The sequence below is a fragment of the Ictidomys tridecemlineatus genome, chromosome 1 (genome assembly GCF_052094955.1).
Source record: "Ictidomys tridecemlineatus isolate mIctTri1 chromosome 1, mIctTri1.hap1, whole genome shotgun sequence".
Taxonomy (NCBI): domain Eukaryota; kingdom Metazoa; phylum Chordata; class Mammalia; order Rodentia; family Sciuridae; genus Ictidomys; species Ictidomys tridecemlineatus.
Genome location: NC_135477.1, coordinates 62720869 through 62865047, shown reverse-complemented (window position 1 = coordinate 62865047; position 144179 = coordinate 62720869).

Below are 144179 nucleotides of genomic sequence, written 5' to 3'. Positions count from 1 at the left end.
AACTAATTATGCCATGTGTTCATAACAGAAATATTATTACTTCTTACTCTGCAATCTTTACATTTTCTATTTCTTACCCTTGCCTTATTTCAAAGACAATCTCAAATACAATGGTGAATAAATGTGTTGAGATTAAATGTCTTTTCTTTTTCCTGATGTGAAAGAAAGAGCATTTTATCTTCCAAGGTTAAAAATGATGTTACTTGCTAGATTTCTACAATATTATTATGATGTGCAATATTTTTTAGGTAAAAAGAATACTTCAATATTTTGAAGTTCCTATTTAACACATTAGTTTTCTTTTTTCTTTTTCTTTTTTTTTTTAAACTAAGATTTGTCCTTCACGGGAAAGCTAGTCAAGTGACCAACATATCCCATTTCAAATTAAAAACTTTTTGTCATTTGTCTTTTTCAAAACAAGAGTAAAATTCATCAAAGAACCATAAATACTAATATGTCTTTGGTGAGTTTTATTATTTTAAATACTGGGACAATAGATTCTCACGTTAAATTCACACAGTTGTCACATTTTAAGAAAAATAAAATAAATCAAAATGATTTAGTTTCTCTCTTAGGGGGTTAATGAAACCATTTTATATTAATAATGCTATGGAGAAACAAACACTGGCATTATCTTTGAGGAAATATTTCTTCTCTTACATCCTAAGAATTCATCTTCCTCAACCCTTTGCTTCCTGACTCATAAGAAGCATACCTACAACGAAAGCACCCCTCACTACATCACTTGGGTTATTGTTTGGATGTGAGGTGTCCCCCAAAAGCGCAGCATATATGAGACAATGCAAGAAAGCTCAGAGAAGAAATGATTGGGCTGTGAGAGCCTTAACCCAATCAGTGAATTAATCCTCAGATGAAATTATCTGAGTGGGAACTGAAGGAGGTGGGGCATTGGGGGCGTAGCTTTGAAGTATATATTTGTATCTGTTGAGTGGAGTCACTCTGTCTGCCCTCTGACCCTCATGTGAGTCTCTTCCCTCTGCCACACTCTCCCACCATGATGTTATGCCTCACCTTGAGCCCCAGGAATAAGCCTTCTATGAACTAAGACATCTGAAACCATGAGCCCTCAAATAAACTTTTCCTCCTCTACAATTGTACTGGTGGGTCTTTTAGTCAAAGCAGCAAAATAACTAAAACAACTTGGTTGATAAGGTTTCCAGTTCAAACAATGCATCCATGAGCTTTTCAGATACTCCTGGAAGATCCTGTCCACTACAGTTATTTGACACAAACTGAAACACAAACAAGCTAACTTGTCACCTTTTCTGTAAGGTTTACCTCTACTGATTTCTCCTAGGTGATTTCCCGCTGTGGATGGCCCTAAGGCTGTCTTTTCTCTTGGTAAATTTCAAAACTATTGATTTTATATGAAGTTGTTATAAACCTCTAAGCCACTACAAAATCAAAATTTAATCTAATTTCCTTGGATTTAAATTCCCAAACTCTCACCATTTCATGCACATGCATGTTGTTGTATGCATGTGTGTGTGTGTATGTGTGTGTGTGTGTGTATGCTTTTATTTTTTTAATTCAGACATCACTTAAAATTAAATTTATTAAATTGTATCAATCATTTCAATTTAAGAATTAAAGTCATGCCCACACTCATTTCAGGGGTACCATGTCATCAAAATATTATAATTTCAATTTCTAATACTCAAATATCACTTGATTGGCTTAAAATTATCTACACTTGTCCCAAACAGAAATATAGATGAATTCTAAAGGAGTTAACTTACATGCTTATTATTAGTCATTATCAATTGCAGAGGCAAATACAAATCAGTAAAGAAAAAATTTCCTTGAAAATAATAGAAGGAACTAACTTCTTATATTAAAACCTCAATATATTTATATTGCAAAGATTTTTTTAATGATTTGTTCATTCTCCATTTTTAGGAAGATAATCAGAATCACCAAAGATATTCTATCATTTCATTTGCAAAATTTAATATACTAAGGATTAGTTTATTTAAACGTACATACATGTTGGCGTGCTTGTGTGCACGTGTACACACACACACAATTAGCTCTATTACTATAGAGCTCTTTCAACTGTACCTTTTGAAACTCAAGTCCTAATATTAGCAAAATCCTTTCTCTTCTGTGACTACTCCTAAACCAAAACCAAAATTTAATGCTTTCCTAAGCAGCTTTTTTCCAGATTTTTTTGAAATTTTTATACCTAGTTCATTGAAGTTATATATAATAATGGGTTTAATTTTGACCTATTTATAAATGTATATAACAGTTTTCTCCATTTAAATAATCAGTGCTACTCCCCTGTCTCCCCATCCTATTTCCACCTGATCCATTTTCTCTACTATATTGGTCTTCTTTCTTTTATTTTTAAAATTGCAGCATTATTGTTACACATCAAATATAGAGGGCATTGTGATATATTCATATGTGCACATAGCATAATTTGGTCAACTTTATTTTCTAGTTCTTTCCCATTCCCTTTCCCTCCTCCCCAAAATTTGCCCCTCCCCACTCTATTGCTCTCCCTTCTATTTTCACAGGATTAATTTCTTATTTTTTTTCCCTGTAGCTTCCATATACAAGAGAAAACATTTGAACCTTGACTTTCTGAGTCTGGTTTATTTGATTCAGTACCGATGTTCTCCAGTTCTTCCACTTAGCAGCAAATATCATTTAATTTTTCTTTATGGATAAGAACTTCATTGTCTGTCTATACCACATTTTCTTTATCCATTTATCTATTGATGAGCACCTTGGCTGATTTCTTAACTTGGCTGTAGTGGATTGTTCTGATATAAACATTTGTACACATGTATCACTATAATATACTAATTTTAGTTCTTTTGGATAAACAAAAAAGAGTTGAATAGCTGGGTCATTTGGTGGTTCCATCTCCAGTTTTGTGAGAATTCCATATTACTTTCTAAAGTGGCTGTACTAATTTGTAGTCCCATCAACAATATATAAGTGTATCTTCTTCCTACATCCTTGCCTGCAATTTTTATTGGTATTCTTAGTGATTTCCATTATGAGTGGATGACATGAAATCTCAGTGTAATTTTGATTTGCATTTCCATGATTTCTGGAAATGTTGGAAATTTTTTCAAATATTTATTGGCCATTTGGATTTCCTTTTTTGAGAAATATTTATTAATGTTAATATATAATATTAACACGATTAATATTTTGTTTATATATCAATATAATTAATGTACATAATACAATAAATTATTATGATTATATAATCATAATCATAATATATTATAATATAACATATTACATTATAATAATAACTGCTATATAATATGATTCATATGCTATATAATTAATTACTAATTAATATTTTGATATAATTTTATATATCTTACATATTATCTAGCATATAATGTATATATGTATGTGTATATAAGACACAGACTAGCAGATTGGATTAAAAATAAGGCCCAACAATATCCTGTCTTCAAGAGATTCAATCTCACCAGACAACGATATCCATAGACTAAAGGTGAAAGGAAGGGGAAAAAACATACCATTCATATGGATTGAGTAAACAAGCAGGTGTTTCTATCCTCATATCAGATAAAGTGGACTTCAAGTCAAAGCTAATCAGAAGGAACAAAGAAGGATATTTCATTCTGCTTAAAGGAATTATACATCAATAAGACATAACAATTGTAAATATTTATGCCCCAAACAATTCAGTATTTATGTACATCAAACAAATCCTTCTCAACTTCAAAAGTCAAATAGACCATAACACAATAATTCTGAATTACTTTAACACATCTCTACCACTACTGGATAAATCCTCCAAACAAAACTCAACAAAGAAATTATAAAAATAAATAATGCAATTTAAAAATTAGGCTAAACTGACATATATAGTATATTTTATCCATCAATGAGCAAATATACTTTTTCCTCAGTAGCATACATATCCTTCTCTAAAATAGGTCATACTTAGGCTACAATACAACTCTTAGCAAATGCAAACAAATTGAGATAATACCCTGCATTCTATCAGATCATAATGGATTGAAATGAGAAATCAATGGTAGAATAAAAAATAAAGGCTACTCTCATGCCTGGAGACTAAATAATAAACTAATGAATGATAAATGGGTAGCAAAAGAAATAAGGAATAAAATTAAAAAGTACTTAGAAGTAAATGAGAATAGTAATAGAACATATCAAAATCTCTGTGTTACTATGAAGATAGTGCTAAGAAGAAAATTTATTGCATTGAGCTCATTCATTAAAAGAATAGATAGTCAATGAATAAATGACTAATATTACATCTCAAAGCCCTAGGAAAAAAAGGAACAAATCAATACCAAAAGCAGAAGACAGGAAATAATTAAAATCAGCTGAAATCAATGAAATTGAAACAAACAATTTCAAAAATTGACACAACAAAATATTGGTTCTTTGAAAAAATAAATAAAATTGATAAACACTTAGTCATGCTAATGAAAAGAGAGCAAAACCTCTAAAATTACTAAACTTTGTAGTAAACAAAGGAAATAGCATGACAAACACTACTGAAAGCAGAAGATAATCAGAAACTATTTTGAAAATTTATGCTCCATGAAAATAAAAAAATCTTGAAAATATTGACTAATTTCTAGAGATACGTGACCTACCCACACTGAATCAGGAGGACATACATTATTTAAACAAGTCAATTTCAAGCAATGAAATAGAAGACAACATTAAAAGCCTACCAACTAAGAAAAGCCCAGGACCAGATGGATTCTCAGCAGATCTCTACAAGACCTTCCAAGAAGATTCAACACCAATAGCCCTCAAATTATTCCATGAAATAGAAAAGGAGAGAACTGTTCCAAATTCATTTTCTGAGGCTAGTATCACCCTAATACTAAGACTAGACAAAGACACATCAAAGACAGAACACTTCAGAACAATATCTCTCCTGAACATAGGTATAAAAATTCTCAATAAACTTCTGGCAAATCACATACAAAAACATATTAAAAGGATAGTGCATCACAATCAACTGGAAATCACCCAAGGGATGCAAGGTCAGTTCAACATAGGGAAATCAATAAATTTAATTCATCGCATCAATAGATTTAAATACAAGAATCATATGATCATCTCAATAGATGCAGAAAAAGCATTTGACAAAATACAGCATATTAAAAACACTAGAGAAACTAGGGAAAGTAGGAGCATACCTCAATATCATAAAAGCTATATATTCTAAACCCAAGGGCAACATCATTCTAAATGGAGAAAAATTGAAGGCATTCCCTCTAAAAACTGAAATAAGAAAAGGATACCCTCTTTTCCACTTTTATTCAACATCATCCTTGAAACTCTAGCAAGAAAAATTAGAAAACCAAAAATTAAAGAAATACCAATATGTAAAGAAGAACTCAAATTATGCCTATTGGCCAACAAAATGAATCTATATTTAGAAGATACAAAAAAATCCCACCAAAAAAATGTCTAAAACTAATAAATGAATTCAACAAAGTAGCAGGATCTAAAATTAACACCCCAAATCAAATGTATTTCTACACATCAGTAATGAATACACTGAAAGAAACATTAGGAAAAGTACCCCATTTACAATAGCCTCAAAGAAAATAAAATATTTTGGAATCAATCTTACAAAAGAGGTGAAGGATCTCTACAATGAAAATGACAGAACTCTAAAAAAAAGAAATTTGAAGAAGACCTTAGAAGATGGAAAGATCTCTCATGTTCTTGGATAGGCAGAATTAACATTGTCAAAATGGCCATATGACTAATAGATTAATACAGATTTAATGCAATTTCTATTAAAATCGCAATGACAATCTTCATAGAACTAAAAAAGAAGCAATCATAAAATTTATTTGGAAAAATAAGAGACCCAGAAATGCCAAAGCAATCCTTAGCAAGACAAGTGAAGCAGGGGCATCATAATACCAGAACTTAAATTATAATACAGAGACATAGTAACAACAAAGGCAGGGTATTGGCACCAAAACTGATATATAGACCAATGGTACATAACAGAAGACACAGAGACAAACCCTCATAAATAGTTATCTCATACTAGACAAAGGTTCCAAAAACATACATTAGAGAAATGATAGCCTCTTCAAGAATTGATTCTGGGAAAACTGGAAATCCATATGTAGCAAAATGAAATTAGATGCATGTCTCTTACCATGCACAAAACTGAATTCAAAAGGATCAAAGACTTAAGAATTATATCAGAGACTCTGTGCCTAATACAAGTGAAAGCAAGCCCAAATCTCCACCATGTCAGCTTTAAGAACTGACCTTTTTGACAAGACTCCTAAAGTGCAAGAAGTAAAATCAATAATCAATAAATGGGATAGAATGAAATGAAACTAAAAAGCTTCTTCACAGCAAAGGAAACAATCAAGAACATGAACTGAGAGCCTACCAAATGGGGGAAAAGCTTTACCATAGGCGCCTCAGATAGAGCAAATCTCCAGGATATATAAAGAACTCAAAAACTAAACACCAAAAAAACCCCAAATAACCCAGTCAATAAATGGACTAAGCTACTGAACAGACACTTCACAGAAGAAATAAAATCATATGAAAAAATATTCAACATCTCTAATGGTTAGAGAAATGCAAACCAAAACTCCTCCAAGATTTCATCTCACCCCAGTCAGAATGGCAATTATCAAGACTACAAGCAATAACAAGTGTTGGCAAGGATGTGGGGAAAAGGATACATTCAAACATTGTTGCTGGGACTGCAAATTGGTACAACCACTTTAGAAAGCAGTATGGAGTTTCCTCAGAAAAGTCAGAATGGAACCACCATTTGACACAGTTATCCCACTCCTTGGTTTATACCCAAAGTACTTAAAATCAGCATGATGCAATGACACAGCCATATCAATGTTTATAGCAGCTCAATTCACAATAGGTAAACTCTGGAACTAACCTTGGTGCCCTTCAACAGAGGAATGGATAAAGAAAATGTATATATATATATATGTAATTACTCAGACACAAAGAGAAATTAAATTATGACATTTGCTGGTAAATGGATGGAGCTGGAGAAAGTCATGCTAAGCAAAATAAGCCAATCCCAAATAACCAAAGATCTAATGTTTTCTGTGATTGCAGATGGAAATTCACAATAAGGTGAGGGGCTAAGGAAGAATAGAGATACTGTGGATTGGACAGAGGGGAGTTAAGAGAAGGGAGGGTGTTTGGGGGTAGAAAGGATAATGGAATCAATCTGACATTATTACCCTCTTTGCATATATGATTATGTGACCAATGTAATTCTACACCAACTACCACCAAAGAATGAGAAGTTACACTCCATTTATGTATGTTTCAAATTGTATTCTACTTTCATATATAACTAATTCAAACAAATTTAAAAAGAAAAAAAAGGAAAGAATGAAAGATAGTATTCCTGTCTCCCAGTTTCGGGGGGAGGGGAGGTAGTAAGAGTCTAACTTCATCAGTGTCTTGCTTAAAACCTATTACATCACAAAGATAAATTTGCTTACATTTTGGAAAAATCCAATTATCTAATGCAGATCCGTCACCTTGATTATGAAATAAACTTAGGATGATCTATGTAGGAGTCATGGTATCTAGTTTTTATACTTGAAGGCTAGGTATTGACTCTCTTGGGGGCATTTTTATTTTGGAGTTCATCTGCTTGGCAACAGAAAAGGGTGAGGAATCGTTGTGTGTATCTCTTAAACCATTGCCTCTGAGGCATAACACAGTGTGATTCGATGGATATTCAGTAAAATTTTCTTCCTCTTTTGTCCTTGTAGAAAGGTTTTCAGGCTTGGGCAGAGATTTTGTTTTTAATTTCATCTCCCCAATATACTTTAGCCCTGTCTAAATAAAATAAAAAAAAATACTTTTTAGCCCTTTAGAAAATATTTTTGATTTCGTTAGATCAAAATAAGATAGCATAAGATTCTGAATGCACATACTATGGTCAAAGATAAGGGAACACATGTTGATTCAGAAGAAGGAAGTACACCTAAAAGAAAAATGTATTCAAGTAGTGCATTTGGATAGGTACTGTAGAGATAGGAAGCTGGAAGTTTTAGGGTTTCATAAAAAATATGAAGGAGTCATGGAATTAATCTACCAAGGAAATTGTTACAAATGATAGCAGAAAATATATTTCAGTTTTGTGTAAGCTGGATTGGTGAGTACTAATGTATGTTACTGAGAGAATTCAATGATTCAAAATGAAATTACTAGTATTATGCTGTGAAACACATGTTTGTGTGTGTGTATCACACATGGATAAAAATATGTAATTATCTAGAATATTTTTTATCTATTAAATAACTTACATACTATGGACATGTTAGCTGAGTGTTTAAAAGGTTTTATGTTTCATGCAAAGTTGCTATGGTCAGTAAAATTAAGGGGAAAAATTTATATAGTTGCCTTGCAAAATAGAAATCCATATTATCTTTATAAGTGCATCTGGTCATAATTTTTGAATGCACTGTAGTCCCTGGTAGGAACACAGCCAAGCTGAAAAGCCTTCTAGGTAAAGACTGCAAAAAGCACTTCTCTTGGGAGACATATAATATATATGTATGAATATATAAATATATATATATATTATATTTATATAATATACATATTTACATACATATGTATATATTTACATACATACATACATTGAGCTTGGGTGCATGAGAACTTCATGAGTACAATACAGGTATTTTATTTCTTCTGTTTCTCTGAACATAGACATTCCAAGTTAATCATACTCTTTTGTATGTCCTATGACCCCACATTTTCCACCTGTCCAGAATGTTCCAAAAATGAAAGAGACAGAAAAGAAAGCAACAACCTAACCTGAGAAAGAACAGTCCCTGCTCCCCTGGGTGGCCTGTGTGAAACATCTGGAGTCTGCTCCACACAGCATGGGTTGCAGCTTGATGATTAGGGTGTTCTCTCACATCATTTGTTCAGCCAAAGTGGGTCAAGCCCTTTTTAAGGAGGGAATGAGAGTACACTCAGAAGTCAGAAAGTTAGAATTATAGTGGAAAGAGGAGAAAAAGAAATTTATTGTGAGCTTGAGAAAACTGAAGAATTACATTCCAGATAATCGGGGCTTCCAAAGCCCTCTTTAGAAAATCAATTGTAATATCTAGGCAACGCTATACTAAAAGGAACTCCTAAAGCATTTACAGAATCTTGTACTTTTCAGTTGAGAGCCTTGAGTTTAGGCCTTTATCCGTTGACACAATGTATTGATTTCATCCCCACTGTCCATGAGGCCCTTTTATTTTATTTTTTTTAAGAGCACTACCATATTGTGAATCACAAAGAACCCTGTGCTTTACATAGTTTGGAAGTTACTGTCTTTTCTTATTACTTTAGGACTCAAAGCAAGACAGAAATAACAGTCAAAGAAAGGAGAGGCTAGTGAGTTCTTTGCCCTGAGCTCTGTTCTTCCTTTAATAGCGTCCATAATTGAAGGATCAGCCAATTTCTAGATAGGCTCATTTTTTTTTATGTGTGTTCTCTGTTATTTCTTTAAAGAGATGCAATGTGAAGGGAAGTGATTCTGCAACCTTTACACTCAGAAAAATGAGAAATTACACCCCATTTGATTCAAATGTATGATACGTCAAGATCATTGTACTGTCGTGTGCAACTAATAAAAAAAATAAGAACCTTGCTTCTGCTTGTGAAGCTTTTACTTTCTCTGGAAATAAAATAAGAAAAACATTGGTTTTGTACATCATTTTTTATGTATTACCCTTCCATTTTGCAGTCTGTTTCTTCAAGGCACTTTAGTCTTTGTTTTCAAGAAATGATTAAATGAAATCACAATTTTAGAAGTAAAAAAAAAATTTAAGTAAGTTTGTCTGACATGTATAATAAATGTTCCGTATCACTTCTGTGCACAATGTTTGTTTGTTTTTTAAAAAGGGAATCTTAATTGGTTTGAAATTAAACACTGAAACTGTGAAACTGAAAACTTCTACAAAGGACCAGAGAATAAGTCATTTTAAGCACTGGGGCCTTAAGTTCTAACTGCTGTAATTACTCCACTGTTCCTTTGTAGCATAAAATAACTTATAGAAAGCACCGAAATTTATTCACACAAATACATTCCAGATTGCATTTGCCTGTAGACAATAATATATAGATCTTGCTAAAGGATATGTGAAAAGTACTGCAGCACATTTTCATGTTATTGGAATAGCTTTGAATTATGGGGGAAAAAAAACAGAGTAAAATATACATTTTCCACAACTTTTCCAACTATAGACAAAATAATATATATAAATAAATATATTTACCAGATTTTTTTCTGCACATGAATATGAGATATAAATAAAATCTTATAGACTATCCAATCTATTTCTTTTCTATTTTTATATTCATTTCCTTTTTCATGTCAATAAAATTGTTCTAAAATGTCATTTTAGTTGTCAAAATATTAAAATTTAATGGCTATAAACATTTTTTCTCTATTTTTTTTTGGTTGTTTTTCCCAAGTATCAGCTATACTGCAAATGTTACATATACTAAATTGAATTTTGATCCTTTTGTTATTGTTGTTGTTTTTAATCATAGTATATAAGCTTTTTAAAAATATTTGGATATGGCCTAGCTATGGCACTGGGTATTTGGATATTGGCTTATACGCAAAAGATTTAAAATCAGCAAACTATAGTGATGCAGCCACTTTAAAGTTTATAGCAGCCCAATTTATGATTGCCAAGTTGTGGAACCAACCTGGGAATCCTTCAATAGATGAATGGATCTATTGAAGAAAATGTGGTATATATGCACAATGGAATATTACTCAGGCATGAAAAAGAATGAAATTGTGTATTTGTTGATATATGAATGAAACTGGAAAATATGCTAAGTGAAATAAGCCAGTCACAAAAACCAGTCTGAATGTTCTTTCTGATATATGTTTGCTAGCCCATAACAAGGAAGAATAGGAAGTGATGTATAGAAATTCATTGGATTAGACAAAGGAAGATGAAATGGGGGGTGGGAATATGAAAAACAGTAGAATGAATCAGACATAGCTTTCCTATGCTCACATATGAATATACTACCAGTGTACCTCCACATCATGTACAACCACAATAATGGGATAAAAATTGGAAAGACTTTTGCTCCTTGTATGTACAATATGTCAAAATACACCCTACTATCATGTATATCTAAAAACAAAGAAATAAAATCTGGATATGGAACACCAAATTACTTTCTAAAAAGCATATGACTTCCTATTATATTACATGTTCATGAGTAGGCATGATAACTGGTTTTTTTGTGTGTGTTTTCTTTTTTAAATTTTTTTGCATATATGCAGGGGTCACATAGTTCTCATTGTATCACAATTTGAAACTGGATGTTGACAAACCAATGAAAGAAAATATTAGTACTAGAACAGTTGAATATCCTTATGGAAAATATAAACTGTGTTCTTACCTCACACTATACATAAAAGTCACCTCCAAACAAATCATAGACCTAAACATAAAAGCTAAAATTATAATGTTGAAGAAGAAAACTTAGTGACATTGGAGCAGGCAAGATTTCTTAGGATTAGAGGAATAATAATTATCGATTGGATTTTATTAACAGTTTTTTAAAAGATTTTTTGAAAAATATCATTAGGTTATATATATTAACAAATGGTATATATATATAATTGGAAGCTAGAGAGAAAAGAGAAGAAAGTGGCATCTCATGTGAACAGGAAAACGAGGGTAGAAGAAAACAGGAAGAGGGAGGAGGAAAGGGTAAAAGGAGGTACTAGGGAATGAAACTGATTAAATTGTACTATGTGCATGTTCAAGTATGTCACAATGAATGCCACTATGATGTATAATTATTATGCACCAACAAAATCGTTTTGTTTTGTTTTAAAGAAAAACACCATTAGGAAAATTAAAGGCAGGCTACAGATTAGTAGAAAACAGCTGTAATATATGTATCTGGAAAAATACCGTTATCTAGAATACATAAAGCACCACAGAAACCAAACAATAAGAGAAATAACACAATTTTTAAATTGGAAAATGTTTAGAAAAGTAGTTTATTAAAGAAGATATTCACCTGACCTTTAAACATAAAAAGTTCATATAATTTTAACTAGGATAGATAAATTAATGATGAGATACCACTATAGAAGTCCTAAAATTTAAAAGGCTGACATAGTTTGCCATATCTATATAGAAGAATATTATTCAGCAATAAAAATTGTGATTACTGTGTTAGTTAACATTAAAAATAAAATGGAACAAGAACAAAAGAAAACATATTATATTTCTATTTCTATGAAATCTTAGAGACTGAAAACTAGTCTTCATGACAATAATTCAGTAGGGGGACAGACCTGGGAGTAGAGATTTATCCCATAAGACAGAGGGAAACTTTTAGGATAATTAAAAAATTCTGTATTGTGCCTGTAGAGAACATTGCAGGATCCATAGAGTTGCAAAGGCCAATTAAAGGGTAGAGTTAAAATGGAAAATCATTTCTCAATAAAGTTGATTAAAAACATAAGACAAATAAAGTAAAGTAAAAATATTTTACTTACCAGAGACTTATACAGGAATTTTACTTCTTGAAGAATTGAGATTGACTTGGTTGACAGAGAGGTAAAGAGCAGTTGAGAAGATATAACATAACACCAGAGGGCATTCACCTTTGGTTGTGGGAACTAGTTCACTTTCCATAAGAGAAATGTAGAGGAAATTGCCCCAAATTGTAAAGGAGAAAAGGAAAGGAAAGTTGCCATGATTACGGGAGAGAATACTTGTATGTCATCTGGTCATTAATCATGTCTCTTATTTATAAGTATTCTTTCATTTCCCTTGTTCATTGTGTTTATTAACAAGAATTAACTTGTAATTGAAAATATCTAAAAATGTGCTCAATGGCATACATTTTACATTCTCTGAAACTAAATATTTAGTACACTGAAGTGCATCAATAGTTTTTAGTTAACTGTGTATTCTGTAGTAAATTTCAAAGAACATGTATTTTTTTAACCTACCTACCAATCTTCATATTAAACCTTTATCTATCCACTATTTTATATAGGTTTTAGGCAAGACTTGATTTTGCTGTATCTTCTTTTCCCAATATTTATTTCAGTTTCTGCCACTTGATGTTAAAAATAAGATTGAAATTTACTATCAGGTATGATTTTTTTAAGGTCATTGTACTCAAATTTTAAATTTGATGCAATTGCATAAATTTTAAATATTTATTTGATAATAAAACAGATGATATCATCTGTTTACATATGTATCATGGAGCAATAAGTTTGTTCTATTTGCTGTTAGATCTGTATGATCAGAGGAGTGTGCAGTTACCACTGACAACACAGTTGCTATGAATAATGCTAATGCATGCCATTCATTAATAGTCAAGACGATTAGTTTCTATTTTATGGTGGCAACTATATTTAAATCTTTTCCCTTTCTCTAATTTATTTATTTCTCTCTGCTGATGCTTCCATTTTCCTATTTTGGCACTCATTTTTTTTATTAACCCAACAGGAATCAAAAACCTAATGCTGTGAATTTTTATAAGTTTTGTACTTCATGGAATTTTAAACCAATTTCTACAAATTCCTTAAAAACTTTATCCTCAAATGTGTAAGAAGGTAACTATCTAGTGCTTTACAGAATTTAGAAATGAATAGTTCTTTGGGGTTATTACAAAGATTCAAAAATTAATTTAAAAAAAAAGATTCATTTATGCCTCTGTTGTTAAAATCACATCCTATTGATAAATGTATGGTAAGGAATTTAGACTTTCCCAAAGAGATGTCTAGACTTTGCTTCTTGGAGCGAATCTCTAAACCCTTGAAATATTGTGCCTGATAGGAATGAGTTGAAGAGTGGGTCTTACCATGCTAGGAAGTCAGACAATGTGCTTTATTGGGAAGCTTACGTTACATGATATCAGCTCGACCTAGGGAGAGACGAAGAATGAGAGAGACCACTTAGACTATCAAGCTACCAGTGTAATAGAGCTTCCAAATCTCAGGTGAGCTTCCTTTCTTAGAAATAGATAGCCATACATTGTTGCCACTAATGACCACTTCCATGACTCCACAGGGAGAGAACACCTGGAAGCTCATGTTTGGAACCTTCTTATTTTCTTCCCACACCCTCTTCCATTGGTTGATTCTAATTCATATCTTTTCCCAGCAATAATCATTGATTTGACTATACAATCTGTTAATTATTTTTGTGAGTTCTTCTAGTAAGTTATTGAACCTGAAGCTGCTTTAAAGAATCCCAGAATTTGAAAATACTCATAAATGAAAATGTTTTTGTGAACGGGCTTCCTCTTTTACAAGACTCCTTGACAAATCTTTCCATGCTTTCATGTCCATGATTATGTAACCTCATGGTTTGATTAATACAACACCTATACAACTATTTTATACTCTCTGAAATCAGTTTTCCATTTAGTTACTGTTTGAGAATATGGATATTTTCACATAGGTTTTGTCAACAATAGGTAGCTCTTCAAAATAACATTTATACCCTCTTTATACCCTTGTTGTGTGCCTGCTTGGAAGCCTCATATCTTTCCCTTCACCAACTTCATGATTTGATAATCCAGATTCTATAATGATTTTCTGTTTAACCCATGAACTATATTGCCTGTGTATTTTTTGCTTAATACCTGTTAATTCACTTGTCTACTCAACTTTGAAAACTTGGCTATACTCTAATTGTGTTGCCTTTGTGATCTAGATTTGTCTTTGTTTTGTGTTCTTTTAGAATTTATGCCTATATTTATTACAGAAGATTCCAAGTTTCTCTCTTACTGCACAATCAGCACATGTAATTTAGAAGTTATATTTTGAGGGCACAGGAAAGAAATGACTTAATGATTGAGAGTTCAATGACTTTGTATTAACTTCATCCTAAAAGTTTTACTCTTACTTGAAAATGCTACTGTCACCTATGTGCTTTGAAATCAGAATACTACCTGCAGAGAGAAGGTTCAAGCTTCAGAATCAGAAGAGGAAACTCTGGGTGTTTTAGGAAAACAAATGGAGAATTACCCAAAGCTCGGACAGGAACTTAATTATATAATTATAGTGTTTACCCTGTGCCAGGCTTTACACTAACCATTTTTTATGTATTACCTTAATCATAAAATTCAGAAAATCAAAACAGTGCTGAAAGAATGAGTAAGGAGTAATCTATTTCAGACTCAAAATTGCCAGCTACACATAGCTACTTCATTGGTATTTTTTGAGCTGCTGTATTATGTCATGCATAAGAACAACACAAAATCAATAGTATCTCCTTCCTTCCTGGAGCACACAACCTAAAAAGAGAGTAACACACACACACGATTCTTGTAGTAGGAGTATTATGGCTTAGATATTAGCCATACCCCAAAAGTTCATGTGAGAGGCAATGGAAGAAAGTTCAGGCTGGATGTGGTAGCTACACCTGTAATCCCAGTGTAGCTAAAGTAGAAGGATCACAAGTTCAAGGCTACCCTCAGCAGCTTAGTAAGACCCTAAGTAACTCAGTGAGTCCCTGTCTCCAAATAAAACACAAAAAAGGGCAGGGGATATGGCTCAGTGGTTAAGCACTCCTGGATTTAACCCCTGATTAAAAAAAAATTCAGAGGTAAAATGAAAGGGTTATGAGAACATAATGAGTACATTAATCCACTACTTGTTTGGTTTAACTATGTGATAACTATAGGCTGGTAGAGTGTGGTTGAAGGAGGTGGGTCTCTGTGGGCATGTATTTGGGGTTTATATTTTGTCCTTGATGAGTCAAGATTAGTTTCTTTCTGCTTCCTGGAGGCCATGTACTAAACTGCTTTCCTCCATACCTTTTCACCACAATGTCCTGCCTCAGGCTCAGAGCAATGGAATTAACCATCTATGGACTGAGACCTCTGAAACTGTGAGCACCAAATAAACTTTTTCTCATCAAATTGTTCCTGTCATGTCTTTTGGTCACAGTGGCAAAAAGCAGACTAAAACTAGGAGAAATATGTAACATGCAGAAATACAGACAGATTATTCCTGTCTAAGAAGTTGGAAATGTTTTTTGATAGAGTACAATGTGAACAAAGAGTGCCAGGAACAGTATTATCTTCCTTTATAACTTAGACACTCTGGTTAGAAGGAATGAAGAGCTACATGGGATCTATACAGTATTTAGCATGAAAGAATTTTCCACCTTATACCTGTTAAATATATTTAAATTTGTTAGAAACAGTAGTTTTACCAACACTGTAGACTTCATTTTAAAAAAAAGATGGTACATCTCTCAGATTATGGTTTAATGAATTTTGATGCAATCATGAATCATATATTCAGTTAGTGCCTCAGAAATGACAATCAGATATTAATAAACAGTTTAATCTGAATTTATGTTACTTTGTTTTTTTTAGATTGTTTCATTTAATATTGGTCATAAATTTATCAGTTACAGAAATAATATATAATTTTGACTGATTCATTCACTATCTGTCATTTACATTAAATATTAGCTATAATGAGCTTCTTGGCCACCAAAGGCATGTTTTATTTTTAGGGATCCTTGACTGTGTATTCCAGAGAGGTTTTCTCTATGTAATCACTCAAAATTTGAATAAAACAGGTAAAAATATAAGCAGTCTTCCCTTGCACTTCTTCTGTAGTTGTTTGCTATGAATGTGTTCCCCAAAAATCAATGTGTTGAAAACTTAATCTGCTACCTGCAGTGGTTTTAAGAACTAAGCTCTAAGAGGTGAGTAGGTCATGAAGACTCTGCCCTCACATATGGGTTAATTTCACTTCATGAGAGTCTGTTTATTATTGTGAGGGGGGTTTGTCACAAAAAAAATTCACACTCCTTATCCCCTCTCACTCCTCTCTCAAGAGTCCTCTTGCCCATTTCCATTCCACTTTCTTCCATGAAAAAACCCAGCAAGAAGGTCCTCTGGTCTTGGACTTCCAAACCTCAGAAAACATGACACAAATAAACTACTATTTTTTTTAAAAATAAATTATCCAGAGTGTGGAATTTTGTTGTATCAGCCCAAAATTGTCTAATAGAGGGCTCTTACCTCTACCTTTAACACCCCTTCCATTTCCCTTAGGTTGTTTTCTTTGTTTGACGTTGTTTTTTCTCCTTACTCCATTGATATGTTTACTTTCTGAACAGGATTGTTCTTTTTTAAAAAATTCTTTCCCATAATGCCACATACACTTTTAATTTTATTTTATTTTGAGGGTACTGGGAATTGAACTCAGGGGCACTCGACCCCTGAGCCAAATCCTGAGCCCTACTTTGTATTTTATTTAGAAACAGGATCTCACTGAGTTGTTTGGCACCTCACTTTTGCTGAGGTTGGATTTGAACTCACAATCCTCCTGGGATTACAGTTGTGTGCCACTGAGCCTAGCAAATACACTTTTTATTAGGACCAGGATAAAAACAGGAAAAAAAAAGAAAGCACTGGATGTATTTTTTGATGAGATGATTATTCATACGGAGAATCCCTGGATAGTGCATTTTATTTTATTTTTTTTCTTTTTTTATTGTTGGTTAGATAGTGCATTTTAGAAAACAGCAGCCCATTCCATGGTTTTACACTTTATCATGCAATGACATCTTCATCATTCTGTGAAGTGCCACTGCACATTCACACACTGTTCCTGACAAATTCATCACAGCATTACCAATCCTTTTTCAAGTCATAGGGTAGATTTGGGCCAGACAAGGTCATTATCTTGTAATTTCAGGAAGATTAGCATAGTTAGAAACAGCTTTATAAAATTCAGCTGGCATAGGTTAACAGCATTTTTCTGCCTAGATTTAAAATGCTTACATTTTATTTATCTTCCCATTAATCAATATAAGCACAAATGGCAAGTATGCACGGGCACCCATTGGTTGATAGCTTTTTATACAAATCTCAAAATCCAATTGACATTTTGTGCTATTTTCCTTTCATACTTATACCTCAATAACCTTTTTGCTTTTAAGCATTTTGTTTTATTTTTAAAACTTTGCTTACATTATTGGATAGATTTAGTATGCATCATACATCAGTTCCCAAATGGTCCAGCAGTGATAATAAAACAAAAAGCAAATTTCTTCTAATAGCATCATATTAGAATGCATTTGGGATAAAATTTTATACCATGTTGCTTAAGCTTAGTTTCCTTTTTCCCTCTTAAAAAATTTCCACATTCAGTTCATTAGCTAAATGTGATTGATCATATACAATTAATTGATATAGCATAGCACAAGGCAATATCTTTCTGAGGTATAATATGTATTACACCCTTGAATTTAGCTTCTTTATAAAAATTGTGAAAGTTAGCTGATATGTGCATACTAAATGATCAAGTTGTATAATTTTTGCAATATATGTTTTGTTTGGGCCATTAAATAGTATGATTTCACTTGATTTTATAATTACTATATTCTAAATTGTAAGTGGAGGAACTATTATAGCTTAAAGAAATTTGAAATTTCTAAATTATTACAGATATTTGACACATATGAAGTAAATTTAAATTCTTATCTTTGTAATCTTCAGAAATCATTGTAAACAAATATTCTACATGGTGTTTCTTCTATTAATATGTATAATACATATTTTTTGAAAGATAATTCATTCTAGGTGCCTTCACCTACATTTGATACTCTAAGTGCTATTTGGTGATATGTATTCCAATAATATTCTAATAATACTTGCTGTGTTAAATATATCTGATATTACATTTGGTATGTGATATTTACTAATCTGATATCTGGCCAATAAAATTCAAGTTACTATCTCAGTGCTGATTTAAATAGTCATTTTCAAATTCCCTAAAAGCTAAATATAGATAATATCCTCAGATCCCAAGGAATTAAAACGAAAGCACATATCACTGAAACATGCAGAAGGGCTTGGTAGGCTCAAGTTTTAAATGCCTACCTGTGTTGTACAGTCATGATAGTAACTCCTTTGGCCAACAAACAGTACTAAATTGTTCAAACAGTACTAAAAATCAGCAGTTATTACAATAAAAAGGAAATGGCTCTTGCCTAATTTGGAAAGAAAAGTGTAGATGAAAAATTTTCATGCAAATGAAATTTTTTTTCAGAAAAACATTTTGAGACCACACACCTAGAAATCCACTTACATTAATTTACAAATACTTATTAAGAAATATGAATAGTTGATTTTGTAAATTGCCATTAATATAAAGAAAAGTACCCTGGTCCTATAAAATAGGACAAATGGATCTTGTGAGAGGTAATCTCCATGGTAAGAGAGAAGACTGAAATTTTATAATAGTTGAGAAAGAATCTTAAGAATATCAAAATAATTTGACAGTGAAAATTAGTAAGCTTTACTTTGTGATCTACTACAATTATTACTACAATGGAGTAGTTTTAGAAAATGAATAAATATGTATACTTCTTGTTAAAGGTTGGAGTGAGTTCCTTTAATATCCATATGTTTAAATCTCAAATGCGAGCACCTCAAAATGTGACTGTATTTGGAGATGGGGCATGAAAATGGATGAGTGTGTTCGAATAAGGTTGTTAGGGACCTAATCCAATTTGACTGGTGTCCTGAAAAGAGGAAATTAGGGCACACAGAGAAACACGAGGCTACATACCCAGAGAAAAGACCATGTGAGGATACAGCAAGAGGGCAGCCAGCTGTAAGCCAAAGACAAGAGACCTCAGAAGAAGAAGAAACCAAACCTGCTGATAAATTGACCTTGAACTTCCAGCTCCAGTACTGTGTAAAAAAAAAAATAATAAGCTTTTAGCTACCTCAATTAAGAAAAAAAGAATGTTCTAATTTTTACTTCTAATTTTATATAGCATTCTCTCTTACATTTTAAAATGCATCAGCCAATACTATTAGTATGACAAAAGGTTATAACTCTTTTTTTCATGTACATTAAAAACTGAGTATAATTCATTCATTGTAACAGTTACCCTTTAAAGTATATAATTCAGTGCTGTTCAGTTGATCCACAGTTATACAAATATTCACAGAGCTGTGATTATCACTATTTAATTGTAGTACATTTTATCACTGCAAAGAGAAACTCTATACCTGTTAGTAGTTACTTTCTAAATCCTGAAAATGATCGGTCTATTTCTTTCTGTATGAATTGGCTTCTTCTGGACCTTTAATATAACTGGAGTCATACTAAAGGATTTTGTGCCTGGCTAATTTAACATAATGATTTCAAGGTCAAAAATATACTTTTACCAAAAAAAGGCAAATAGATAAGAAGAGATGGAAAAGACACTTCTAGATTTTTATGAATCTGATTGTTATAAGCATTCCCTAAAGATAGATACATGCATATTCTTTGATAAGTGAGCATCAGAGATGATGACATATGGCAGGATGGCAAACTATTTTTATCTCATTGAAACTTCTTGGATTTCTTTCAGAAAAATTAGTAATATTCAAGGTGACCTGTTAGAAAATGGACTGTTATTATTGTGTTTTGGTAGAGAAGGAGAGGGACAGAATCATTAAAGCAAATCTTGAATTATATGATCAACAAATAGGAATGAATTTCCTGTACTCTAATGCCTATGAAGCCAGGCTCTTATTTTCATTTTTTTAATTGTTTGTGTTTTTTCAAGAATGATTGCTTTCTTCAATTTGTGAATAAAGAAAGAATTTTCCCTGACAAGTAGCAAGCTTTTGAATGAAAATTGAGAAAACCCCAATGCAAATCATATAATTCTTATCCTTTATATAAATCTATACAAAATTCTCCCTTAAGATGATGTTATATTTTAATAAAGGTTTAACAAATACTTTTTGTTAAAATATCTAAGAGCAGCATTAGAAATTTTACTTGGGATCTTTGAATCTGATCTATTTTCGCCACCTGTCCAAAGGAAGGATCTAGGATATCTCACTTAGCTGTCAATGCGATGTTTGTTACTGTTTGTCTTTTAGTTATGATAGGTGAGACTTATAAATGACACTTTATGAGGCATTTGAGATGTTTAAATTGATAATTATTGAAATATGGACCAAAATAGTGGAAAATTCCATGAAAATTCTCTGATAGTTTCTAGAGAAGATAATCATGATAGTATTACAGTAAAAGATAAAGTAGTAGGTCTAGAGGGATAAACTGCTGAATCTTTGATTCACTCAGGGCACAATGATCTTTGTTTTCTCTCTACTCCTAGGCACATGTGCTATTAAAGAAAAAACATCTTGCTCTTCTAAAGATAATAGAGTTGAATCTGATATGTACAGATATATTTCATCTGAACTATGAAGAATATTTTTATCCCAACACTGCCCATATAAACCTAACTACTATATAAGTGTATTTCAGTTTTTCAAAAGAAATAAATCCTAACATATATTTGAGGGACATTTTTCATCTCCACCTTGAAATTTCTTTCTTAACACCTTCCCCAGAGTTAAGTTTATTTAGGGAGTATCTGTCTTTCTCATCAAGGTTTAAATTCTCCTCAAAGGTAAGGAATTCTAGACAATATATAAGACATACTTTCTATCATTACAAAATTAACAAAAGGAATAATTAAAAACAAAAATATTCATTTGTAATAAATAAGGAAAATTTATTTTAGTTATCTAGATTTTCTTGTGTCTGTTACCTAGATGATTGCCAAGACTTTCCCCCAAATTCTCTTGAAGTGTATTGACATACATGGACAATCAAAGCCAAGGGTATAGAACTGAAAATTAATGAATATATATCAAAAGTTGAATTAATATAATTGATGATAACCATACAAGACTATTATACATTCATCATCATTAAATTATATTATACATAATATATTATAGATAATATTATAATAAAGAATTTACTTTAGGAATATACAAGGAAGTAACTATGAAAATAATATTACCTGTTTGGGAGGGATCATTCTGTTAGTCTAACTAGCTAACATTTATTAGAAATCTGTGAATGCAAATACATAAAAGAATAAGTCCCTTTTCTCAAGGGCAGAGATGGTGATGGAAAGTACAACAGTAGGCCTTTTCAATGTGAGCCTCTACTAAAGTTTAATAACTCCCTTTAGGAATTTAGTGTCAGGTTTGAGCTGTAGCAAAAACAATTAGTTAAAAAATAAAAGCTAATTCTGCTATATATTACTACATGAAAAATCACCCCAACATTTTATGCCTAAAAGTCATTTTAAGATGGGTGGCGCATGCCTGTAATCCCAGTGGATCAGGAGGCAGAAGCAGGAGGATCACAAGTTCACAGCCAGCCTCAGCAAAAGCAAGACGCTAGGCAACTTGGTGAGATGCTGTCTCTACATAAAATACAAAATAGGGCTGGGGATGTCTCTCAGTGGTCAAATAAATGCCCCTGAGTTCAATCCCTGGTACCCATCCCCACCCCCCCAAAAATATCATTTAAATTTTTCTCCAAAATCTTTCTCATGTTATGAGTCAGAGTTCCAAAAGCAACATCCAAAAACTAAAAGTGGAAACTGCTATGATCTAAGGCTTGTGTCCAGAAACTTTACATAGTCACTTCAGCACAGTCTAGTTATCTAATCAGTCATGGTTTCTTCCAAGATAAAAGGGAAGGAAAGGGAGCAAAGAATATGTAGTCATATTAATCAGCTAAATCTTCATGATACACTTGTAAAGAGTAAACTGCTAGCTTGAAAATGCAATTCTAAGCATGATACCAAGATTACATTGGCTCTTCAGGAAAGTAACACTAAAAACTTTCTAGGACTGGGGATGTAGCTCAGTAGAAGAGCACTTACAGCATGCTTAGCATGTGCAGGGCTCTGGGTTTGACCCGTAGCACAATAAACCAAAATAAAACAAAGAAAAATTAATCTCTAAAAACTGAATTGATTTAAAAAGCAATATTCTTCATTTTGTCTAAAACTTGAACATTACAAGGAGAAGTTGGATTTTTCTTCTTTCCCCATCATATTAAGCAGAGATCACCAAACATTTTCCATAGTGGGTCAGTAACAAATATTTTCAGCTTTGCTAACCATATAGACTGTCACAATTCCTCAGCTCTGTTGTTGTAACATAAAAGTACCTACATAAAATAAGTAAATCAATGGGCTAGGCTGTGTTCTAAAAAGACTTTATTTTTTAAAAAATGCCTCAAAAGCTATAGTTGCTGAGTTCAGGCACAGAGTACTTAATTCTATATTGGAAAAATAGTTTTCTTTCTAATGTTATCGTATGAAGCAGTTTGTGGAAAGAAATGACCAATTTGCTGAAAAATACTTGTGCCTGGGAGTTTTTATGTATAAGTGAATTACTTTAGTTTTAATTAGGTACTCTATACTCATGTAAAATAAGTTAAAAAAAATAGTTAAAAGCTTTAAAAATATGGTCCTTTATGTGTAAGATTATGAAGAATTAATCAAGATTATGAAGAATTAAACATTATAATCTAATTGAATTATAAAACCGAAAGTAACTACAATCATGCCAGTGATTATAATTGTACAAGCTCAAATATGATTATGATGAGATTATTTTTTCCTCAGAATCTCTGATATTTGTTACTTTTTTATAGGAATTAAATGTCAAATTAATGAAGTGTAACTGAATTAGGTCATTGTTTCAAAATTAGAGAAATTTGTATCTCAAATCTGCATTATGTCACAAACATAAACACACACTCCAAAAATACTGTCAAGGCAGAACTGGAATCTGAATTGTCCTAATTTTCATTGGCAAATTGAAATCACTGAGCCAAAATGACTTCCAAACCCCATCCCTATTCTTGGAGGTTGTAATGTGTTCTAATTCTCATGTTGTATGTATATGGTCTTCCTTATCATCCATCTAATCAACCATTCATTCAATAAAATCATCAGGACTAAAATCACTGTGCTCAAAAGTAGCAAAATGATTTTTTAGGATTGAATCTGGGAGTGATTAATCTCTGAATCACATCCTCAGCCCTTTTGCATATTTTATTTAGAGCCAAGTCCTCTTTAAGTTGCTGAGGCTGGCTTTGAACTTGCGATCTTCCTGCCTCAGCCTCCGGAGCCACTGGGATTACAAACATGCACCACCATACATAGTTTAGCAATGATTTTTAACAATACAGAAATGGCTTTGGCCTTCATGGAAGAGAATTTCACAAGGAAACAAGCAGTGAGAACTACCCATGATTTCTTGCCCAAGAAAGAAATTTAAAGTGAGTCCTTTTCCAGTGGAAGGTTTGCTCCACCATCAAATCTTGTTGCTTACTATTGCTTCCTTGATCTTACTAACTTGCCTCCCCTGTTCTCAGACTCTCAGCCTGTGTATGTGGGAGAATTCTTCACTCCATTCTTCATAGTGGATTGTCTCAGAGGTGCCCTTCTTTCTGTGATTATCTTGTATACTACCATTTCATGTACTTAGAACATACATTGAACCTGTGTTGAACCTTAGCTTCTTCTGGATACAAGTGTGCAAGCACCAGGTCTGAAGCCAAATTTAAGATTATGAATGTCTTTAATTTTAGCTTTCCCAAGCACTAGACTGTGGGGTGAACTGTTGGAAGTAGTGTTATTCTTGATCAAACTTTCAGTCCTCATCCTTTGTAGCCAAAGTGAAAATCTGAGGTGAAATCAATTGAATATCACTACAAGCTATTAATAATAAAATTAGACTCTCTCATAACCTCATTGATTGTTTCTTTTTCTGAGAAGAATCTTTTTAGTTTGAATGCATCCCATTTACTAATTCTTGATTTTATTTCTTACACTTTAGGAATCTGATTAAGGATGTCAAGTCCTAAGCCAACATGGTGAAGACTTGGGCCTGTTTTTTCTTCTATAAGGTGCAGGGTCTCTGGTTTAATTCCGAGGACCTTGATCCACTTTGAGTTGAGTTTTGAACCTGGTGAGAGATAGGGGCATAATTTTATTTTCATTCTGATATTTGTCAGCAAAAACTCACTTTTTCATATAGTAATTAAATGTCAAATTAATGAAGTATAATTGAATTAGGTCATTGTTTCAAAATTAAAGAAATTTGTATCTCAAAATCTGCATTATGTCACAAACATGAACACACACTCCAAGAATACTGTCAAGGCAGAACTAGAACCTGAATTGTCCTAATCCTCAGATTCTATATTGGCAAAGTGAAAATCACTGAGCCAAAATGATTTCCAAACTCAATCCCTATTCTTGGACGTTGTGATATTCCAATTCCTCATGTTGTATTTTACTGCATATGTATTTCCAGTTTTCCCAGCACCACTTGTTAAAGAGGCTATCTTTTCACCAGTGCATGTTTTGGGCACCTTTGTCTAGTATGAGATAACTGTATATATGTGGGGTTTGTCTCTGTGTCTTCTATTCTGTACCATTGGTCTACATGCTCTATTTTGGTGCCAATGTCATGCCATTTTTGTTACTATAGCATTGTAGTATAATTTAAGGTCTGGTATTATGATCTTTCTGTTTCATTCTTCTTTGTGAGGATTGCTTTGGCTATTCTGGGTCTCTTATTTTTACAAATCAATGAGGTGAAGAGAAAAATCTATAGAATGTGAGCAAATTTTTACCACATGCACATCAGATAGAGCACTTATATCCAGCATTTATAAAGAGCCCAAAAAACTTAACATAAAAAATCTAACAACCCAATCAATAAATAGGCTAAGGAAATGAACAGATATTTCTTTGAAGGAAATACACTATTGATCAACAAATATATGAAAAAATGTTCAACATCTCTAGTAATTACAGAAATGCAAATCAAAACTACTCTAAGATCGTATCTCATTCCAGTTAGAATGGCAGTTATCAAGAATACAAACAACAATAAGTGTTGACAAGGGTTTGGAGGAAAAGGTACACTCATGCATTGCTGGTGGGACTATAACCTGGTGCATCCATTATGGAAGGTGGTATGAAGATTTCTCAGAAAACTTGGAATGGAACCACCATCCCACTCAGCCATCCCACTCCTTGTTCTATACCCAATGGACTTAAAAACAGCATACTACAGTGAAGCAGCAAGTTCAAGGTTTATAGCAGCACAATTTACAACAGCTAAATTGTGGAAACAACCTAGATGCCCTTCAATAGATAAATGGATAAAGAAACTGTGGTATATATACACAATAAAATATTAATCAGCATTAAAAAAGAATAAAATTATGGCATTTGAGGTAAAGGGATGGAGTAAGCCAATCCAAAAATAAAAAAGGCTGAATGTTTTTTCTGATAAGTGGATGCTGATCCATGATGGGGGAGGGGCATAGGAGGAATGGAGAAACTTTGGATTGGGCAAAGGGGATGAGGATAAGAGGAGCATGGAGTAGAAAAGATGGTGGAATGAAATGGACATCATTACCCTAGGTACTTGTATGATTGAACAAATGCTTTGACTCTACTTGGTGTACAGTCTGAGAAGTGAAAAATTGTGCTCCATTTGTGTACAGTGAATCGAATCGAAGAATATTTTGCTGTCATGTATAACTGATTAAAAAATAAAAAATTAGTTTTAGGCCCAAATTACATAATAATTCTATCTGTGTGTCAGTGGAGAAATTGAATCATTTATTCTATTTCAAAGGAGCATCAATTTGGAATAAACTACCAAAATGCACTAGAAATAACATCAGTGACGTATCTTTAATCTAGTTTGTAATCATCATTTTGGTTTTAGTTCTTAAAAGTCAGAATTTATTTCTTAGAATGTCCACTCTGGTGATTATGAGATCATTAGAGTTGTTTGGGAATATTATATAATATCTTAACCACAGTTTATTAATCTTTAAAAGAAATTAATTCTTTTTCTCATCAAGATGAAGAAACATGTCCAGATTTATCCTATCTCTTGAAAGGATAAAAAAGGAGAACAAAACATGAGAGCAATGGTTTGCAAGGATTTAGACAACAGGCAGTAAAACAGTGATCACTAAGAGACAGGAAAGAAGCATGTATTATCTGCGATTGCCTCTGCCCATTGTGTTGAGAGAGTTTCCAGGGGACAGAACAGAGAGGGAAACCAAAGGGGAGGCTACACACTCCTTGAGTTGAAGAGATGAGTTAAGCATACAGCAAGAACAGGGAAGCTAACTTCTGCACAGAGGACCAAAGTGAACAGATCTGCACAGACAGAAAACTCCTGAGAGCTGTAGAGGTTCTATACTTGAGTGCTCAGTTGAGTACTGATCAGTGGGTGTGTGTGTGCATGTATGTGTATGTGTGTGTGTTTGTGTGTGTAAAAGACCTACCTGATGCTGGAGAAGATCTCACTAAAGAAGCACACAAAAACAAAACAACAAAACAAAACAAAATATTATATGTAACAGTGTTTGGCATTTGCCTTGGTAGAAAATAGTACCTTTTGTAATCAGATTAGAAAAAATTTAATATATAACATGCTATAAAATACTCTTGCCTCAGTGCTTATATAAAGACACAGTATTGCTTTGATCATATACATATCTTAAAAGCAAGATCCAAAGGAGTCAAAATGTTTCCAGGTAACTTATCTAGGTACCAAAAGAAAGCTTTAGATATTTATAACAATGAAAACATATCCAATATCTAAAAAAAGAAAAGAGACCAGAATTTATAATATCTAATATCCAATAAAAAATTACCAAGAATGAAAAGAAAAAAATAAAAGATAATTTGGCCTACAACTAGAAGATAATCTATGTCAATCCCCAAACAAAGCAGAAAAATGGGAGAAAGGGAACAAATAATAGATGGGGCACTTGGCAAATTATAGGATGATGAAGAATTTTGACAAATCTTATTAATAATATATCAAAAGTAAATAATGTGAATACTCCCTGTAATGATTAATTTGAATTGTCAACTTGATTGGATTAAGAGATGACAAACATTAAGAAGCTTCTGGGTTATTTCACTGAGAGTGTGTCTAGAAACGATTGGCATGTGGGGTAGTGGATTGAAAGGAGGACCTTCCCTAAGCATGGGTAGTACCATCCAATAAGATGGTGGCTTGGATGGAATAAAATCTGTAAGAACAAGGAAGCAGCAGCAGATGCAAGCTCAATTCTCCTTGAACAGGTTCTTGATTCCTTCCAAAATCGCCTGAGGACATCAGACTCTGACTCAATTCTCCAGGGAATTTACTAAAGCCTTCAGTTTCAGACTGTTGTTCCCTATTTTTCTGAGGCTTGAGCTTCTTGTGCTGCACAGCTACTTTGTCCTCCAACTCTCCAGCCTGCAGACAACCACTGTGGACTATTAGCTGCTGGTCATGTAAGCCAATCTAATAAATTCTTTTTTTATAACCATACTTCCTATTGATTCTGTTCCTCTACAGAACCCTAATACATCCCCAACTAGAATGCAAGAGGGTAGGATTATAGTTTTGTTTTCCTCTACAGAAATCTAATACATCCCCAACTAGAATGGAAGAGGGTAGGATTATAGTTTTGTTTTGTTTTGTTTTGTTTTTAAACCATGTACTTTCTTACAAAAATCTCAAAATATATAAACACAAAAGTATAGAAAGTAAAAAGTTAAAAACTTGTTATGTGTTAACATTAATCCATAGAAACCTGAGTGGTAGCTATATTAACATCAGTCAAAATATATTTTGGAGCAAACAATATTATATGGAATAAGAAAACTCACTTAATCTGTTAAAGTTATGAATTTATGAAGAGGATTTGATGCTTATATATCCAATTAGAGAGGCTACAAATACACAAACTAAAAATCGATAAAACCACAAGGGGCAATAGACAAACCACCACTTGATGATTTCAATAACCTTTTATTAATAATTTTTAAAAATATAGACAGAAAATTAGTAATGGATACAAGACTTAAACAACATTAATGACTAATTTAAACTAATAGATATTTAAATAACTTTAACAAATATATGTTTCTTCTAATTACACCTGAAACATTTACCAAGATGGACAATATTTTGTGCCATAACAAATTCTCTACATATTTGAAAAGTTTCAGTTCATTCAAAGTACTTTTTCCAATTACAATCAAATTAGATTAGAAATCACTTACTGAAATATTCACTTACAGAAAATAACCAAATACTGGGAAACAAATTAACAAAGTACTAAGGGCTCAGGGGTCAATAAATCAATGAAAAAAAGAAATTCAAGAGTGTTTTGAATTGAAAGACAATGAAAATACAACATATAAAAATTCTGGATATTACTAAATTAATATTAAAGAAAAAATATTAAGTTTATAGTTATAAATACCCATTTTTCCACAGATATATTTTTAATTTTAATTTGTTATATGTGACAGCAAAATGCATTACAATTCATATTACACATATAGAGCACAAATTTTTATATCTCTGGTTGTACACAAAGTTGAGTCACACCATTCATGTCTTCATACGTATATTTAGAGTAATAATGTCTATCTCATTCAGAACAAAGAGAATCACAAATAAATGATCTTATCTTCCAATTTAAGAAAAAAAAATCCTCCAAAGAAAAAACTTGAGATTAGGGTGGAAATCAAAGACACAGAAAAGTGTTAGATAAAATTGAGAAAACAAAAAGATAATATTTTTCTTTAGGCTTTTTAAAATTTATTCTAAATAGTTATGCATGACAATAGAATGTACTTTGATACATAATACATAAATGGAGTATAATTTCTCATTCTTCTGGTTGTACATGATGTAGAATCCTACCAGTGCTATAGTCATATATGTATATAGGGTAATAATGTCCGATTTATTCTACTATTAATCCTACCCTCATATCCCCTCCCCTCCCTTCTCTTTACCTAATCTAACATAATTCTATTCTTCTCTGGCACCCCCTTACTGTGAATTAGCATCTGCATATCAGAAAAAACATTTGGCCTTTAAATTTTTAGTATTGGCTTATTTTTATTATCATGATATTCTCTAGTTTCATCCATTTTGTCAAATAACATAATTTTATTCTTCCTTATGAAGAATATTTCATCACATTTTCTTTATTCATCATCTGTTGAACAGCACCTAGGTTGATTCCATAGTTTAGTTATTATAAGCTGAGCTGCTATAAATATTGATGTGGCTTCATCACTGTAATATGCTGATTTTAAGACCTTTGGGTGTAAACCAAGGAGTGGGATAGCTGGGTCACATGGTGGTTCCATTCCAGGTTTTCGGAGGAATTTCCATACAGTTTTCCATAATGGATGCACCAATTTGCATTTCCACCATTTATTTATGAATGTACCTTGTCTCCACATCCTCACCAACACTTGTTATTGCTCATAGTCTTGATAATTGCCATTCTGACTGGGTTGAGATGAAATCTTAGAGGAGTTTTGATTTGTATTTCTCTCATGACTAATAATATTGAACACTTTTTCATATACTTGTTGATCAATTGTATTTCTTCTTCTGTGAAGTGTCTGTTCAGTTTCTTAGAACATTTATTTTGATTGGGGTTTTTGTTTTGTTTTGTTTTGGTGTTAAGATTTTTGAGTTCTTTATATATACACTGGAGATTAGTGTGTTATCTGAAATGCATTTGGTAAATATTTTTTTCCCATTCTGTAGGCTTTCCAAGTTATTGTTTCCTTTGCTGAGAAGAAGCTATTAATTTGAATCCATCCCATTTATTGATTCATCCTTAACAAGAGTCTTAATATGCAAGAAATAAAATCAAGAATCAAGAATGATATGATAAAGATTGGGCCTATTTTTTTTTTCTTCTATTAGGTGTAGGGTCTCTGTTCTAGTGCCTAAGTCTTTGATCTACTTTGATTTGAGTTTCATACAGGGTGAGAGATAGGGGTTTAATTTTATTTTGTTCCATATGGCTTTCCAATTTTCCCAGCACCATTTGTTGAATAGGCTATCTTTTCTCCAGTTTTTAGTGCCTTTGTCTAGTATGAGATAACTATATTCATGTGTGGGTTGTTTTCTATACTGTACTATTGATCTACTAGAAAAAGAAGGACAAATCACACTCAAAACAGTAGTAGACAAGAAATAATTAAAATCACAGTGAAAACCAAGGAAAATCAAACAAAAAAACAATTCTATAAACTTGACACAAGAAAAAGTTGGTTGTTTGAAAAAATAAATATAATTGCTCACAAATATAATTAGCCACACTAATGAAGAGAAAAAGAACAAAAATTCAAATTACTAAGATACTGGATTTAAAAGGAAATGTCACAATGGACCAATGGACACATCTGAAATACAGAAGATAATCAGAAACTATTTTAAATTTAGTTTCCACTAAAATAGAAATATTGAAGACGTCAACAAATTTCTACAGACATGACCTCCCAAACTGAATCAGAGGACATACACAATTTAAACAGTTCAATTTCAAGCAATGAAATAGAAGACACCATGAAAAGCCTACCAACCAAGAAACGGCCAGGACCAGATGGATTCTCAGCTGAGTTCTACAAGACCTTTAAAGAAGAATTAACACCAAAATTCCTCAAAGAATTTCATAAAGTGTAAAGGAGAGAACCCTTATAAACTCATTCTATGAGGCTAATATTACCCTGATACTAAAACCACACAAAGACACATTAAAAAAAGAAATATTCAGATCACTGTCCCTGATGAACATAGATGAAAAAATTCTCAACAAAATTCTGGAAAATTTCATATAAAAACATATTTAAAAGATAGTGTAACAAACCGGCGACCCACGGGCAGGTCAGGCCCAGCAACCTGCCGAGTGACAGAGCTGCCACACGCGCCTGCAGGGAACGCGGACCTGCGACCAACCAGCAGGACAGGTCCACCGGCCTGCTGAAGGGCAGGCCCGTCCCCTCCCCCAGTGTCTGCAAGGTAGGCGGGACTGTGACCACTGGCAGATCAGGCCCAGCAGCCTGCTGAGGGGCGGAGCTGCCCCCTCCCCCCACACCTGCAAGGTAGGCGGACCAGCAACCTGCGGAGTGACAGAGGTGCCCCTCGCGCCTGCTGGGTAGGCGGACCTTTGACAGGCCAGCAGAGCAGAACTAGAGCCCGCCAGCGTGGTAGACGGATCACACCAACTGGAGGAGGATCACAGCCACTACCTGCCCTGCAAGGGAGACTTTTCAACTATACAAGAGCAATATAAATAAATAGAGGGAAAATTTCAAAAACACAACAGTTTCACCAAGCAGAAAGAAACGCCAGCAGTATGAAAACACAAGGAAAGAAAGGACCACAGGCAATGCAGGTCAACTCAACTTTAGAAGAGGTAATAGCTGCAACAGATGGAATGTCAGATAGAGAGGTCAGGATATACATGCTTCAGATGATCTGGAGTCTCAAGGAAAACATGAGACAGCAAAATCAGACAATGAAAGATCACATTGACAAGGAACTACATAAACAAATCCAGGAAGTAAAAGATCAATTTCACAGGGAGATAGAGGAAATAAAAAACAAATAAATAAAATAGAAATCCTAGAAATGCAGGAAGCAATAAACCAACTTAAAAACTCAATTGAGAATACTACCAGCAGAGTGGATCACTTAGAAGATAGAACATCAGACAATGAAGACAGAGTATTTCAACTTGAAAAGAACATAGACAGCTCAGCAAGTCTGCTAAGAAACCATGAGCAGAACATCCAAGAAATATGGGATAATATCAAAAGACCAAACCTAAGAGTCATTGGGATACAGGAAGGCACAGAGCTCCAAACCAAAGGAATAAACAATCTATTCAGTGAAATAATACGAGAAAACTTCCCAGACTTGAAGAATGAGACAGAAGCCCAAATCCTAGAAGCCTACAGGACGCCGAATGTGCAAAATCATAAGAGATCCACATCTAGACACATTATAATGAAGATGTTCAACATACAGAATAAGGAGAGAATTTTAAAAGCTACAAGAGAATGGAAGCAGATTACATTTAGGGGTAAACCAATCAGGATAACAGCTGATCTAACAACACAGACTCTAAAAGCTAGAAGATCCTGGAATAACATATTTCAAACGCTAAAAGAAAATGGGTTCCAACCAAGAATCGTGTATCCGGCGAAATTAAGCTTCAGGATAGAAGATGAAATTAAAACATTCCATGATGAACAAAAGTTAAAAGAATTTGCAGCTGAAAACCATCTCTTCAAAAAATCCTTGGCAAAACACTACAGGAAGAGGAAATGGAAAACAACAATGAAAACCAACAGTGGGAGGTAGGACAGTAAAGGGGGGAAATTAATCAAAGAGGAAAACAAATTAGGTTTAGCAGCATTAATAAACAAATATGGCTGGAAGAACAAACCATATCTCAATAATAACCCTAAATGTTAATGGCTTAAACTCACCAATTAAGAGACACAGGCTAGTTGAATGGATCACAAAACAAGACCCAACAATATGCTGCCTACAGGAGATGCATTTGATAGGAAAAGATATACATAGACCGAAGGTGAAAGGTTGGGAAAAATCATATCACTAATATGGACTGCGGAAACAAGCAGGAGTGTCCATACTCATATCAAATAAAATAGATTTCAAACCAAAGTTAATCAAAAGGGATAAAGAGGGACACTATATACTGCTCAAGGGAACCATACACCAACAAGACATAACAATCATAAATATATATGCCCCAAACAACGGTGCTGCTATGTTCATCAAGCAAACTCTTCTCAAGTTCAAGAGTCTAATAGACCACCATACAATAATCATGGGAGACTTCAACACACCTCTCTCACCACTGGACAGATCTTCCAAACAAAAGTTGAATAAGGAAACTATAGAACTCAATAACACAATTAACAACCTAGACTTAATTGACATATATTGAATATACCACCCAACATCAAGCAGCTACACTTTTTTCTCAGCAGCACATGGATCCTTCCCAAAAATAGATCATATATTATGCCACAGGGCAACTCTTAGACAATATAAAGAAGCAGAGATAATACCATGCATCTTATCTGATCATAATGGAATGAAACTAAAAATCAACGATAAAAGAAGGAAGGAAAAATCATGAGTCACTTGGAGAATGAACAATAGGTTACTGAATGATCAATGGGTTTTAGAAGACATCAAGGAGGAAATTAAAAAATTCTTAGAGTTAAATGAAAACACAGACACAACATATTGGAATCTATGGGACACATTGAAAGCAGTTCTAAGAGGAAAATTTATTGCTTGGAGTTCATTCCTTAAAAAAAGAAAAAACCAACAAATAAATGATCTCATACTTCATCTCAAAATCCTAGAAAAAGAAGAGCAAAATAACAGCAAAAGAAGTAGAAGTCAAGAAATAATTAAAATCAGAGCTGAAATTAATGAAATCGAAACAAAAGAAACAATTGAAAAAATTGACAAAACAAAAAGTTGGTTCTTTGAAAAAATAAATAAAATTGACAGACTCTTAGCCATGCTAGCAAAGAGAAGAAGAGAGAGAACTCAAATTACTAGCATACGGGATGAAAAAGGCAAGATCACAAAAGACACTTCAGAAATACAGAAAATAATCAGAAATTATTTTGAATCCTTATACTCCAATAAAATAGAAGATAGTGAAGGCATCGATAAATTTCTTAAATCATATAATCTGCCCAGATTGAGTCAGGAGGATATAGACAACCTAAACAGACCAATATCAATTGAGGAAATAGAAGAAACCATCAAAAGATTACCATCTAAGAAAAGACCAGGACCAGATGGATATACAGCAGAGTTTTACAAAACCTTTAAAGAGGAACTAATATCAATACTTTTCAAGCTATTTCAGGAAATAGAAAAAGAGGGAGAACTTCCAAATTCATTCTATGAGGCCAACATCACCCTGATTCCGAAACCAGACAAAGACACTTGAAAGAAAGAAAACTACAGACCAATATCTCTAATGAACCTAGATGCAAAAATCCTCAATAAAATTCTGGCGAATCAGATACAAAAACATATCAAAAAAATTGTGCACCATGATCAAGTAGGATTCATCTCTGGTTTGCAAGGCTGGTTCAATATACGGAAATCAATAAATGTTATTCACCACATCAATAGACTTAAAAGTAAGAACCATATGATCATCTCGATAGATGCGGAAAAAGCATTCAACAAAGTTCAGCATCCCTTTATGTTCAAAACTCTCGAAAAACTAGGGATAACAGGAACATACCTCAACATTGTAAAAGCAATTTATGCTAAGCCTCAGGCTAGCATCATTCTGAATGGAGAAAAATTGAAGGCATTCCCTCTAAAATCTGAAACAAGACAGGGATGCCCTCTCTCACCACTTCTGTTCAACATAGTTCTCGAAACACTGGCCAGAGCAATTAGACAGACGAAAGAAATTAAAGGCATAAAAATAGGAAAAGAAGAACTTAAATTATCACTATTTGCAGATGACATGATTGTATACCTAGCAGACCCAAAAGGGTCTACAAAGAGACTATTAGAGCTAATAAATAAATTCAACAAAGTGGCAGGTTATAAAGTCAACATGCATAAATCAAAGGCATTCCTGTATATCAGTGACAAATCCTCTGAAATGGAAACGAGGACAACCACTTGGTTCACAATATCCTCAAAAAGAATAAAATACTTGGGAATCAACCTAACAAAGGAGGTGAAAGACTTATACAATGAAAACTACAGAACCCTAAAGAGAGAAATTGAAGAAGACCTTAGAAGATGGAAAAATATACCCTGTTCATGGATAGGCAGAACTAATATCATCAAAATGGCGATATTACCAAAAGTTCTCTATAGGTTTAATGCAATGCCAATCAAAATCCCAACGGCATTTCTTGTAGAAATAGAGAAAGCAATCATGAAATTCATATGGAAGAATAAAAGACCCAGAATATCAAAAACAATACTAAGCAGGAAGTGTGAATCAGGTGGTATAGCGATTCCAGATTTCAAACTATACTACAGAGCAATAGTAACAAAAACAGCATGGTACTGGTACCAAAACAGGCAGGTGGACCAATGGTACAGAATAGAGGACACAGAAACCAACCCACAAAACTACAACTTTCTTATATTTGATAAAGGGGCTAAAAGCATGCAATGGAGGAAGGACAGCATCTTCAACAAATGGTGCTGGGAAAACTGGAAATCCATATGCAACAAAATGAAACTGAATCCCTTTCTCTCACCATGCACAAAAGTTAACTCAAAATGGATTAAGGAGCTTGATATCAAATCAGATATACGGCATCTGATAGAAGAGAAAGTTGGCTACGACCTACATGCTGTGGAGTCGGGCTCCAAATTCCTCAATAGGACATCCATAGCACAAGTTAACATCTAGAATCAACAAATGGGACTTACTCAAACTAAAAAGTTTTTTCTCAGCAAAAGAAACAATAAGAGAGGTAAATAGGGAGCCTACATCATGGGAATAAATCTTTACTCCTCACACTTCAGATAGAGCCCTAATATCCAGAATATATAAAGAACTCAGAAAATTAGACAATAAGATAACAAATAACCCCATCAACAAATGGGCCAAGGACTTGAACAGACACTTCTCAGAGGAGGACATACAATCAATCAACAAGTACATGAAAAAATGCTCACCATCTCTAGCAGTCAGAGAAATGCAAATCAAAACCACCCTAAGATACCATCTCACTCCAGTAAGATTGGCAGCCATTAGGAAGTCAAACAACAATAAGTGCTGGCGAGGATGTGGGGAAAAGGGCACACTTGTACATTGTTGGTGGGACTGCAAATTAGTGCAGCCAATTTGGAAAGCAGTATGGAGATTTCTTGGAAAGCTGGGAATTCTTTTGACCCAGCTATCCCCCTTCTCGGTCTATTCCCTAAAGACCTAAAAAGAGCATGCTACAGGGACACTGCTACATCGATGTTCATAGCAGCACAATTCACAATAGCAAGACTGTGGAACCAACCTAGATGCCCTTCAATAGACGAATGGATAAAAAAAAATGTGTCATTTATACACAATGGAGTATTACTCTGCATTAAGAAATGACAAAATCATAGAATTTGGAGGGAAATGGATGGCATTAGAGCAGATTATGCTAAGTGAAGCTATCCAAGCCCTAAAAAACAAATGCCAAATGTCTTCTTTGATATAAGAGAGTAACTAAGAACAGACTAGGGAAGAAGAGCATGAGAAGAGACCAACATTAAACAAGGGGGAGAGGTGGGAGGGAAAGGGAGAGAGAAGGGAAATTGCACAGAAATGGAAGGAGACCCTCGGGGTTATACAAAATTACATACAAGAGGAAGTGAGGGGAAAGGGAAAAATAATACAAGGGGGAGGAATGAATTACAGTAGTGGGGGTAGAGAGAGAAGAGGGTAGGGGAGAGGAGGGGAGGGGGGATAGTAGAGGATAGGAAAGGCAGCAGAATACAAAAGACATGAGTATGTCAATATGTAAATCAATGGAAGTGTAACTGATGTGATTCTGCAAGCTGTATATGGGGTAAAATGGGAGTTCATAACCCACTTGAATCAAAATGTGAAATATGATATATCAAGAACTATGTAATGTTTTGAACAACCAACAATAAAATAAAAGATAGTGTAAAACAATCAAGTAAGTTCATCCTAGGGATGAAAGGTTGATTCAACATATTGAAATCAATAAACATAATTAATCAAATCAATAGGTTTAAAAACAAGAAAGAAATGACCATTTTAATAGATGTAGAAAAAGTATCTCACAAAATACAGCACCCTTCATGTTCAAAACACTAGAAAATCTAGGGATAGTAGGAACATACTTCAACATCATGAAGACTACATATGCTAAGCCCAAGGCCGACATCATTCTAAATGGAGAAAAATTAAAACATTCTCTCTAAAAACTGGAAGAAGACAAGGATTCCTTCTTTCACTCCTATGTAACATAATCCTTGAAACTCTAGCCAGAGCAATTATTCAGGAGAAAGAAATTAAAGAGATACAAATAGGAAAAAAGAACTCAAACTATCACTATTTGCTGATGACATTATTCCATAATTAAAAGATTTAAAAACTCCACCAGTAAACTTCAAAAATTCATAATGAATTCAGCAAAGTAGCAGGATATAAAATCAACACCCATAAATCAAACACATTCCTGTAGATCAGTGATAAATCCACTGAAAGAGAAATTAGACAAACTACCACAGTTACAATAGCCTCAAAATCAATCAATCAATCAATAAATAAATAAATAGAAAAGAAACACTTGAGAATCAATCAAAAAGAAGAGGTGAAAGACCTCTAAGATGGAAACTATAGAACACTAAAGAAAGAAATTAAAGACAACCTTGGAAGATGGAAAGATCTCCCATGCTCCTGGATAGGCAGAACTAATAGAGTCAAAATGGCCATACTATCAAAAACATTAGGCACTGGGTTTTTCTCCCAACACCCAGAAAATCAAAAAAAAAATGAAAACATGACTCCATTAGAAAACTACAAAATGCAAATGCAGTTTACTTTAGGAAGAAAAATAAAATTCTCCTGGATGGTAAGACTCCTGTATTCTCCCTTAGGAAAGGGATTGTGCCACTCCTAGTAGCACAATCAGAATATATAGATGAGTCTTAATGGAAGAAGAAACAGCATTTAAACAAGTCTCTATACAGTTTAATGCTAGAGATGACTTAAGAACAACTAAGCTCCTTACATCGCAGTTTACATTTCTATGTCTCTGACTAAATTATTTAGGTAAGTACTGCAGTATTGATTAGAGTTAATAACCTGGGAAAGTATTTGCCTCTGGCTGGAAAATATATGACATGAAATTTAAGCCCTTGTGAAACCTAAAATTCTTTTACTTATTAATAATTCTAAAAACCAGAGCAAACCAAAAATGAATTCTAAAACAGTTATCAGGGTGAATATCTTTAACAATAAAAGAATACACAAACATGCATTTTATAAATGTTTTACCAGACTAAATGAATTTTGAGTTCAGACTTTCAAACATATTTGTAATTATTTGTTGAATTCTTAGTTATAGAATATATTTCTGCTATGGTATCTGTGCTTTAATGAACCAAAAACACCTCTATTGTTTCATAAGATTCTCTAGAAGGAAAATAAACTTTATGCTATGGCAATAATATATTTCAATGTCACTTTTTTCAGGTTTCCAACCCCTAAATTTATACCCAAGTCAGAAATTTTATTTATGTTTGTGTGTATGTATTTTCAGAAGGATAATTATAATTTCCTATTTATTGTTTAATTTTATGCTTCTAAAAATTTATTTATATATCAAGCAAAACACATACCTGAATATTTGTATCTTTCAAACACATTTTTTTTATATTTAATAACTACTATTACCGTTTTCTGGGCATCATGTACTAGCTTTATATATGTACCTCAAATAATCTTTACAATCACATTTGTTTATAACAATATATACACTTAGATCAAATATCTATCTTCACCCCTAGCTTATAAGAGGTAGAGGGAAGAGCTCAACTCATTCTTCTCTTGATTTTAAGCACAGTACCCCCTCATTTCCCATATTTCCCCTCCATAGAAGACTTCATTGCATAGAACTAGATGAATAGATGTTTCTCCTATAAGAACAAAAATCTAAAAATTAAGGAATGTGTTGTATAAATTGAATACACACACACACCTTACAAGGATAATAGAAAATATCCTATTTTTTAAACTCTTTAAAATATTGATTTTCTTCCTTCTTTCCTTTTAATTTAAATGTACTCAAATTTATTTGCTTGTACTGCAGTATGCCTTAGGATTTTTTTTTAGTGTTATGTTTTCGCTGCCCTGACACATATTAATTTCACAAGGAAATGGTGTTATCTGATTTGCTTTCATATTCTAGGAAAGGCTATCAGGTGAACAACACCTGTTTGGGCAATTCCTTTTTGCAAAACAATTAAAGCAAAGAAATTTATCTCACCTTCCAAGATGATTATCTAAAATTTCAGGATATTGAAAGAGATAATCATAAATGCAATAAATAAATAAATTTATTAATTAAATAAAAATAAATTTAAAAAACATTTTTTTTCTAAAAATATATTTTTTTAGGAAAAGAACCCAGTTTCTATAAATTGATTGTCTGAGCCATGTCTTTTGTCCCAGGATCTCTAATTAATTCTCAGATTTACAGTACATAAATATATAATTTTATTTCACATATAAATTTACTCATTCAGTAAAAATTCCATGAACTATTATACCCTTGTAAAAATCCATCCGTCAATAAAATAAAGAAATATGATTTTTTCTGTCCTTAATTTTCTTCTAAATAAGCAATTCTCATTTATTACAAGAAATACCAGTGTACTAAAAACAGCACAAAAACAGAGAAAGTATTTCAACAGAATGATTTCATGCAAAAAGATTTTATTAAAAGTCTAAATAGCAGGAAGTGGATAAAATGTGATTCTACCAATTTTCTTGCATCTGAAAGGCAAAATTTAGTATGATAATACCAGACACAGACTTGATTTGTCCTTGCAAACTCCAACTCTCACATATTGCAAGGAGCCTAGAGACCACCACTGGGGGTCCCAGACTCCCCAGTTTTCTTGGTTTTGTTTTGCTTTACCTGCTTCCATTTTAATTCCCAAGAGACTCCTTCATATTCTGAGAAATACTTTACTGCTAAGTTGGTTTATCCCTTAAGAAATACTTAAGTGAAAAAAGGTAAGATTTGACAGTCAGTTTGGAATTCCTGTCTCTAAATACTCAACTGCTTCTATGTGCTTCAGCAGAAAGAAATTAGCCAATAAGATGAAATTAAACAGAAGCAATTTTGACCCTAAGTAAGTAGGAAGTCTGATTTAGGATTATTTTCACTAAGGACTTGGCTAGGTGTATGAACTAACATTCTTTCATGTAATATTCCAACAACTTCATAAGGTACATATTATTATTCATCCTGGCTAAATGAAGAAGTTGTAACTCAGACAGTAGTTCACATATTCAAGATATAAAGTAAGTGTTGAGGCAAAAATGCAAATTTATCTATATGATGCAAAACCCCAGAGCTTGTTTCCCTAATACCCAGCTATTTCCATGTGAAATGCTTCTCATTCTATGCAATATCAATCAGTTAATGTTGTTATTTCTCTGAAGTCAATAAGAAATATCTAAAGCCTTAAGTATTGAATAAATAATATATCTTTTCTTTATCTAATTGTTTTAATTTCACTAAAGGACACATATTTTATATCATAATACTTATGATATAAAAAAAGATATATCTTAAATTTCCCCTGTATATGTAGGGACTCTATCTTTGAGAAGGCACAAATTAATTAAGATATGGTTTGAAGTCACTGTTTACCTCTATGGTAAATTAGGTACTTCAGTCCCTTAAAAATACAAATAATTTTACAAAGAGCTCCAGTCAGTAGAACAATTACAAAGTTCCCTCTACTACATATAATTGTTGTTAGATTCTAATGTGTGTCCTTCTTTAAATAGACATCTTACCAATAAAGTACATTTCACAATTTTTTTAGTTTACAATAGCTTGAGTTCATTTATTTGTTCAATTCAACTTAGGGCCTGGTAACCTAATTTGAGGTATGGCTCTGATTGTCTTCAACAGCATATCAAACTTTTCTAGCAACATTCTTCAGGTTGAAACAAAAACAAACAAACCCTTCTTGTTCAAACATTATTTCTGTCAGTGTATGCTGATTTTTCCAAAAATAACCATCAAAATAAAACAATCACAATCTGTCAGTTAGTTTTTTGATATTTGTATAATTTTATAAATTTGTATAGAAATTAAATGGAAACTAAGAAGAATTATTTCAAAATTATCATCATTCTCAAAAAACTTTGATTAAAAATAAGAAACTGAGTCTACTTTCCCCCAACACATCACTGCTAAGCATTGTTGTTGGTTAAAGAGAGCAAATGAAATTTGTCAATTCTTTATGAAAGGATTGTTTGCTTAACCTAAACACTTGAGCTTGCTGTGCACCAGCCTCAGTTTTCTAAAATCTACAAACAGTTCAAGGTAAGAGGCTAACAATTCACTTGACATTTGCAGAGTTTTATCCACAAATCCTCTACTATAATACCAATTAAAATACCATTATTGTCACTATCTAAACATATTGGCAAAATCATCTGGAAGTCTAAATATTTGTAATCATAGTCTTGGGGAAAATATAATCAAACTAGAAATTAAAAGACCTCATGACTGGAAAGACATAAACACTTTAAAATTTAAATTTTGTACAGAATAAAAACTATGTGCCCAATTAGTGGTCTTGTAATAACTAATTCTCATGGAATATGACTATTTTTGTAATACTTAATTCTTATTTGAGAATTTATCCTTTTATAATAAATAATTCTCATTTTAAGTACTTGTCTGTTTTTGTCAAGGTACAAATCAATCTAACAGACCATTTTTAGGTACAAATATTTTGCATATGGCACATTGATTGATGCTGTAAATTTCAGATTCCCTGTGTGGTAGAAAAGATAAGGACACCTCATATTGTACCTGTAAATTTATACATAGAAGTTCTAAATCTAGGAAATTTTATGCTATATAAACATAACTGGAAGTATCTCTTTAAACTTTCAAACATCAAGTATACTAAAGGAAAAAAGGTAGAATATAGATAATATCAATAGTTTAAAAAGTAGGTTGGTAATTTTATATGCAGTAACTAAAAATGTCTTTGCCAACTTATAGTATGCCTAGTGATGGTCAAGAACTTTAGGTCACAGGTAGGTAAATATTCTTACAAAATTATGAAACTCACTATATCATCTTTTATTTAAGTACAGTGTATGCTGTACCTAAACCTGAATTTTTGGTGGGTGTTAAGGAAACTCAAGGACAATCAGAACATACATATTTATCCAAAAGTTTCCTTGGAAAAAATATTAAAACTTTAATATTTATTGACTTTGAAGTATGATATTTTGACAGACGTTTTAAATTCTAAGAAGCACAATGTTATAAGTTCAACAGAAGTACAAATCAATAGTAACATCCATGTTGACATAAAATTTGAGAAGGAAAATGATATTGTCTTATAGGTTCAACACAATCTATTTTCCATTCTGAGAAATAAGAATGACAAATAAAGTTTTACAAAGAAATTTAAGGTCATCTTGAGAAAAAAATAATAAAGCAGGAAGATATATTCCCAATTTGAAATCTACTACAAAGCTATAGTAATTAGAACAATGTGGTATCAGCAGAAGAACAGATTGATCAAATAGAAAAGAATGGAAAGTACAGAAATAAATATTTCTATAGTCAGTTAGTAGATTTTGATAAGGGTACCAAAACTATTCAATGGAAAGAAATAATTGTTTTTCAATCAATGTTGCAGTGACAAATCAATATCTTCATGCCTCCCCTTAAAAACTGTCACCCTTCCCTCAACATCATATGCAAAATTAACATAAAATAATCAGAAAAATATAAATGTAAGAGTTAAGCTATAAACCTTCTAGAAATATAGTGTAAATCTTCATGAAGTTAGATTAGGCAACAGTTCCTTAGCTATGACACTAAAGGCACAAGCAATAAGAAAAAAAAAAACATAAATTAGACTAATTTTAATTCAGAACATGTGTGTGTCAAAAGTTGCTAGCAACAGTGAAAAGGCAATACACTGAATGGGAGAAATATTTATAAATTATATGCTTGACAAGGGACTACTATCACAAATATTCATAAAACATTTTCTAATTTAATAACCAAAAATTAAATTATGTAATTAGAAAATACACAAGGAGTTGGGATAGACATTTCTCTGAAGAATTCAACAAGCATGGGAAAGATGTTTAAACTCATTAATCACCAGAGAAATGCAAATAAAACCATGGTGTGATATCGAATCATATCCACTAGGATGACTATAATTTTTTAAAAACTGGAAAATAAGCACTGGTGAAGACATGGAAGAATTGTAAATTTCCTGCATTGCTAGTAGGACTATAAAATGTTGTATAAGCTGTGGAAATATTTAGCTGTTCCTCCACGAATTAAACACAAGATGCCACAGGACCCCGAACTTTCATTCTTAAGAATATTTAAAACAATTTTCACATGAAAACTTGTATACAAAACTTCAAGTAGCATGATTCATAAAGCCAAAATATCAATGACCAAAATATATCAGTTGAATAATAGATAAAATGTTATATCATACGATGAAATATTACTGAATCTTTAAAAAGGAAGAAAGTATTGGATATACCACAATACGGATGAACTTTGAGAACATTATGATAAGTAAAAGAAGTCTGTTACAAAAGACTGCATATGGTATGATTCCATTTATATTAAATGTCCAGAACAGGAAAATTCATAGAGACAGAAAGTAGGCCATTAGTTTACAGGGTATATAGGAGGGGAAATTAGAAGGTATGAAGAAGTTTTTGAGGATAACATATACTCTGGGATTAGTGTTGATGGTTTTATAAGCATTTTGAATACAATAAACACTTTTTAAATTTTTATTGAGACTATTTATATATCTTTATGGGACATACTATAATTTGATACATGTGTAAAATGTATTATGACTCAGTTAGGATAACACCTCTGTCTACTAAAATATTAATCATTGTTATGTATTGGGGATGTTTATGCTCTTCTTTTGTAGTTATTTTGAGATATATCATGGATTATTGTAACAAACACTTAGCTGATCATGTTACTGAAAACTGAAATTAATCTACCTCTCGGTGTTTGGGGACCCTTTATCTTTTTCCCATTTCCCCTCCCACTCATGACCACTATTCCACTTTATTCTTTTTATAAGATCTACACTTTAGTTTCCACAAATGAGTGAAAACATGCATTTCTTTGGGTTTTTTTGTTTGTTTGTTTGTTTGTTTGTATTGGGGATTGAATTCAGAGACACTTGACCACTGTGCCACGTCCCCAGCCCTATTTTGTATTTTACTCAGAGACAGGATCCGAGTTGCTTAGCATCTTTCTTTTGCTGAGGCTGGCTTTGAACTCAGGATCCTCTTCTCTCAACCTCCAGAGCCACTGGGATTACAGGTATGTGCCACCACACCCCACTCATGCAGAAATTTCTTTGTGTATCTCAATTATATTTTAAAAATTTTATAGTGAATTTTATGCTAGGTGAACTTTATCTCAAAAAATTTAAAAATATTTCAAGTACATTTATAGATTGCTGTTTATTGCAAAGGGATACCACTGAACTCCTCTATCATTCCCTATAACCTCATCTCTAACAACCTGAAAATATATCCTTATTTTATTGCAGCTGTTTGATGTTTCTGATGGTCATGATGATGACTCATGGCTTTTTTTTTTTTTTGCCTAGAAATCACTTTTCTTAGCATACTCCCAAGATCTATTTATTCTTCACATTCCAACCTTATTAGCTAGGATGGCGTCTTTGATCACAGTTTGACTTGTTTGATTCTCCTCCTTACTCCCTTTGTGCTGTCAGTTATAGCTCTTATTATATTAACCTGCAAAAATTGATTTGAGTGTTGCTAATAGGATACCCTTAGTTTCTTGTTGCTGCTTAGCATTGAGCAAAGTGCTTGACACACAGTGGCCACTTACCAAATATTTGAAATCTCAAGAAAAGAAAGATGAAAAATACCCAAAGCTCAGCTGAACCAGAGAGTGTTGAGATCTCAAGTATCAGAATAACAGATTAAAACATCAAGCCAAAATGAAAGAAATAGTCAAGCCTTTGATCATTTCCTAAAATAGCAATGTATACTATTTAGCAAGATGCTAAAGTGGACAAAACTGAGTCCCCTCACTGTCCTGGTTTTACCCATGGAACGGTGTGTCCATAGAGAATCAAGTAGATCAGCACAAATGTGGGAAATTGTCTCATTGTGAGGGAATTCTGGGGGAGAAAAAAGACTCCTGCAGTTTTATGGAGCAGGGTTATGAGGCTGGTGGGGGGTCTGGGAGGCTCTAAGAATGGATAAGTTTCTCCACCTAAGTCAGAGTGGAGCAAAGTGTTCTTTAGGTCCTGCACCTCTCCCTGTGGGTAGTCTTAGGACACATCTGCTGAAAGTTACTGATTAACAGGCCAGCAAATGGAAGTTCCTAGGCCAGGAATGTGGATATGTATAAGGACATGTCTGGGTAGGGGGTCTGAATCCTTGACAGTAATTCCTTTAAAAGACTCTCATATACTGGCTAGATATCATGCCTTGGAATTGCCTTTGCTGAGGCCTAAAAAATCACTCATAGATTTTTAACCAGAAGTTTGACTCCTCAAAAACAAGAGGAGAGGCCACACACTCATATTTATACTCATTTGGGAAATACAAATCAAACCACAATGAGAAAAACTCCAGTGTATGTGTATGAGATTTTCTTTGTCCATTCATCTGTTGAAAGGCATCTGGGTTGGTTCAATAACTTGGCTATTGTGAATTGCACTGCTATAAACATTAGTATGCATGTTTTGACTACAGGATGCTGATTTTAGTTCTTTTGGATAAACACCAAGGAGTGGAATAGCTGACCTCATATGGTGGTTCCATTCCTGGCCTTTTGACTAATCTCCATTCTACTTTCCAAAATAGTTATACTAATTCACAGTCCCACCAACATGTATAACTTTATCTTTTCTTGTTTTTTTGCCAGTAATTGTTATTTGTATTCTTGACTAAAAAAGATGTACTCCATTGTGTAGATTCTCATTTCAACACTCTTAATCATTCCTGTGCTGTGCAGAAGCTTTTTAATTTGATGCCATTCCCCAGACTGATTCTTGCTTATATTTCTTGAGCATTAGGAGTCTTATGAAAAACACTCGGGGTCTGAACATATACGTAGAAATGTTGACCTTATGTTTTATTCTAGCACTTGTATCGTTTCTGGACTTATTCATAATTCTTTCATCTACTTTGACTTGATTTTTGGGTAGGGAGATGGATAAAGATCTAGCTTCATTTTTCTGCATATATTCACTTTTCACAGCACCATTTGTTAAAAAGGTTATCTTTTCTCCAACATGTATGTAAACACAATGGAGTCATAACTCAGTCTTTAAGAAAAATAAAATTATATTATTCACTGTTAAATGAATAGAACTAGAAAACTTCATGCTAAGTGAAATAAAACAGACTAAGAAAATCAAAAGCCAAATGTTCTCTCTCATTTTCAGAAGCTAGAGAGAAAAAAATAAATTCAAAAGGGCAGGGGATATCATGAAAATAGAAAGTACAGGAAGAGGATAGAAGACAATGTAATGGATAAGGGGAGCCATTTTGAAATGAAATTGATCAAATTATGCTATACACACATATAAATACATCACAACAAATTCTACTTTTGTGTTCAACTATCATAGGCCAACTTAAATAAATAAGTAAACAAGTAAGGAAAACAAGTAAAGGAAGGAGAACATAGGAAGGGAAAAGGGGAGAGAAACATGATATACTCGGAATTGAGAATGGTCAAACTACATTATATACATTTATGATTACGTAAAAATGAACTTCACTATTATGTATAACTATAATGGAGTAATAAAAACATCAAAAAACACCACAATGAGCTATCAGGTGGCTATTTAAAAACACAAACAAAACTCTTTTAACATTACAAAATCAGTGACCTGAGAGAGAATTCAAGAAGAATATAACTAAGATTTTGAGGAAGGAATTATAGGGATATCAGAAAATCCTTCACAAAAGTACTTGTGAAAAACGTGCTTAATTACTGCTAGATGGGAACTGGAAAAGAATAGACAAAAGGTGCCAAAGCAGGGGGGTCTACCATGTGTTCAGGGATAGAAAGAAAAATTCTAAAAGTATCTGGTGTATAAAGAGGGAAGTCTCAGGAGACAGTGATGGAAAATATGGAGTTCATGATATAAAAACGCCTTTAATATAAAATGGGGAAGTCTAATTTTGAAAAAAATAATGTGCCTTTTAAAAATTACTTGAGACCTGATTAAAGTTTCCTTTAAGAAAATAATTCAAACTTCTCTTACATCATCAAAAATATTGACAAAATTCAATTTAGATCAATTAAATTAGATTACACCATTCCAAATTATTAAGAAAGCTTAAATGTACAAAAAATGTGCATTTTTTTATCCATTTTAATATATTGCAGACAAACTGGAAATTATCTGAATTTAACTTTGTTGCTCCATAACTAGCACTTTGGCTTGTACAAAAAAGGGAATCAATACATGTTTCCTGATTAAACACTATTCCAAAGTTGCTACTGAATGCAGTGTTCACATTCAATAAATGCACTTAACTCAGAAATGAAACCAAATGTATTTCACGTATTTTTCCTTTCTTATAATCTTCTCAAAGCACCTTAAACGTTTTCAGGCTTATGGGCAATCAATAAAGAATAATATGCTAGTATATATAGAAAATGCTGCTTATATAAAATGTCTTTGTTTTACATTCTGAATAAATGGCATTTAATGACTTTTTATGTCATTATGATGATATCAAATCATTGTGTAACTTTACATTTTGTTTAAAAAACAATTACATTCTGAATCCCTGTAGGCAATCATTGCATTTATTTTGCTTAAGTGTAATCGTGAGTACTAACTGTTAGCAGGATTTAAAGATGAAAAGTTGCTGCTCAAAACTATGCAAAAATAACTGGTTTTCTGCTTTATATTAACATAGTCTCTTGTGTTTTCAGACCTCCTGCTTGATTAGCTGCATTGCAAACCATGTGATACTGGGATAGGGGACACCAGCAGAGACAACAAATGAGTCAAATTTTGTTCACATTTACATCTAGATGAAACCTGCACTCAATATTTTAAAATAGTTCTATGCTGGGAGAAATGGCCTTCCTTCTTGGTTTAAGTATCACTTTATTTTTCCACTTCACTGACATAATTGCAATTATCAACCAATCAAACAAAAAAATCAGATGAACAAAACTATTTGAATAGTTTTTATGTGCAAAAAATTATAGTTGGCAAAGAGGATATGACAAACTTTCAGAGATGTCGATTTGTAGGTTTTACAGTTCTTTTCAAATGAATAGCCATAGCCTTTCCCCGAGATTAGGAAAAGCAAATTTGTATTTCTGCAGTGGGTCCTTGATCATTCATTCATTCTTGGTTTGGGTTGGAACATGGGAATTGAAATAATTAACTTTGGCTTTAGGAGATACAATTTATTTTTATTATATATTTTTATTTTATATTTTATTTTTGCACTGGGAATTGAACCCAGAGGCACCTAACCACTGAGCCACATCTCCAGCCATTCTTTAGATTTTATTTAGAGACAGGTCTTGCTGAATTGCTTAGTGCTTTGCTAAGTTGCTGAAGATGGCTTTAAATTTGTGATTCTCCTGTTTCACCTTCCAAAGTCCCTGGAATTACAGGCATGTGCGACCACACCTGGCCTTTTTTTTTTTTTTAAACAAGGGAGAAAGAAAAAATAAGAGACAGAGAGAATGAACTAGTGGACTTTGCATCTCTGCATTTATTTACCTTCAGTGTCTATAGCAGAATACCCATATGGAAGGTATGCGTTGGCCACTGAAGCATTTAGATACCAAGTAGGAGCCTAATTCAGCATATTACTCCCTGAGGAGGGGATTGTAAATACATGATCCCCTTGCCTTCAATGTGCAAGGACAATTTTATTTGAGTTTCTTATACCATGCTCAAAGAAGTTGATCTTTAAATGCTTTTGTCCAGAACATAGATTAATGGGTGAGAAGGCACAGCTCTCTTGGATGGTGGTGGGGTGTAGAAGAATAGCAAAGGAGTATACTTTCAAAGGCTTGGCATGTTGCACTATCAGCCTAAAGTCTAGAATTCACATCTTATACATAGCACATACTGCCTCCAGGACCTGACATCACAGGAACATATGACTTTCATGAGTGAAATCTTGAAGCTCCACAATCTACAGATAGCCTAATATGCAGCTTACTTGAAAAGCAAACAAGACATGCACACAGCCCATTACTTAGCTTCCTTAGCAAATTAGAACTGAAATTTGCTAGAAAGAAACAGCTGAAGAAATACACAAGTACACACAGAATGAAGCAAAAAAGTACTGATTCACAGGGGGAACACAGCACATGGATGTGGCCTTAGTAAAGAAAGGCAGGATTCCTTCCTGGACTAAATTTCAGAACAAAGTTGTTTAGCTGGGGTGATGACATATCCTTGTGGGAAATCCTAATTATTTGTGTAGTATTTAGTCTGAACTCAACAAAAATTAACATTTTTAAAGTAAATATCCCAAGTTTGGATAGCCTGACCCTGATTTGTGGACTAACAGTGACTTTCTAAATTAATTCATTTCTATCTTCTGCATCCTAGAGTCACTTCTATCAAAGGAAGTACTACATTTATCCATCGTCATCTGTACACCAGATTTCTTATAGCATTTGTAGACATCCATCAAAATATAACATAGAAGAGAAATAATGCTGTTTTGATATAAAATTGTTTCAGATTTTTAAAATTTCACTAGAAACACAGGCTGAAATATTATATTCAAGTTGAAAGGATTTCTGTTTCCAAATTTTTTGAAGGGTGGGTACTGGGATTGAACTTGGGAGCACTTGACCACTGAGCCACATCCTCAGCCCTATTTTGTATTTTATTTAGAGACAGGGTCTCACTGACTATTGCTGAGGCTGGCTTTGAACTGACCATCCTCCTGTCTCAGCCTCCTAAACCACTGGGATTACAGGTGTGCTTCACCATGCCTGGCAGTTTCCAAATTTTGGTTTCAGGTAAATTTCACATTCTGTAATGTTTGTTGAAAATTTAAAAGTCTGTAAAATTACTAAAATCAGCTGCAATTTTATGGTTGGAATGTGATTTGCTTCTAACAAATAGAAGCAAATTTTGATATTTACCTGCCAGGCATCTATCACTACAAGTGCAGAAGATGGAAAGTTCTCTTTGTCTTCTGTCTTAATTACTTGATATCTGTAATCAGGAAGCAGTCTGAATTCTTAGGCCAAAACAACATTATAAGGATCCAAAATTATGGAGAACAGGGATGCACAGTTCTCCCTTCTATTTTGAGCATGATAATTTAATCATAAATTTTCAATGCAAACAATGCCTGTTAAGTGATGACTAGAAAGTATTAATATAGTTAGTATCCACCATTCCCTTCTGCTTGATGTCCCCTAATTGTAACCTTTGAGATCTGCCTTCACTTGGCAGGATCTGGAGCTAAACCTATACATCTCTTTTTTAATGACCAGAAAATACATAGAATAGTATATTTCCAGGAATGCAGAAATTTCAAAAACTTACACAAACACTAAAGATTTACATGACACACAACTTTGATATACCAGTTTATTCTCATATATATATATATATATATATATATATATATATATTCATATGGCCTACTGATCATCTATCTTAACAAGGACCTGGTTCTTCAGGAAATAATTAAAGGTCAATGGAACTTGACCTAGATGACCTAGAACTTTGTTCTCTGGAAAAATATGATTATTTAAGTAGAAAAATTAACAAAAAAGAAAATAATAAATATCATGATATTAATAGAATTTTACATGCATTTGCACTAATAATTTGTGACATGCTATCCTTACATCCTTCTCAAAAGGATGTAAGGATGTAAGGATAAACATGGCTACTGATTTCATTATTTAGATACCAATTGAATATGTGCCTCCATTTATGCATTTAGAAATCTGTTTCCCTAAGTGGTACAGAATTTCTACCAGAGAGTTTAAATCCCTTGGTGAGGGTGTTTGAAAAAAAATTTCACATTTAACAGAGCTTAACTCAGCTAAAAATGATTCACCAGACAGCCCTCAGAACTAAAAGAGGCTCAAAAGAGTTCTACTTCACAAGAAAGAGAAAGGAGAAGATAGAAAAGGGAAGTGATATACAGAAACAACTTGAGTTGTTACAGCTCCGTGCTGGCCTTGCGTAAATCATCTGATGGAGTGGCAGCTACTGATTGGCTGAAACTCAGCTAATAGTCACCAAAGTATGCTCCTAAGTTCAGCTTTCAGTTTGTTTATATACTTATATAAGGTTGCAGTTCATTATGTAGGGACTCAAGATACAGAGGCAGCCTTAGGCCAAATTCAGTTTGAAATTATCAAGTTTATGTCATTGTATAATTACATCATGGTGATATGTACTACTTTTCTTTTAAGTCAACTATGGTGGTGTATTTGGAATCTGGTCCTCATATGCCCCGTTATACAATACAGTAGTATAATTATGCTTTCAATTTTGTTGATTATGAATTTTGGCACAGTATAGAAAGTGTAGTTCATCTGTGCTCCAGAAAGCTTGGGGTATCGCCTAAAATGACTCAAATGGTTGGAGGTGGTAGGGCTGGCTTGACTGGTGATGTGTCTTGAGCCCATAGTTTGTTTGCTGGCTAGTTTCTTCAGTTCTTCTCCACATATTTACTTTTGTCTGTTTTTTTTCTTTAAATATCCATGATGGTTTCTTAACTCACATTGGTGCCTGTCCTGGGATGAGTGGACCAGCTAAGGCTGGTCAGGCAACTTGCTGTCTCCTCTGTCTTCCCACGTAGCTAGCTTGAAATTCCTCACAGGCTACAATCTTAGAATACTCAGAATTTTTATGTAGAGTCTGGCTTCTCTAAGAATGAGCATCCCAAGTGACTAGATAAAAGCCGGAAGAATTCCAATGATTTAAGTCTTGATTGAATATTACAAAATATAGAGTTTTGCTTCATTCTATTGGTCAAACATGTCACTAAGCACCTCCCACCCAAATTGAAGGGGAGGTAAAATATATTTTATCTTGAAACTTCTGAAATAATATAGATTGTTCTCTTTAACTTTCCATCTGACAAGACATCTCAGGAATTATGGCAGAATCGGGTAATTTTACAGCCTGATAATGTTTTTATTAACATGCTTTTGTTTCTAAAATGAAATTTTCAAATACACAGCTATAGGCACAATACTTGACCTATACAATTTCACTTATCTCTCATTGAGAACAATAGTAGTTTTTCCATAGATTTGAATTTTTTAAAGGTGATACCTGACATAAATTGAGCTCTCAAAAAACAGCAGCTACTCTTATTATCATCATTGTACTTTTAATCATATATTATATATATATATATATAACACAAAGACAGGTCCTTTCTTCATAAACATAGTCCATGTTCCTAGAATAATTTTAGTCATTGAGCTTTGGCTGATTTAGTCTTCATTATAGAGGATAATTCCATGGAGTTATACTCCTTACTTACCTGTTATTGCATTTTCTTTCAAGTTTTTCTTCATAAAAGAAGGGTATTTGTATGTTTGAGTATACATGAATTATAAAAACATAGCTTACACTATTACAAAAATTCAGATGGAATTTGTGTTAATATATTGTCCAGTGCCACTGCAAGTGAAATTTTATCTGCCACTACCCAAATGGGATATTCTTTCAAGTTATTATTGAACTATTCTTGGGATTGTAATCAACCTATGTTTGAGTTTAAATTCTATGTAGAATGTGGAATATTCTAACCATAAACAAGTAACATTTTCACTTTTACCCATAGCCATGTGCCACATAACAATGCTTTAGTCAATTGTGGGCCATTCATACAACAATTGTCCCATGAGATTATAATGGAACTGAAACATTTCTGTAACCTAGTTACATGACAGTCAATGTAACATGATAGAGCAATGTACCAATCTCAGATGTGTTTGTGGTGATGATGGTGTAAACAAGCCTATGTGTCACCAGTCGTTTAAAAGTATAGCACATATAACTAGGTATAGCCAATCAAATTGCTATACTGATCTGAAATAATATTAAATTTACTTTAAGGATAAGTTTATGCTTAAGTAGGTAACTGCATCTTTTTAAAATGACAGTATATGATACTGATGATGATAATAAATCACTGTTACTGGTTTATGTAATTATTAGAGTATTATTGATGTTTTAGAGTGCATGGCTTCTATTTATAAAAATAAAAGCTTAGGGTAAAACAATATGCCATATTACCCAACTGCATCTCATGTGTACCATGTCTGTGGAGTCGTTAAGAAGGTACATCAAGTGATTGACCTACACATTCTAGGTTTACGTAAGTGTACTCTGTAATGTTCGCATGATGATAAAAATCACCTAATTATATATGTTTCATAACATATCCCTATCCCTAAGTGATACATGGCTACACTTAAGTTTGCTAATTATCTGCTTCCAAGGGAGTTCAGTTCCACAACTCATTTCATCATCCTCTCATTTCATCAAGAGAAAGTTCAGGAAAGAGGTAACAACCATCCTCTCATTTCAAACTCTGTTCAGGGTTATGGAAAAACATCTGAATTATTTTATAGTTTATTCCAGGAGGGCCTGGATCTTGAGGCAAAGGAGCACATCTTCAATTTCATTTTTATCTTTTTTGGTTTCTATGTAAATGTCTGTCAAAGAGCATTGATAATTTAGTATTAGGTATTTTTTCCCTTCTCCTTGATTTAGTTACATTGGAGAATTTGTTATTTAATTATTAAAAACAGCTTTCCCACTTCTCCCTGAGGTCAGATTTTTTTACCTATATTTTGGCAGTATAATTGGGTTAGAAGCCAGTGGTTGCAAGTAGAAAAGTGAACACTAATAAGATTTAAATCTAAAGGTTTTTAAAGTGACCAAGCTAATTTTCCCAGAGATAACATCTTTAGATACCCTTTTCAGAACTGCAAAACAAAATTCTATATACCAAATTTATGTGAGTTGAAGTACTTAGCAATAATTCATTTATATCATTAATTAATCAGACCATGTTCAGGATACAAAATCTCAATAGATAAAGGGATTTAATTCCTGGATTACAAGGTTTCAAACTACTCAGGCACAGAGTACTTGCAATCAGCACTTGCAATCAGCTGGCTTCATGGAAACCCATTTGGAAAGAACCACCTTGAGCAGTGTGGCTGAATTAAATGCCAATCAAATTGCTATACTGATTTGAAATAATATTAAATTTACTTTAAGCATAAGTTTTATGCTTAAGTAGGTAACTGAATCTTTTCTTAAATGACAGAATCATAAGCCATTTCAATCCTTGCCAAATTGGGGCACAATTCTAGCAAGAGAACAAAGTACCCTCTGTTTTCTGAAATGACTAAACCTGGACAGTTTTTTTGATATTAAGAGTTGGTTAGGAATCCATAATCTCAAATGAACTGTGATCACTGTCTATCTGAAAATGTGTGTTTCCTCTCTTATTTGCATACAGTTGAACGAAATATGTCTGTTTTGAATATAGCATTACATTTACTTCCTTTATGTCATTTTATTTTATTTTACTATACTCTGATCCCCATTTTGACATTGTGTCTGTTTCTATCTAACTAAAGCTAATGATGCTTATTGACCTGTCATGAAGTACAACAGTCCAATGAATTAGATACTTTTATCCTGGCCACTTTACAAATGGAGATGTAGAGATACAGAGACAGTTACGTGCTCAAATCATAAACTTATGTTTCATTACTCTTTGAATTTGTTTTCTATTACTGCCATAAAAAGATTGCCACAGCTTCAAACGCTCACATTCTCACAGTTTTGTGGGTTACAAGTCTGACATAGATCTCTTTGGGCTAAAGTCAAGGTGTTGGCAGGTCTGTATTCTTTACTGGAAAATCTGGGAAAGGATCCAGTTTGCACTCAAACTCTTAGCCTAATTCAGTTCGCTGCAGTTATAAGAGTGAAGTCTCCATCTCCTCCTTGGTTACCAGCCAGGAGTCAGTGTTTGCACTTAGTGGCTATTTGTATCACTTCTCTTGCCTTCCATGAGTTCCTACAGGCTTCTCTCCTGTCCTTACATGTGGCCCCTAATTCTGAGAACCATCTGTGGTGGCTCAAGTTTTTCTCAAGCTCATAATCTGTCATGTTTCTCTGATTCCAGATAGAGAAAGTACCTATAGACTTAGATTTGGTCCACCCAGATATCTATGATGATTGCTCTATTTAAGAGGATAGTAGCCATAATTACACCTGGAAAGTTCCTTTTCCCACTTAAGCAACCTATTTGAGGTTCTAGGGAGTACATGTGAATATTGTTGGAAAGACCCTTATTCAGTCTGCCATACTATTGTTCAATCTTTATATTGTTTCAGTTTCACTTATACTGATAAATCATTTATAGGTAATTTACTAGAGAAGAGGTAATTTATTCCAATCAACTGAGGAGTAAGAATCTTTAATCAAATTGTAAACATAATAATCGGAGGACATAAGCAGATTTCCCACCTTTTTTAATGTTCACCTTTTGAATTTTCCCAGGAAAGTTATTATGTATGAGATAATTATAGAAAATGAAAGAAGAAAAGAGGTAGTCACCACTAGGTCAAGAGGGTGTACCTACCAAAATCTTCTCACTTCTTATTTTGCTGTGTATTAAACAGAAAAGCAGAGGAAACAGTATGAAATTCCTTGGTAACTTTCAAGAAGTTAAATACATTTCTTTCTACATTTGTCCTAAATTTTATAATTATAGGATGCTGTTCCAAATAGTTTTATTCACTCAATTACTCTTTCTCAGTCGCTGCTGGAGAATTATGTGATAATGCACCAATGAGGTATAAAGTCCTTTCTTTATATAACTATTGGTCATGAATAATGATTTACCAACCCACAGGAACTCATTCCAATTAACGATACTATTCATTCTTGGTTTATAAATTATTCACAAAAGGCATGCTAATTAATTCAACCTGAGTGATGATCAGAAATAAAATCTTGAGCTGGCTTAGGGGTTCCTTAATATGTTTTATTCATCCTATTGACAACGGCTTAGAGTCAATGTTAATGAAGCCAAAGGAAAAAAAATATCTAATAGAAGGGGAATGTCATCAGGAACAGTATACATAATAGAAACAGATAGTCAAGGAATTGCAAAGGAAGTGGTGATCTATTGATATTCTTGGAATTTATGGTCCTTTGAAAAACCAGAGTCAGACAAATAAGCAGAAAACAGTGAAAAGAAGTTAATTTAAGAGCCTATAAGAATGAAATTTTCCCTTTGTAATTCAGGGCTAGAATATCTTAGTTTTCAAGTAATTTCCCCTCTTGAATTAAGTTCTGAGAAGAAATCATTTTTCCCAACAAATGTCGTTTTCAATAGATGTCTCATGTTGTTCTTAGGAAAGAGATGTTGTAACGTATTTCATGCAATTATGGAATCATTAAATCAAAAATTGTAAGAGATTTTGAATTTTTTTTTCCTTTTGGTACTGGGATTTGAATATTTGAGATGATATTTAAGAATATGCCATTGTTACATCTAATGAACTTAGATGGATTGCATGGTATGTTCCTATATGATAGAGTTGCTGTATTTTTTTAAAATGATACATGCTATATTTCAGGACAAGAATTATCCAGGTCACTGGAATAGTCCAGAAAACAAGCCTGTTATTTTAAACAGAGTATGTGGGTCATTTTCTATTCAGCTGAAGAAACAAAAAGAAATAAAAGCCCACAAAATAATGTCATAAATATATAAAAGCTTCCATGACTCATGGTATATTAGTCAGCTTTTCATCACTGTGACCAAAATGTCTGACGAGAGGAAGAGTTTATTTTATTTTAGCTCACGGTTTCAGAGGGTCAGTCTGATTAGCTGGCTCTATGGGGAAACAGGGCAGAAGACATGGCAGAAGAAATTCACTCACCTTATAGCAGCCAGGAAGCAGAGGGAGAGAAGGGGCCTGGGACAGCAATACTCCAAGGCCAGGCACCCCACCCCTGAACACAGTGACACACTTCCTCCAGTTTACCTGCCAATATTTACCAGCCAACAGTCCCTTCAGCTCTCATGAATTAATCCAGCAAATGTATGAATCTACTGATAAGGTCAGAGCCATAGTCATTGCTTAGAACCTCCAGCTTTGAACCTTGATGCCATGGAGATCATACATTCAAAATATGAGCTTTTGGAAGGATGTTCCAGAGCCAAACTAGGAGATGGCAAGTGGTAGCTGTAAGCCAAAGATTGATAGTACTTGAAACGAAGGCATCTGGAAGTAAATGGGACACAATTCAATCAGAGTAGCATTATAAGTGTCTGATAGAAAGTAGAAGAGTTCTAGACAAGACTAGTCAAAAAAGTTGAGCTACTATAGCGATACAGCCACATCAACATTTATAGCCATGCAGTTCACAATAGCCAAGTTAGAAAACCAGCCCAGGTGTTATCAACAGATGAATGAATTAAGAAAAAATGGTACATTCAAAAGGGGTTTAACTCAGCCATGAAGAAGAATAAAATTATGGCATTTTCTGGTAAATGAGTTGAACTGCAGATCATATGCATGCTATGTGAAATAAGCCAGACCCAGAAAGTCAAGGGTCAAATGTCTTCCCTCATACACAGAAATTTTACTAAAATAAGAAAAAAATTTAAAAGCTGAGGAAGAAGATCCCATGAAAATGGAAGGTAGAGTGAACTAAAGGAAGGGAATTGAGGGGGAGGTAGGAGGGACAGCAAAAGGGAGGAAAGGTGGAATGAAATTGAGTAAACTATGCTATATGAATATACCACAGTGAATTTCACCTTTATGTATATATACGAAGCAGTAAGTAAAAATAAATAAATGAATAAATAAATAAAACTGTAAACAAATAGAAGGAAGACCAACAAAGCAGAGGAATGGAAACCTCGAGAAGGCAGAGAGTAAGGAAAGGGGAAAAGGGGAATTACTGGGGACTGAAGGGGAGTAAATTATGTTCCATGCTTGTATGTTCATGTCAAAAGGGACATCAATATTTTATATGTATGTTTATATATATATATGTAAAATGTTTGTATATAAAAAATTATTAATAAAAAAACATTTAAAAGTTGAGCTTTAAAAACTTTGGGGGGAGTTCCAATTCCCTCTGCTTAAAGGGCATAAAAGAAGAAGAAGAAATACATAACCTAAATTAAGTGTTGACTTGGTGCTAATTACCTTCAAGCTACAGACCTTTATTGTTTGTGTCTCAGGTAGAAATTGAATTTAGAGAGTAGAGGGAAGCTGATTATTGAAAGTAAGAACAAGAGCATCCAAAAAAAAAAAAGGCAAAAGGCCAATTATAAGTGTTACTGTAAAAGTTCTCAAATTATGAATGCCACAATTCCTTGAACAACATAGTAAAAATGGAGATTATGGTCCATCACCCAGATTGATGCCCTGGATTATGTTTTATAAAGCATGAGAAATCATCTGAGGACCATACCTTGAAAAATGGTTGGTGGTTAGGAAATAGTGTTTGGAAATAGACCCTCAATTGTATACCAATACTTCCATATCTTGACTGTGAAACTTTGAGCAAGTTACTTAAATTCCACTATTACAGCTTCGCAGAATAAAATCATAATCAATTATAACTCACAATGTTGTCATAAGGACTAAATAAAAAATAGTGCATGATTTATTTAATATTTGCTTACAGAAATTAAACAATATCATTAGAGCTGAGGAGCAGGCAAAGCCTAATGATGAGTTGGGGAAATTATTGTGCTTCTCTTCTTCATTCTGATTGGCAAAATTTAAGAATTTCACTTCTCTCTGATTTATTAACAAACTTTCACAACATGTTATAAACATTAAATGAAGGAAATTTAGTCTGTGGGAGTGGTTTAATAAAGCAAAAACAGAGTCATATAGCTTGTTTCCTATATTTTTGAAAGTAACAAAGGAAGGATAGTGAATACATAACTAAAGGTTTAAGTAGGACTTAATTATCTGATGACATAATGATCTCATTAGATCTGGTGGATACAAAGATTTGAGGTACAGAAGAATGGACTCTTAAGTTTTAACAGGTGAGTTCCAAAATTTATATTTTCCAATAGAGTACTTCATATTTAATATGTATGTATACTAAAAAAGAGATAAAAGCAAATTTTAAAGAGTTTAAAATTTAAGTTTGAGATATTGTCATAAAAAACAATAAATTTGTACTTTAACTCATAAAAGGAAAAAAAAGAAAGATCAAGCTTAAGCTACAACATGTGTTTCTGCCAGTAAGAATAGCCAAAAGAAAAATAAATAGAAATAATTATAGTATAACATAAAGGCATTTTAAAAGTTGACAATAAAAGCAGTAAAAATTTAATAAACTCAGTAAAAATATTAGTCCTTCAATTACTTTTAGTACTTCTCTACCAAATCCATGTTACTGTATACTGAGAATTTTTAGTTTCTCTAATTATGCAATTTGGTTAATATTGTAATAAACCTTACATATATTTTTTTTTCAAATGGAATGTTTAAAGTAATTTCTTATAAACAAAGTAAAGGGATGTTCATTATTTTAAGGTCCAATGGAATTCTAATCTCTAATTACCATTAATGACAAAGATCTCTTCTCCCTCTCTACACTGTAACATATTTCAAGTGTAACAATTACTTTTTAAAGTTTCTAAAGTTGTCAAGCACTCAATAAAATATGCAACAGAAACAAACTTACAAAAATATTAAACATTACTGCCTAAATTATTTAAGCCTCTAGTGGAAAAATAGCCAAAAGATTAATCAAATATATGACTCATAGTTTTTGAAAAGGAAAAATAGAATAATGTACATGTAAAATAGAAATCAGGCACACTATATTATTTCAAATAAACTCAGGCACATTATAATACTATTTCAAATATAAAAGAAAATCACATGTCTTAATTTATTAATAACCAAGGCAAATATTGAAACTAAACTGAGGAAAACTAGAAGCAAAAATTAGTGAATTCCATGATTTATAAACTATATTAGAGGATTAGAAATTGAGTTCCCATAATCCCCTAATGCATGGGGATTCCAGAATATTAAGTCCATTTTCAATTTGCTTTAATGTGATTCCCATGGTGGGGGGCAGTGCTAGGGAAAGGTAAAAAGAGAGAGAGGTGGGGGTTGGGGGAGGAGAGAAGAACAGAAATTGTGGGTTTCAAAGTTCTTCCAAAGGAGAATTTTAGTAGAATACATTTTATTTGAAGAATTGCTATGGTTGTCTAATAAGAAATTATTATATTGTATGTGTGTTGTTTAAAATACCAGATCTCCATCTTTCTTTCTTTTTATAGCTACTTTTCAGATTTCTTCTTCTTTGTTCCAAATCTCCCAGCTTTGGTTTTCATGTCCTCATACTGCACCACCACCCAATATCCACTTGCAGTCTTTTAAGATCACTAAGTCATTGTCCCATCTGCTTTCCTTTCTTTGACTAGTTTAAGTTACATGAACATAAATGCATTCAAGGAATGTGAAAGTGGAATTTTCTATAGGGTAAGAAAGGGGAAGAAAGAGGAAATTTTAGTGAGTACTAGTCTACTACACATTCAAACTTATTTTTCTGATCAGAAACTCCATCTTCAACTTCATTTTCATGTATTCCACCCTCTGATACAATGTTGTTGTTGTTGTTGTTGTTTTAATTCTCAGCTTATTCTCTTTAGTACCCCAACTAAATTCTTTAACCCCATGAGGACATCTACTAACATCTACTACTCCACCATTACTACTTCGTTATCACTTATACTGCCTCATCCTTTAACACTTCTTAACCTGCTAGAGTCAATGGTCCAGTATTATAATAAATACCAGGTATATGTACTTAGTCCCCATTCTCTATCCTACTTTCTTTGTTGTATTTTAGTAGGAAAAAAAGAGCCCAATCTTATTAAATTCAGCTGTCAGTCTCCTCTGCACCTGCAAACAGAGCTGACAGGTTTATTGCTAAATGTTCTAACGCTAATCTCATCAGGCTTAGGGCTGCCCATCATTCTTACTACTTTTCCATTGTTTATTCATTCTTCTGTGTTTCAACTACCACTCCAAAATTTATCCATCCTCAAACCTACACCAAGTTTCAATCTTCTTTTTCAGCAGATAAGCGTCCCATAATTTAGCTTATTTTAATTAATTTTGTAGAGTATATCTTATATACATAAAGCAGATAAGATGTTCATTGAAGAAATATGAATGGTCTGAAAAGAATTTATATTACCTTCCATAGAAACTTCCCTCCCTACCTCATCACTAGGCAGCTTCCTGTGCCCCTTTCTAAGGGCATATTTTTTCAACTACTGTGCCATTTGTTGCTCTTGTTAGTGCTTTATTATTGTTCCTTTCTAAATTAAACTCTGAATGATATCCTAGTTTTACTCCTTCCTTTTACCCTTGAGCATATTGCTATTAGTCTTGAATCCTAAATTCACCAAAACTGCTCCTGATGATTTCCATGCTACAAAATACAAATTTATTTCTCAACTCATTTACATGGTTCTTCTCTAGTATCTGACAGTTGATCATTTCATCCACCTGAAACACTTCAGATGACTTGCAGGATATCATACTACCTCTTGCTTCTCTAGACCTCCTTCATTTTTCTACTTCTCTGCTTCTTCCACCCTCACCAACTTGCAAGTGATAGAGCCCCTTAGGTGCCCCTGTCCTTGTTTCTTTTTGTACTTATATTCTCTCTCTTGGTAATCCCATTTCTATGAGTTTAAATACTGTCTATACACTGATGGTCCAAGTTATATTCCCTACTTAAACCTCTTCTGTAAACTCTAGGCATATTAGTTAAAAAAAGAAAGAAAGAAAAGTGCTACTCTGACAACTTGGACAAGTTTCCAAACTGAACATTTAATCTCTACTGTAGATACATTCATCTGGCACTCTTCTTTATCTTATCACAGAAAAACTCCACCTTATCAGTCGAATAGGTTAAAAAAAATAGTCATTCTTGATTACTCTGTCTTTATCCAACAAATCAAAATGTCCAATTTGGTACAAACCATATTAGGAATCTTACTATTTCTTACCACTTCGAGGACTATTCACCTGACTCAACAGCTCTTATCTATATCCCTGCAATAGCCTTCTAACTCATCTCACTCTTTCTCCTTTGTTAACTTACAGCTTAATGTCAACACATAAGCCAGAGTGATCTAGTCAATGTAACTCCTCTGCTCCAAATGTCTCTCATCTCTTCAGTGGCTTTCCATCTCACTTAAACTAAGAGTCAAGGCTTTCACAATGACCTGCCAGCTCCTATACTTTTATCTAATTCATCTCCCACTTTGCCCCACTCTTCACACTGCTTGAGTGGCACTGACTTCCTGGATCTTCCCCTAATACACTAGGCCCTCTCCTTTCTAGGTGCCTGTATCCTTCTTCTCGTGTACATTCCCATGCCTGTCACCTTTATCTTCTTCAAGGTTTTGCTCAAAAGTCTCATTCCCAGAGTCACCCCTCCCACCCAGGTTGTTTCACATGAAATACTGCATTCCAGCTAACAACTCTTCACTCTAGATGCTACAACCACTCCCCTTCCTTGCTATGTGTTTTTTTCATAGCAGTTACTACTTCTTGAGTCTGAATATCCCTGTTCTAATTTCTCCATTCTCCAATTCTCCGTTATGGTAAAGTTTTTATGATTTTGTTCTCTGACACATCTTCAATATGTAGAAAAGAACCTGTCATATAACTGACATTTTATAAATACTGATTGAATAAATGTAAAGAAGAAAATGAAAATAAATCTATAGGGCAGGATATACTTTTAAGTCTCCATAAAACTTCAATTTGCTAAATTAAAAAATGTAAAACAGGAAGCAAGCACAGATTTTGATCAACACATACTAATTTCCTCCCAATGCCTTTTGCATATCTTATATTAGTGATGGTGAATTAGAGCCTCAATAAATTAATGACACTTATTTCTGGGAAACACATTAAAAGCCTGGTGTGGAGACAAGGACATATCCCCTTGAGTTCTTGCATCAGGAGTAATGGCCGTACCAACTCTCTTGGGCATTGGAAATTAAGAATCAATATTAATAGCAGTCATCTGTGAGAAGTTCTAGGACTGAGAAGAGTGAATTATATTAAAAGTGTGGAGATCATTACTATTCTGCAACTTCCAATGTTAAAGTATTTGAAAATGAAATAGGGATATGTCCTCAGTTTAATTCGGACCAATTAATAGGTATAAAATCGCACCTGTTTTCTGACACTGGAGATTTTAAAATGATAGTAATAATCTAAACCCTTATTTTAAGACCACTTCACTGTCAGAAGTGACCAATTATAGCATAAGAAGAAAATATTTTCATTTACTTGCTCAAACTTGAGAAATGGAGGTTGCTCTGCTCATCCCTGGGCAGAATAAGCTATACAAAATAACTGTTTCCACTGATGTTATAGAAGGAAAATGGTTGCAATGTCTCTTTATCCCTAGCTCTTACTGAAGAATCTTTACAAATTCAGACACAGCTCTGCCACTACCCAATTGTGTATTGATAGGCAATTACCTTTGCTTTGGCTGCCTTGGGTAAGAGAAAAAACCTCTTGCCTTTGGCTGACTATTAGTTAAAACAGCCTTTAAGACAACTTTGCACTCATAAATCTGGGATTCTGTGAGCTTGCAGATTGGAGCACCTAACAACCCTTGAAGTATGTGATATGTCAGTGAGGGCAGCAGTGGCCTCCATGCTAATGAGGCCAGATGTTGGAGCTGACCCCCACCTGAAGTTTTGAAGCTCAGCAGGCCCTCTCTCCAATACAAGCTATCTGAATGACTGTGGGTTTGCATTTCTTCTAAGAAAAGAAGAAATCCACCCTGTGTAATCCTGGAGCTTTAAAGTCAGGAAAAGATGCAGAATCATGGGGAAACTGGAGTGTCTCCAGCATTTTGAAATAAGGGGCAGCCTTGACAGCCAAGGCCTGATGTTGTCTTAAGCTGCATCGGCTTTATTCTCCTTCTTTGTGACAAGGTACTCCATGAAAAATGCCTCTATTTTGTTTTCTTCTTGCCAGCTCTTTTAGCTCATCATATTTATTACTTTGGATGTGCCACCTGGTGTCAGGAGAGGTATTGGAAGGAAATCAAGGTCCTGGTTAAGTAAATTCTGTCAAATTAGACAGGGTCACAGCAGACCTCCAGTTCACTAGAGAACGTTAATATGGCTATGAAGATGCCAGAAATCTGGGAGAAGCACATCCTGTCAGCTCTGCTCTCACAAAATATCCATAGCCCGACCATTACTCTCAACCTGACAGATCCCACAGTAATCCAGGCCTTTGTGCCGTCTCCCCTAGAATGCAGCAGTGCTCCTCAGACACTCTGTTTCCTCTCTTGCTCACTTTCTCTGCACAGAATGCATCATGACCTTTTAAAATGCGGCTCAGATCATTTTACTCTTGCTCAACATCTCACATGACTTCCTGACACTTTCAGAATAAAATCCAAACTGCCCGCCATGAACTATGGAGCCCATGTGACCTGGGCCTTGTCTTTCTGACATCCTTCCCTCTCTCTTTTTTCCCTACTGTAAACATCCAGAACTTAACGCTGTGCTATGGACATACACAGGGCTCTCTCCACTCTCAGCTCCTTATCTCAAGAGTTTTTGCTTTCCAGAAGAGAGTTCTTCCAGTTATTTACTTGGCATTCTCTCTCCAATTTAGGTCTAAGCTGCAACATCAGCTTATCAGTCATGTTTTTCACATCAATTTTCTAACAAAAAGTAGTTTTTACTCTACCAACTTTCCCGATTTCATCTTTTGCTCTTCATAGCAATACCTGACATAACATTATTCATTTTTGCTTATTTTCATATGTCCATCAATCACATTCCACCATACTTGATAACAGCCTCGTGAAAGAGACATCTTTGACTCAATGCTCTATCACCAGTGCCCAGAATGGGGTATGACACATATTAAGCACCAACGCAATATATATTTAAAGAAAGAAAAATCAACAATGAATCCTTTGATTTTTTTTATATTATTTAAGAAAATCAGAATGATCAGGCACTTTGGGATAAAGTTCATTAACCTGAATCAAGAGCCTGCAAATTGTGGTCCAATAGCTATATTTTACCTCTCTCCCATTTTGTTAAAAAAAAAGTTTTATTACTATACATGCTCATACTTACTCATTTATTATTATCTATGGCTGCTTTTAAGAAATGTTGAGAAAAATTATCGCTTGAAAGTAACTTCCAGGACCCAAACTGGCCTCCGTTTTCACAATGATTAACTATCTTTAATTCTTGTTTCATAATCAGGGTTTTCCTTGATGGTGATATACAGAGAAAATGTCTGAGGATACTTTGTTTCCAAGTTCGACAACAACTTAGAGAAATGTTATTTGAATAAGGGGTTTTTATTTAATTTTTAAATTTCCTTCAGAGTTCCCTGCCCAAACCATTTCTTTTCATATTTTACTTAGACATTTCATGAAGACTGTTCCCCTTGGAAACATGTGACCTTTCCTGGGTAGATGAAGAGGATTGTTGCTTCGTGGATGAGCAGGATCTTTTTGGCCCAAATTCATTTTTATTGCTTCATCAATATTTTATTGCTTCATCAATAAAAATGGGGCTAATTTTCTGATATAAATATTTCACATCAGGAAATCTAGGCCAAATACATACCTCTTATCCTCAAGTAATTGTTGTTGATATTATTTGTTTGTTTGTTTTTGCCTTGTTTTATGATCCTTAGAATTTTTAAAGAACAAACTTATTCTCCGTCCAACTTGCGTGATATAACATACTGGAAATAATCACAATACCCTGAAATAAATAGCTCAGCCTTTAAAGTCACACAAACTTGTATTAAAAGCAATGGCTAGCTGGTTACTGGTCTGAGATCCTAAATATAATGCCTTTCTTTTCTTTTATTTAATTGATTTTATTTTGTTAAATACATGACAGCAGAATGCATTACAATTCTTATTACACATATATACCACAGTTTTTCATATCTCTGTTTGTATATAAAGTAGGTTGACACCCAATCTGTGTCTTCAAACATGTACTTTGGATAATGATGTCCATCACATTCCATCATTCTTGCTAATCCCCTGCCCCCTCCCTTTCCCAACCACCCTTCTTCCCTATCTAGAATTCATCTATTCCTCCTTGCTCCCCCCTCCCTATCCCACTATGAGTCAGCCTCCTTATAGCAGAGAAAACATTTGACATTTGTTTTGTGGGGATTGGCTAACTTCACTTGGCATTATCTCCTCCAACACCATCCATTTATCTGCAAATGCCATGATTTTATTCTCTTTTATTACTGAGTAATATTCTATTGTGTATATATGTCACATTTTTTAATCCATTCATCCGCTGAAGGGCATCTAGATTGGTTCCACGGTTTAGCTATTGTGAATTGTGTTGCTATAAACATTGATGTGGCTGTGCCCCTGTAATATGCTGTTTTTGGATGGTGGATAACAGCCCACATACAGGTAAAAATTAAGATCAATTAACATATTTTTGATATGCAATAAATGAGAAATTCTGCCTCTGTTGCATATAAAGCAAACATTTTAAGTTCCAACATATAAGTTTTCATGAATTATTAAAGGAAAATAAATTAGCAGATACTTTTGATGCCCTATCAACAGAACGTTGTCACTCACCACTCCAAGGCATACCAACTAACTTCTTGCTACAAGTAGTTGTCAATATCAAAACAATTCCTTCCTCTGGCTAAGGGAGATGCTCAGTTCTTGTGAAGGTTGAAACAAAAGTACTGGGAAATTGGGTTCTCCAGAGGCAGTTGTATACTGGAGCTATCACAAGTACTGATGATTACATTTTCAGGATTATTGAAAGCCAGTTTTTATACATGGCCACTACTAAATTTTATATAAACTTAACCAGAACAATGAGAATTTATATTCCAGATATGTATAATATGCCAAAATACATTCTAATATCATGTATAACTAATTAGAACAAATTTTAAAAATTTAAGATTTATATAAATTTATAAATAAATAAAACATATTAAAAATAAGAGTAAATTGTGTTTAAAACTCATAACTACCTGAAAAGTTTTCATTTCACTCATCTCTTCCTTGGAATGTTTTGAGTTCTCCTTGTATCTCCTTGTATCTGGGTGAAAATTCTATGTGATTGTGAGTTATTGTACATCTCTTCCCAAATCAACATTATGCAATGACATCTTACAGCTTGATACTGGCTCTGGTGAGAATACTTCTGCCATGGATATTGGCAAAAGCTATAATCAGGGTAATCATTCAGAGAGCTAATTTTTAAGCATATAAATAGTGCACAATGCCCAACACTCAAACCAAAACAGATGGGAGTGAGTAGATGAGCCTCCTCATCCCTTTGGCTGGGGACAAATTGAAGCTGTCATCTATACTCCTCCCTGAAGGCTTTCCTCGAAGATTAAGTTCCACACCCTCACAGTGGTAAGAAACACAGGACAAAGGAGGAAACTGGCACAGGTAAGACCACAGTAGTGGTTCCCACTCATAGGTGAGGCTTAATAGTACCAGAAATTGCCATTGAACTGGAATCTCTAGTGTCTTTTGCAAAGATGGGTCTCCAGAATAATGGGCACAAAGTAGCAGTAATTAACCATCAGAGGAAAAGAGATGACAATAATATGCCAAGGTCAAAATAGCAATCAGGGAATCTGAAGTCTCAGTTCATGAATTGTCCTTTTCCAACACAATAAATTTAAATTTTTTCTTATTTGATCTGATTTCCTTTCTGGTACATATATTTGAACTGATTTTCCAGAATCAAAAGAATGATGATAGTATTTCAAATGCAGATGCTCTGAGAACGACTTTAAAAAAATCAACATTTGTCTAAAAGAGTTCATGACAGAAGACTGCACTTTTCTTAAAATTTGTATTTAAGAAATATGTTTCTAAACTTGGAATAGAACCACCATTTGACCCAATTATCCCACTACTCGGTTTATACTCCCAAAACTTAAAATCAGTATACTTACAGTGATGCAGCCACATCAATGTTTATAAGAGCTCAATTCACAATAGCTAAATGATGGAACCAACTTAGGTGCCTTTAAACAGATGAATGAATAAAAAAAATGTGGTATATATACACAATGGGATATTGCTCAGCTTTAAGAAGGAAAAAATTATGGCACTTGCCAGTACATGGATTGAACTGCAGAATATCATGTTAAGTGAAATAAGCCAATCCAAAAAAAAAACAAAGGTTGAATCTTCTAATATGTATATGCAAACTCAGGATAAGGGGGAGGAATGAGGTAGGGAAGATCAGAAGTACTTTGGATCAGACAAAGGGAAAAGAAAGAAAGGGACAGGGAATGGTAATAGGAAAGATATTTAATGAATAGGATATTACTTTCCTATGTGCATACATGATTACATGACCAATGTAACTCTATATCATGTCCAACCAGAAGAATCAGACTCCTTATATGTATAATATGTCAAAATACATTCTGTCTTCATGTAGAACTAGGAAGAACATATAATTTTTGAAAAGAAATGGGTTTCTAGTTTTTACTTTATCCTTTGCATTTAATATCAACACTAAAAAATAAAAGTTGGTGCAATAGGTTTATATAAGCATAAGAAAAGCCCAGGGTGAAAGCACCTGGTTTAAATAGAAGGAACAGTAATCTGACTTTTAGGAGGCCCATGATCACTAGCTCAAATCCAGATATAACCAGCACTGTGATCCTTAGAAAGTCACTTAATCTTTCTGGGCCTCAGATCTTTATTTTTTCATGCAAGATTTTGAATATTATCCAAGAAATTCCTCTCACATTTCCACATTATTGATCATTTCATCTCATCAGTTATACCAGCTAAGCATCTCTAGAAGCCTACCTCTTCTCTAACTCTTTTGCTTCTTGCCTTCATTTAGTTATCTATTGTCTCATATCTAAAATCTCAAGTTAGTTTTTATTCATTGAATAAGTAGTTTCTTGATGCTTACTCTCTATTAAGAAATGTTTGAGGGGTTATGCGGTTATGAATACATCCTTAGCAAGATAAATAAGATTCCTTGTTCCTCCAGGATTCCCTTCTCAAAAAGAAAAAACAAAATAGTAAATTAAAAATGACATATTTGGGAGTTATTAAGACAATGTAAAAAACAATATATAGAAGCTTAGCATAAGTTACCCTGCATGGATAAGGGCTTAATTTACCCTAGGTGTACACCCAAGTCTCATGAAGAGATATTATTTAAGATGAAATCATCAAAAAGGTATAGCTGTATAAAATCAGAAGCCAGGCACGCAGACAGGGAAGCAGTAAGCTTAAGGCCACAGAGAGTGTGTGGCAGGGGAGAAAATATGAATTGTAGATCCATCAAAATAACCAAAAATATAAAATTTTGATATTATTTTCAATTGTCTTGAAAACCAAGGAAGGTTTTAAACTTAATGCATATTAAAGCCACAATGAGAACATTTCACCTGCTAGTTTGGAACATATTTAGTTCTGAAAATACTTAGATTTGGTGAGATTGTAGCAGAAAAACAAAAACACTAATACTTTTCTGGTAGAAGGGGAAATTGAAATGATGATTTTGGATACCATTTGGACACCTATTTTTTGACTCTACAAAAGGGGTTATATAGACTTCTCCCAGGAGGGAGAAGGGAGCCATATCTGGTATCCTGGTATCCCCAGAAGTGAGAGCATTCTGCCTTTTTATGTCTTAGACTTCCTTTGTTCTCCTGCCCCTTTCCCCCTTATCTCTTTCCTTCCTGACTAGGCCCAGGAAATGCTCAGTGGAATAGCCAAAAGGTGGGAAACCGGTGGGCTGGAGTGGCCAGGGAGGAGTGATCTGGGCAGGAAGGGGGCCCAGGGTGAATTAATTAGCAACTTTTACAACTCTCTGTAGGATGGGGCAATTCCTAGGACAGGTTATCTTAGCAACAGGTTGGAGCAGGGGCGATTCTTGATAAGGGTGGAGTTAGGGCTTTGAAGGAATTAACATCTCAATCCCTGTATTCTCTGGATCCCACCCTTGCCTATCTGCCTAATTCTGCCTTCATTAGGCATATCCCTTGAAAGAAGTATTAAAATTACATTTACTAGGTGGCATGAATGGAAAAACTCATAGCAGTATGCTTAATTATGGGGAAAAAATCCTAACAACTAATTGTGGTGTATCTATGAGTAGAGCAGATATAGCCTCACTTCCACAAAGATGCATATATCTCAAAACACAACATCAATAAGAGAAATAAATATCACAAGAAGGTATATCATATTTTTTCTATTTTAAAAAGATCAAAACTAGGTAAAACTAAATAAGAGATTTTTAGGATTCTTCACATAAATTGCAAAACTATAGAGAAAAATAAAGAAATACATAGGAAAGTAGCTACTTCTGACAGGGAGGAGAAGGGGAAATAACTAGTGCTAGGCACACAAGGAACTGGCAAGAAACCAGTACTCTGTCTTTGCTGAGGGAGTGAATAGATGGGTACATACTTTATAATTATTCTTTAAACTGCACATATTCTTTTTATACATTTTTGTGTATGAGGTTTACAACAATCAATAATTAGCAGAATGATTAATAGAAAAATAAAGTGAAATGAAATGTTCATGCAAAATTGTGGAGTATGCCTTGACATTTGGCAGCCATCACATCCAATTACTCCATTTTAAAGTCATCTTGAAGACTTATAGTCATGGCCCTGTGTACTTGAAAGTACTTGACCCAGTTGCAAATTACATTGACTTCAAAATTATTCAATTATTTTCTGTGTCTCCCACTATTTTGCAAGCTTTAAGAAGGTAGGACTTAGATATGTTTTTGTTCGTTATTGCATGACTCATGATTAGTCCCAAAATAAATGTTCAGTAAACACACATGCTATGAGGATGACCATGCCAGGTCCTACAGGACAGATTATATAGTCAAATTTTATCTTTATAAAAAATGGAAAACTACTGAATAGCCTTTATATATGAGTGGGAAATAATATTTAACTATTAAAATGACCATCCTGCATGTCTGGTAAATGAAAGATTGAAAGAAATTAAGAGTGGACAAAATAAGACCATTTAAGACATTGCTTCTGAGATCCCAATAAAGAGTGAGGAGAGCTTCAGTCTCATATGACCTTGATGGAGATCTGGCAAGGGAAATGGAAATTATGGAAATGATTAAATTGATAAAAATCAGTACAATACGAAGTCAGGCTGTTAATGTTGAAGAGGGTTTGGGTAAAAATTTTACCAATAATATTCCCAAGATTTATTGTGCTGTAATGAATGGGCAAGACTAGTTACAATTTTCCCAGATCATTATTGTTGTAAGATAACCAAGTTTAAGATTGCCAAGGGAAAAAAAATGGTAGCTTTCTTTTATTATTTATACTATGATGCAGATTATTGTTATTAGTTGAATACCGATTTTGTGGTATAATCTAAGTGTAGGTATTAAAATGGCAAGTGGGTATTTGGATTGAAAGCTTGGAAAGACACAAATTCCATAGTCACTGAGTAGAGGAATTTAAAGCCTTGTACATGTGTGATTTAGAAGTTAGCAAAAACAAAGACCAACACATGAAAAACTCCATCATTTAATAGAAGTGGGGAAAGGATGCTTCTATAAAAGGTCAGAAGTATCTATACCAGGAATATACAGGAAAGTATGTACTGGAGGATGTTGCAACAGACTTTTAAAAGCAAGGAAGGGGCCAAATAGATCAAGTGGTCAATGAATATCACAACTGAAAAATATTAATTGGATTTAGCCAGAGATAAGAGCTCTTTTTCTATATTACTAAGGTGGATGTTATATTGGGGTGGGTTGAAAAGTAAAAAGTAGACAAATTGAGGTTTAGAGAGAATCAAAATATAGATATTTTCACAGAAATTTGGCAGAATGAATTAGCATTATTTCACTGATTCCTATATGAGCAATCTTTCCCCTAATCAAAAAATCTTCATAAGAATATAGTCATGACCATTTTCATAACCTATGCTATTATATTTTTCCTATACATACATCCTGAATAGTGAGGAATCTGTATCATATATCATCATCTTACCTAAAGAGTAGTTACTTCTAGTTGATAAGTTTTAAAAACATTCTGATTGGTTATCTGTGTTTTCATTTTAATATTTTTAATATCTTGGACATATGAAAAGATGTAAAATATATTGCCATCTCTAATATAAAATTTGGTATAGTTTGTGAATTTTCTGTCACTGTATAACAAAGTTTCACAAATTTAGGTTAAAAATTTAAAAATTAGATAAACTGGATCACTCATACCTTGCTGGTGGCAATGTAAAATTGTATGGCCATTCTGGAACATAGTTTGACAGTTTATCACAAAACTAAATATGCAATTACCATAAGACCTAGATATTGCATTCTTGAGCACTGATCTCAGAGAAAATTAAAACTTACTGTAGCAGGCTAAAAATGACCTTCTGCCAACCATAAAGGTATCCATATTCTAATTTATGGAAGCTATAAATGTTGCCAGATTCAAGAAAATTCTTTGCAGGTGTTAAGGATTTTAAGAAGTTGAAGAGGCTGCCTGATCACAGAAGCAGAGAATGGAATGTGAGCCGTCTCTGGAGGCTGAATTGAATTCCCTACAATTGTAAGACGGAACTCCCCATTTTCTTCCTTGTGGTTGGCATGTACTGCTCTTAGCTTTTACAGACTGTCCCCCATGAACCCCTCTACCTTAGAGCCAGCAACAACACAGTGAATCCCTCTAGTGTAGGAATCTCCCTGCCTTCTGCTGCTTCTATCAGATGAAGAAAGCACACTGTTCTAACGAGCCTGAATGGTTAAATGAGACCTGCTAGGTAATCTTAGAATAACCTGATCATCAGTGACTTCAATTATATTTTTGAAGTTCCTTTTGTCACGTAGTGTAACATAATCACAGCCTGGTAGCTCATCATAATCATAGTTCTGAGACTAAGGACAAGAAATCTTGGTTGGGGTAAAATACCTGCATCCTAAAATCCAGCTTACTACAGATATAAATCCTGGTTTTACCTAGCTCTTTAATTCATTTATTGATAATTTCATATTAGCCCATTTAATAGTATAAGTTCCTCTGAACTATTTATTACAATTCTTGTGGAAATATTATACCATATATATATTTTTTTCAGAAAAAAATAAGTATATCACAATTGTCTTCTAAATTTAAATTAGGAATAGTACAAAGAAGAAATAGGAGTGAGGCAATAGGAAATCAAAATAGTAGGCCTCCTGTTGATAAGGTTATAAAAGACTTTGGAGGCCACAATGTTTGAATATGCCATCTCTATGTAAACTTGTAGTTGAAACTGACCTGTAGACAAAAATTATTCTTGCTTATTTTTTTTAACAAAAATCATTGTTCAAACACACACACATTAAAAATGTGGTTCTAAATTTACTTTCAAATAGCATTTTAGATACTTTAGTTATTTTATGAACAAAATGTTAAAATTTAAATATTAATAGACCTATCTCAATGATCTCAAATGTTAAAGACAAACCAAGTTTACTAAAAAGTTTGGTTTTAAAATTTGTTTTTATTTCTTAAGTTTAATCTTACCTTTAATTGACAAGCTATAACTGTATATACTTATGGGATACAGTGTGATATTTTGATGCATGTATGTATTGTGGAATGAGCAAATCGGGCTAATTACCAACTTCATCATCTCAAATATATATCATTTCTTTGTGGGAAGGATATTTAAAATACTCTTTCAGCTATTTAAAACTATATATTACTAGACTGTAGTCCTTGTGCTGTACAGTAGAAAACCAGAATGCATTATTCCTAATTATAACTGTAGCTATTTACCAACTTCTTTACTACCTCCTCTTTCCCACCCTCTCCTAGCATCTAGTAACCACCATTCTGTTCTCCACTTCCGTAAATTTGACAGTTTTAGATTTCATTGTATAAGTTACATCTTTCATGTTTGTCTCTCTGTGTCTGACTTATGTCACATAACCAAATAATCAAATATCCAAATATTTCAAATAATCAAATATCTGATTTTATCTGCGTTGTGAATGCCAGAATTTCCTGGTTTCTTTTTCCTAAGGGAAAAAAAAAACATTTTGTGTTGTGTTTGATGATTTAGGTTGTTTCCATGTCTTGGCTATTGAGAATAATGCTGAAAGGGACATGGGAGTGCACACATCTCTTTAGCATACTTAACACAACATGACATCCATGCACTTAACAAATTTTAAGTATATGATTCAGTAGCACTAACTGTAATGACAATGTCAATTGTAGATCTCTATAACTTATTCATTTTGGATCTTCATGTGTGCTAATTAACAACTAGTTAATTCTAGTCCCCCCTGTCCACATTCTACTCTCTGGTTCTCAGGTTGACTATTTTGAATATTTCAAGAAAGGGTATATGAAGAAGTATATGTTTGTTTGTTTTTTTAAAAAGACTTCTATTTGTAGCTCATGAAGTTCTAATAGCCCTATATATCAAATGCAAAAACAAAACTTCTATGCTGCTCAACACATTTTTCTCTGATGCGGAAAATAGCATAGCCAGTGGAGAAGAAAAAGAATTCATCTAAGCATATAATTGATATGGACATTACATTTTCATTATTAAGATGGAAACATCTCAGAACCATTGAGTAAATCTACAATATAAATAAAAATCATCCATTTATGGAAATACTAAAGTTTATCATTCATTTTGAAATAATTATTGTAGTATTGGGAAAAGCCTCTGAAAATGTTACTTAGCACTCCAACACAAAATCAACTTTTATTAGGAAGACATGGAGTGTGCAGGGGGCAAATTTACTGTAGTTTCACAGGGCATTAAAAAAACATAGTATTCAGATAAGAAATACATTTGTAATAAAATAAGAAAATATCCCTTTGTTATGTAGAAAACTACATCTCTTGTGTTTGGAACTTGTTGGTATTGAATGGACTGTTCTAGAATTAGAAACTATTAGAGTTGTGTTTATAGATCTCTGTCATATGCCAAGACAATAATAAATAGTGGAAAATCAGATTAATAGAATCATATATATTAATTCACATATTAATAATGAAGTTTTTATAAGCTATTAATACATAGTAATGCTTTAAAATCCTTTGCACACTGCTACAAGAAAACAGAATCAACACTCCATCATATTGGTGAAGACAACAGCTTAATTAACAAGACCCCTAAAGTTCAAGAAAAGAAAACAAGAATCAGTAAATTCTATGTCATCAAATTAAAAAGCTTCTGCACAGCAAAGGAAATGACTTAGTACATGAAGAGTGAGCCTACACAATGGGAAAAACTCTTGGCCAATTACTCTTCTGACAGGGGTTAATATCCAAAATACATAAAGAACCCCCCAAAACTTCACAGGAAAACAACAACAATCCAATCAATAAATGGGCAAAAGAATTAGACACTTCTCAAATGAAGAAACAAATAGCCAACCAACATATGAAAAAAAAATGTCCAAAATCTCTATCAAGTAGGAAAATGCAAATCAAAACTACACTAACATTTCATCTCACTTCAGTTAGAATGGCAGCAATCAAGAATACAAATAATATATAAATGCTTGTGAGGATGTGGAGAAAAGGTACATTCATACATTGTGGGTGGACGGAAAATTAGTACAACCAATATGTAAAGCAGTGTGAGTCTTGTGGAAATGGAACCACCACAGGGTTCCTATCCCACACCTTGGTATTTATCCAAAAGAATTAATCAGCAATCTACAGCTAGTGATATAGCCATATTAATGTGTATAGCAGCTCAATTAACAATAGTCAAATTATGAAACCAACCCACTTGCCCATCATGGTAACTGTAGCCATTTACCAACCTCTTTACTACCTCATCTTTCCCACCCTCTCCTAGTGTCTCGTAAGAATGGATAAAGAAAATGTGGTATTATTATATATATAATAATAATACCACATTTTCTTTAGGGAAAGATCAATGGAGTAGAAGATGATCAAGAGGGAGGGAAGGGGAATGGGAAAGAGGTGGAAATGAAGAATGAATTTAACAAAATCAAGCTGTGTTCATGTATAAATATACCACAGCGAATTACTTTACATATATCTATACAATGCCAAACAAACAAACAAATTAACAAGGGAAAGAAAGACCAGTAGAGTAGAGGAAGAAGACGGGGAGATAGGAAGGGGTGGTACCAGGAAGTAAATCAAAAGGAGTAAATCAAATCCCATGCATATATAATTTTGTCAAAATGATCTCTACTGTTATACGTAATTATAATGCACTAATAAAAGAAAAAAATTCTTTGCACTTTTTAAGATTTTACAGCTTAGCACCAGTCACAAGAATCTGTGAATTTTGCCATCCACCTCATATTTCCTTTCAACTTTCTAAAATGCTGTTGCCCAAATGTTAGCAGTTTTACCATATTGAAGGCAAGACTTGAATTTAGCTGTTCCTACCATCAAAGCTCACAGCTTTACTATTGATGTGCTTCCCCTCTTTGAATAACCTCTTTCAATAACCTTATACCTCCCTTGGACAAATCCTCACCATTCCCCACACCACTGTACCTCGTCTCTATTTCACATGCCAAAATGGACTATGTGTATCATTCCCTGTGGATACTGCTATAGGACTGTTTTTTTCTAACACAATCCACCAATTTTTTTTAAGTGAAAACATCTCTACATAGCAGAACAAGTCATTGCGGAGGTTCTTTTGGAATCTTTGTAAAAAAGAAAAAAAATTAAATGACTGTTTAAATTTTAATAAAAAAAAAGGTGTAGGGGCATGCTCCACCCAAAGCTATTTGGAAATGGATGGGTTGGTGGATTTAATTCTTGAATTCCCTACCAAAAATTAACATGAAGTTAGCACCAAATTTCAATGTCTGGTGATAATTTGGATTCCATCTATTGATTTATTTAACCTTTTACTTATTTGATTTACAAAGTCAGGTGAAGAAAAGAGGTGCTACATATCTGTCACAGAAATCTCAGTATACAGTGTTCTGTTTAGACTCTTCATTTTATATAACCTTATCTTTACTAAAATTAAAATACTATTTTTCCTATGGTAGGTTTTTAATATGCATAATTCTATTCCACCCCCCAATTCTGTGACCCAATTTTAAATTTATCTTAAAAAAACCCACAAATATTTTAGACACCTTTTTTATTCCCCTTTTCATAATTGAGTTCCCTCAGTTAACATCCTTTTTTTTTTTTTAAATCAGTGTAGGCTTCTTATTTCCTAGGACCACTGACTGAAAAACTGTCCTATTGGGCTATGTTTACTGGAAACCTCACAACTGCATTTACATACTTCCCATACTGGTTCTGCAGTGTCTGCACTATGTATCAATGGTAGTATTTATTACATCACACCACTTCCATTTATGAACTGGTTGTCACCAACTTGAGGCAGAAGCCATGGATCATGTGCATTTTTAATTGCCTGAGACTGACACAATCATCCGTGCATAACAGATACTCAAAAGAATATTTGTAGAATTGAAAGGACATACGCTGTCATTTAAAAACTGTAATAGAAACGGACATGAATAAACTTTCAGTCATTTATATTGGCTGCAATTTATATGGTTCTATTGAGGACAAAATCCATTTCTTTATGGTTCTCATAAGCGTCACCCAGGTTCACATGGCTTTATTAATATTTTTTGCATAACAAAACTAATCAAAATAATCACAACCATCATAAACTCCAAAATTTTTTATTCTTTGTTAAGAACAGGGAACTTTATATTAAGCCCTGGTGTATTTTCTTTTTTTAATTGCTTTTATTTTTAAAATACATGACAGCAGAATGCATCCCAATTCTTATTACACATATAGAGTGCATTTTTTTCAAATCTCTGGCTGTATATAAAGTATGTTCATACCAATTCCTATCTTCATACATGTACTTTAGATAATGATGTCCATCACATTCCACCATCCTTGCTAACCCCCTGCCCCCTCCCTTCCCCTCCCACCCCTCTGCCCTATCTAGATTTTATCTATTCCTCCCATGCTCCCCCTCCCTACCCCACTATGAGTCAGTCACCTTATATCAGAGAAAACATTCATCATTTGCTTTTTTGGGATTGGCTAACTTTACTTAGCAGTATCTTCTCCAACTGTATCCATTTACCTGCAAATACCATGATTTTATTCTAATTTATTGCTGAGTAATATTCTTTTGTGTATATATACCACATTTTTTAACCCATTCATCTACTGTAGGGCATCTAGGTTGGTTCCTCAGTTTAGCTATTGTAAATTGTGTTGCTATAAACATTGGAGTGGCTGTATCCCTGTAATATGCTGTGTTTTTAAAATTTTTTTAAGTTGTAGATGGACACAATATCTTTCTCTTTGTTTATTTTTTTATGTGGTGCTAAGGATTGAACCAGTACCTCATGCTTGCAAGGCAAGCGCTCTACCGCTGAGCTACAACCCCAGCCCTAATATGCTGTTTTTAAGTCCTTTGGGTATAGACTGAGGAGAGGGATAGCTGAGTCAAATGATGGCTCTATTCCTAGTTTTCCAAGGAATCTCCATACTACTTTCCATATAGGCTGCACCATTTTGCAGTTCCACCAGCAAGTATGAGTGTACGTTTTTTTCCACATCCTCGCCAACACTTATCATTGTTTGTCTTCACAATAGTTGCCAGTCTGACTGGAGTGAGGTGGTATCTTACAGTAGTTTTGATCCAGGATATTTTTTTTTACCCCAACCATTGCTTTGATTTTCAGGACAGAAATGTATGTTAAGAAAGAAATGATAATATAAGGTGATATGTACCAAGTGACATATACATGTGAGAAAGATAAAAGTGCTATAATAAACATTGAATTATTTCATTTCTGTGAGATTTCCAGTCTTTTGATTATAATCATCATTCACATAAATGAGCAATTTCAAATATCCTTCCCATGAGTGAAACTTGCTAAATAATTTTAGCCTTTTAAACACAATTTTGTCAAGCAAAATCTTTCCTATGATGTAACAGAGAAATTGAAGCTGGCCATTTGGTACAATATTAAAATGACATTTAACATTTAACCTTAATGATGTAATTACCTAACCAAAGAGGTAATAAAATTTGCTACATAATAAAAGCACTGATTATAAATATTGTACATTGTAATACCTTAATTTTTCTTAATTTTACTTATGCTACACAATTAAATTAAATTACAATTGTGAAGTACAATGCATCTGACCATTACTTCCTTTATAATCAATTAAATTATGATTTAATATCTCATTTGCAGCAGTAATCATTTTATGTTGAATATTAAATCTTTTGGCTTTGGATATTTTTCTAAGCTTTTCAAACAAAATTGCATTAATCACCTGATGGTCAAATATTGATGAATTTTAAAATTATAAGGATTAGTAGTCTATAAGAGTATTTACATTGCATTGCAAATTGGAGGCTAATTTATGAGTGGATATATTTGTCTATTTAGGCTGCCAACTTATTAATAAGACTCATAACAATAATTTCAAAATATAATAGCAATGATTAACAGCAATAAAAAGGCATAGAACAATTACAGTTGTCAATATGGATATGGAAATTGGCATAAATATAGTGGTTAGTGAGAGAAACAAATAAAATAGATTTGAATCATCTGAAAGAACACTTTACTCCAAGACATTACAAAAATAATACACAAAAAATTCTTGAGAAGTGCAGGATGTTGAGCCTGTAAGGATACATTATAGGCTAACACAATTGAACCTTGAACAATTTTTATTGGGAATCATTTATGGAGATAGGTTCAAGCACATGTTTTCCCTCCTGTTCATCTTATTCTGGAATATTTCACAAGGAGCTAGCAGACCCAGAATTAGCCAATAGACTCTAGTGGGTACATACACAACAGAGGGTATCATCAAGGACCACATTAAATCTGACACGTTTATAATTTCTGCACTAAAAAAAAAATGGCTTTTTTTTTGGTTTTGTTTAGGGTGAATTGAATATAGAATGAGAATTTTTTTCATCCCATAGTTTCAGAGCAAAGTGAGACATAAATAATGACTTGCACTTATTTTAACTAGTTGGAATCTCAGGGAAGGAAGTCTGAGAAGAAATAGAAATGCAAATGATTTATTGGGAAGTAACACCTGTGAAGCTAAAGAGAAAGGAAGCAGGATGGGGCTGGACCTGTCCCCTCACTGTGGTTTAGACTGATGAAATTTTTTGCTAGCCCAACAAGGAGCTTCATAACAATGATTGCCTCCTGGTAGACTCTCCCCTTTGTTAGTGGCTAGGGGTCACCCTGAGGAATTACAGAGTAACACAATATCAAAAGGTGAGACAAACACTCAAAGACCTCACAGAGTATATAAAATATGTTTAGCATATGTTCAATGAATGTATAAGTGTAGGTGTATGTGTACACATGCATGTATATTTATAAAGTAAAACTGAATTTTTAGGGCTTAAGTAGATTCCTATCAATATCAAAACATTTTAAAATCAAATTTCTTCTTCCACTTTTATGTCTTGACAAATATGTATGTAGTCAGCTTATAACAGAAGCATTCTGCTTAAAGGAAGTTATATGAGAAAAGAATAAAATATAGCTCTTGCTTTATATCATGTTGATTGATCTGACAACATAGTATTGGTAGTGTTTTTCTAATGGAAGTTATCATTGTACAGTTTCTTTAAGAAAATTTTCAGTTAAAGAGGTAAATAACCAGACCCTAGAAAACAGCTCTGTACAATCCTGCCTTAATCACCAAGGGTCACATTATTAGAAAGTGCTGAGCAATTTGAAAACTTAGATACTTACAAAATGTGTGTGTTTGTGTGTGTGTGTGTGTCCTCTAAAACATAATGTACAGATACACATTTTTGCTTCCTAAACTGGGAACTGTGACTATAACAGGAACCATGTTACAAAAATAAATCAGAGAACATCATCTAACTAATAGTCCCTGAAAGTAGGCAGCAAGTTACTTTCCTAGAGGAGGATCTGAACATACAATTCCATGTCAGCTGTGCTCAATAGAATTTTGATAGTAAATATCAAAAATAGGATCCCAGTTAAGGAACCAAAGCCCAGGGTTCAATTCCATGATGGAGCAGGGATATAGATTCACTTCCTTCAGTTTCCTCAAAACAGATTTCAGGAAACCTTCCCACATACCCACCCTACATGCTGTGTCTACCATCTGTTCTTACTTGCCCCCAGGTTGGCAAGTGATACAATGCATTGGTTTGGTGGTGTTATTTTTATGCTTACAAGGCAAAAAATAAAAGAACACTTATTTTTTTATTCAAAAAATAAAAATAAATTGTATGCCTTCTGTGTCACACAGCAGGCAGATCTGCCCTGTCCTTAGTAATAGAAGCTCTGAATTCCAATCATTTTATAGCTAATTTCAGGCTATTGTTAGTAATACAGACATTCAAGGCCTTGCATATGAACCTCACAGATGTCTGAGGCCCCTGTATTAAAACCTCAGGATGTTATTGGTGTCAATCAGGGATCTTGGTTGGGAGTAAAAAGAGGTCAGTATTTGAAGTGATCTCATGGGCAGTGAAGACTGTTTGGGGCATGCAAATTTGCCATCAAGAACAGAAAGCACAAGGCATGAAGTGGATAGGCAAGAAATGAACCCGACTGAATAAAAGTAAAAGCAGCAACGATTTTAGAGGGAACTTAGATGAACAAATGCATATCTGGTAACCAAACCTCAGCTTGCTTGCTTTCTCAGAAGTAAAACTACAATTAAACTTGCTCCTACAGAAATCAGCTTTGAATTTCTGAGGATACTGGCTTGATCTCTTCTTTACTGGACCAGTGCAGACAGAGCTTCTCACAGAGCCCAGGGCAAAGGTGACCAGCGCCATGGTACTCAGGGTTTCAGCTTGAATATTTTCCTTCCTGAACAACACAGCACCTCACCTTGTAATAAAATGTTTTGTCTATTATTAAAATGGTAAATCTATGCACAAGCATACTTATTTCAAAGTGACTATTACTTATAATAAAGTTCTAAGCTAAGACATTTTACTTGAATTAGAACTACTCATTGACTGACTAATGATGGCGGGTCACATCTTTGTGATATTTTCCATGACATGGATTCTTTATCTGTTTGAATACTGGTTTTAGAAGGAAACAAAAATAAACTGAGCACTCATTTCTGAAATATAATCCCTTTCCTATGTTCACATTAGTACTTTCCAATTAATAATTATAAGATAATTTTATTAAAGCAAATGAACACATTACAAAGTCCAAAGGTTTTCTAATAATAGTATACATTCTTTTTAATCACAATGTGGTGTTTAAAAGTCTGGCTAATATGAATTTTCAGAAAAATACTTGATATTTCTACACATGAGACACAGAGTCAAAGCCAGTATCTAAACTCAGGAATTGTCTGGATCTCACTTCAGATCAATTTCTAACAAGTAAAAGCAGTGATGTGCCAGATATTATCTCACAAAGAATATCTTTTTTTAATCAAAGATTTTGACACAATAACAACATCTCATTTTTTTTTAAAAAAAAGAACAGCTTAGAGAATTATTTTCAATAGTTACATAGATACAGGAAAAATATTTAACAGGGAGAGGGGTATGCTAGATAATTTTTTAGAATATGTGTGATTTTTGTCACTAAGAAACTGCAAAATTCAGCCCACTCTGTGAGAATCCCCAAGGTCTAAGCACCCCCTGTGTTCTGAAATTAATAGTGAATTCAAAGTGTAGATTAATATTTTCAATTTGACCAGGTGGATCAACCTGTCCCTCAGCAAGTCATCCATAGAATGTTTAGCCCAGAGGAAAGATGAATATTTATTGAGTTCCAGGGGTAATGATAGGTGTTTTATACTTATTCTATATTTTATTGCCTCAGGAATTCCAGGAGATAACTTTGATTATCTCCAATTTATATAGGGAAATCAGTGACTCCCAAGGGCTAAGTACACCACTATTAGGTGGCTAGGCTAGATAAGAACCAGGACTGAGTCATCCACAAGGTTGCTCTGTTACCCCTGCTGAGCAAAGTTAGTCTTGAGAGATTTTCAGAACTCAAATGCTGTTTTTCTGAAGCTCTCCGCCTCCCTCAGGTTACTATTAAATCATTGCATTTGACTCTCAATGAAGCTTGGTAAATTTATTTGAAATTTGTTTCTTTTTGTTAATTTGTTTTCCTCTACCTACGCACAGTAATGATACCTTTTCCTAGTAAGACATGTAGCTTTCATTTATAGCTCTTTGGAACATCAAGTTTATTCATTGACAAGTTCAGATGATAGCACTTCAGAAAGGAAGTATCCTGGTAGAAAGAGGCGTATATATTACCTTAAAACCAGTTTATTGTAATGGGTGCCTATTCAGCCTACCTCTAGCATGCTGTGATTTACTAACATCTCCCTTAAATATTATTGTCTGTAATATACATATTGAGTGTGGAGATAGGGAAAGAAGGACTGTGAAATAATTAGGATCAGTTATTATACATGCTATCATTTTTGTGAATTAATTGAATAAAAGAACCTCTTCTAAATACTTTAGAACATACACAATGTGACTATATCAAATACAAAAAAAATTTCAGAAATTTAATTTACTGTGGTTTAGAGATACAAGTTCCAATTATCCCCTTTGTTAGCACCTATTTTGGAATCTTGTTTAATATAACTATAATCTGAAAAGTTAGAGAAATCCTTGCAGAAGGCCTATCCTGCAAAACATACCCAAATAGACTCAAAACATACAACAAAGAATGGCTCGTGTTTCCAGGAACATGAAACTTTGGAGTTTTGTTTAAACTTATTATAATTTACAGTCTTTGCCTTTCATTATTTTCATGCTTGGAGAATTTAACTTGATGCTAGCTAGAGTTGTACTTCATTGAAATATTCAAGTCAAGATATACTTTTTAGAAAGAATCCATGTGTTTAATTAATAGATGGGCTGGACTCAGAAGAGAGGAAAGGTAAAAACTTCAGTGTGATGAAAAGTTTCTGTATCTTTGTCAGAACCCATTGACTTGTACAACAACTGGGAAAATTTTATTTCATATATATTAGACCATACTTCTGGTAATGTGTGTGCTTTAAAACACACACATTAACAGCATAAAAACATTAAAGAGAGTTATGGTTAATTAAGTGCTTTTTCGGTATACTTTGTTCCTGTTAGCATACTATTTTTGAAGGTACTGAGATAGTGTTATTTTTATTGGTATAAGTTATTACTTAAATATTTTAAAATATCTGATTCATTTCTGCTTTGGAATGTACAAAAAGAGTTATTACCAGAAAGAGTTATTATCTATATTAAAGGTTGTAATGGCACAAAATTTAAAATTTACTACTCTTTAAAACTTTGTCAAGATTTTGTACTGCCATTTAAATCTTAATATGGTCTACTAGTGTGACTGACACCTTAGGTATAATTATTGCATCTAAATAAAATTTCCTAAAGATTTAAGATTCTTTATCATATATAAAATCAAAATACACCTACAAATAGCTTCAAGGCCATGAAATCCACCTAAAGATTATTAATTTAAAACGAAAAAAAGATTTATTTGTCAAAATCAACACTATTATATGTCACAAGAGAAACATGTGGCCTCAGGCTAGATTTGTAGTTAATTTCTTTCTACACATATTCTTCAATAATTCTAATAAAAATAATTTTATGGATAAGCAATGTTAGGCAAAAGGTAAATAAAAATCTCAAGTGTTAGTTTACTGGTTTCCTATGATCAGAAATCACATTAATGAAAACCATCTTCAATAGAAATTTTAATGATGTTTCATTTAATAATCCTGTAAATGTTTTTGTTCACTTGGAGATTTATTCCTTATTATACCATTATTGAATTCTGTCTTCAACTAATACTTAAACTAGTAATTACTGAAATCAAAAGCAAAAGAGTTTTCATTATTTTATTGGCATCTTTACAACTAATAAACTAAACTGTCAGAGTCCAAGGCATGTTTGTATAGTAAATGAAGAACCAAAAGCTTGTAGCACAGGTTTTTATTTGCCTTGGGGTGTCACAATCTTCCCATAGCTTTTCTCTATTTAAATTACTAAAAATAGTACTCAATAATATCCTTTCACCTTATCTTGGAACAAATACTGTCATAAAAACAAATGCAAGCATGAGAGTTGAATTACATGGTCAATCATAATAACCGGAACATGATTTTTTAAAACTACATTATAAATATTTGAATTTTTATATTTATTCATTCTGCTGTCTAGTTCAATAGTTCTCACCCTGCCCTGTCATTTAAAAATAGCTTTACTGAGGTATAACTAAGAGAAAGAAGATGTGCTGATTAAAGTATACCTTTTGGTCAGTTTTTCCACAAGTACAGCTAGCCTTGAAATGATCCACACTGTGAAATTAATGAACGTATTTATCACTCTTAAAAGTTTTTCTCATCCACCTCTATATAAAATGCAATCTATTAATAACTGGAACTTGCTATAGATGTTGCTATAGCTTTCACATTTATCACAGAAGAATAATGAACTTACAATTATAAAGAAGGTCCTTTTCTCCATTCATTGATTGTAAAATTTTTATCTTGTTAAAATAAATGTAACAATATTCCCATCTTCCACTGACCCTGACATATTTTGTGATATTGTTGTTTGCTTCAGAATTTGAGTGAAACTGGCAAAGGTATACTCTGAATATGTACTTCTTAAGTTTTAGAGTACCTGAGAATAACATGAAAAATTTGTTAAGACCCAAGTTCCTGGCATCCACCCTCAGAGTTGCTGACCCACCTCTGAGTGGTAGGTCAGGAATTTTCAATAAGTAGCCATATAATGCACTTGATGCTGATCTGGAGATCACTCCTCAAGAACTCACATCTAAAGAATGCTATAAATTATCCTACTTTCTTACTCATCCCTAAGGAAGCTTTACAATAATATCCTGTTCAAAATTAAGACAATAAAACAAAACTTAAGGCCAGTATGTATGCTGTTCTAAAGTTGCCACACCAAAGAAGTAAAATATAATTTTTCAATTAAAGTAATTAATTGGAATACACACACACACACATTCACACACCAGGATTTATTGTTAAAATAAATAAATGTATGTATATAGATATGTGTGTGTCTGTGTGGGTGTGTGTATAAAATACAAATATGTGTGTGTGTGTGTGTGTGCTTACTAGGATTTAATTTAAAAATATAGTTCTGTTAACAAAATTGTAATGAATCTAAGAGTCAAAATGTGGAGTTTTAAGGAGGTCATAAATAACTCATGAAGTTTTAAAATTGCCTTTTGATAGATTTATTACATATACTTTAAAAAATGTTATATTTATATTGCATATTTATTGCATACTATTTTATGTGCTAAGAGTAAGCCCCAATTATTATATTACTTCAAAATTCATTATTGTACAAATATAAATAAAAAGCATACAAAATTTCATAACCATGAGGTAAAACAAGTGAAAGTTAATGTGCAGTTTTCTCCAACCACATATATTCAATATGTGTGTGACCAAGACTAAAAGTAATGGAGATTTAAAAGAATCAGTGCATAGATGGATATACAAATATCTATTGTGAAATGCATTCAGAGCAAGAGTAAAAAATTATTCTTCAAATTCTACAGATTTTCAGAGATTACTATGCCAGAGAATTAATGATTCCCATGCACATGATGCCATTTGGTAAAATTGTGTGCATTTAAAAATTAAGTCAAAATTATGTGATCTCTTTTATCTAGATACACATACTTTTATTATATTTTACATGGACAACTCTTCAATAAGATATTCCATCATATTCTTCCAAAATCAATATTTTTAAAGAATGAAGACTATTCTTTCATATGTATGTGATGAACTTAGTATTTATAATCTTCAATTTTAGATGACTAGGCAGTTTCTGGTTTTTCTTTTTTTCTATTTTGCTATTGCAAAATAACACTGAAGAATGTCCTTAAACACAAATAATTATTTATTTTTCTTTAATGACATGTTATTTTAATTTTATTTTGTATTATATTTTAATATTTCGTGAGGATGAAACATTCCACTTCACAAAATTTTTATTACTTAGAGGAGTATTTTTGTCTATAATATTTTTTTTCAAAAAATAATGTTAGTATAAACCTGGTAGGCCTCCAAAATTTCAAATAAATTTTAATTTAAACTACATTAAATAAATCACTGAACAAAGAATCTATCATTATTTTAGCAACAATCTTTCCCTCTAAAATATATATTATAGAATCCCATTAAAATTTTACTTGGTCAAAGTTTGTAGATTTTACTGTGGAAATTTTGTATTTATTTTGTCTGGGTTATTTCAAGTATTATGTGCTTTCAGTTATGGTAAATAGGATTTTTATTGTAGTTCTCATATACTCTTTTGGCATTGTTATTGCATACTTTACCTATTACATATTTTATCAAACATTCAACTAAGAGTTGTGTTTTATTATTACTGCAGTTCTGTAGTTTTTATTGATGAGGTGTTTGGGATTTTACCAACTGCATTTCTGTATTTGAGAGGAAGTCATGTGACATCTAGAAGTGTGAAGTCACTTGCCTCAGAGTCTGGTGATTATTTGGATTCTGTCTTATGAATTCTTTGATCTTTCACTTATTTGTTTTGAACTCAGCTAAGGAACACAGGGGTATTTATTGGGCCTTCTCAGAAATTTCAACCAACACCGTGCACTATTTTTGTTTCTTCAATTTTATAATCTTTCATATTTGCTGAAGTTAAGATAGGCTTACTGTTCTCTTATACTAAGTTTTCAATATACACATCTCTAATTTAGACCCCATGATCAAGATATAAAATATACCTCCATACAAATAAACACATCAGGTAACATAGTTTCTCATTTTATAATTAATCTCTCCTAATAACAATACTTTTTTAATCAATATGGACTAATTCCTTTTTAGAACTAATAAAAAACCGGGATATTGGGTTGATTTTACTATTCGCTTAAGAATTGCATTTGCATGTCTCCTATGTTGGCACTCTCATTTCTATGCTCATATATTTCTCTCTCTTTGTTAATTCCTTATTTAATGGCACATATCCTTGAAAAAGCTGCTTAAGTAAGGTAAATTAGGCCTCAAGAAACTCGAGAGCCTGTTTAACATATAATTCTTGTACATATTTATGAAGTACAATGTGATGTTTTGATTTGTATATATATGTGTGTATACACACACACACACACATATATAAGGTAATGATGAACTCAATCACAAATAAAATATTTATAAGGATGCAAACTGCTTTAAGCAGAACTTTAGACCTATAAAAAACCTTGGAGATCTTTTGATGTAAAATTTTCATTTTGCAGTGAGAAAAGCATAGCAAAGGGATATTAAAGACTTGATCGAGGTCATATAGCTATTAAATGAAAGTCTAAGCTGTAACTCCTGGCACTCAAGTAGCCTAACACCCAGTTCAAGGAGCATTACCCATACCACCAAGCAATAAATGTGAACATCCCATTTGGCAGAAGAAGTGTAGTGTTAGCAATCAATCAGTGAACTTAAATATGCTTCAGAGAAATCCTCTTTACTGTTAAAATGAGAGAATGCATGTAAAGCTCTTAGTGTGATGTCAGGCACATGACAAATGCTTGCTAAATAAAAAAAATTATGAAAGAAATTTGATTTTAAATGTTTTGGAAATATATCGTATTCTAAGAAAAATTTTCTTGAGATAGTAAAGATAATACTCTTTGGGTCCCCAAAAATCTAACAGAACAAAGCCTCTAGCCAACCTAACATGCTTACCCAGGATTATTTCTTGAGACAGAGAAACAAGTTCCTTTCTGATTTTTATATTTATGTATTCATTGGGACTGGGATTGAACCCAGGGACAATCTATGACTGAGTTACCTTCCTAGCACTTCTTAACTTTATTTTGAAATAATCTTGCTAAGTTACTTAGGGCCTTCTTGAGTTGCTGAGGTTGGCCTTGAACTTGCAATCCTCCTGCCTCAAACTCCCAAATTTCTGGGATCACAGCCATGCATCACTGCATGTGGATCTCTCTGCTTTAATACAACTTCTTTGTTTTAGCAGCCTAGACTTATCCTAACTAATAGATTCCCCTTTCAAGTTGTTATTCTAGTTTTCTAGATACAGGTATATAGATATATTTTTTTTTGTATTTTTTTTAAATTTTTTTTATTGGTTGTTCACAACATTACAAAGCTCTTGACATATCATATTTCATACATTAGATTGAAGTGGGTTATGAACTCCCAATTTTACCCCAAATGCAGATTGCAGAATCACGTTGGTTATACATCCACAATTCATTCATATTCATTCTCATTCTCTCTCTCTCTCTCTCTCTCTCTCTCTCTCTCTCTGTCTCTCTCTCTCTCTCTCCCTCTCTCCTCTCTCCTCTCTCCTCTCTCCTTTCTCCTTTCTCCTCTCTCCCTCTCTCTCTCTAAGATAATTTTGCATCTTTCAGCACTTGACATTAGAAAATTTTAATTTCTGCCATCAAATTTAACTGCCAAGAATACTTCCTTGTATTTTCATATGCAATTTCATACCTCCTCTTGTTATTTCATGAGAGCAAATCTCTACTTATTTTGCTGAGCATTTTAATTCACTTTGAAAGATTTTCTTCTTCCAGAATCTTCCAGGATTTCTCTGAGCCTGTATTACTTTGTGTAGCATCCATCTTAAGTAGTAAGCCACAATAATAATCATACTTTACCAATTATGGCAGGATCTCTTAGAAATTTACTTGAATTTCTAAAGAACAGTACAGGGCTAGTGCTATTGCTCAAGGATGCCATAAGATCCAGATTTCTTACCTTGCTGCTTCACATCCTGAAGGCATGACTTTGTTTCTTCAGGTATCAAGAGGGCTGCTATCTCCAAGGGGTTGTATCTGCAATATACCTTAGAATAAGAAATCAGAATTGGTGTTGACGATAAAGATATAACTAGCTGACTCAATATATTAAAAAAATTCAAGAAAGCTTGACTAAAAAATCCATATCACATCTCATTTTCTGGAATCAGGTCTCATGACCCAAGGAGCAAGAAATTGGGAAAGATCAGCATCTTGTCCTTCCATGCAGGATCTATGCCTTATTAGTCTACAGTAGTAGGAAAGGTACGGATCTCAAATATCTGGTGATTTCTGCATAACCATTCATATCAAAGAATGAAACCCTTAAAAAGCAATTATCTTAGTCTGGGGGTAGAACATTATCAGGCAGGAGACCTCACTGGAAGATGATCATATGGGGGCATGTCTCCTTTATTGGGGAGTCCCAAGATCACTATTAGTAAACCTCTAGGATGATTCAGTTTCCCCCCCCCAAAAAAAAATAATTTCCTAAATGGAAAACATAAATCTGTTTGCCAAAATTCTACAACCAAACTAAAGAAGAACTTGGAGATTCTATTTTCCAGTACATTGACATAATTCTGTTATTTGTGGTATGGTTTCTCTACCAGAACCTCCGCTGTTATTGATGTTACTGAGCAGAGAACATCTCCTGACCATAAAGCTATGCCCTCCGATCCACCATGGGGATTTCTGGGGACCAGGAATTTGATGTACTTCAAATTTGCATGATTCTTATAGTTCTAGATTTTAAAATTTTTTCCTTCACAGATCAACTAGCATTTTCTTACTGGTCCCAGATCAAGAATTTAAATTCTAATTTTCTCTTGTTTAGTAAGCCTGCTGTTACAACTGTGTCAATTTTCTTTCTCCTTCTTTGCTATTGTCCAATTTACTATTTTCAATTTCACTATGATCTTAAACATATTTCATAGTTTAGTTTAATTTTAAAATTTTGTGAAATTTAGATATTAACCCACATTTTCCCAACTAGATGTTCTCTCCCATGTTAAGCTTAAACCAATATATCATTTTATTTTAGTTGTTTTCCCCATACCTGGCAGACATTTCAAAAACAGAACAGTCTATTTTATGAACACAGTGATAAATTCAGCAGTTTGTCTAAAAATACTACCAGGTCTTACACTAAAAATAATTATTCCTCAAATGTTTACTTTAAAACACTTTTCACCAAATAAAAGCCAAAAAAGAAAAGAGGATGTGATAAAATATAAAATCCATATTATTACTATGTAAGGTACTTTCTCTATTTGTTCACCATATCAATATACTTCAATTTAATTAAACTCCAGAAATATTTATCCATGGACTTTAATATGTCCTTGCCTTTAGTGCTTCAAAAACTTATTTAGGCTGTGAGCATAAAGTCTGAATGGCTCATGGTCTCATAGAACTATAGTCAATTGAAGAAGACAGGTGTGCATTCGCACATACACGTGCACACATTTATAGGGTCATATACCTTATGACTGAAAAAAAACACAGGATCTTATGAAAGTATTAAGTGGTATTTACCCAGACATTATGAATACAAAGGGAAATAATTGAAAAAGCAACTTCAAAATTGAGAACAAAAGATTTTTTTTACCTACAGAAGTTTTACTTTTTCCCAATCTTTCTACTATGTTTGCCTTTTTAAAATTTCTATTGCTTTCAAGTAAGCTAAAATTCCAAGTTTTCAAAATCTGACTCTAAGTCTTTGTTTCACAAAAAACACAAATCCTATTGCCTAGGGGAGTTCATTTTCTCTGTACCGAGTGTTATCAATTCTCATGCCTTATGGCATTCCATATACTGGTACAAATTGTGTCCTTTTTGGCACTGGACATACAATATATACACAACTGTAGGTGGAGATTCTGATGTGCCTACTGCTTCAAGTGGTGGAATTGGGGCCAGTTATTTGAATTCTCTAAGCATTTTATCTTTGCAAAATCTTGTTAGTAATCACATCAATTTCATAGAATGGGATCAAGTGAAATGTTGGCTATAAGTTATTAACACTTAGAATGTCATTCTAAGTTTTTTATGATACAAATTGTTGAGATTATTAGTATTCTCAATTATCTAGTAGCACAAACATTTCATGTTTTCCTCATTGTGCTATTTGTATCATACGGATCCCTGCTGCATTGGTAGAAATATATGAACAAAATCCATCTGTGTGAGGAATGAACTCAGGATGTACAATTCTTATGTACATACATTTGTAACTGAATAACTCAAGATTACTGACCTCACTTGCATGTTGTAATTTTTCGTATTAAATTATATTGGGAAAAAAAAGCACTTTATGATTTTAAGTCCATACTTCATTGATTTGAGTCATCAATTTATCTACCATTATCTAATCAGATTTTAGAAGATGACCTATTTTTGTCATTTACTTAGTAATTAATTTTTTTCTCCACAACTATTATCTTTCCATTTTTAATGTGATTTTGAGGGTATATTTTAAGTTACTTTTTAAAATATATATATATATACATATATATATATATATATGTATATGGCTATATTTTATTTCCCTGTTCAGGATGAAATATAGAACATTAAAAAAACAACTAAATATTTATATTAATACTAGGGCACATACTTTTATTAACTTTCCTCTACTTAATTAAATTAAACCCCTTATTTTACCAAAAATAAACAAAATACTCAGTTGTCCAGATGAATGCACCTGTGTGTATGAATGTGTATATTTATATGTATGTGTGTCCATTGTGGTATTTCCCTCCTCAGAATAGCAAGTATATGGAAAACAAAGCATGTTGTAAATTACAAATTTAAAATCTAAGTGAATAATGAATTTAATATTATCTCCCTTCAGAGAAACAATTTAAGCTAAGAAAAGGAATCCAATTATTCTAATATGAATCAAGACATAGAGGGAGGATGTTTTCATCCCTAGAGAAAAAGGAGTACATTAAAGATCATGAAATCTAGTTATGTTATTTATAAAACAGTAATGTAATTTCTCATTTTTGAAGCTAACACCAAATATAAAAATCTGTAGTTTATGTAGGAGTCGATTAACCTTTATTTTTGAATTTATTCAAATATAAAAAATAGTGTGGAAACTATGTGCACATGGTAATGGTTAATTTTTATGGGTCAGTATGAGTGGCTATTGAATGTTCATATTAAACATATTTGTGGGTTAGTCTGTGAGTGCTTCCTGATGAGATTATTCTTTGGATCAATGAACTCAATGCAGGAGATTGCCCTATTATGGAGGACCTGGTTAAAACAAAAGACTAAGGAAGGGAGAATTCACCTCTTTATTCCTCCTTCATTGTTTGAGCTAGAACATTTTATTTCATCCTCTGATTCTTGGCCTGGTCTGGAATTAAGGTCAATAGCTCTCCTGGTTCTTAAGCCTTTACACTTGTACTGAATTACACCATTGCTTTCTGAGCCTTCAGTTTGTACAGGATTGTGGAGGCAGGGACTTTCCTGAGACCACAACCATGTAAAACAACTTATCATAATAAATCTTTGTGTCCTCTTTCCTCTCTCTTTCTGTGTGTTTGTATCTATATGTATATGTACAAATGCAAAATAACCATTTCCCTGTAGAACTCTAATATACAAATATACGCAGATATCTAGACACCTAGTGAATACTTTTCTGTTTATCAGTCAATTTGGATAGTTGGAATACAAAGACAAAATTTTTTAAAACTTGCATACTTAAGGAATTCACCTTTTTGATGGCTATTGTATGCATTGCTCAAAAATATTGGCAAATATTTATTTAAAATATGATTAATTAATACATAAAAATATATGTATTTATGAATATGCTAGAATAGGTAAATAGATATACATGAACAAGGGAGGTAGAGAAGAAAAATTCAGACTCTGCCCTGGGGAGTGACCAGTTGGTTATTATGTTGTCCAGGGACTGCTTTCTTGTAGTCACACAGTGCCTTTTAGACCTAGAGAAAATGGATATTGTCTAAAAATTTCACACATGGAGTAACTCTTGCAGACACACTAAGCCATGTCAGTAAAGCACAGTCACTCCTCAAATACATAATATGTGAAGAGGGAGATTCTCAGACCAAATACAAAAACTTGACACATGGGAAACCGTGAACCTCCTGTCTTGGGGTAGCCTGCTCCAGGCACCTGAGTGTACCTCAATTTCACTAAATAGTCTTCTTATATTTTTCTATCTTAATCTCTTGACTAAAATATTTAAAATGTTTATTTTGAGAACACAAGAACTGAGAGAGCTTCCAGCTGATAACAAGTATGCTTATAAATTAAAAAGAAAATTAGAAAAACAAACTATAAGAAAATAAATTGGAATGTAACCTTAAGGATAGGTGACAACGTGTAGTGCAGAACTAGGAATGATAGCAGCAGAGAGATTAAATTAGTAATGTACTACACAGATTTATGGAACTTTAAAGATAAATAAGTTCTACATCAGAAACTGAAAGTCAAGGTAGAAAAATCAAAGAGGAAAATTTGAATTGGAATAATAATTTTTACAATTCATGATTATCCATATTATTTTACATGTAATTACATTCTGGTTCTAACCCTGATTTTTACATAGGGGTTTCTAGTAATTGAAGAATCTAAGAAATATAGTAAACTAAAGAATGGACAAAAGGAAAATCTCAGAGGATTTGTAATTCACAGCAAAGAAGAGAACCACCTTTTACAAATTTCTTTTTCAGGAATTGGGGGGCAATACTTCTAATACCATCCTTGATCGCATCAGTGTCTTTTTTTTATTTGAATTGATTTTGGTATTGGCATTCTTTCATTGAAAGACCTTGTTAGAGAATGCAGGCTGGATTAATGATGAAGATAATGGATACTAAGTTTTGGCCCATGACTTTGGATAATCCAGTCTACTTTCTCCACTTGCAAAGGCTGTTTCTTCAAGTGTGAAATGAGCGAAAGAAGCTCAATGACCTTTAAAAGTACTTTAGGCTCTAACAACTTACAATTCTATTATTCTTCATTTTTCTCCCATTTTGACAATTTCCCCTTTATAAGTTCAGAACATTCTATCAGAAATGCTACAGAAAACACATTTTTGAACCTGCAGTAGAGCGAATGCAGAACTCTAAGCCAAATAGTACAAAGTTGTTAGCAAAAAAGTTTGGCCTCCAGCAATGCAATCTCAGATTTATTAGCACCTCAAATTTTCACCTTCTTGCAGAAGCATTTTTGTTCTTTGTACTTAATAGGAATTGTTCCCATTAAATCATTCCAAAACCCCGGTAATAAACCAATTCTTGGTACTTCAATTAGTGCTATAATCATCAGTCATCTTTAAAAAAAAATAATGTAATCAGCACAAAAGAGCACCATAAATGACCTAACTATGCTGGAGAGTAAATGGTGATATTTTAAAAAATAAAAACACTAGATAAAGTATATCATTTTGCTACCTCTGCAAGTTGCTCTTCATACATTAGAAGGCCTATTATTTTCTTTCCTTTTTAAATGTGTGTACAAACACAAAAAGAAATAACCTATCGAGTTCTAATTTTCCCCTTAATATAATTTTTCTCCTGAAGCGCTCACATTGTATGAAACCTATACCATTCCTTACAATGATATTTCACAAAGATTACAGAGTTCTGTTTTAAAAGAGACTTTTTTGTTTTTAATCTTCCTACATAGGTAGTGGTTGGTCTTGTTTCTAGAGATTCAATAAGTTTTACAAGGAAGAATGTTGTCTGGTATAAATAAAGATAGGTGTACCTGAGACATTTCTTTCTAATTTATGGTTGAGTAGCCCCTGAAATAATTGAAACACTTCACCTTTATCCCTTTGAAGAAAGGATGAAGCACGAAATTTAAAAAAATAGTTTTCTTTACATAAATTAAAAGCCCCCAAAGAGTTAACATATTTATAAGCAATTTAATGGAAAAGTCAATGTAAAAAAAAAAATCAGGCTTATCCCGAGTCCTAGTGAAAATTTGACAAATTCCTATTGAGAAATCAAGAGATTTTATATGGATAAAATATATAAGATTCACTTCTGAAATGGACACATTACTTATCAGGCTAAAATGAAAGTATAAGATGAAATTTATGGTTTTGCTTAGTTTTACCATATAGAATATCATTCCATAATGATTGTGTTCCAAGACACATATTTTTCCCTGACTTGATAAAGATTGAACTGACATTATGTTCACCTTATAATGTCAATTTTATAAAGAAAGGAAAAGTGCCAAATATTCTTTCTTCTAGTAATGTGTCTTTGATTATTTTTGAATTTTTTATTTACTTACACATTTATTCTTTTCCTTACTCAATAAATATTTATTCATTACATTTTTATCTTCTCATAGTGGTTAGGTTTTCCTTTTTCTTATTTAGTTGCTTAGTCCCTTAAAATCCATACCATCAGATTACATTTCAAATGATCCTATTAATCCTTACATTTTAGTCTTATGTGTTAGGTTTCTATCACTGTAACAAATATCTAAGAAAATCAGCCTATAAAGGTAAAAGATTTATTTTGGTTCCCAGTTTCAGATGTTTTAGTGCCCTGGTCATTTGGTTCCATTGCTTTTAGACTTGTGGCAAGGCAGTATACCATGGTAGGAGCATATGATGGCAGAGGAAGACTGTTCACCTCATGGCCAGGAATCACAGAGATGGGAAGAAAGTGGGACAACCAAATCTCTTAAGATCATGCCACTAATGATCTAATACCTTTCACTAGAACCCACCTTTTAAAGTTTCTACCAACTCCCCAAATCACCAAACTGGAAATAAACAATTAACACATAGGTCTTTGTATAACATTTCAGATCCAAATTGTATCACTGTTTCTCAAATAAATTTGCAATATTCTATGATAATTTCCTTTTGCATTATTCCTACATCTGCCTTTATTGCATAGACCATAATTATCTCCTTTCATCCTACCTCCTCTTCTTTTTCTATGAAACCCAATAGCTTATTTTTATCTAAGCTAAAATAATATCTTTTCAAATCACTTAGTTAAATGTAATGATGCAATTATATACAGACCACAAACACACAGGAAAATATAATGTGCTAGTGTCAGGACATGTTAAAAAATAAGAAACAGCAGAAAATTTTCTCTTTTGACAATGTAAGATTTATATAATCTTAACACCTATCAATAACCAGTGTGAATTTTAGATATATGGTCAATCCTAAATACCCCCAGTATTAATGTTTTATAAAGTCACTGTGAACATTAATAAATATTAATCATTGTGCCTAAAGAAATATGTAAATATATAAATGTGTTTAATACCTGTGTTTGTATATGTGTCTAATATATGTGTGTGTGTGTATATGTATAGGGGGACATGTATTTCTTTTCTTTCTTTTTTTTTTAATTTTATAAGCAGTTCAACATTTTATTGCCCAATAACATTCAGTGGCCCACAATGGTATTCAGTTAAGGAAGAAAAGTATATAAAGAATTTTTTCTTGATTTTAAAACTTGTATTTCACATTGGTTAAATCCTAAAAACAACTCCTTCGAGTAGATACTATTTTATTTTTAAAGAGAAAATTATAAAAATTAAGTGACTTTCTTAGGACAATGGATACTATCAGGTGCCAGAGTCAAAATTCAAGTATCACTCAACTGATCCTAAAGCTGGAGCTTCCTGAAAATTTCTGTACTGTCCACCCTACTGCTTCTCATCTCTCAATGAGAGCTGAAGTTAGAAGAAAAAGTATAGGCTACTTCTACCTCAGCTGGGAACGTGAGCATGGTTAGGTCAAATTTCTCAGCACTCTGTACATTTTCCCTAATGACTGAGAAGTCACCAAGTATTGACTTTGGGATCATAAATTTTAACACACAGGGTAATTCACAAGCACAGAATCTATGAAAATTGAGACTGACTAGAAACATGTGCTTGTGAAGTTACTGGTCTTTGAAAGCAGGTAAAAACTGGAAGAATAAACCCCCCAAAGTGTGGGGGGGAGAGAATTACACCAGAGAGTATTCACATTTGTCTGTAAGAAGCAGCAGTATTATTTATCTAAGGAGTTAAAGGTCCGAACTTATGGCTCCCAGGATATCTGGAAAATGACACAAGGAAGGAAGGGAATAAAGGAAAAGAAACAGAACAGAGAACAGAAATATTGTAGTTAAGAGCATCAAAAGTGTATCATCCCCTTTTTAGGAACAAGGCAAGACACTCATGTGCCTCATTTCTTTTTAACACTCTACTGTATATCTAACCAGTGGGAAAACAGTGAATAAGAAGTAAAAGACAAATATTGAAAAGGAGTTCATGTTTACCCTCAGAAAACATGTTGATCTAAACTGAAAAATCCTATAGAATCTATAAGCAATTTCAGATCTACATAAGAAGCAAGATCACCAGACATAAGGCAAAAAAATGATAATTATTATTTTTGCATATAAACAATCAATAATTAAAAAATGATCAATAATTACAAAATGAGTTATAAAATCACACAACTTATAATAGAACCACATAGATGAAATGGAACACTTATAATTAGTGAAATTTGTGGAGGACCTTTAGGCTGAAAACTCAAAAGTTGCAGAGAGTAATTAAAGAAAAATTCACGAGTAGATAGGCCAGGTTCATAGTTGGCACATTCTGTATTATTATCAGTTTATCCCATGCTAATTTATAGTTTTGGTGAAATACTAGTCAAAACCCAGGAGGATTTCTTTTTAATTGAAAAAAATTCTGAAATTTTTATGTAAATGCAAACGGCACAAAAGAGAAAACAAGTTTTTTTTAAAAAAGCACAAAATTGGAAGACTTACACCCCTGACTTATTATATAGCTCCAGTCATTAAGCAAATGATATGCAGTATCATCATCGTGAGGATGACATAGAGATTAACAGATTAAAGTATAGAACTAGTCCTAAACAGATCCATTGACTTTCAACAAAGGTACCACAGTTATTCAATTAGGATTAGATGGTTTTGTACCAAATTATGTGAAAACCAACCGAATACCTTTAGAGAAAAATGTGAACTTCAACCTGGACCTCAAATGACACAAACAAAAATTTGCTGGTCAAGTTTGAAGCTGGAATGTCCCCTAAGGCCCATGTGTTAAAGGTTTGGTTGTAAGACTGTGGTACTCCTGGGAAGTGGGGGAACCCTCAAGAGCAGGGACCTGATGGGAATAAGTAAGGTCAATGACAGTGTCCCTTTAAGTAAATATTAGATCCCCCAGGCCCTTCTTCTCTCTTTGCTTCTCAGCTGACATGGGGTGAATAGGTCTCTTCTGCCACTTGCTCCTGTTGTGATGTACTATGCAGCCACAAGCCCAAAGGAAAAGGTCAAGGAACCAAGGACTAAAACCTCTAAAAACATGAGCTAAAATCAACCTTTCATCCCTTTAAGTTGATTATCTCAGGTATTTTGTCACTAATCAAAAGTTGACTGGCACAAGTTCATATACCTGGGCTTAAAACCTAAAACTATAGACTTCCAAAATAAGGCAGAAAATAATCTTCCTGTGATAGGGGAAAAGATCTTAGAGACAGGGAAAGAGCACAAGCTCTAAAAGAAAGAAATCACAAATAGAACTTCACCAAAATTCAAATTGTCCGTTCTTCAAAAGCCATCATTCAGAAATTAAAAAGAAAAAAGAAAAAAGAAAGGAAGGGAGAAAATGTTTGCAACACATACATCAGAAAAAAATTTCTACTCAAAATATATAAGGAATTTTTAAGTTTTGATGCATGATAATGCCATACAATAATAATAAGAGCAACTCAATATAAATGGGCGAATGATTTAGCAGTTACTTCAAAAAGAAATTCAAATGAATTATTAGAACATGAAAATCAGCCCAATAATATCAGTCATCAGAGAAATGTGAATTAAAATTACAAATTATTACTGTAAATTTCAAGAATGTATTGAAATTCCAGTACCTTTATGCATTGTTGGTGGGAATGTAAAATGGTACAGTCATTTTGGAAATAATTCATTAGTTGCTTATGAAGTTATACCAAACCTTACTATATGAACCACTCATTCTATTCTTCAGCATTTCCACAAGAAAAATCTACATATATATCCATGTAAGAACTTCTACACAAATGCCTTCAGCAGCTTTAGTTTTATTAATCCAAAGCATAAAGAACACAGATTTTCATCCAGAGATGAATCAATGATCTATATTTATTCAGTGGAATAATAGTCATAAACAAAAAAACAATAAATAATTTATATTGATACAAAGCACCACAGGAATGAATATAGTACAACACTGCATTAATGTGTAATTCTAGAGTGGCAGTGTTAATTCATGTAACAGAAATCAAGTCAGAGGTTACCTAGGGCAGTGGTTATGGAGGATTGATTGTAAAAGGCACAAGTGAATATTGTGAGAAGACAAAAACTTCTATATCTTCACTTTAGTGGTGATTTCAAGTCTATGTATATTTTCAAAATTCATCAAATGGAATATTTATAATGATCACATTTTATTTTTGAGACTTTTAATCAAAATTCTTGAATAAAAAAATTAAGTGTACACTATGGCTTGCAATTTTACAAAACAGGCAATCAGGGATGAATGGTAACTTTTTAAAATGTTTTTCTTTTTCCATTAAAGAAATGGAACACATATAAAAATTTTAGTCTCTGATTTTAGTCTGTGGCTAAAATCAGAGACTAAAATTCTGAAGTCTACATATTCTAAATCAGAAAATTCAATGGATAATTTCTAGTGAGTCATTAAAAAAACCAATTGCAAACTCACCAATCATGGTTTTGTTGAGTGATGTCTACAGAACCACCATGTTAAAAATAACTGTTTTAAGTAGTGAGAACAACCCCATCCAACAAAGAGAGCTAAGACTACAACATGATAAATAAATCTTTTGATCGATGTTGGAATAATAGTCCCCATAATATTCTCAACAACTAAGTATCTGACAGGCTCATATACAAAATGCAAGCTGAACTGAAACCCCAGTCAGCAGTAGAATTGGCTTCTGTCAGGTATATTCCTCTTTAGAGTAGAAACAAAATCCTAAAATGAGAATCCATCATAGGATTTGCTAGATGATTATCTCAGTTTAGATGTCCCAAAATATAAAACATGTACAAATGATTAAAATTCCTACTGAGAAAAGCCATTACCAGCTTGATGATAAACAAATTTAAGTCAGTTAAAAATGAATACTCTCAATATGATGTTATTTTAATGAATACTGTACATAAGATTGCAATGAAACTCTCTAATGATTTTCAAAGCAATGCATCCAAAAAGTTCTGAATCTGTGTAATGAAAAATTATATTGTAACCCACAAAAATGTATTAGCTGCCAACTAACTAAATAAATGTTAAAAATAACAGTTCACAAAGAGCATCAAATTTTTAAGAAGGAAAAATTATGTGAGGAAAAATTACTAGGAGAAGAAGGAAATCCTTAGGAAGAAAAGCGGAAGGGAAGCGAGAAAGAGTGAGCCAGGAAGCAACTGAAAGCAAAGGTGAAAATAAATTTGGGGAAAGAAAGAGAACAGAAGAGGGATAGGAGGAAGGAGAATGGGAGGGAAAGAGTGTTAGAAACGATGGTAAATGGTAGAAGGTAGAGGAAGTGATGAAAGCGGGGGTGGGGGAAAGGAGAAAGAAAGGAGGAGAACAAGAGGAGATTGGAACATAATGGAGAAGAAAGACTGATATTACAATGCTGTCTTTAAAGTAATATATAGTAGTTATTGCATCTCAGGTAAAGTACTTCACTGAAACCCTAAAATATACAAAATAAAACATATTATTGCTATGATACTGATATTTTTTTCAAAAGAATATGTGACTAAAATGCAAAATGAGAGAGAATATCCAGTAAAATGATGGGATGAGTGACATATGACAATTTAACATGTATTTCTGTTATTAAGGGAAAGAGGGACTAATCAGAGGGCCAGTATTTTAGTTAGCTTTTTTTTTTTTTTTTTTTTTTTTGCTACTGTGACTAAAGGACCCTCCTAGAACAATTGTACCTGAGGAAAATTTTATTTCGGGGCTCACAGTTTCAGAGGTTTCAATCCATAGACAGCAGGCTCCATTCCTCAGGGCTTGAGATAAGGCACGACATCATGGCATAAGAAAGTGGTGAAGGGAAGTGGCTCATCTGAAAATCAGGAAGCAGAGAGAGAGAGACTTCACTCTCCAGATACAAAATACATACCCCATAACCACGCCCCCAATGAACCACTTCCTCCAGCCACACCCCACCTGCCTCCAGTTACCACTCAATTAATCATCAGGGATCAATTCACTAACTAGAAAGGCTATATAATCCAGTCATTTCTACTCCAGACCTTCTTGCATTGTCTCACACATGAACTTTTGAGGGACACCCCATCTAAACCCTAACAGCCAGAAATTTTCAGGTAAAGTATTTCCAGGTCATTTTTGTCATTAGCAACAACCCCTTAATAATATAACTGTGCTCTTTTTTTTTTTTTGCACACAATATACAGCATGGTACCCCATAAGTGTACAAAATTATCATTTGTTAATTTAAAATAAAGTTTTAAAAAGCTTGATTCTCAGAGACGTCAAACCCTTTTTTGCAATTAGTCTGGACCCAGTTTTACTCAACAGATTTGATGGGTTGTTCAGGAAAACTAGTCTTTTACTAGGAGTCATTATTTTTTTCTATCTCCACACATCGTATAATTATCTAGCTTTTTTCCCTGATCTAATAAATTATTTAAAAGTTGGTGGCTTAAAAAACAACACAAATTTATTACCTTACAATCCTGGAAATTATGAGTCTGCAATAGGTCTCACCTGGCCTAAATGAAGATGTTGATGAGGCTGAATTCCTTCTGGAAGCTTAAAGAGAGATTCTATTTCCTTGATTTTCTGGGCTTCTAGAGGCTAGTCTCCTGGGGTCTGTGATTCACTTCTTTCTTCAAAGCCAGCAATGGCTGATCTGGTCTTTTTTATGTTACATCCTTCTTTCACTGACTATGCTACCTCCCTCTCATTGTTAAGGATCCCCTGGTTGATTATAAAGACCCGTCCAAAGAGTATTGGATAATCTCCTGAGCTCAAGGTCAATTGTTGAGCAACCTCAAGTCAGCCAACTTTAGTTGCTACTCAAAAGTAGAAACTTTTTTTAAAAAAAGTTTTTTGTCCATAATTCTTTATACTTATTACATGTTATAATTGCATATTCATTTGTATGGTTTTTAGGTGTCAATTATTGGGCAAGCCCCTTAATGTCTCTAAACTTCAGTTTCCTCAGCTCTAAATTGGAAAAATAATAACTTCTCCAGTTTTCTCACAGAATTACATGAGGATAACTTTTGAAATATTTAAACCTCGGGATATGTAGGCTACCTTATTAGCTTTTGGTTTCTTTGACCAAAATACCCAATAAAATCATCTTACAGGAACAAGTTTATTTTGGCTCAGAGTTCCAAATATTTAGCTCGTGGTAAACTACGTCCATTGCTGTGGACCCAAAGTGAAAGAGGACATCATGGCCAAAAGGCAGAGGAGAGAAAACCAGCTTACCTTATGTTGGTCAGGAAGCAGAGAATGAAAGGAGAAAGGAGCTACAGGGAAGATAAACACTTCGAGACCACAACCTCAGCGACTCATCTCCTCTAGCCATAACCTAGCTGTCCATGGTTACCAACCAGTGGAGTCCATTCCAAGTAGAATGAACTTATTAGATTACATTTCTCAAAAACTAATCATTTTACTTCTGAAAATTCCTGCACTAACAGTAGCTTTTAGAGGACATATGGTACATCTGCCATGACAACTATAATTACTGTCAAAAAGAACAACACTTTGGCTGGGGTTGTAGCTCAGTGATAGCTCTGGGCTTGATCCTTGGCACCCCATAAAAAAACAAATAAATAAAAAATAAAGGTTAAGTTTAAAAAAAAAAACTGGAGAATATCATGGCCCAAATTATAGACTTATAGGTTTCAATGTCTAAACATTTCTTTCTCTTTGGATTGTGGTTTGTATAGGAAGTTATTTGGAGTAAATAAACAAAGTTCTACTCTCATTGAAGACCACTGCTTGCAGTTTTCCATTACTATATAAAGCGGATGGTGGTCAAAATCTTGGGCACCCTTTTAGAGGAAATTATTTCAGGCAAGTTGCAACCAGCTCAATATTCTCAGTATTTAAAAAATGACATTCAGAACCCTAATGCCACTGTTCTCTAAGCCTTGATATTAGTCACATATCTTGAGAGAAAAATCAAGTAATCAAAACAATGCTATTGAAACTGACCTTTATTTATTCATCAAATGGTAGAAAATATAGGGAGAGATAATATTTCGTATGACTGGTTTTATACACAAGAATTACCAACAAAAGCAATATTTTTAAAATATCTTTTCAACTCTCAGTTCTCTGAATTTTGATCATAGCTCACTGGTAGAGAAAAATAGAACAATTTCAAAAGTGGTGGGTCTAATTTGGAAGGCAATGGCATCATATCACTATCTTCTACAGATCTGTAATTCATCTTACTTTGTTCGACCTGTAAGATCATTGCCTAGAGGAATAAAAATAAAGAAATGCAATGTCTTTGATTAATGTCTTTGCAGCATTTCTTTTGGTGAGCCAAAACTAAAATTATCTTTCTCACTTAATAAAAACCACAGATGGTATGTACCTCAGTTGCTATATAAATACTGTATATGCTGGTTCTGAGAAGGCAATGATTTAACCCATATAAAGAAAAGCATAGTTAAATTTTTCTCTTGTCACCCTTTTCTCTTGTCACCCTCAAGTGTTATTTTGATCATAATTTTCTCCAGCATTCAAAATCTGTTGCTAATATTTCCAGTGAAGTCCACATGGACTGATTAACCTGGAAAAGCAACTAAAGACTAGAAAAGTGAAATATTTGTGATAGTTATTGCTTGACAATCAAGTATGTACCTCCCCACCATAGCTACAGTTGTGAAGAACAAGAACAAAGTGATGGAAGCTATTGAAGTCTTTGCTTCATGGAAGGCAATGAGACTTACCAGAACTCAATGATCTGGACTGAAGACCAGATGCATGGAATGCACCCTTTCAGCACCATAAAAACTGTGGCCAAAAATGTTTGTTTGTGGTATAAAGTAAAGGCTGGGCCTGATTCCAATGCTGACCTTACTACTTATCTCTGAGTGGTGGTCAAAATCTTGGGTGGCTTCAGATCAAGAATCATTATTCACTAAACAAGGTGAAGATGAGTACTGGGTCTGCAAATGCTGATGTGAAGACAGCTTAAAAACATTTGGAAACTCTATGATAATCTGATTGTGGGAAAAAATTACTTGCCAGAACAAATCTTCAGTATGAATTAATCCTCCCTATACTGAATAAGGATGCCTGCAAGAACTTTCATGCATAAAGAAGCCAAGTTGGTGCCAGGTTTCAAAGCTTTTAAAGACAAGATAACAGTCTTTCTTAGGGGCAATGATGCAGGTTATAAATGGAATCCATTTGTGGTCTGGCATAGTGAGAAACCTAGAGTTTTTAAGCAGATCAGTGAACAAATACTACCAATACACTACAGGAACAATAAAAGTCATAGGTGACCCAGTTCCTCTTCCAAAATGCCCTTCTGAGCTGCTATGTCAGCAAAATGGAAAGGTGTTGTTTGAAGAGTAATGTAGTTTTCAAGATTTTGCTTATTACTGATTGAGGTCCTATGAACCCTCTTTTTATTGGCAATCTGCATTTTTTTTATCAAAGAGCTGCTTCCTTCTCCACTATCACTTCCTTTTTATCCAACCAATAGATTGAGGAGATGTAATATCTTATATGGCCAAACACCTGAGGACAACTTTTGCCCAGGCTATGCTGCAACTGAGGAAGGTACTGAGAAGACACATGTATTATGGGACTCCAACATCTATTATTGCATCAAGAACAGCTTGAACTTGGGATGATGCTCTCAAACAACATATTAATGGAATCTGGAAGGAGACACTCAGGAGGTTCCTCTATGACTACAAAGAATTTGTCAAAGGTTAATAAGAGTTTGAAAAAAAAATCAACAAGACTATGGTTGAAATACCCAGAAAAGCAATACATAACACAAGAAGAGGCAAGAGAATAGAAAACTTTAGGAGAAGAAAAAGAACTCTCAAGAAAACTCACAGTGATGAATTTAGCAGAAAATTTTGAAGACCTCAACAAGCTCCATGAAAATTTTTAAAACATGGAGTCCAACATGAAAAGGTTTCATTAACAGAGAGAAATGTTTGTGGTGCATTTTTTTGCTTATAAGAAAGTCTATGACAACAACAGAAAAAAAAAGATATAATGGAAAGAAACAAACAACCTAAGAAAACCACCACCATATACATATTTCTGGAAAGAGTGACATCTTGTGAAGAGCCTAGGCAGGTCCTTCAGCAAGTATCCCAGAAGAAGTTGTTGTCACCATAGGGAGGAAAACCTTCATGCTGCTTCTGCTCTTGATGATCTTCCAGTGGGACAACGTGTGGAGGAGTTATATGATGATGCTGATGCCCTCATGCTGTGAAGGCTAGTCTAGTGTTTATATTCATGTCTTAGTCATTTTACAAAAATGTTTGAAAAATTAAATGTAAGAATACAAAACTAGAAAATAGTTTATTGAATAAGGACTTAAAGAAAGAAAATGTGATTGCAGAGTTATGCAGTGTGTTTGTATTTTAAGCTAAGTGTCTTTACACAAGAGTAAGAAAGATTTTCAAAATTTAAAAGTTTATAAAGAAAAATGATATAGTAAAGTAAGATTATATTTCTTTTGGAAGACAGAATTTTTATGTTTGTTTAGTGTAGCTTAAGTGTACAGTGTTTATGAAGTGTGCAGTAGTGTACAGTCATGCCCTAAGGCTTGACATTCACACAACTCTCACTCATTCAAACCCAGAGCAACTTTCTATCTTGCGAGCTCCATTGCTGGTAACTGCCCTACACAAGCATACCTAGTATTCTATGATGTTCACACAATGACAAATTTCCTGGAATATTTCTCCAAATGAATTGCCATCATTAAGTGGTGTGTGACCATATTGGTCTCCGCCCCTAGTCCCCGACATGGAGCCTCTAAAACCCTTAGTATTTTCTGACCAATAGAGGTTCTAGGAGAATCTTTTGTTCCAAGATGTATTCTTTGACCTTAGTTCCTGACATTGAGTTCCTAAATACCAAGTAATTTCTTGAATGACTATATTCAATTGACTGAGGAAATTCTCTAGTAATACAACAGTAAGTCACCTTTGACAAAATTACATGTTAATTAGATTAAAAGACCTTCAATTTTCAGTCAGCTTATAAGAGAACAGTGTGCATTTATGAATTAGTCAACTCTTATTTTTTTTCTAAAGAGGACTAAATCAGTACCTCCCATTATGAACTCTGAAAAAAAATAAAAGGGATCTTCATGAGATTTGATCATTGGGGGATCATGTTTATTTCTGTTAAAATACATATATTTGCTATATATTCTAGTAGCTATCTAGGAGTGTTATTTTTGGCTCTTACTTTAAGAAATGAGTGCAAATTGCATGCCATTTTCTGTCTCCAGCCTGTTTTTATCCAATAAGGGAAAGTAAAATGCTTAGATGATAGGAACTATATCTGTTTCCTAATCAGAGGGAGGGAGGGAGAGGACAGTTCTGCTGGTGCTCTCTCTGAATGGCTGTTATCATGCTATGTATGACATAACTACCTGAGAGGGAGAACAGATAAGAAGAAGGAGATATACTGACCAGTTAAAGTAGACATAATATTGAGATCTACTCAACTCGGGTTGTGGCTCAGTGGTAGAGTGCTTGTCCAGCATATGCGAGGCACTGGGTTTGATCCTTAGAACCACATGAAAATAAATAAAAATAAAAGTATTTTTATTAAAAAATAGTTAACTCTTACAATTATAAACATTAAAAAAGATTGAGATCCACTAAGAATGACTAGAGAGTCATACTATGAGCATCAGAACAGCATAATAAATGCCTAGCAAGTAGCCCCAGAAATTGATAAAACATGTTCCCTTTCCCCTTTTACTTTAAAAAGGCCCCAAAATGAATAACAAATTATATAAACATTCAAACTATAAGTAATAAGAAAAAATAACTTAGATATAATTAATTATAAAACAATATCTTTTTTAGCTTAAACCTTATTTCTAGAGAAGAAATTACTTTGAGAAAGTGTTTGACTTAGTTTTGCCTTCTGAAAGTGCCTTTGTTCTGATTTTGAATTATTTTAAATGTAGAAGCCTGAAGTGTTTTCTCTTCTTTCCATGATGAATCTGTCTTTAAGCATATAGTTTTATCCTTTTATGATGTCAAGTATCTATTTTCCTGTAGAAACATTTCTTCACTTGATGTTTGGAAAAGATCCTTATTCAGTTGTGTCCTTCAATCTATATAAAATTGATATAAACAGCTGAGTAAATAAATAATATTGGATAATGTATACACAGACTTCTCTTGTTAGACAAGGAAAAAGGCCCATTGGGAAAGAAACATCCTGGGTTTGGAAATGAATAAATATTTCTCAGTTGCAATCACGATACTGCTATCACAAGAAATGGAACCCTGTGCAACTTCATTAAGGTTTCATGGTAGGAAGAAAGGAAGGAAGAAAGGAAGGACAGACTAATTCCTACTTTACACGAAGTTGGGGTTTTCTTTGGGAATGTATGACCATGTTGCATGGAACAACTTACTGAACGCATAGCATTCAGAGATGAATCTTATAGTATTGGTTTTTATGTCATGGAAAGTTATATTTAAGTCTATGGAAAATTTTAATATCTTCTCCATTTATGTAATGACAGAAACATAGAAAGGGCAGAGGAGAACTAGTAATTTGAAATAAAAAAGAAAGCAACATTGCTGATTTCTTCTCATGTTCTTAAATTCCAGAACAAAGAAGCCCAGTTCCCTGACTTTTGTCACCCAATTAGTATTATATCTGTTGAGAGAAATAGGAATTGTCAGTAAACCTTCAAGTGCCTTTTGATTGAAGAAGAATGCTAATAAGTTAACCACTTACAATAACATTAATTAAGTAGTTGTTTTTATAGATGTACTCAATTCTCTTCTAACAGGAAAATAGGGGCTTCCCCACAGTGCAGCAAATTGGGCAATCTCTGCAGGCCCTGACATTAGTCTTGGTTGGGAACTCAAAAAGAATCATGGAGGAGGAAAAAAAAAAACTTCTCTCTGGAGCTAAATATCCTGAGGTGGTCCATCATAAAGAATGCAAAAGCTAGGACCACCATCACTGACTCACGCAATAGCCCAGGCCCAGGTCAGGACCAGGACTCGCCCTGCTGACCTGCCAACTTACACTGGAGCCCAGACCCCAGCCTAGGACCTCCCACATCAACCCAGGCTGGAGTCCAGGCCCAGGCCCAGGACTACCCATCAGACCCACACAGAACCCCAAGCCTAACCCCATCTCTGAAAGTGCCTGCATCCATCTTGGGATACCCACCACTTATATCTTGAGTTACCACCACTATTGTTACCACCATCCTTAGTTGCAGTAGCATCCATCTTGGGACACTGGTCAGAGACTGGAAGCCCAACACCAAGGTGAGGTACAGGTAATCTGCACAGACACTACAAGATCATAAGGTAGAAACTGTAATACCTCAGATCTGTACTGCAAGAAGGGAAGACACATAGACAATATGAAAAAACAAGGGATGAAAGTGCCCCAAACAAACCAAGATACTACAACAATATAATTCATGGAAAGTACAATTTACGAAATGTCAGAGAAGGAGTTCAGAATGTACATAATTAAAATTATCTGTGAATTAAAGAATGACATAAGAGAAAATACAGGCATCCATCCATTGATCACACCAAAAAGAGATAAGGGAGCAAATATAGGTGGCAAAAGATTACTTCAAAAAAAGAGAGATTCTGAAAAAAGTCATCAGAAATCCTTGAAATTAAGGAAACAAACAAACAAACAACAACAACAACAACAACAACAAAATAAAACAAATGAAAAACTCAATAGAAAGCATTGCCAACAAAATGGATCATTTGGAACACAGAACATCAGATAATGAAGACAAAATACACAACCTTGAAAATAAAGATGACCACACAATGAAGATAAGAAACCATGAACAGAACATCCAAGAAACATGGGATAGCATCAAAAGACCAAATCTAAGATTTATAGGGATAGAGGAAGACACAAGAGATTCAAACCAAAGGAATGCACAATCTCTTCAATAATAATATCAGAAAATTTCCCAAACATAAAGAACAATTTGGAAAACCAAATACAAGAGGCTTACAGGACACTGAATGTACAAAATTACAAGAGATCTATACCAAAGTGAATTATAATAAAAATGCCTAGCATACAGAATAAGGATAGAATTTTAAAAGCCACAAAAGAGTGGAATCAGATCACAAATAGGGGATACCAATTTTTATCTCAGATTTCTCAACCCAGACCCTCAAAGCCAGGAGATCATGGAACAACATATACCAAGCTCTGAAAGAAAATGTATGCCAACCAAGAATCTTATATCCAGCAAAACTAAGCTTTAGATTTGATGATGAAATAAAAACCTTTCATGATAAACAAAAGTTAAAAGAATTTACAGTGAGAAAGCCTGCACTACAGAACATCCACAGCAAAATACTCCACCAGGAGGAAATGAAAAACAACAATAAAAATCAACAAAGGGAGAATTACACTAAAGGAAAGGACAATCAGAGGAGAAACTGATTCAAGTTTTTAAAAAAAAAGTGACTGAGAATATAAATAATATTTCAATAATAACCCTGAATGTGAATGGCCTAAACTCATTAACTCATTCATTAAAAGACACAGATTGAATTGACAGAATGGATAAAAAAGAAAAAGACCAAACAATATTCTGCCTTCAAAAGACTTATCTCACAGGAAAAAATATCCGCAGGCGAAAGGTGTTTACCATGTAAACAAGAAGGGTTTTCTGTTCTCATATCAGATAAAGTAGACTTCAAACCAAAGCTAGTTAAAAGGGATAAAGAAGGACATTTCATACTGCTTAAGGGATTTATTATATTAATAAGACATATAATCATAAATATCTATGCCCCAAATAATGGGGTATCTATGTATATCAAACAAACACTTCTCAACTACAAGGATCACATAAACCACAACACAATAATACTGGTTGACTTTAATACACCTCTCTCACCACTGGATAGATATTCCAAACCAAAACTAAACAAAGAAACTATAGAATTCAATAAAACAATCAATATTTTATACTAAACAGACATATATAGAATATTCCATCCATCAATGAGTAGATACACTTTCTTTTCAACAGCACATGGATCCTTCTCCAAAATAGACCATATGCATTTCCACAAAGCAAGTCTTAGCAAATACAGAAAAATAGAGATATTACCCTGCAGTCTATCTGACCATAATGGAATGAAATTAGAAATCAATGATAAAATAAAAAATAGGAGCTACTCTAACACCTGAAGATTAAATTATATCCTATTGGATGACACATGAATAATAGAAGACATCAGGGAGGAGATAAAAAAAATTTCTTAGAGGTCAATGAGAACTCTGATACAACTTAACAAAATCTCTAGGACCCTATGACTCAGTGCTGAGAGGAAAGTTCAATGCGTTAAGCTTATTCATTAAAAGAAGAAAAAGTCAACAAATAACAATATGACATTACATCTCAAAGCCCTAGAAAAAGAAGAACAAGCAATTCCAAAAGTAGTTGAAGACAGGAAATAATTAAAATCAGGGTGGAAAACAATGAAATTAAAACTAAAGAAACAATTCAAAAAGTTGACAAAAAAGCTAGTTTTTTGAAAAAAATAAATAAAATTGACAAACCCTTATCCACTCTAATGAAAAGAAGGAGAGAGAAAACTTAATTACTATAATTCATGATAAAAAAGGAAATATCATTACAGACACTATTGAAATACAGAAGATAATTAGAAACTATTTTTAAAATTTATGCTCCAGTAAAATAGAAAACCTCTAAGGCACCAACAAATTTCTAGAGGCATATGATACAACTAAGCTGAGTCAAGATATCATACACAATTTAAAGAGATCAATTTCAAGCAAGAAGATGCCATTAAACGCCGGGTCCATACAGATTCACAGCTGAGTTCGACAAGACTAACAAAGAAGAATTAATACTAATACTCCTCAAACTATTCCATGAAATTGAAAAGGAGGGAACCCTTTCGTTCTATGAAGCTAGTATCATCCTGATACTAAAACCAGGCAGAGATATATCAAGGAAAGAAAATGTTGGACCAATATCTCTGATAAACATAGATGCAAAAGTTCTCAATAAAATTCTGGCAAATCACATACAAAAACACATTTAAAAAATAGTGCACCACCATCACGTGGGGTCCATTTCAGGGATGCAATGTTGGTTCAACATACAGAAGTCAATAAATGTTATTCAACACATCAATAGAGTTAAAGATAAGAAACATATGATTATATTAATTGATGTAGAGATAGCATTTGACAAAATACAGCACCCTTTCATGTTCAAAACACTAGAAAAACTAGGAACATTGTAAAAGGTATCTATGCTAAATCCAAGGCCAACATCATTCTAAATGAGGAAAAAGTTGGAAGCATTCCTTCTAAAAACTGGAACAAAACAGGGATGTCCTCTTTCACCACTTTTATTCAACATAGTCCTTGAATCTCTAGCCAGAGCAATTAGACAGACAAAATAAATTAAAGGGATACAGATAGGAAAAGAAGAACTCAAACTATATTATTTGCTGATGACATGATTCAGTACTTAGGTGACCTAAAAAAAAAAAACTCCAACAGAAAACTTCTACAACTAATTTGGTAAAGTATCAGGATATAAAATCAATACCCACAAATCAAATGCATTTCTATACATCAGTGATGAATCCTCTGAAAGAGAAATTAGGAAAACTATCCCATTCACAATAGTCTCAAAAAATAAATAAATAAAATATTTGGAAATCAACAAAAGAGGTGAAAGACCTCCACAATGAAAACTACAGAACACTAAAGAAAGAAATTAAAGAAGATTTTAGAAGATGGAAAGATCTACCTTGCTCTTGGATAGACAAAATTAATATTGTCAAAATGGCCATACTACCCAAAGCACTATACAGATAAAATGCAATTTCAATTAAAATCCCAAGGTTATTCCTTATAGAAATAGAAAAAGCAATCATAAAATTTATTTGGAAAAATGAGGGACCCAGAAAAGCCAAAACAATCCTGAAGCAGGAGGCATTACAATACCAGACCTTAAACGATAGTACAAAGTCATAGTAATAAAAATGGCATGGTATTAGTACCAAAATAGACATGTAGATCAATGATACAGAATAGAAGACACAGAGACAAACCCATATAAATACAGTGATCTCATACTAGACAAAGGCTCCAAAAAGATACATTGGAGAAACAATAGCCTCTTCAACAAACTGTGCTGGGAAAACTGGAAATACATATCCAGCAAAATGAAACTAAACTCCTATGTCTCACCATGCACATAACTCAACTCAATGTGGATAAAGGACCTAGGAATTAGACTAGATATCCTGTGCCTAATAGAGGAAAAAGTAGGATCTAACCTTCATCATGTCGAATTAGGCCCCAACTTCCTTAACAAAACTCCTATATATATTGGGCTGGGGATGTGGCTCAAGCAGATGTGCGCTCACCTGGCATGCACGCAGCCTAGGTTCGATCCTCAGCATCACATACAAACAAAGATGTTGTGTCTGCCAAAAACTAAAAAATAAATATTAAAATTCTCTCTCTCTCTCTCTTTTAAAAAAATCCTATATCACAAGAAATAAAATTAAGAATCAATAAATGGTATAGATTCAAACTAAAAAGCTTCTTAGCAAAAGAAACAATTGATGAAGTGAACAGAAAGCCTACATTTTGGGAGTATATTTTTGCAACATACATGTCAGATAGAGCACTAATCTCCAGGATATATAAAGAACTCAAAAAACTTAACAACAATAACCACAAACAAACAACCCAATCAATAAGTGGGCTAAGGATATGAACAGACACTTCTCAGAAGTTATACAATCAATCAACAAATATATGAAAAAATGTTAAACATCTCTAGTAATTAGAGAAATGCAAACCAAAACTACTCTAAGATTTCATCTCATACAACTCAGAATGGCAGTTATCAAGAATACGAGCAGCAATAATTGTTGGCAAGGATATTGGGGGAAAGGCACACTCATACATTGCTGGTGGGACTGCAAATTGGTGTAACCAATCTGGAAAACAGTATGGAGATTCCTTAGAAAACCTGGAATGGAACCACCATTTGACGCAGCTATGCCACTTCTCAGTCTGTACCCAAAGGACTTAAAATCGGCATTCTATAGTGACACAGCCACATCAATGTTTATAGAAGCTCAATTAATAATAACTAAACTATGGAAGCAATCTAGATGCCTTTCAATAGATGAATTGATAAAGAAATTGTGGTATATATACACAATGGAATATTACTTAGCAATAAAAGAGAATAAGATTATTGCATTTGCAGGTACATTGATGGAGCTAGAGAATATCATGCTAAGAGAAGTTAAGTCAATCCCCCAAAACCAAAGGCCAAATGTTCTCTCTGATAAGTGGACACTGATCCATAATGTGCAGGGAGATAGGGGAATTTTGATTGGGCAAAGGGGAGGGAGGGATGGGGAAGGGATATGAGGATAGGAAAGATGGTGGAATGAGATGGATATCAGTACCCTAGGTACATCTATGACTGCACAAAAAGTGAGACAATACATTGTGTACAACCAGGGAAATGAAAAATTGTACTGCAATTGTATACAAAGAATCAAAATGCATTCTGCTGACATTTACACCTAATATGAATTAATTAATTAATTAATTAATTAATTAATAAAGCAATACTAGTAATCTGAAATGAAATTTGGCATCATTACCCTGAAAAACTGACACACTAATTATTGTACAGGTAGTTATTGGATGATTGAAACTTTGCAAACTTTGTTTTGGATAAAAGTTTGAGTAAAAGAAGGAAGAATCATTCTCCATGGAATTTACATTCCAGTGAGGAAAAAGAACAAATAAATTGATTAATTGTAGAGACTCCTTATTATGGAGAAGGGAAAGCAGGACTATAAAGAGAAAAGAAACTGGGACAGAGGTGATCTGTTTTAAACAAGTGGATGATATGATGTCTTTTGAGGCATCAGTATTTGAATAGAACCTTTAAAGATATGAAAGAATTGACTATGATGACAGCTGAAGGGAATACATTTATACACAGAGAGATTATATTCTATAATGTAATTTAAATATTATTTCTCACTAAAATGTTATTTTATGAAAAGTAGCAACATTCTTTTGATGTAATATTATGGAGAAGTAAAACAGGATGCAAAATTGTGTGTGTGTGTGTGTGTGTGTGTGTGTGTGTTCTATGTGACTTCTGTGCATAGAAAAATTGGAGGAAAGAAGATACAACAATGAAAATAGTGTTAAGGTATGGAATTATCAAGCTTCTATTTTAAATTGAATTACTGTTTTCGTTGTGTATAATTTAAACTTTAACTTATTCTATCTTCAAATAATTATCCTCTCTCTATTAACTAACTATAATACTCAAGAGCAAATCTCTTAAAGACCATATACTCCCAAACAGGAATACTCAATTTACATAACATACACATGAAGCAAATGAAATTGAAACTTATCTCTGTTAGTTATTAGAACTTTACCATATTTTAAATTAATTTGTCAAACTGATGAGAAAAAAACTCACTTGTAACCGACTAGAAATAGCAGCAAGCAGATAACATAACCTCCAAGTAGGAGAAATTGTACTTAAAAGAAATCACAAAACACCATCTTTCTTCACCAATTTTCCAGCTACTAGTCACTCACCTATTCTTTAGAATCTTCTCTTAAAACCTGAATGAAAATCTGTGCTATTAACACACAAGAACAACACTAAAATAATAACCACATTAAAAAGTAAAATGACAAATTCTGAATTATGACTCATGATTATCTTTTTGTCCGTGGCATCAGGAAAAGCTTTTATTTTCCAGCAATCATTTTATCTGCTTGAGACTATTTTGTTTGTTTACTTTAAAAATATAGAAATGTAAGATGTGAAAACAAGTTGCCTTTAATTTAACAGAATAAAATTTGATTTTAGCTAAAAAGTTTCAAAGTTCTCACTTCAGCACACAATACATTATAACTGCATGTTTGTTTGCATAGTAAAAGGTTATATCAGAACCAAATTGATAGTGACTTTGCTGGGATAGCTGAAGGTGACAATTAGGGTTCCTTGTGAGCACAGTCTTATATAGAATCCTAGAAACAAACTTAATGAGGAAAATTCACAAAATCCATCTATTTAACCTATCTGTGACAGCAAACTCATTTAGTAATACTTGTCTAACACATTCTCATTTTATGGGCCATGAACATTAATTGCTTATTGTCCAAACTAATAAAACACTTAAGTTATTTTATTATTTGTGGCATTCGGGATGGCACATTTATACAGGGTTTGGAATAAGGGAGGTCTTTGTATATGTTTATGGTTGCGAAATAAGACCATTACAGCCTGTCTGTACAGAACTTCAAGATGCAGAATAAATGCAGACCATAGGAAACACTTTGTGTTGCCTGTGCTAACACAAAATACCCAGATAGTTGAAGCCATCCCATTAGAATAATTTTATAACATCTTCAAGTAGTTCATTAAAGGCTTTTTAGTGACATAAAAGAATCATGAAGTTCACTTTACCTGGTGTTTTAATTCATTCAGTTACTAACTTTATCTTCTAAATAGCTCCATAAACCAAGATAGAGTCAATAATATAAAATTTATACATAGAATATAAAATTCTATATTCAAGCATAGAAATATTAAGTGGATTAAACATGCTTTTTCAAACCCCACTACGCAAATTCAAGACATGCATTGGAAGGCAGAAAAAAATTACAATTGTTCCGCACTGTATTAGTTTCATATTTCTGTTGTAACTAATATAAACTGAGGAGCTTTATACAATACAAATTATTCCCCATGTAAAATGTCAGTGTCTAAAATCAACATGCTGACAGGGCTGTCCTCCATCCAGGGGTTTAAGGAGAAACCATGTCCTTGCCTTGTCTATTTAGAGACTGCTCATTCTGTGGCATGAGCCCTTATCCCTTATCTTCAAAGCCTTCAGTGTAACACACACACCCATCTCCATTTCCATACTTCCATTTCTACATTCTTGCATCCTCTGACATTGAGACTCCTACTTCCCTATGATTACTTTGAGCCCACTCAAATCATCTCCCCTTCTGAAGATCCTTAATCACATCCAAAGTCTCTTTTGCCATGTAAGGTAACATATTCATTGATTCTGGAGAATAGGGTGTGGACACATTTGAGAGGCCATTATTCAGCCTGCCATAAGCATATATAGATATGGCATCTTTACAAAAAAAGCAAAATCTATATAAGCACCAGGTTTTATTTCCCTTTAATTTAGCATCCAAATAATTAATGATAAATTTCAGCCTAGGTTAGTCATATTCCAATCACTCTCATAATTATGAGAATAACTTGTGCCTAAAAACTGTTTTAGATATTTTGTCTTTTTCCCATATAGAAAATTGACACTATATTAGTCATCAATAAATGATGAAGAAATATTTAAACATAGACAAATACTTTAAATTTGACTCTTCTGGAAAACATCAATCAAACTATCTCTCTTTTGGACAATTGCTATTATTAACATATAAATTCGATTTGGGGTATTTTATTTCTAATAAAGCCAATAACTATTTTTATTATAATACAAGACAACATAAGGGTGCCAACATTTTTCCTCAGCTTTAGATCATTAGTGTTTTTTCTTAATTTTCTAGCATTAAAAACAGTATATTTTAAATGTAAATATTATTGTTAATAATATTAAACAGCTTTAATCAGATCACAAATATAACAGGATATTCATTTTTGATCCTTAAAAATCGTATCAGAAAAAATGCTTTGAATAAATGCTTTGTAATATTGAGATTTATTAAAGATTTATGAAATATTTTAATAATCAAACCAAAACTGTCATTATATGTACATATTTTTTTCAAACTTATCTCTGTGTAGCTTCCTACAAAAACTGAACAGATAATAAGTCATGATCAGTTAAAGTGGTATATGGTGATTGTGGAGAAAAAAGAAGAAAATGTCAGATTCTCTTTGTAATTCACCATCTCCTCCAGAGAGACATTTGTAAATTCCACGTCCTCTAAGATCTGGCAATAACTCTTAAGGCAAATGCCATTTTGCATTATAAGCAGTAGATGCATAGCAGTCTCAGCACCAATTCTTTAATCAGATTGTCTTCATTGATAATGGACCCTTTCTCCTAGTACCATCTTAGAATATATAATTTCACTGCATAAGCACAAATGTGCCTTTCTCTACACGTTAGGCTGTCACTTCAAGGAAACTAAAACTATTTCAGAGTATTGCTATTATTTTATTCCTTTTACTTATGACCTGGAACAAATAATATTCAGTCATTCTAAATTTCTTTTAAATGAGCCATAGTTTCGTTTTATTTTAAGGAAGATGAATATTCATTGGGGACTTCTGGGAAGATAGTGAAATAAGCAAGCATTCCAGGAATCCCTATTCTAAATCTTCATTAAAATATACATTGGTAGTAATAATACGCTCTATTTCTTCAAACTTATTATGAAAGAGGAACTATGATAGACACAACAGATGGTAATTTATTTAATTTTCACACCAATCTTTTGAAAGAATGAAACTGAAACTCTGGGAAATGAGTTTCTCAAAGTTACTCAACTACAAAATTATCAGAGCTGGCATTTTGACCCAAATTATCTAATACCAAAGTCTACTTGCTTAAAGGATACTTGCATGAAAAAAAAAGGTATCAGCTAGGAGGTAATACCAAGAATAAATGACATCCAAGCTTTGACTTACATTTATAATAATGAAAATGTAAATGAAAACAGAAACTGTTCAAAATAGATTCTTCTTTCTTTCCTCCTTTCTTCATGGTAGGGATCAAACAGAGGATTTTGCACTATACTTACCTTCTATACAGATAAGTACTGTAACACTGAGCTACCCATCTTTACTATTAAAGTTAAGATATTGAATGATACATTATATATATTCAACTTATTGCATTTGAAAACTTAAGTCCAGATAAATTCAAATAATAAGGTATACATCACCATCAGAGAAATATCCACTTCTATTATATGGAAACACATGTCAAAGAAATTACCTCTTTCCCAATAATATTTTTAAAAACTGTTTAGAAAGATAATTTCAGAGAAGGTCTGAATTCCTAATATACATTCCATCCTAAAATTTCTTTAACTTATAGGAGAAATAAAACTATGATCAAACCCAAAGAAGTCAATAGCCCCAGTGAAATTATTCCAGTTTCATCAGATCTCAAATTCAGATCAATAACATTTCTGTTGCTAAATGCCATCCCAAAGAGACCTGTTGTATCTTGGGATGTAAAATTTTCTCTTACAAAATGCTTCAAAAAAATTTTTAAAGTACATTTCACAGTAGTGATTGAAATGATCATGTATTTAATCACTAAATCAAGGCATTTTAAAAGTAAAAGAAACACTATTGATAATCACATCAGGACAAACTAAAATAGGATTTTCCAGACAAATTAGGCCATGAAGTGACCCGAAAGGCACCATACCATAGGAGGTGCCATAGCAAAAAGATAATACAGATATCCCTCAATTTTGATGGGTTACATCTAATAGACTCATCTGTATTTTCAAATATCCAAAGTCAAATATGGACATAATACACCTAATCTACTTAACATCATAGCTTATCCTAACCTACCTTAAATGGACTCAGAACATTTACATTAGCCCATGATAGGACAAAATCATCTAACATAAAACTTACTTTACAATAAAGTATTAAATATCTTATAGATAAGTATTTTATCTAGTTGATAGAATACAAAATTATAAAGTACAATATCCTAAAATGTCAAAAACACAGCACACTGTAGTGTACCAGTTGCTTACCTTTACAATCACATAGTTTACGGGGAACCTATGGCCTGCTGCTGCTGCTACCCAATATTGTGAGAAAGTACCTACCATAGACTGCTAGTTTAGAAAAAGACCAAAATTTGAAGTATAATTTCTACTGAATGACTATTACTATCAAACCATCAAAGCTGAGCCATAGTAAGTCAGGGACCATCTGTTATCCTAATGATGTATATGCAAGGCAAGAAGGAAAATGAAATAATTCTTAATTGAATATAAATAGATAAAAACAAATAAAAATATTTATTGCTTCTAGCATGGCATGATAAGCTCCCATTGGATCAATCACCCTAGAAACAATTATTTACAACTATGAATTGTAGGAGAGAATTACTGGAAAGCCCTGAGAATGACAAAACATGGACAGATTCTAGACAAGGGTCAAAACCTGAATGAAACAAAAGCTACCAGGAAGCCTTATCCCCTTTGGTAGATATTCTGCCAGAAGGATGTAAGTTTGCCAGTTATAAATTCTGGGTAAAACTCTGACAGAAAAATCATAGTTGTCCAGGTGTGTCAGAGTTTGGGGGCAACTCTTCAATGGCTGAAATGAAAATTCTAGAAAGAAGCAAGACAGAGAAAGCCCCAAATATGTAGAAACTTCCAAACATGACATCGAATTCAGGTAAGTTCATGTGATCTGATTATTTGAGCTGATTCTAAAACCAGAATTTGCAGTTGAAAATAAGCCACATTATTGTCTACTGAAACAACAATAAGCACTCTACAAAACACACACACAAAAAAAAAAAAAAAACAAGTGTACTTCATGAACAATGTCCTGGATAAAATCCAAAATCAACTGACAGACATAGAAGAATGGGAACTACAGGGATTAGCAAATCTTTTTATGTAAATACCCACACAGCAAATATTAAACATTTTACCAGTCATTTACAGTCTCTGTCATATACCCATATTTTTTTATTTTGATAAATATTTACAAATGAATAATTTGCTTTAGCTCCCCTCAAGGGGCTACAAGTTATGGCCCGTAGGACCAATGCAGCTCACACCCTAAAATTTTTAATGCCCCAGGAGCTAATAATCATTTTTACAATTTTAAAAAATTTTGAAAGAGTAATGCCTGAGAGACACCATCTGTAGCCTGAAAAAGCTAAAATATTTCTCTCTGTCCCTTGACAGAAAAGGTTTTCCAAGTTTCTAAAACAGGAATTGGGAGCTGTAGCTGTGGCTAGAACACACATCTCGGGCAAAACTAGATGTTTCGGGGTGCTTAGAGTCTATGTGTTGATAGCTTTCACCTTTTAGTTCACAATCAATAAATATTCACATATAACAGGCATACAATATTATCAATCCTAGTACTATTTATTTTATCCTGGAAGACAAATTTAGAGACATTGGAACCATTGAAAATGTTTAAATCAGTAATTCTAGGAGGATATTAATTGTTTAATAGCCAAGAGTCAAAGTCTCTCTTTTTAAGCAATTGTTGTAGGAAGGAGAAGAGTTCTAAAAATGATTGTTTACTGCTCATTGCTTAAATATTCCCACAAAATGAAAAAAAATGAGTTTTAAAACAGCTGAGATATGTACTTGAGACTGAGTAATTCAAGTACTTTCCTCATTGTGCAATAGCTAAAAGGAAAACAAGTTCTTTGTGACTGTATAATTTACTTGTAGTGAAAAGACAACACCATTATTTCTGTATAAAGAAAGGCTGCTACCCACTAAAAATTTGCAACCATTTCTTCTTTCAAAAAGTTCAATGGATTGTTCTAAAATTCTTGATGTTTATTTCCCCGAATGCCAGCTCTTTGATCGAATTGTCCGCAAAACCAGGCACATAGCTCTATCAACAATAACATTCATTTGCCCTATTTGATTTTATGATTCTATTCAGATGGCAAAATAAGTACATAATACATAGATAGGTGAAAAAATATATATAGGAAAAAATGTTTTGATCCCTATAATTCCCTCTTAGCTTCACATGTTTTCAGAGGGAGAAAAATGGTTCTAGTAGGTAAAAATTAGACAGATATAGACATATTCATACAATATTAAGAGACATTTTCTAGTAGATTAAAATGCATAGGTAAAGAACCATGGGAATCTTTCCTGTTACTAGAGATTGGTTAAAATTAAGGATCTCGTAAGGCTAAATTAGATAATTTATTATTAAATCAGTGGTTTCTAAACTTTGGTTGACACTTGTAAAAGTATCCATAAAGATTATAAATAAAAACTGGCATCGGTACCCTGTTTTAGTCGGCCATTCATTGCTCTGACTAAAGGACCCAAACAGAACCATTGTAAAGGGGGGAAGGTTTATTTGAGGGCTTGTGGTTTCAGAGGTCTTAGTCCATAGAAGACCACCTCCATTCCTCAGGGCTCCAGGTGAGACAGAACATAATTGAGAAAGAGTGTGGCAGAGGGAGGCAGTTCATATGATGATCAGAAAGCACAGAGGTAGGTCTTCACTTGCCAGCTACAAATATACACCCAAAGCCATGCCCACAATTCCCACCTCCTCCGGCCACACCCTGTCATTTCAGTTACCACTCAGTTAATCCCTATCAGGGGATTAATTCACTGATTGGGTAACTCTCACAACCCAATCATTTCTTCTCTGAACCTTCTTGCATTATTTCACACGTTAGCTTTTAGGGGATACCTCACATACAAACTATAACATACCCTATGATCAGCAATTTCAATTTAGTAGATTTGAGTATAGTCTGGTCACTGCTATTGCTTATATTTTCATAGTGATTCTAAAGCAATCCAAAGCAAGAGAAGCCGTGATTTAGAAACAATGCTATATTTGGTGTATAGTGGCATTGATGGTGGGACTTTTAAGAAAAATATAGATGCTTAGACATCATTCTGTAAAGACAAAAATCTGTAAGCAAAAAGCCCAGAAATTCACATTTAATATGTATACCAAACTATCATCCCAGATGTAATAAATTTTATTTACAAAATTTAAATTCTTTACTTTCTGTTTGCTTGAACTCTGGGGATGCATAAGTAATAATCTTGTATTATCACAATATGTTTTTGTAAAGAGGAAGATTGCATTAAATGGCACCTTATAACAGTGTGTTAAACCTAAGTATAAAAACTTTAATATTTAATGTAAGGACTACCAACTTGTTTTCAGTCTTGCTCACATCTTTTAGCAGTTTTGTTAGGCAGTACAGGTTGAAGATCAAAGAAAAATTCTGTGCAAGTTTAGGCTTTTGTAGATGGGTAAAATACACTTCTGCTAAAATACACTTTCTAAATGTATTGATTACCTAAGGAGCTAAGGTGAAAACTGCATCAATTTTATCAACGAAAACAAGACAAGTTAAGGACAAGAGGAGTTCTAACTTGTCTTTGTGTTACATCAATTCACAGGTCAGTATACATGTGAGAAAATTGAGTTTCTCTTCTTGCTCAGTTTCATTGCTGGGAAGATTTTCTTTCCCTTAGGAATGAATATTTTACAAGTCTATCAAATTCTCAGTTTACCTATATTTTGATCAACTCTTAGGTAAGAAAAGCAATCAAGTTTTGTTTCCTTATCAAGCCCCTTTAGAATAGAAGAGTTTCAACTCATTGAGGACACATTAGGAGAGAAGGGGCCAGAGGACACAAAAGCGTCTGCTCATAATTTCTGAACAGAATAAAATAATTGGAAATTGACCTAGGTTATTATAAAATAATATTTCATTAATATTTTAAAATAAGAGTTCTAGGGACCTCCAATTTACAGACCATCAAATTGCCTTTCATTCATAACACAGGACACACTTCCTAATTGTTATGGTTTGGATATGTCCCCCAAAACCTCACATGTGAGACAATGCAAGAAGATTCACAGAAGAAAAATCTTGGTTGTGAGAGTTTTAACCCAATCAGTGAATTAATCCCTAGTAGAATTAATTGAGTGGTAAGTAGAGGCAGGTGGGGTATGGCTAGAGGAAGTAGTTAATTGAGGCCGTGACTATGGGGTATATATTTTTGTATCTGGACCTTAAATCTTTCTCTCTCCTTCTTGATCACCATGATGTGGGCTGTTTTCCTTAGCCACCGTCTCCCACCATGATGTTATCTGTCTTACCTCAAGCCCCATGGAATGAAGCCTGCTGTCTGTGGATTGAAACCTCTGAAACCATGAGCCCTCAAATAATCACTTCTTCCCCTACAATCATGCTGGTCAGATCCTGAAGACATAAAATCAAAAACTGTATGAAAGCCATCCTTAACACTGAAGAGTTAACTGACAAAAGAAGAAAAAAAAAAGATAAAGAAATAGCCACCATTAAGAGGTTGAGAGATGAAAACAATTTTATAATAATTATGAAATAATAATTTAAGAATATGATATGATTGAAGTGCTAAGACAAAAAATAAATACCATGAAAAACAGAATTCATTGATATATAAAATTCTGGGTAGAAAAGTAAAGAATTGTCAAAAATAAAAAAAAAAAATCGAACTTTGAAAGTAAAAATTCAATGAGTTAAATAGCTGATTTAGTTAGTGAAAGACCCTAGCCCAGTTAGCCCAGTTACCTAAGGCCAAGATATGAAATCAAGATACCGGGCTTGTCATAAACAGGCTCAGGCGCCGGATGTGCTTTCCACATAACCAGTAGAGAAAGGACAGAGCACCACCCCCGCATCCTGAGGCATGAATGAATAAACAGGAACAGATAAGCAGGAACAGAAAGAATAGAATGCTGACCTGTGGTTTTTGGAATGCAGACCTGTACCCCCTAGGTGGCCTATATGCTAGATTTAAACAAACCAATAATAAACCTGTTGCCTAAACCCTATAAAAATCTCTGTATCCCCAAGCCCGGTGTGCCAGTTCACCAAAGCTCCGGCTGAGGTTCTGCTGGGCACCCGCAGGCACCTGTGTCCCAATAAAACCTCTTGCTTTTGCAGCCAGTGTTTCGTATGATTCTCCTTGGACAGGGATACTGGGGGTCTTTCATTGGATGGGGGTCTTTCATTAGAAAGACAGTAAATTTGAAGATGCAGAAACACACAGCATTACTAGATTTGAAGTTCTTAGCTCAAAGAAGATTGAGAAACAGAAAGTAAATCAAAGATGTGTGTTTAAAAGTAGTTCCACAGAAGCAGAATAGAGGAAATTAGTGGCACTTTAAATTTGAAAAAAAAATTAATATGATTTTAATAGGTTATTATTATTATCATCATTACTGGGGATTGAATTTAGGGACACTAAGCCACATCCTCATCCCTTTTTTGTCTTTTAGTTAGATGCAGGGTCTCACTGAGTTGCTTAGGTTCTGGTTAAGTTGCTGAGCTGGCTTTGAACTCATGATCCTCCTGATTCAACTTCCCAAGCTGCTTCAATTATAAGTATGCCCATAGATACGTTTTGTAATGGAAAATATGAATCCACAATTTTAACAAGCACAAAACTACCCAAACTAGATATATCTAGATAAATTTTCAGCTAGACACATTATAGTTAAATGCTGAATACTGAAGAAAAGAGAGAACTTTAAAATACAACCAGTTGGCTGGGGGCGGTGAAGGCATATTATCAATAAAATAAGATAGTTTTACAGTAAACATCTCTTCTTCGGCAGTAGATATGAGAAGAGGTGCCAGAAGATTGCATTCCAAGAAGTGTACTATCCATTTATTATAGAGACTCTCAGCAAAACAGGAATAGACAGAAAATACGCTAATGTAACAAAGGCCAGGTATGAAAAGCCCACAGCTAACAAAATTAATGATGAAAACCTTAAAGCTCCTCTTACTATGATCTGGGAAAAAATACAGATTTACTATAACAAAAATGTTTTAAATAACTTATTTTTATTTGGTTATATATGTAGACAAATAAATTTATTATGCTTATATATATTAATTTTTTAGACACTTAGAGATATTTTCCATTTTCATTAGAGTATAAAATTAAATGTATAGAATGGATGCACAAAGACAAAACAATAACGAAAGAGAATGATCCCATCTTTTTGCAAAACACATGAAGTTCCATAAGAAAGCACTGAACCATGGTTACATGTTAGCACAGACAAAGCACTTTTCAGTGTCTTACATAAATCTTCCAAAAAATATGGGTTATCTGGTAATTTAAAATAATCCCCCAAAATGTGGGACTATTTTGTGTATTAAAAACACTATAACTTGTGCATTAAAAACACTATAAACACTATATTAAAAACACTTTAAACACTATAGTGCAATTTCCAAGAGGAAGTTAAATGAAATTTTGCCCACTAATACGTTGTGGTCAACATTGTGCTTACAGCATAATGGAACAGAACGCATCCCATCGACTTACAGGGCTTTCGGATCATGAATATCTAGATTTTCATAGTGATTAATCATCAGGCTGCTTTAGAGTGATTAAAGTACTGCCAGAGCACTGCATATGAGACAATTTTAGATATTTTAAGAGTACTAAGCAGAATGTTTTACATGTGCTCAGAAGAAGAACGCAAACATGAATCAAATATAGGCCCTGTTCTCAATGACAAACTTAAAAGCAAATGAGGAATAAAATATAAACATAAATGAGCAACAATTACAGAAATACTGACCAAACTGGAGATGAATCTACCTATACCGAGTAGAAAATCCAGTGTGATAAGAGATTTTTCCTATTAGGTCCTTTTTGAGGATGCATCCTTACTCTAAAGCTGGTTAGAAGAAAGACGATGAGGAGGATTTTGTAGGGATCACAAAACCATGCAGAGAAACTGGTTTAATTTTTTAACACTCTGTGGACTTTGCTGTATTTTGTATTCATTACTGACTTTCTTCAAAAGCACATTAAAGATTGATTTTTCACCTCAACCTTTGAAGCACTTTTTTTTTTTTTCAAACACGCCACTAATTATACATGGATAGAACTCAGTGGGAAGGGACATGTACTTACCTTTCAAGAACAGAATAAGTGATTCCAAAGGCATTTCTTAAATGACCCCCCACCAAAAAAAAAAAAAAAACTAGTAAGGGGAAAACATCTGTTGGCCTGGCTCTTTAAAAAGGAAGGGGCAATAGTAATAATAATAATAATAATAATAATAATAATAATAATAATAGGGGCAAGATGGAAACGGAGTGATTCAGATCTTTATAAAATGAAAAATGGGAGAAATAGGTTTATTAGTCAGAACTGAGCTGTATGTAATATCAGGTCAGTTTTTTCTCACCTTTTCCTTTGTCTAAAGTAACACATCATTGTGTTCCCATTGTTAGAAATGACTTTCACCTTGCAGTTCACTCCTTCTGACTCACAGGCATCTGCACTTTGACAGTAGGTCCAGCCCTTGTTTACAAGAAGTATCAGAGGAACAGCTAGGTCAAAATTCCTTTTCCTTACTTGACTGAGTCTCTGAATCATCCTTCCCATCAGGCCATAAATACAAGACTTTAAAATATTTAAAACCAATAACCCCTCTTCCTTTTTTTAAATTGACATCTGTCTCTGCTTCTAGAGATCGACCTCTTTATAAAGCTTTTCTAGATATAAAAGCTTTAGACTTGGTCCTATAAATTTTATTCTAAATTCTCATGTGTTCCAAATTGGCAACACCCAGACGTTCTTCCCCTCCCTCAGTATCCTTTGATTGACAGCTTATACTGGATCCTCATTGCCCTGAACACCCCAGTATGCTCTTGCTGAATAATCTGGGATTTGGGGAACTGTTTTTATATTTTCTAATTGGATTGCTTCATTGCATCTGCTGCCAAATCTACCTGAAAATATACAGGCATCCTTAAAAATCTTTATTTTAAAGAGAAGCCCATAAATAATTTGACACTTATGTTTTGTTATTTTATGTTTACTTGCTAATTTTTATGACTTCAGTAATACAAGCCTAGCTAATAATCTACTATGCTTTGGCTTTTTGTGAAAATGCTTCATTAAGGAATTATATAGCCCCATTAATAAATCAAAATAAAAGTAAACCAAAGACATAAATGTTGTAGGCAACCATCTGCTTGGACTTAACTATCCATAATTTTAATATGTGATTTTCTATCCTGAATATCAATATCCTCTTGTGAGCAGGTTTTGCTTGTCTGTGTGTGAATGTGAATTAAGAACTATACTATAAATTGAAAAACTCATGTTGACCACACCAGCAGCTGATATTTGGAAAGCAACATGTAAATAATATATATTCATCTGATTTTTCCCATTAGACTTTTACAAAATCTTTCTAGTGCTACTTCTTGGCTTTCTGTGTTCCACACAAATAAGAGAAGAAGAGAAGTTCAGTAGATTAGACAAAGGGGAATGAAGGGAGAGGGAATAGGAATAGGAAAAACAGTGGAATGAAACTGTCATAATTTTCCCATATACATATATGAGAATACCTAAGTAAATCCCACCATCTTGTCCATCCATAAGAATGGAATCCTAATTACTATCAGATATAATCCAAGCTTGTATAATTTTATCAAAATGGATTCTACTGTAATATATAACTAAAAAGAAACCAATTAAATATATATTATATATATTATATAGATAAATTCTGCTAAATCATTAGCTAAATTTGTCCTCTTTGGTGGGAATTTCTTTTGGATTATAACACACTGCCTAAGCACATGCAATTAAGAAAAAAATATCACTCAGGTATGCCAATCTCCTCCCATCTTGGGGTCTGAGCTCTTCCTGCCAGGTCATTGAGCAGGCTCCTCTCTATCACCCCCTCCTCAGAGAGTTCTTCCCTGAGCAGCTAACGCCATTCCCAGACCATCACAACTAAAGTAGATGGTCTTCCCTTACCAGTAATAATTCTGATTTATTTTCTTCCTAGCATTTAGTACTGTCCAAAACTATTGATTTATTTTATTATTTCTTGTATGTCTCCCTCCAATAAAATGTGAGCACTTGAGATAAAGGTTCTTGTCTTGTTCACTGAAGCATAATGGCATATCACATGGTTGAATGAATCTCGAATGAACCGTTCTGTACCCCCATAAAATTGACTTTACCTTTTCCTTGCAGAGTCTGCACTTTTTAAACAATAAAATATTTTTTTAAAGGACAGAAAGAAGTGTATGCCAATATTCTCAATGAACCTTTTTGTTTCTCCTTGGTATACAAACATAGGATATGCATATCCATAATACTGATTATAACTTGCACAAGCCAATTATAAAATGCAAGCAATTTTGAAGAGAGACATAATTGCCTATAAAAAAGATAAACAATTCTAAGGGCTTAGACTTGACCCATAATGTCCCTGTAAAGCCAATAGAGCTGCCTCATTTGATAGATTATATGGACATGAACACAAAGAACTAACTTGGACTCATATTGGCCATTTTTCACAATTACTCATAAAAAGAGAAGTGGTATGATTTTGTTCATTGATTAAACACCTCAAATTAATAAAAATGGCTACATTTGTATTAATGTATCAATACAACATTCCTATTTTTCTGTTCAATATACTTCCACATTCAATCTTCATTTAATTTTGAATACATTCTGAAGTTGCTAAAACTATGTTTTTTGGCTTTTCCATGAAAAGAAAAAAAAAGGAATTAGAAAGTGATATTATTAAAGAAATAAAGAAATGTTGAGGAATTCAGGATTTAAATACTGACGAGAGGGCTGGGATTGTAGCTCAGCAGTAGAGTGCTTGCCCAGCACATGTGAGGCCTTGGGTTTGGTCCTCAGCATTACATATTCATAATAAATAAATAAATTAATTAATTAATTAAAGGTATTATGTCCAAATACAACTAAAATGATAATAATAAATAAATAAATAAATACTGATGAGGATGGCGAAATGGAAAGTTGAGAATGTAAACAACTTTCTTTTATGACTTTTCTTTTCACATCTGTGTTACAATTCTATCTTCTGCTCATGGTCCACAGAGAGTATTGGGCTAATTGAGATAAAATTGTGTGTGTTATTATTTATACTTGTATTATCCTTATATGTACATATATTCTTTAGAAATTGTCATATACCTAGTATGGCTCATTCAATTAGGAGATAATTTTGTAGTAATTTCCTTTATATACGCTAATAAGAGTTTTCTTTACTTGCACAACTTGCTCACACTTTCCTTTAAATTCTTAATAGTCTTAAACTTTTACAGATTTTCCTCTTAAAATTTCTTTGCTTAAACATTAATTCTATTTAGTTACTTTTCTCCTGCCTGAACATACTATCGCTTTTCCACAATGAAAGTAATATCACTTTCTCTAAACTCACTCAATTCTCTTTACATGCAACTATTTTTACCACTTATCTATTGATTTCTTATGAGTAATGTATGTATAAATTTTGAAAGCAGGTTGCTATACAGGTTGAATCACTGTGAAATTATTGAATGAATTAGTAATCAAGTGAACCAGGATCATGTTAATTCAGGATAAAAGCAGTGTCTTAGAAAAGCCTAGTTGGTTAAATATATAAAAAATTATACAGACATGTGGAGTTAATTCCAAGTGCTTACTTCTGGAAAAAAAAGTACTATGCTAAAAGGAGTTGCATGAGACTTTGGTAAAACATGGTATTTGATTTATTTTGGACAATAAAACTTAAACTTGTAGTTGCTATTCTGGCATATTATTTGTTCTGCCACACCAAGATAAGAAAAATAGCAAAGGGTGGTTAGTTTACTTTTAAGCACCATTATGAATTTTCCTGCTGTTAGCTATTTTAAAGTCGCTAATTTAATTCAAAACTCCCCTTTTTTGCATTTCAGACTTTCTTATATAGTAATTAAGTATGCAATTTTCTCTTACATCCACATCTATTCATGAACCTGAATCAATGTAACCTTTCACACTTATTCAGGCTCAGCCTCTTCTTGTACTATCCAGGCAAAGTACCAAATTGTAATTCAACTTTTTTTCTTGCTTGGAAAATCATACCATTGATCAATAATGAATATCTTTACTTTAGCTAGCATTACATGATGGGTCTTAACATTCTAACAGCTCAGAGGTCTTTTCTTATGTGACTCTAATCTATAACACATATGAGTTTCTCTGTCATCTACACCCAGGGTGGAACAGTTGGATCATAATATGTGCATTACTTCCACTTAACTAAACAATGCCCAGCTGTGTACAGTGGGAGCTACAAAGAGCTATAAAACCACAGAGCAGGATATGAGAGATTCCACTGCTCCACACTTGAATAAGCACCATTGATTTCCCTGGTTACAAATGAAGTTGAGGAGTTTTTAAATTTATTTCGTTGGTTACTTGGATGTTTTTCTATGTGAAATATTATGTTTATACTTAGTCATCTCTCTCTTTTAAGAAATCTCCACATCTCTTTCCATTGTGACATAGTGATTACAACAATTTATATTCCCATTAATAGTGCAAGGATTCTTTTTTCTCCTCATCCTCACCAACACTTGTTATCTCTTGAATTTTTAATAATAGCTATCCTATCAAGTGACATCTCATTGTGGTTTTGATTGGCATTTCCCTAATGATCTGTGATACTGAGCACCTTTTCACACATCTATTGGTCATCTTTATGTCTTCTTTGAAGAAACACCTATTAACTTTTTTCCTTTTGCCTATTATTTCCTGTTATGCAGAAGCTTTTGAATTTTGCTGTAAGTTCCACTATATATTTGTGATTTTACTCCTATGATAAAAAATAATTGCCATAACCTAAGTCATGAAGATTTTTCCCTCTCTTCCTCTGGAAGTTTAACAGTCTCAGACTTTACAATTAAATCTTGAACCCATTTTGAGTTTTATTTTGTTTTGGGCATGTAAAAAAAAAGTGTAAAATAATGGTCTAATTTCATTTGTTTTTATGGGAATACCCAGTTTCCTTGACATTAATGTTCAAGAGACTGCCCTTTCCCCCATGGTATTCTGGTCATCCTTGTAGACCAGTTGACCATATATCAATTTTTTTATTTCCAGGCACTCTCTTCTGTTCCATTGCTTTATGGGTCTGTTTTTATGCAGGTACCAGGATGCTTTGATTTCTTTGTAATGCATTTTGAAATTTAAAATATTTGATGTTACCAGCTTGCTCTTCCTCAAATTTGTTCTATTTGTGATCTTTTAGGGTTCCATATGAATTTCAAGGTTTGTTACTACTTCTAAAATAATGTCATTGGAATTTTGCTGGGGACCACAAGAGATTGCTTTGAGTCATAGGAGTACTTAAACAATATTAATTATCCCAATCCTTGAATACAGGTTGTCTTTCCATTTGCTTGTCTCTGTTTAATAGGATACACTAGGGATTTGTGGTGGTAGACTCTTTCACACAGAGTCTATCACCACAAATTTGTGGTGTGGTAGACTCATTCAGAAAGCTCACATCCTTCAACTCTAATATGTTAACCCTCATTTTTCATGATGATGCATTTACAAATTAATTTATCAGAAATTCTTGTAACTCTTAAGTATTCATGGAATTTCTAGGGTCATTGAGGACTTGCACAAAACACTGAAAAATGGTGGTAGCAGATTGCCACATTCCCAAATGTGGCCACACAACACAATGTTCTGCCCTTCTGTATCAACTCTCATATAGTAAATAGTATTTTTTCAATCTATCTGATACCATGTTTTACACATTTGGCACTTTTTTTGTTAATAATTTAACTGTTTAAATTGGCCTCATGCATAGTGATGAAGTGCTATCAGTGTTACTAGCACAGAAAGGTTAAATATGACAGGAAAAACACAAGTATTAGATAGGATTCATTCATACTTCATTCATTCATTTATCAACAATACATTATCCAGAAAAAGTAAAAGAAAATCTGTATGTGAGAATACTATGGAAAGGGTTAAGATAAATCTCTAGTGCATTATAAAGCTTTGTAAGAAATGGAAATTCTAGGATTTGATGGAAATTGGAGGAGATGATGACTCACTTGGAAAAAATATAGTCAACAGCACTGTTGTGAAACTGAAACAAAAGAAATTAATGGTTATGTTACTCAGGGTCATAAAAGAAAATCATTCTCAGCTAGACCTGGCTGGTGGGTTTGCATTTTTCAAAATGTATTGAAGCATAAAATATGTTAAACTTCTAGGTAGAGTCAAGTCTGCAAATCAGGAGACTGTGAAAGAATCCTAAAAATACATGGCAAGTGTTATATTCAAGAAAAGTGTTTTGTGGCAGAGTAGGTGGTCAAGGGTGAAGAGACCGGCTTGCTTTACAAGGTTGTTGTTGGCCAATGAACCTATGTAACATAAATGGCATTTCAGTTAATAAGATCAAAGGTTTTTCAGGAGCCTATCTCTGCACTTCCCCTAAGTTATATATATATATATATATATATATATATATATATATATATATATATATATATATATATTTTCCTACTAAAACTGAACTTTATATAGTTCCCTTTCTAAGTTAACGAATCTATGAAATCATCTCTTGCTAATGTCATTATGTCATTAATTAGAAAAATCACAACAAAATCAATTTTAAAAAAGTATTTTAAGATACATGGAAGGGAGGTAATACTCTTTAATAGCACCAATTCTGAAACAAGCTGACAGAGTTTGCAATCATTTGTGCAAAAAGGAAAGGAAGAATTCAAAGGGGAATGATAGAACTTAGAAGCCATGGAAACTATGAGGTAGACAATGTTAAAATGCCACTGGTTCATGAATCCATAATTCAATAACTAAAATTAACACATGGAAGGATTTATGATTTAGAAACTTGCTCATCATCCTAGGGAATTTTGTGAATTGCCTTGATTACTACCAGTATGGCAACCCACAGCAATGAAAATTTCTCCTTTATCATGCTGGGGAAGGACTAGCCGAGTGTTTGAGAGATTTGAGAACAGCTGGTCTGGCAAAAAATAAATAAATAAATAAAAAGGAAGGAAGAAAGAAATCTTGGGAGATTTGGATATCTTAAAGTGTTTGAGCATGTGGCATTCTGGAAGTGTGCATCTTAAACTTATTTTTATCTCTTAAGAAGGTGGAACTAGAAGCAATGATTGAAAAGTTGCCGAGAAAAATATTTGAGCTAGCTATTAGAGATAATATTTGAACAAATACATCCATGCAATAAAGTTCACTGCATTGAGGCATTCTATTTTTACAGTTTGCTGCCATAATTAATCAGAATAATGTTCTGTCAGTGAAAGCATGCAGGGAGGTTTCCTTTGGGTAAAAGTTTGTACCTAATGATGTTCAAGTTCCTCCTGACTCTAATTCCTCAATTCTAAGTCCATTACTCTCAGTACGAAAAAAAAAATGTATTAACATGAGCCAATAAATAAATATTTAGATAATGAGCAATGTGAGTAGATTTAAAAAAATGGCAGTTAGGTAAATGTGACCTTTAATAAAACCCACTTGCTTCATATAAGTAATTTGCTAGGGGATCTTGCTACACTATTTGGAATAAAGAAACAATCTCTCCTTTATATATGATTCAGTAGAGAACTATAAAACAAAAAGAATTGGAGAATGTAAAACAATAGTAACCACAGGGGTAACTGGGAGAAAGAAAGGATGGATAAACAGGATTAATTAAATTACAAATGCAATTACCTCGGGGGGAACTAAACACAGGCAAAAGAACAAATAGTCATTCATCAATAATTGCATTTAATAAATCATTCTAGAAGTTTAAGAGATTGGTCCTCTGGAGCCAGACAAAACAAAATTTATATACTAATGCCATAACTTCTAATTTTGTATCATTATCTCTGAGAGTAAGAACATTTTTAAGCCTTGATTTTCTCATTTATAAAAATAAATCACCATAATAATATCCTGTGAGTTACTCTAAAGTTTATATTACGGAATTAATGTATGTGCCTTGTAAAAGTACCACGCACAGGGTATAAAGGCCAAAAATGTTGGTCACAAAGGCAGCAACATCAATAATACTGCCCCCACCATATTCGGGGATAGCAGAAATGATTTTATTGAAAGGATAGCATAAGATCAGGTTTTTAAATAAAGGCTAAGCATTAATAGAAATGATGAAGAGGAAATACTCCAAGTGACTTACATACCGTGCAGAAACAACCTGTAAGTAGTCTCTAAGATAGGGCATAGTTAAGTTGCTAATCACATGATTGACTCCATCAAAGCAAAATTTATGAAAACTCCACTTTCACATTGTGTAGATTTAAAAAAAAAAAACCTACATTTGTTCAGTCAGCAAATCCTGTTGGCTTACCTTCAAATTCTTTTAAAATTTTTGACTAGTTGTCACCCCCACCATGAAATGCCACTACCACCCTGGTCACAAAAACTATCATGTGACACTTGATATGACTGCTGAAATAGTCTATGCTAAGAAAAATTATTCAAAACTATTATATTAAAAGAGAACACAACACATCCTTTCGAAGTTGCATAGGTGCATTGTTTAACATGACAAACAAAGGACTATTTAGTTTGAGCAAGACAGGTATAACATTTCCCTACCCTTAGCTAACTAAACATACTTCTTCCAGACTCCAGGCTCCTGTCTTCTCTTTTATTATTTACTTTTATTACAGTATTTGCTTAAGAAAACTTGTTGCGGTATAAAACACCTCTTGTTGCTGTATAAAAGTCTACTGGGAGTTCCCAGATATAAGACTTTCCTACCCAATGGCTTTCATGTTGATTTGGCTCACACACATTTCACAAATAGCTCCCAGCAATGGGTAATAACTATAAATTGATAAAAGTATACTGTTTTACAAATCAATCATAAGTAGAATCTGCAATGTAGATGGATATGTATATATAAAATTTGTGATGAATTTTATTAAGAACAGAAAAATGTTCAACATTTAGGAAACTTAACCATATTACAAAAAACAATGCAAACCTGTAGAATTGTGTAAATAATTCCAAGTTACATGAGAAACAAAAGATGATAAAATAGTAAACAGAAAGATCACTATCAAAGTTTATATATACATATAACATCAACTGACAAAGAAGAAATCCTTATGTAAAATTATACAATCTTGCAAGCAATTATCTTTCAGTGGTATAAATACATGTGGTTTTTATTTTAATTCCAGTATCACTATAATTTTTAAAATTTTATCATATCAAGTAATACTTAAATAATAAGATAAATGTTATATAAATCAAAATGAAAAATATATGTGCAATAACTGATGCCTAGATCTCACAATACCGCCACAAACCAGTCAGCATTTCTCACCAATATGCCAAAATGCTACTGATCCCTGCATTTTGCTAAGTGCCTAACTCAATTTGATATTGCTGGGAGCTTCCTGTCAATGTCTTATTCATAAGATATTGGTTAATTTTTTCAGTGAACTTTTGTCCTTGATATTTCTACAGCTCTAACTCTCTCTCTCTCTCTCTCTCTCTCTCTCTCTCTCTCTCTCTCTCTCTCTCTCACACACACACACACACACACACACACACACACACACAATGTGAAATAGACAAGAACTAGTTCACTGAACTTCTGACACTATAAGATAGATTTTGAATTAGATTCAGAGGGAGCTGTGAAGCATAGGTTATAATGACCTTTTTTAAATATTGAAATAAAAATTGATTTTTCTCAGACAATTGCATTGAGAAGAGGCCAAGGAGATTTGGCAGGCAGGAAGTAAGAATATTGTTTTCATATACATAACGCTATTTCTTAGAATAAAGAAAATGAGAAATTTGTTCAGAAAATTTAAATATTAAAAACGTAATTTAAAAAGAGCTATATTGTAGATATGTTAGGTGAACTTTATTTTGGATTAAATTCTCTATATTGCAATCAAGACTTTGGAAGCTACAAAGGAGGATCCATCTATTTCTGGTTTTGTTATTCTTAACTTTTGAAAGCTGATACCTATTAATTGCACATATATGTAGTTATACAATATGTTGTCTCAATATATGTAGACATTTTGTAATGATCAATTTATCATAATTAGTATAATCATCTCCTCAAACAGTTACTTTTTTGTGGTAAGAATATTCATAATTCTCTCCTTTAGCTATTTTGAAATATATAAGATATTGTTGTTAACTGTCATGCCCCTAATTCCCATCCATGGTGGACTTGATTCTTTGAAAATATAATAAAAATAAATCACTAAATGAATGACCACATCTGTAGAGCATGGCAATGTTAATTTCAATACAAGTTTCTAAATATTAATTCTTACCTCCTAAATTTATACCATGGACTAGTAATAAACAGTTTACAGATCATAGCAAAGACCATTCTTCTAATATCTTGATACTCTTGATAATTATGGACATTTTATCTTGCATAAATAAATAGAAATACCACCACTCATTTCTATAGTGATTTTTAACAATATAAATTTAAAAAGTAAAAAATAAATAAATGAATAAATTCAAAGAGTACTTTCATTTAAAAATAATCCATTTGTATCTAATATTAATTCTTTTTTTCAGAAAGTCCTATATATTCAGTTGACCTTTGAACAATATAACACACCTGCCCCAACACCACCTCTACATATGTTGAAAATCTGCATATAACTTTTAACTCCCCCAGAACAACTACTAATAGTCTGCTATTGACTGGAAGCCTTATCTGTAAAATACACAAAGTTCTGTATATGTTACATACGGTGAAAAATATACAAGAACCAGGATAGATCACCTTTTACTGCCATACAAAACTTACTGGAGAGACCAACTGCTCACATGGATATTAGGTTTATTTACCATTTTATGCATATACTCAAAATGCTTGAGGCCGCCTCAACAGCAACTAGAGGCGGCTGTGAAATTATTACAGTAGTACAGTATGCCTACAGCTAATTTTCTTCAGTTGTGATTTCTTAAAACATTTTATGTTTTATTTACATTTCTCTCAACTGTGAATGGCGCCATGTACAGACTATACAGATTTGTTGGCATAGTTTTAATAAATTTCAGCTTTTTATATTGAATTTGTGTGTAAATGATAATAGACTAAGAAAATGATGTCAAGAATGTATAAATCTACCTATAACTAGGCCCACAAAACTCAAACTTGTGTCACTCATGTATCATCTGTACTCACTTGAATAAAGCTCAAGTAGAATATTTTCTGTATAAATGGATTTAAAAGAAAATAATACACATCTAGAGAAATATCTTCTCTGTATAAATACTAGGAAACTTGTCTGCAGTGACCACACGTAATAAAAATGAACAAGTAATTCATGACACAGTCATGCCATTAGGTTATGAGAACAAGTTTTTTACACTTCTCATGAGTACTTAAATCCTCACATGTCCATGATCAATATATCATCTATTTTTACATTTCTCTATGCATACTTATAAATACATATACATATATATTTACATATACACGTTTTTATGCCTATATATAGAAATGATACTCAACTTAAAATGGGGTAACATCCAATAGACCTATCACAATTTGAAAATGTGCTAATCAAAAATGCATTTAATTAATGCACCTAGCATATTTAACATCATAGCCTGATAACACATTACATTACATTTTTATGTGTCTGACTGGGTTTTGTGGCTTGATGTCACCACTCAGCATCTCACCTGATTATCCCAATGCATATCCTTAACCTGAAAGAGATCAAAATTAAAGATATCAAATACATTACATTGTCTAACACTTTCACACCATTGCAAAGTTGAGAAATCATTGTTGAATGAATCGGGACATTCTGCAAATATACATAATATGCACAGTGCAAAAAATATGCATACATTTCTTTTTCTGGAGGACAGATTACTTCTAAAAAGGGTACCACAGGTTGTGTTGCATTTTTTAACACAATCTTTGGAGCTCGGGGTTGGGATTGAGTTTGGGGTCATTTAACTAGCTGTGTGACCATGAGTTAGTGATTTGACCATTCTGTCAGAATAAAATAATTGAATTTCTCAGGAAAAGGCCCTGACCAGTAAGATGAGGTACACAAATGCTTATTATAGTGTCTGGATGAGAAATGCTCAAGAAAATAAACAGGTGTTATTACCATAACTAATACATCACTAACAACCAGTTGCTAAGCTTTCTCCAATTAGGAAGTAAAGAAAACAATCACATGTGTATCAAATATACAATTATAAATGTGGATACATACAGAATTTGTGATGCTATGAGTTGCTATAATAAGCACTACCCATGATTTGATCTGTGCATTGAGTCAAGACTGGAGGGATGAGATTTCAGGAAGAAGAAACTTTGAGTTCTACATGACCAGAGATGCTGCAAAAGGTTGAAGAATAGTCTCTTGTCAACTCAAATCTCTTAAGCAATTCACATTTTTGCCTCCACTCTGGCCTACATTGAATTTGATGGCATACATGAAACAAGTTTTCTTCGAACCGAACCCTTAAGTCCCAAAGAAGCTAGTTATTTTCCCAATTTCTACTCAATCATGTGAAAACCAGCTTCTCTTAAGACTCATTAATTTTAGTTATATTATTATGTTTTCTCTATAAAAAAATTTAGCACTGATTTTAAAAGACAGAATATTTTGTCTGAATTTTCCTTCTGCTATGCACCTAAACATGCTGTTGATTTCTTTCCAGCTATAACTAAATGATAAACACTGTCTATAGCTCTCAGGATTATCTCAAAAAAAAAAAATCCAGCTTTTATTTTATTATGTTTTCTTAGAGAGACTTATGTCTATTTTTAAAATTTACTCCTTGTTTTAGAGTCTCAAGATGAATCACTGAGGAGCCCTTGTTGACAATATGTATGAGGCTTTCTTTTTCTTTTTTTTTTTTTTGTGTGTGTGTGGTGCAAGGGATTGAACCCAGGGCTTTGTGCATGCAGAGAAAGCACTCTACCAACTGAGCTATATCCTATTCCTGAGATTTTTTAATAAGTGAAGATGATGGAGTAGTTGAGAATCAAACTTCTCAACTGTCAACTTAAACTCTAATCCTAAACTGTGGAATTATAACATCCTATTTCCTTGTCCAAAAAGTCAGAATGATAATAATAGCACCCACCTTGTATGATTAAAAATTAAAAAAAACTTAATGAAAATTAAAGCATTTTTATCTATTTTGTACATAGTTAAGTCATGTAGTAATAATAGTTATTATTAATATTCTCTTTAATACAAATGGCTACAATTTTGATGCTATTTCATATTTCCACATCCTTTTGATCTTTAGCAGGATATTTATTTCACATCTGTTCTTACATCTAATCTAATCTAAGATTATTTTGCTCAGTGGAAATAATCCTCAGAAAGTCTGTTCTCTTGGCTATTATCAATTAAGTAACCCTCAATTTACTTCCCTCTAGTTCCTTCTAGATTGATAAATTCCAGTGATACTTAAAATACACAATTTATATTGGTCTCCATTCCAACACTGGGAAAGCCCTAAGAGTATGGGAAAGCCCTAAGAGTATGGGAAAGCCCTAAGATTATGGCAAAAGCCTCATATTTATGAGATAAATATTTATAAGTATTTATAAGAATTTATGTCAAGAACCTTATTGTAAGCCATCAAAAGCACAATGAGGTCTATAATGTTTCCTAATGCCTCTAATTCAGTCTCAATAACTTATTTCTAGGAACAAACAACTCCTCAAGTTTTTTTTTTTGTTTTGTTTTGGTTTGGTTTTTTTGCTTTTTTTAAAATTCAGAGGAAAATATTTTCATGTTTCCACTGAATAATGACTTTAGTGTGAAATCCAGTCTCAATTTTCAGTGCATAGTGCTGTAAACCTAGATTCATTCTTTATGTTCCTTGCTGTTTCTTAGCACACAATATGTTACTGCCTTTGGTCACTGAGTTTAACAAGATCTTACTTCCCGGCAAAACTTCTCTTCAAGCTGCTAACTTCATGATTTTAGATAGATTTGTTCTTATGTCTTCATTTTTATGAGGTTCCTAGCTAAACAAAGATATCAAAGATACGTGTATACACCAATTTTTTAAAGAATTTCCAGGGTAAGACCATACACCAATCTTCATTTTATGATATGGAAGAAAGGAGATGTATTTTGTTCATATCTTATGAAATGAACAAAATTCACTCCCAGCAATTTACCAAGATCAAGGGTAAAGAAAAAAAATTTTGATCAACTTTCAGAGTTTTGGGTCTTAGAATATGGCTTCCAATTCCATTCACAATATATTTAATTTTAACTAGACTAATATTTTTACAGTATAATTCCATTTATATAACCCTGCAAGTTAAAATATCTAAAATTTCAAAGTATTTTTGGAGAACGATCTTATTCCAGGCTGAGTCAGTAAGATGAACCTAGTCATCTTGTTCTGTCAAAAAGTAAGAACTTCTTGGGCTGGGGATATGGCTCAAGTGGTAGCATGCTCACCTGGCATGAGTGTGGCCTGGGTTCGATCCTCAGCACCACATACAAATAAAGATGTTGTGTTTGCCAAATAAATAAATAAATAAATATTAAATCAATCTCTCTCTCTCTCTCTCTCTCTCTCTCTCTCTCTCTCTCTCTCTCTCTCTCTCTAAAAAAGTAAGAACTTCTCAAAAAAAGTAAAAGGGAGAGTCAAAGGACATAGTAGCCAACTTGAAGGGTGTCCTACTTGCCAAATCTGAGACAACTGAGCTCCCCCACTAAAAAAAAAAAAAAAAAAAAAACTCACTAAGAATCATAATAAAATCCACAATTAGGAAAAAAGACATGTATCTGCATCAACAGAGGGATATAACATAAACAAGGAAGAATCAGGTGAGGACCACTTCTTGCAGTAGAATAGACAATGCTAATTGATAAATACGGAGAGCATGCTCAAGTTAAAAAATTATCACTTTGTAATTATGATACCAATTATCATTTCACATGTGTACCATCAACAGATGCTAAACCTGGGGGAAAATCTTGGTTGTGACTAGAATATTTAGATAGTTCTAAAGTATCACTTAACAGATTGCTTATGAGTTGCAAGGGGAAAATTAGTTAACTGTACTTTATCAAGGACAACACCTTAATAAAATGATCAAACTTACTATCACCAAAGAGGGGCAGATTGACATTGTTCTATTTCAGATATGATACCTTAAAAAGTACACATCATCACTTATGTGTTGCATCACATTTTTAAAAAAATGAATCTAATCATGGGAAAATACCAGATAAATCCAAAGAAAAGAAAATTTTACTTTAAAAGATGACTGTATTCTTCAAGTATTAATGTAATAAAACACAAGGGAAGGCTGAATATGCCTTCAGTTATTGTGAACAATCAAATGCAATATGTGATCTGAATCACGATTCTAAATGGAAGGGAAAAATATACAACTCAGGTCACAATTGAAATATAGGTAACTTTTTTGATAAAAGTATCATATTCAGGATAATTTACTTAAACTGAAACTGTGCTCTTATGTAAGATAGTACCATTTTTTCTTAGGAAATACCCTATCCAGGGGATATAATATATATCACTTAGTTTTAAATGGTTCTATTAAAGAAGATAGTTAGAGTGTAACAACTTTCTATTGCTACATAATAAATTACCATAAATTGTCTATCATTTTTATTTGTTTTTTTAGAAATACATGACAATAGAGTACATTTTTACATATTATACATACGTGGAATATAACTTATTCTAATTAGGATCTCATTCTTTTGGTTTTACCTGATGTGGAGTTTCACTGGTCATGTATTCAAATATGAACATAAGAAAGTGATGTCCAATTAATTTTATTGTCTTTCCTATTCCCTTCCTCACTCTGTTGCCTTCATTTCCCTTTGTCTAATTCAATGAACTTCTATCACACACACCCCTGGTTATTGAGTCACCATCTGCATATTGGAGAAAACACTCAGCCTTTGGTTTCTGGGATTGGCTTATTTCACTAAACATTGATAGCCTCCAGTTCCCTCCATTTACTTGTATTTGTAGGACTGAGGTCAAATGCTATAATTTCATTCTTATTTATGTCTAATATTTTATTGTGTATAGATATCACATTTCCTTTATCCATTCATCTGCTGAAGGGCATCTAGGTTGGTTCCATAGTATAGCTATTGTGATAAACATTGATGTGGCTGTGTCATTGTAAAGTGCTGATTTTAAATCCTTTGGGTTTATACCAAGGAGTGGGATAACTGGGTCAAATGGTGGTTCCATTCCAAGTTTTCTGAGGAACCTCCATACTGCTTTCCATAGTGGTTGCACCAATCTGCAATCTCACCAACAATGTATGGGTGTACCTTTTTCCCCAAATCCTCATCAACATTTATTGTTAGTTGTATTCTTGAAAATTGCCATTCTGACTGCAGTGAGATGCAATCTCAGTGTAGTTTTAATCTGCATTTCTCTGAATGGTAGAGATGTTGAGCATTTTTTCATATATTTGTTTACCATTTGTATTTCTTCTTCTGTGAAGTGCCTGTTGAGTTTCTTTGCCCATTTATTCATTGGGTTATTTGTTTTCTGTTTGTTTATTTAAAGTTTTTTGAGATCTTTTTAATCATATAAATGCTCTATATGAGATGCAATTAGCAAAGATTTTTCTCCGATTCTGTAGGCTCTCTCTTCATAGGCTTGATTTGTATATATCTTATATCTTAAAGAAACATCCATTGATTCTGACTACATTGTGTAGGTCAGAGGCCCA